At 36.1% G+C, this 102,588-nt stretch overlaps 3 protein-coding genes across 3 annotated transcripts in view; 1 reads left to right on the top strand and 2 right to left on the bottom strand.

The window, feature by feature from the left end:
- LOC148952033 (heterogeneous nuclear ribonucleoprotein L-like) overlaps positions 1–675 on the bottom strand; it is an 819-nt gene extending 144 nt beyond the window's left edge. Inside the window, exon 1 of the mRNA XM_089089123.1 lies at positions 1–675. This exon is cut by the window's left edge and continues 144 nt beyond it. Coding sequence (XP_088945249.1) covers positions 1–675 — 675 coding nt within the window.
- Positions 676–5,687: 5,012 nt separating this feature from the next.
- On the bottom strand, positions 5,688–9,561 carry ND-B12 (NADH dehydrogenase [ubiquinone] 1 beta subcomplex subunit 3). Its single transcript, XM_089088810.1, has 2 exons — positions 9,421–9,561; positions 5,688–5,913 (listed from the first exon to the last, which is right to left on the bottom strand). Exons 1-2 carry the CDS (start codon positions 9,546–9,548, stop codon positions 5,742–5,744), a joined length of 300 nt encoding a protein of 99 aa, XP_088944936.1. The 5' UTR covers positions 9,549–9,561; the 3' UTR covers positions 5,688–5,741.
- Positions 9,562–25,927: 16,366 nt separating this feature from the next.
- LOC148952031 (transmembrane protein 272-like) lies at positions 25,928–91,343 on the top strand. The gene is made up of 5 exons (XM_089088809.1): positions 25,928–26,054; positions 48,345–48,443; positions 88,859–88,981; positions 90,433–90,582; positions 90,985–91,343. Exons 1-5 carry the CDS (start codon positions 25,934–25,936, stop codon positions 91,164–91,166), a joined length of 675 nt encoding a protein of 224 aa, XP_088944935.1. The 5' UTR covers positions 25,928–25,933; the 3' UTR covers positions 91,167–91,343.
- Positions 91,344–102,588: the final 11,245 nt, after the last annotated feature.

Below are 102,588 nucleotides of genomic sequence, written 5' to 3'. Positions count from 1 at the left end.
TGCAATAGCTTCTAGTGCTTCCTTCTCCGATTTCATGCCAATATATCCAGCCATAACATCTGTCTTTGTTGAACTGGGAAAATGCACGAAATCTGGCCGAGGCAGATTTTTAAATTTGAACGTATCCCTTATCATCGGTGCCGTAACGAAATCAGGGACACTATAGATTAATATTGTGTCTGTAACTACGCTTTGCCTAGACCTTTTTCTGAAAATAAATGAAGTAAATGTTTTCTTCTTCCCTCTAAGATGATCAGAAAAAGAATCGCTAAACAGAAATTGGTCGTTCATAATTGAAATTTCCAGGCTCTTACTAAAGAACCGCTTTGCATTCAGAGAAGTGGCAGCATTTCTAGCACCTTGCTCGTCAGCCATCTCCACAACTGCTTTGTCACAATCCTCAACAATCCAAACACGCTTAACATGGCCATAGAGGCTGAACACGTTAAATAAATGATCGTTATTTATTCCTACATCTAAACCTTGTATCCATAAACATGCTGATCTCGGCAAAGATTTTCCAATTGAGGCTAGAATTGATTCTGATTTCTTGTTCGGCTTTAAACGCATTTTACGACGCTTCCTTTTCTTGTCCGTTACATTGGTAACAGTGATTTTTGGTCTATCTGATTTTTTATTCAGGTTCCTTTCTGCTTTTCTTGGATTTACTTTCATTTTCCTTTTTATATAACTTAGCAGCTATAACAACTTGCTTTGAAAATTATTTAAACATGCATGAACTTGTATTATTTATGCTCAGCTGATATTGATCTAAAAACATCATAACTTTTAAATACTTCGGCTTTGATGTCTAAGACTTCCGTTTGTCAAAAACAATGTATGGGAGAATATTTTTGCATCTGGCGTTTTACTTCTATGGACAAAGCATATGTAAAATTAGGTGAAAATACTATTCAAAGTACGAAAAGGTATATAGAGTTCAAGCGTCGTCATTAAAAGAAGAAAAAAAGGAGTGCGTTTTGACCTGTGTTTTATTATAGCATAGAAAACATGTCCAAATACCAGTTGAACTTCCATCCACCAAAATCCAACGTATGCTGATTTATTTATTTGTCTTTTCAGAGATTTTGAAATAAACGCAAAGAACATGAAATTGTAACCGAATATTTTCGAGACCAAGAAAATCATGATCTCACAAGAAAGTTTGGATTTGAAAAAAGAACACAAAAACTGGAAATGTTACGTTAGGGTGACAATGGCATTTGAATGAATAATTTCGTGTTTCTAAACGATTTTCAAAAGATAGCACTATATAAATGTTTCAAAGGAATAAGATTGTAAAGTTTGTTTTATGAAAGCTGATATATTAGGATGTAGTTAAGTCAGTAGATGCGTTTGTGTGTCCACAAGGGCCATAAATATAAATAGACTAATCAGTTATATGTAAGCAATGTGGAACGGAAGAATTAATAACACATCCATCAAAATGCCGTAATCCATTTGCAATATATGACGTGATCATTTTAAAAGAGAATGGAAACCCGGCATTCGAACCCTAGAGTGAAGAAAGGCTCATTTGCAAGGACTAAGGGCGTCACAATTGCATATATACTAGACAAAAGCTGCCGCTCAAACAAAACGGAGACTATTATCAAGGGCCGGGGGCCCTACCTGCTTGCGATCTTTCCTAAGCAGAGCGAGGACCATTAGAAACCCATAAAGGATACTCTTTACTCTAAAAAATATAGACTATATGGTATATATATTTACTCTCTGTAACCGAGGAAGTATATGTATTATTTATGTTTTTTTTTTCGCGACAACGGCTTGATAATTTTTTCTGAAAACTAGCACACTGACACTTTCTGGCTAAAAAAAAACAAAACAAACAAAGCAATCTAGATAGATGAAAAGTTTGGGATAATTCACTGAGAGTCTTAGTTTTAGAAACATATTTCTTATGTGAATGACGTCACATTTATTTGTATTTCAAGAGCAAACAATGTATGATAGTATTGCAGTGACATCATGTGCTAATATTAGGTAAAAAAAAACTTTCCGAAACAGAAGTTTCCAAAAGAAAAGTAAAGGCCATATTAAGGTGAATATCAAAAGAAATAGAAACCTGCAATAACTCGAGTCAAGACGAAATCTTGGAAGAGGCCCAATGTGACAAGGGTGCCAATGATCAAAATATTCGGGGAAGGCCAATGTGACAAAGGTGCCAATTATTGACCAAACCGACCAATTCATTCTAAAAAAAAGTACTAAAAAAAACAATGAATGAAGATGCCAGAAAAAATCTTTCGGGGGATCCTGGGTTCCCCCTGGATCTCCCACTGTAAATAATGAGCGACTGGGACAAATAGTAACCAAAACACTAAAAACGAAACTTCGTCAGTAACACAGTTTATATAATTATCCAGTATGATCTTTCCCTTTCTCACCCATTATAAAAACCCGGACCAAGGTGCGAGTGCTCCAGAGAACGTTTTTGCAGATAGAACGTTTTTGATACAAGTCAGACTGTGATCTAATCGGAAACAAGTGGAAACCCGGTATTACGAATAATGCACTTTGTTGGAAACAATCGGAAACAGACTAACCCGCTAATGCAAAAAGAAGTGGGAGGAGCTTTTTGTTCGCACCGAGAACGAAGACCAGAAATGATCTGCGATAAGCTTACTGGATAATTATATGAACTGTGGTCAGTAATAAACATATAAAAAGAATTGACGTTCTATCCTGATTCCAGTTTATAATTCCAGTTGAATTTTTTTTTTTCAACTGAAAGTAAGAAGCAACATTAAAACTTGAAATGAACACAAATTATTTTGTATATAAGGGAAGCCACCTCCTCCTCAATACTTTGCTATTTACACTAAGTTTGACTTTGTATCCCAATTTTTTAAGAACGAATCTTGAGCCCCAAGGGCCGTTTAGTTAGAATAAGAAGCTTTTTTAAAGTAAAAAAAAAACTGTAGCGTGAAGAGCGAGGGACTGAGGAGGGGGCATCCCCCCTCAAATATGGAATAAATTTTGTTTCTTATAAGTTATAATGTTGCTCCCTACTTTCTGTTGAAAAAATTGTTTTTTTTCTCATTCATTTTTAAGATCTATCTCATATCATTTGCCGTAATTTGTCATTCCATCTCTATGCTCTAGTTTTCAGTGTATTTCCCTGTAAAATTTTAGTTTTTTATTTTAATCTTGGATTAAGGACTATCACTTTCTGTCTTTCAAATGACTCAGTATGTCGCAAAGCACCAAAATATTTGAAATTTAGAGAATCACAGTATCCTTTTCGTAAACTTTTCCTTCCTTCATTAAACGACCTCACAATGTCACGTATTAAAAATAGATTTGAGCTACCAGAATCTATGATAGTATTGAAAGAGCCACAACAGTTTTAATTTGTTTCGAATTTTGCATGATAAAAACTGGAGGGGGGAGGTACCTTCAATAGCTTTTTGAACGCAGATAAAAACTTTAGCTCAGATCAACGATTCTAAGTTAAGGATGTTTCTATGAAGCCGTGAGTTGAAAGTATATTCTTGAACCTTTGCAAACATGGCCATATTTTGCTTATTTTATTGCCCACAAAAAAGATGAAAAATAAACAGATAAAACCAATGCAAAAGCAGTAAATTCCGTAAGCGAATAACTTATTCAAGGTCAGAAACGGATTTTACATCCTTAGTTCAAATCACTGTATATATAATAGTTGGTTTCCTTTTTCTTTTTTGTTGTGCTCCACTATAATCTTTTTGTAGATGGTGGGTAATTAAATTATTATTATTATTAATAGGCAGTATGATCTTTCCCTATCTCACCCATTATAAAAACCCGGACCGAGGTGCGAGTGCGTCAGAGAACGTAGAAACATAAGCGACATTAGATCTTTTCACGGGTAGACAAGTCAAATTCCTCTTGAATGCGAAACTTGGCTTCAACGTTGGAACACTAAATTTTGAAGAAACTAATTTTAAATTAATAAATTTCAATACATGTATGAAAATCGGTAATTTGTAGTGCAATGTTATTATTAGATGTTTTTAAGAATTAAAAGTAGGTTTCAAAGTCTCAAGTTGGTTTCAAAGACATTTTGAGAAAGTTTCTGCCAAAATACGCGTTCCAGGGTAATTGGACCGCTGATGGCAGATCAAATGAGAGGAGCTGTTTGTACGCGCTAAAGCAAGAATAAGTGGGAGAAGCTGTTTGTTTGCACCGAGAATGAAGAGCCAGAAATTATCAGCAGTAAAATTACTGCTAATTATATATACAGTGGTTCTAATTAAGCCGATTGAGCAAAACTACGAAAATGCAAAGTTAACAATTTCCGCATTTTACCATATACGTTCTAGAAAATTCGCTTGGATTTCGGAAAGTAGAGAGGAATACAATAAAATTTCCTGCTAAATTCAACCAAATCCTCGATTTTTTTCAAATTTGCGGTAGAATTTTAGATTTTGATTCGGTTTTAACTAAATTTAATAAATAGACATATCCCTACGAAACCTCCTTTGCAGAATATACAAATTGTACTACTGAATTTTGGATCGTTTCTATCGGATTAAGAATTGGTCTTGAAATTGAATCGAAATTTTGGACTCTGAGTCTCTTTTTTTTCTCGGATTCAGTGTAATTTGAAACTTTTTGTCCAAATTTCACCAAATCTAACAAATGTGGGGTTGCCCCCACCCCCCGTTGCAGGGCCCCTACCCGCATTAATGGAGAAAGAAAGCGAAATCCACTTGCATTGTGGCCTTTATTGTTAAAGCCTTGTCTTAGTTAAGGCCTCCAAACTGGGCCTAATTCAAATACGATAAGGCATCTGAAAGAAGTAGTTGTCTGTTTCTTTCCCTCTCCCCCCCAAACAGAGTCTGAACTTCTTCTGTGTTCTGCCGCACACAAAAATAAAAGATGCTTTACTATTTTGACACAAACACTGGGTTCAAGGTATGATACTGTGATTACTTAGTTTTATTGAGAAAAACAACAGGTATCACGGAAACACGGAGGAAAGTGAACACTGCCGTTTATTGAAAAGCAGGAGACTAAAAGCCTAAAATAAGACTTTTGATCCTACAGATTTTTGAGCGTTGTTGCTTGTGTCGCGTTTTCCTCAAACTTGCGCGTGTCATTATGTAGTACGTGCCCTTGGACTTCTAAAGGGCTTCCGCAGACTTCTCTGTTGATTCGGAGTTGAACGTCGTGTGTTCCTCAAACTTAAGCGTGTCATTATGTAGTACGTGCCCTTGGACTTCTAAAGGGCTTCCGCAGACTTCTCTGTTGATTCGGAGTTGAACGTCGTGTGTTCCTCAAACTTAAGCGTGTCATTATGTAGTACGTGTCCGTGGGCTTCCAAAGGGCTTCGGTAGACTTCTCTATTGATTCGGATATGAACGATGTCACTCGGGGTCTTCTGAAAAGATTTGAAACTCCTCCCTAAAATATCAGCGTCAGCCGGCGTCAAGCCGAAATTTTTCGGTGGCACGCTGCAGCAGGCTGCTGTTTCTCCCAAAAGTCAGCTATTCGCCACCGAAAAGAAAACCAGCACGGTGTCTACTCCTTACCGCTTACCTTTTGTAATTTAAAAATGCTTTTGGAGTATTTACCTGCTCTTCATGTTTTCTCATTCAAAAAAATAAAAAACATAAATAACAGGCGAAAATCTCCAATGTGTTTTATACTACCCTTCCCTTTCGCTAAATTTTAAATCCAAATGAGAATATCATATATATTTACACTGCTAGTTCACATTCATTACAATCATATTGCTAATGATGACCATGATCAACAGGGCTTTTTGTAAACTTTGACACTTGGTCATAGGCAATTGTAAGAACTGTTAAAGCAAGTCCGTATTTGAATCCTCGAAAAAAGAGAGACGATGCTTGCTGAAGTGGGGTTTTGAACCCTGGTTTTCTTTCATATCTCCAAACTTCGTTCCTGAAACATGAAAATAAGAGTTAATAAGTCTAGTCATAGATTAATTCTTGAATATTCTAAGTCTGAAATCATTAACGATCAGATCCATCCCCGTCTCAAAATTGCTTGTGTCCTGACAAATAAGATATATTTTCTGCTCTAAAAAGGGATATAGCAAGACTATTATCATTCCCAACCCAAGTAGTTTTGCAAACCAAGAACATTTTTTCCCAGTAGTAACAGCATAGTCCTTTTTCCATTTCAACAATTTAATCTTTGTGAACTTTAGAAAATAACTGAGTGTTTCAACATGTCAGTGAAATTGGGGATTTTTCAGAAACCACGGAATTTTTTTTAGATTTTTAAAAACATTCCAGTATCAATTCTTATTGCAGAGCCAAAACTCTCATTTTAGATTTGAACGCATTTGTGGAAGATTTATATGTTTCTCAGTATAAAACCAAGTTCAGTGTTTACTCTGTCCTATGCACAGACTCTCAATTGTTCCACACCAACAAATGAAGCACATACTAAAGAGTATGCAAAACATATAAGAGTGAAAACTGGCGCTAGTATCGAAAAGAAAAATCACCCGTGCCATCTGGGATTCGGTGGTTTTGCTCCTTTAGCTTGCTCTAAACTGCTACATACTTGTTTCTCAGGTGCTTTAAAATGTATTAAAGAGCAAAGAAAGCAGAATTTTCTTACCAGTAGACCTAGCAGCTTAAAATTAACTAGCCTAATTAGCCTGCAATTTTTTTTTTAAAGCTTATCCTTGGCTTAATTTGTGCACATAGAATTTTGAATCAGAATGATTCTTGGAAAACAAAGAAAAATGAGGATTAATTGTATCACTAACCATCGTCTCTTCATACTTTTTAATGAAGTCGTCAGACGTTATGCTCTATGTTGTGCTAGTGGTTTAAAGTTTCTACTCTTAAAAGTTTCCCAATTGCTTGTTTGTATTTTTGGCACTATAAATAACAATATACCCCCTCTCAGAGTTGATAAAATTGCTCCCTGTTTACAAAAGAACAGAATTTTAGGTGTTTTTAAATTTGTTATGGTGCTTGTTTTTAGCTGTTATAGGAGGCAGATTTTTTAGGTGTCCTCTTTCTTTAGTGAACTAAATCAGAGAATTCTTCCTATCAAAAGTACTTGGGTCAGGAGCCTAAATCATCACAATTTGACAACTTAAAATTAAAAACATTTTCTAAAAAAAAAAACCTTATTACTAGATTATGACTGTAATAAATTAAGTAAATAAACGTTAATACTATTATATTATTTAAATTAAGAAATAAAGGTTTTTTTTATATATTTCAGCAGTTTCAGCCTTAAAGTATCCTGGATAAAATAAAAGTAATCACCTAGTTGAGAAAGCTAATGTTTCCAAACCACTGACGGAATTAAGGCACTGAATTACTGAAATTGCAACTACTTTATTGAATTTGTTTTAAAAAGATGAAGTTCACTTTCATAATGAATTTGGATCAAGGCTTCACACAATCTGAACTTACTTACAATAATGCAAACGTCACACAATGGCCTTGTTTATATCACCATATGGACAAAAAAGAATCGATTAACCTACTTCAGAAGAATTTTTACTTCGAACCAATGTATTCTAAAATATATTCAGTGAAAAATCCTGTCAGAACATTTATGACTAATTAGACAATTAGAATATTACTATAATTAGAAATTCTAACAGCACAGCAATGGTGAGGAAATGGAGTGGAAACCTCCTTCATCTAAAAAATTAAAAAGCAAAATTATGAAAAAATAGTACTGTGAAACAAATAGATACAGAAACACATCCTCATTTTATGCTAATTGCAAATAAATATTATTTATTAAATTCCGACTTAAAAGACGTTAGTTTAAGTATATATGCATACTTTAAAAAAAAAGAAAGAGAAAGACATTCCTCAAAAGACAGGCATTTGGATTACAATCATACCCTAAAATCTGGCATGCATGAGAGAATTAAATTGGGGGGGGGGGGATCAGTCCTTTGTCAAAAGGTATATGAAATTTATGTTGTAAGGGCAACAGATATGATTTTTTTTTCAGGAGTTATCAGTTTGAACCAATAGACCTAAAATGTTGGAAGGGAATTCATTCAAAGGAATTTAGGTTTCTAATACTCTTTTCTAATTTCTCTAGTACTGTTTCGCGCCTTTTTGTGCTACAGAGTACCAATTTTGTTAAATAAGACGATGATAAAATATTTGCCAGTACACGAGGATCATTCGATTTCGAAACATCAAACAGCTCTAAATGAATAGGAAATTAGTTGCTGCATATTTATATTTAGGATTGCAAAGAAACACACTAGCCTCTAACGACAGAAGTAGCATTGCAAGACTACAAAATTGTACTTCTAGGTTTGGATTTACACGATTTGTTAGAATAATTTTATTAAAACCTTCTTCTAGGCACCACAGAACTACTATAATCCTCCAAATCTGTCTTTTTACTAAAACATTTTATGGTCAGACCAAAACATTGAAGCCTGTGCTAGCCTTGCTCTTTAACAATCACAATTAAAGAGATCAATAACAAATAAGCTGATGTAGTTACAGAGGAAAATTTGAGCAGAGGGGAGGGGAGTTTTTCTGTATTCCCTCCTTTTCCAAAATAATTCCGTTTCACATTCTTTTTGTGTACGTGTGTCTTTGGCCATGTTGATCTTTAACCCTCTCATGGCACAAATTATGTTCCTGGTGAGCTAAAAGCCTGAAACCCCTGTTTTAAGTTCATTTTGGCCTTTATTTGAAAGGTGTATGGCGAGAAAAATTTTAGGTTTGCCTTACCATGACTTACCAGTCATGCACTTATAAATAAATATTTAAAAGGTATAATAAAAATATCACAGGAATATAAATGCACTAATTCATACAAAAATTAAAGAAAATTAATATGTTAAATTAATGGCCAATGGTATCATATTGAACATCTTTAACAGGAAGTGCCGTTTTCAGACTTTTCTTAGATATTGGGGTTGTAAGCAGTTTCTTTTTCTTTCAGCCATTGAAATGGCATGCATATTCTGTCCAGGAATTTTCATGGCAACATCAAACATATGAAATGGCCCTTGAAGGGTCGATTTCTTGGATTGGACACATACCCTGTAGATGCAAAAAAAAAGGAAAAAGTTTGTGAACTCAACCCAAAATTTCATTATACCTGGCAACTACTTTAAGGTGCGTGACTTATACATAGCTTCTTTCTTTCTTCTTCCTTTAATACAAATGATTTTGTTTGTCTGTGCTGATAAAAGTAGATGCTAGTATAACAGGTTTGTTATCATACCATATTGTTATTATAATGTTACCCTCTAAGATGGTCATGGAGCAAAAGCTCCCTCTGCTGGTCTCTTTCAACTTGTCACCATCCAAAGGACAGGCATACATTCTGGCCAAGGTTCCAATACCCCCAAGCCTAATTACAACCAAGTTCATATAAATACTATAATATATAAATACTGACTATGACATTCCAAAAGTGTAAAGACTTATTTACCTAATCCAAGGGTCTTTAAGTCCTTGAGAAGCCAGGGCACGTTGAAGCTGGACAAGTTCAGGTGCATTTTCTACCTTGTATTGCCTCCAATCAGGGATCTTGAATTCACCATGATTGCCTCCACCCATTGTAAATATTGATCTACAAAGTACAATTTTATCACAAGCTAAAACACATGCATTTGTCTTGTAAATTCCAGAATAAACAATTGAAAAAAAGACACAGCATAGCAATTTTGAAAGGTTGAAAATGATTCAGAAGCAACAGAGAAAAAGATTCAGAATTTTTTGGCTAGTGTAAAGATTACTTCAAATAAAACACATAAGAAGAGAGACTCCAAAAGGAGGATGAGCTTTAAATAGGGATGCAATAATCATTGGTCTTAAGAAGGAAATTAGTTAGTATAGAAAAATTTGCCTAACCACCTAGGTGGCTGATATAAATCCCTGTGTATTCAATGTATAAAATAGAAGCTAAACATAAAATAGTACAGTTAATATATAGAGAAAAAATCCCTAATAATAAATCATATAGGACAACAGTTTCCTAGTCAGCTAGTTAGACATAATAAATGATACTGTAATTAAAATTCCTGGATTACCCAGCCAGTGGGCTAGGCCGAACAATGTGGATCCTAAATAAATTAGTTCACTAGTTGAGTATTAAAATATCACCTATGCATATGTATACATGGGAGCTTAAATTAAGGCCCCCCTGGCACAAACTCATTTGGGCATTAGCCTTTTAGGAAAAGAGCTTTTTGTGCCTTATTTTTTGCCAAACCAATATTCTATTGCACATTGATGACCTCTGTGCCCAGCATCTTAAATATAATAATTTTAATCTAATTAACAGGCACAAATTGTGGTCCTCTTTTTGGAGGACCCACTCCATAAAAAAAATTATTTTTTTTTATTACTGCCCCTCTTGTCCACAGAACTTGTAGATGTAAATTTCAAGCAATTGGAAAAAAAGGTCCATTGTCCTTTTTATGCCCTATTTTGTGGTAGCTAAAAAATGTATTCTATCTTTCCTAATCATTTGAGTTGCAAGTCAAGGATTTTATTTTTACTTATCATTTGAGACACGTGTCAAGGATATGAGTATGTAAGATTAAACCAGTGAAAAAAAAACTTCTTCTTCTTCTTCTTCTGAACAGCAACAGCAACTCTATACGAAAATTAAAACAAATTTTTGTGTGAATTATTATCGCTACTAATCAGCAGTTATACAAAACCAATCCTGCTCAACTCATCCTCAGGGCTATACTGTGGTGTTCTCCCCCTCCGCTTATAGTTCAGAAGGGTTGAGATATTTCCATTTTCCATTCTTGCTTTAGTTTTGTTTTTCTCTGTTTAAAGATTTTTCCAATAGGCGATGTTCAGAAGTCCTCCAAAATAAAATGTCCCCCCAGATCCCAAATCAAATTCCAGTGAATGTGCCAATTATTCCTATTTTTGAATGAAAAATTATTCCTATTTGGGCAAATCAAACCACACAAGGAATACAAACCTAAGCCTATTCAGTGTCAGAAGTGTTTCAAACTGGGACACACAACAAACAAATGCAATGAAATTCTCCAAGAGTGTAGTAATTGTAAATCTTTCCATCCTAAAGAGCTGACAACTTGCAACAACACCCAGCCTACATGCATCAATTGTAAAGGCCCACATGAATCTACAAATAAATCATTATGCCCTGCATAAAAGAAAAGAGCTCTAACACTCCAAATATCAACAGAGAAGGCAATCCCATACCCCTTTGCAGCAATGGAAGCAAATGCTGCCCAACAATACCAAATAAAGCCTGTAATGAAACCAACCAAAACCCCCAAGTCAAATGCCCCTAATGCATCAAGCACCCCAGATAAAACACCCTCTTCTAAGCCCCCTAGCTCAAATCCCTATCAGAAGCAATCACCAAGCCAACAAGCCTCCTTGTCCGGTGAGATGAGGCCAGCCTGGCCCTCCCTCCCAAGAAGAAACAAACCAGAAACACTACCAGGAATTAATCCATTAACCAACAAACAGGATGCACTACCAAAAATGCAATCCCCAAATATATGCTTATTCATTCTAAACTGTAATGCAGTTCAGGCCATGAACATACATCAACTACAGAAAACAAAAATTATTGCAGAATTGGCAAAAATTTACATCCCAGATGATATGCTCATTCAAGCAAAAAAAGATCTTGCTTTACTTTTAACAAAGCTGAACATTGATACACATTCATATGAAGAATAAATCAACAACACAACATTTATCAATACTCCAATGGAATGTAAGATCACTCACAGAAAATAAGCTAAATGAACTAATATCATTTATGAATAATAATTCCATTAATATTGCTTGCCTCCAGGAAACTCATTTAACCCAAAATCAACAAATTAAGTCTCTGGGATACACTATCCTGAGAAAGGATAGATCTTCAGAGAGAAAAGGAGGTGGTGTAGCTTTATTAGTTAATAATAATATAAAATTTTGTGGCATCAATTTTCCGGATTTTGAAAATGATGTAGATGTAATTGGTATAAGTGTTTGGCTGAATAATTTAAAAACCTACATAATAAGCTTTTATAACCCTAATGGCCAAACTTCAGATGCCAAGGATTTCTTTAATTATATAAATAATTCTAATATGATAAAAAACATCATTATTTGTGGTGATTTCAATGCCCACAGCCTTTTGTGGGGGAATAAACCAGCAAATAAAGCTGGTAAATTTATTGAGCATATGATTTCAAATAATAATGAATTAGCTGTTGCTACCCCTCCAAACCTAATTACATATTTTAACCCCAAAAGTGCCAAATTCTCCACAATTGACCTACAAATTGTGTCTTTAAATTTTTTGAACAAAATTTACATAAATAAAATTGATAGTCTGTGTACAGACCACTTTGCTATAGTTTGCTCCCTAAATGAACCTGCTGAAACTTCTTCTCATACTTCCAAATATATCAACACTAAAGCAAATTGGTCTATTTTCCAAAATAAGCTAAATGATGAAATTACAAGTTTCACCCAAAGTTCATGCATTTCTAACACAACAGTTGACACACATGCTGAAGCCTTGACATCTTTACTAATAAATACAGCTAATTATGCTATCCCCAGGACAACACCTAAGAAAACATTCCCTAAACAAATTCCTAAAGCATGGTGGACAAATGAGTGACTAAATAAATGGAAGATAAAAAAGGAAGCTAGGACAGAATTCATAAAAAAACCAACACCTACTACATATTTAAAAAAATTACAAGCAGAATCTAATCTAAAAAGGACTATAATAGATGCTAAATATAAATACTGGAATAATTTTGCAAATAAGCTCTCCAGAGAAACACATGAGCCAATTATACATAAAGTCATAAGCCACATATGTGGGAAAAAGACTTCTCCCAGCCCACTCCTGTATGAGCTTATACATAATAATACCCATTATGACAATTATATTTAAAAGTCTAACATATTTTCAACTATTTTTTTTAATAAGCTAAAATCAAACAATCAAAGCAATCTGTCCACAATTCCTATTAACCCTAGTTACAAACCACGCCCAGTATCCGAGTACATAACTAATCAATTTTCAATCCAGGAATTGAATAATGCAATACATCATATTAGGTCCAAAACTAGCAGCAGCTATGACAATATACAGCCTACATGGATAAAGAATCTCACACCTTCATACAAACAAGAACTGCTAAATTGTTATAATCACGCTTGGGCATCCTCTAGGTTCCCCAATATATGGAAATGTTCGTCCCTCCTACCAATCCTAAAGAAAAATAAACCAAAAGATAACCCTGAGTCTTATAGGCCCATAATGATTACACCTGTGATGGGGAAAATAATGGAGAAAATGATTTATAACAGACTCCTCTGGTTTGTTGAGAAAAATAACATGATCCCACACACTCAAACTGGATTCAGGAAATACCACTCCTCAACAGATGCTTTCATTTTGCTAACAAATGCAATAAATGAATCTTTCTCAAAAAATAATATCCTAGTGGCAGCTTTCCTAGATTTTGAAGGAGCATATGACAATGTGAACCACCAAATCCTTTTAAATAAACTTGCAAACCTTGGAGTACCTCCTAAGCTAGTATCCTTTATTAAATTCTTCGTAGAAGTGCGAAGTTTCATTGTTTGTGTTGGTTCAGCCTCTTCACCCCAAAAGACAATATCCAAAGGCCTACCTCAGGGAGCAGTCCTCAGTTGCCTCCTATTTGCCCTATATCTCTGGGACATGAACCTACCCCACACGAATCTACAATATGCTGATGATCTGGTGCTATGGTCATCTGGCAACACCTTTCAGATAGCACAGTCAAATCTGCAAAAGTCACTTTTCCAGTTTGAAAAATTCTCTCAACATTCAGATTTACCCATTGCACCCACCAAGTCAAAAATAATCCAATTTCACAGGAAGCGAAACCATGTTAATGCAAAACTAACTCTGAATAAAACAACTATTCCAGAAGATAATAATATTAATTACCTAGGTCTCATGCTTGACCAAAAACTTAATTTCCACCTCCACATTTCAAACACAATAAAAAAATGTTATAGAAAAGCAAATATACTAAAAAGACTTCTTTCCACACCCTGGGGTTGTAAGGAGAAAACCTTACTCCAGTTTTATAAATCACATATAAGACCCCATATTGACTATGGGCTCATTGTCTATGGTGCATGTGCAAAGACCCAGATGCAAAAAATTGAAACAACACAAAATGATATAATACGTCTCATATTTGGTCTTAGGAAACCCACAAGCACCAAGTTTCTGCTTATGGAGAGTGGATTAACAACAATAAGGGAGAGACGTAGCTTTCTCTTGATAAAACATCTTACAAAAATTGAATCAAATAGCTCACACACATTACATAATTGGTTAAGAAATCCAGCCATGTATAGAGGTATTGCAGATGAGTATGCCAATATTCAAAAGAAGTTCCCTGTACCAGCAAAGTCTATTGCACCTACTTTCCCCCAATCCCCTCCATGGAATTGGTCATTTCCCATAATAAATACTGAATTTTCAAAATGGAATAAAGATTTAACCCCCATTGCTTTTGTTCAGAAAAAATTTGCAGAACTTAATACAATTACTTATAAAAATCACTTCCAAATATTTGTTGATGGGTCAAAAATGAATGAGAAGGTTGCAAGTGGTGTTTTCCTTCCTCACCTGAAAATTGAAATGGGCGAGAGATTATTTAATAATTTATCTATAATGTCTGCTGAGTTAAATGCCATAATAATGGCATTAGAACAACTTAAGCAAAACCAATCTTTGATTGATAATTCGAATAATATTATCATCTTTTCTGACTCTTTATCAAGCCTTGAGTTGCTGGCCTCAGCTCCTCAATATAAGTTGGACATTGACACTTATCATTGTCTCAGTATTATTGATAATCTTGCTTCAAATGGCATAAAAACTTACTTTCAGTACATTCCTAGCCACTCTGGCATAAGTGGTAATCATCAGGTTGATGAAATAGCAAAAAATGCTATAAATATTGACCAGCCAAGTGGGAGACCAATCCCAATTAGATATATTTACTGATGGAGGCTATCAGATATTAATTTTAATAAGATTAATCCTATCCTTTCCCCCTTTCCTAATAAGTATCTTTCTAAAATTTATCATAGAATTCGTTCTGGAACAAATGGATTAAATTTCCTTGCATTCTCATATAAGCTTTCTAATTCAAGTGGTTCAATTCCCCTGTCCCCTCTTTGCAGGCATTGTAATATGAATAATGAAACAATTGACCATTGCCTATTTGAATGTAATATGCTGACGTCTGTACAACATACCTTGCTTTCTAAACTGTTAAAATACTTCAAACACCACAAAATCCCACTATCAGCCAAGAGCCTAGCCAACTATACCTGCACACAGAGTATAGAAATCGACATCTATCATCTTATATTTGAACTCCTAGAGTCGAAAGATCTGCTGAAAGATATCTGAATATATCTAATAAATATGAGGCAATCAAGCCAGTAGCTCTGTAGCCCACAGAGTGAAGCAAAAGGAAAAGGGCTAAATAGTGCTACTGAAAAGCCCGCCTGCTGTTAAATAGAAGAAGAAGAAGAAAAAAAAACTTTTAAAGAATCAATACGATTTCTTCTTCTTCTTCGAAGAAGAAGAAAATCGGTTAAGCTATTAGATGGAAAACGTACAAGAAAATCGAAATATATTTTCTTGATTATTATCGCTTCTAATCAGTAGTTGTACCAAACATATCCTGCTCAAGTCATCCTCAGGGCTATACTCTGTTTTTTATCAGTCCATTTTTACTTTGCTTACGTTTTTATAAAATATTTTGCTCATTCTTGTTTTAGTTTTATTTGTTTTTTTAGATCCTTTTACAACAGGTAATTTTTCGAATTACTCCAAAAAAAAAACGAAACCACATAAACTACAACAAAAACAAAATTAAAAGATAACCAACCTGGCTGGTCAAGCACAATATCTGAAAGTTCTAATGATGGCTCCGATTCGGAGAATAGGACAATGATAACTGTAGGTCCTAATGCAACCATAAATGATGATAATGGGTTTCAAGAGGTCCTCTCTAGAAGCTCTAAAAACAGGAAAAAATATCCCCAATTAAAAGCATTTCCCCTCTCCCTGCCCAAGATCCTCCCTCCAAAAACTTACGAATTTACCTTAAAATTACTCCCACTACCCCCTTTGAAATAAAATTGATCACTGCAATAAGAGTTGCAATTTTTAAATTGCTAAAATCAATGTTCTCTCTTAACATTAACCGTGATGGATCTCTGCTTATAGCTGTAGAAGATCAGAAATCAGCAGATACAATAATTAACCTTAAATCCCTTCTGAATATCCCAATTATTGCATCTAATTGGAACCCAAAAAAATCACCAACAAAAATTGTAGTTTATAATGTTCCCCCAGAGATATCTACTCAGGAGTTAAAAGAAGGCCTCTCAGATAGGGCTGGAAACACAATCCCAGTTGAGGATGTTACCCAACTTGGAAAACCTAATTCTACTGGCCTAAAAACTAGTAGATCCATCTTATTCACACTAAAGGATAAAATTGATATCCCAGAAAAATTATTCCTATTTGGGCAAATCAAACCACACAAGGAATACAAACCTAAGCCTATTCAGTGTCAGAAGTGTTTCAAACTGGGACACACGACAAACAAATGCAATGAAATTCTCCAAGAGTGTAGTAATTGTAAATCTTTCCATCCTAAAGAGCTGACAACTTGCAAAAACACCCAGCCTACATGTATCAATTGCAAAGGTCCACATGAATCTACAAATAAATCATTATGCCCTGCATACAACAAAAGAGCTCTAACACTAAAAATATCAACAGAGAAGGACATCCCATACCCCTTTGCAGCAATGGAAGAAAATGCTGACCAACAATACCAAATAAAGCCTGTAATGAAAACAACCATAACCCCCAAGTCAAATGCCCCCAATGCATCAAGCACCCCTTATAACACAATATCTTCAAAGCCCCCTAGCTCAAATCCCTAACAGAAGGAATCACCAAGCCAGCAAGCCTCGTTTTCCGGTGAGATGAGACCAGGATGGCTCTCCCTTCCAAGAAGAAACAAACCAGAAACACTACCAGGAATCAATCCCTTAACCCACAAACAGGATGCACTACCAAAAATGCAATCCCCAAATATATGCTTATTCATTCTAAACTGTAATGCAGTTCAGGCCATGAACATACATCAACTACAGAAAACAAAAATTATTGCAGAATTGGCAAAAATCTACATCCCAGATGATATGCTCATTCAAGCAAAAAAAGATCTTGCTTTACTTTTAACAAAGCTGAACATTGATACACAGTCATATGAAGAATAATTCAACAACACAACATTTATCAATACTCCAATGGAATGTAAGATCACTCACAGAAAATAAGCTAAATGAACTAATATCATTTATGAATAATAATTCCATTAATATTGCTTGCCTCCAGGAAACTCATTTAACCCAAAATCAACAAATTAAGTCTCTGGGATACACTATCCTGAGAAAGGATAGATCTTCAGAGAGAAAAGGAGGTGGTGTAGCTTTATTAGTTAATAATAATAAAAAATTTTGTGGCATCAATTTTCCAGATTTTGAAAATGATGTTGATGTAATTGGTATAAGTGTTTGGCTGAATAGTTTAAAAACCTACATAATAAGCTTTTATAGCCCTAATGGCCAAACTTCAGATGCCAAGGATTTCTTTAATTATATAAATAATTCTAATATGTTAAAAAACATCATTATTTGTGGTGATTTCAATGCCCACAGCCTTTTGTGGGGGAATAAACCAGCAAATAAAGCTGGTAAATTTATTGAGCATATGACTTCAAATAATAATGAATTAGCTGTTGCTACCCCTCCAAACCTAAATACATATTTTAACCCCAAAAGTGCCAAATTCTCCACAATTGACCTACAAATTGTGTCTTTAAATTTTTTGAACAAAATTTACATAAATAAAATTGATAGCCTGTGTACAGACCACTTTGCTATAGTTTGCTCCCTAAATGAACCTGCTGAAACTTCATCTCATACCTCCAAATATATCAACACTAAAGCAAATTGGTCTATTTTCCAAAATAAGCTAAATGATGAAATTACAAGTTTCACCAAAAGTTCATGCATTTCTAACACAACAGTTGACACACATGCTGAAGCCTTGACATCTTTACTAATAAATACAGCTAATCATGCTATCCCCAGGACAACACCTAAGAAAACATTCCCTAAACAAATTCCTAAAGCATGGTGGACAAATGAGTGCCTAAATAAATGGAAGATAAAAAAGGCAGCTAGGACAGAATTCATAAAAAAACCAACACCTACTACATATTTAAAAAAATTACAAGCAGAATCTAATCTAAAAAGGACTATAATAGATGCTAAATATAAATACTGGAATAATTTTGCAAATAATCTCTCCAGAGAAACGCATGAGCCAATTATACATAAAGTCATAAGCCACATATGTGGGAAAAAGACTTCTCCCAACCCACTCCTGTGTGAGCTTATACATAATAATACCCATTATGACAATGATATTGAGAAGGCTAACCTATTTGCAACTCTTTTTGTTAATAAGCTAACATCAAACAATCAAAGCAATCTGTCCACAATTCCTATGAACCCTAGTTACCAACCACGCCCAGGATCCGAGTACATAAATAATCAATTTTCAATCCAGGAATTGAATAATGCAATACATCATATTAAGTCCAAAACTAGCAGTAGCTATGACAATATACACCCTATATGGATAAAGAATCTCACACCTTCATACAAACAAGAACTGCTAAATTGTTATAATCACGCTTGGGGATCCTCTAGGTTCCCCAATATATGGAAATGTTCATCCCTCCTACCAATCCTAAAGAAAAATAAACCAAAAGATAACCCTGAGTCTTATAGGCCCATAATGATTACGCCTGTGATGGGGAAAATAATGGAGAAAATGATTTATCACAGAGTCCTCTGGTTTGTTGAGAATAATAAAATGATCCCACACACTCAAACTGGATTCAGGAAATACCACTCCTCAACAGATGCTTTCATTTTGCTAACAAATGCAATAAATGAATCTTTCTCAAAAAATAATATCCTAGTGGCAGCTTTCCTTGATTTTGAAGGAGCATATGACAATGTGAACCACCAAATCCTTTTAAATAAACTTGCAAACCTTGGAGTACCTCCCAAGCTAGTATCCTTTATTAAATCCTTCATAGAAGTGCGAAGTTTCATTGTTTGTGTTGGTTCAGCCTCTTCACCCCAAAAGACAATATCCAAAGGCCTACCTCAGGGAGCAGTCCTCAGTTGCCTCCTATTTGCCCTATATCTCTGGGACATGAACCTACCCCACACGAATCTACAATATGCTGATGATCTGGTGCTATGGTCATCTGGCAACACCTTTCAGATAGCACAGTCAAATCTGCAAAAGTCACTTTTCCAGTTTGAAAAATTCTCTCAACATTCAGATTTACCCATTGCACCTACCAAGTCAAAAATAATCCAATTTCACAGGAAGCAAAACCATGTTAATGCAAAAATAACTCTAAATAAAACAACTATTCCAGAAGATAATAATATTTATTACCTAGGTCTCATGCTTGACCAAAAACTTAATTTCCACCTCCTCATTTCAAACACAATAAAAAAATGTTATAGAAAAGCAAATATACTAAAAAGACTTCTTTCCACACCCTGGGGTTGTAAGGAGAAAACCTTACTCCAGTTTTATAAATCACATATAAGACCCCATATCGACTATGGGCTCATTGTATATGGTGCATGTGCAAAGACCCAGATGCAAAAAATTGAAACAAAACAAAATGATATAACACGTCTCATATTTGGTCTTAGGAAACCCACAAGCACCAAGTTTCTGCTTATGGAGAGTGGATTAACAACAATAAGGGATAGACGTAGCTTACTCTTGATAAAACATCTTACAAAAATTGAATCAAATAGCTCACACACATTACATAATTGGTTAAGAAATTCAGCCATGTATAGAGGTATTGCAGATGAGTATGCGAATACTCAAAAGAAGTTCCCTGTACCAGCAAAGTCTATTGCACCAACTTTCCCCCAATCCCCTCCATGGAATTGGTGATTTCCCATAATAAATACTGAATTTTCAAAATGGAATAAAGATTTAACCCCCATTGCTTTTGTTCAGAAAAAATTTGCAGAACTTAATACAATTACCTATAAAAATCATTTCCAAATGTTTGTTGATGGGTCAAAGATGAATGGGAAGGTTGCAAGTGGTGTTTTCCTTCCTCACTTGAAAATTGCAATGGGCGAGAGATTATTTAATAATTTATCTATAATGTCTGCTGAGTTAAATGCCATAATCATGGCATTAGAACACCTTAAGCAAAACCAATCTTTGATTGAAAATTTGAATAATATTATCATCTATTCTGACTCTTTATCAAGCCTTGAGTTGCTGGCCTCAGCTCCTCAATATAAGTTGGACATTGACACTTATCATTGTCTCAGTATTATTGATAATCTTGCTTCAAGTGGCATAAACACTTACTTTCAGTACATTCCTAGTCACTCTGGCATAAGTGGTAATCATCAGGCTGATGAAATAGCAAAAAATGCTATAAATATTGACCAGCCAAGTGGGAGACCAATCCCAATTAGAGATATTTACCGATGGAGGCTATCAGATATTAATTTTAATAAGATTAATCCTATCCTTTCCCCCTTTCCCAATAAGTATCTTTCTAAAATTTATCATAGAATTCGTTCTGGAACAAATGGACTAAATTTCCTTGCATTCTCATATAAGTTTTCTAATTCAAGTGGTTCAATTCCCCTGTCCCCTCTTTGCAGGCATTGTAACATGAATAATGAAACACTTGACCATTGCTTATTTGAATGTAATATGCTGACGTCTCCACAACATACCTTGCTTTCTAAACTGTTAAAATACTTCAAACACCACAAAATCCCACTATCAGTCAAGAGCCTAGCCAACTATACCTGTACACAGAGCATAGAAATCGACATCTATCATCTTATATTTGAACTCCTAGAGTCAAAAGATCTGCTGAAAGATATCTGAATATATCTAATAAATATGAGGCAATCAAGCCAGTAGCTCTGTAGCCCACAGAGTGAAGCAGAAGGAAAAGGGCTAAATAGTTTTACTGAAAAGCCCGCCTGCTGTTAAATAGAAGAAGAAGAAGAACCAGTGAAAAAAAAACTTTTAAAGGATCAATACCCCCAAAATATAAATTAGTTTTAGCACATCAAGAATTCCTTGACAACAAAAAAGCATGGTTGTAAGTTTCAAGGCAGTAGGAAAAAAACTGTTTGGCTTTGGAGTCTCAACCAATACAACAAAATGAAATAATTTTAATAGCAATATCACCCAAATCAGTCTAAAATGACCAGTCAGTCTGTCTGCTTCATTGCCCTCTGTCCCAAACATTTTGGCTAGTAATGATTCTCATTATAAAGACAGTCCCAGAAATAGTATCATTTTACCACTTCTACTCTCCAGAAGGAAACACTAAAAAATTCAAAGAACTACTTTAAAGATGCTAAAGTACTTATGATAATTATATCATTCCTAAAAGCAATTCACTTTACTTTACTCCACCCCCCTTGAGTAGACAGATGATGACATGGAGGTAAATAGCTTGAAGTATATTGCTGAAGTTCTCAACAAGCAATTTGCATCAGTTTTTCCACGTGAACCAGATGGTTCTCTTCCTTATAGCCAGCCTTTTGACATATCTAAGCTAATGCCCCTTATCTAACTCTCTCCTCAGTCAACCAGTGTGACTTGAAGTGCTAAATCTCAACAAATCCACTGGTCTTGATAATTTGCATTCAAGACTACTGAAGGAGCTAGCCAAAGAAATTGTACTACCCTTTACTGTTACTTGACTTGAGAAAGGTACCCAAAGACTGGAAGCTGCTCATATCACTCCAATATTCAAAAAAGGTGAATGCACCAAAGCCAGAAACTACAGACCAATCAGTCTTACTTCAGCAGTGACTAAAACCCTTGAGCAGATTGTGAATGCTGAAATTCCAACAAATCTACTCACTATTAATATTCTGTCTGCTCACCAGCATACTTTTCAGTCAGGGAAATCAGTTGTGACCAATCTTTTCAGTTTTTGCTTACTTGGCTAAGGCCTTTGTCAAAATATCCACAATTATCTCAGATTAAAGCATATGGTAGCAGGTACCCATATCAACTTTTTGACAGGACTCAACAAGTTAGACTCTTCTCAGCCAACTGTGACAAGGTTTTCCCAGTAGCATGTGATATTGTAAGCAGATTCCCCCAAGGCAAAGTTTTGGATCCTACCATATTTCTCCTATAGCCTACATAAAAAATATATTGAATGGAAAATAACACCACTTTCTATGCTGTTTAGACCTGTGACCTTCTTAACATCTCAACATGAGCACAGGATTGGCTACTGAGTTCAACATCCCAAAGTAGTGTCCTTCACTTTGACAGCAATAACCCATGCATCATACAACATGTCTGATGCCAATTCATAGTAAAATTCAGTACCTAAGACAATTCCCAAAGAAAGAAATCTAGCAGTACTGATAGATGAACAACTAAAATTTACTGGAAACTGGCAACAAGACATCTCAAGAGCAAATTCAAGCCTCAGTCTCCTCAAACACACATAACTTGCTGCTCCAGCAGTCTTTCTAAGGCTATAGACAGGCCAATTTTAAATTTTAGTGCATGTCTCAGCTCCCCTTCCTATGAGAATGATACCAGCCTAATTGAGTAGGTTCAGAGGTGTGCCACAAAGTGCAATTTGACCAACTTGATGGAAGTGATGAGAGACTTGTGAGCCAAACCATGGCTAATTCAGGGAAAGGCAAGATAGATAAGTCTCTGTGAGAGGCAAAGCTGGCATAACTTTTTCAGAGTTGTATAAAAATGATTAATTTGACTTGTTGATGATAGTCAATCATCCATCCTAGGGCAGAACTAAGGTAGACAGGCAAAGAGTTAGAGTAGTTCAAATATTATATCAGTACTGTGAGCCATTTGAAGGGAATTGGAGACCCAAAAATGATTCAAAGATTTATGACCAACCATGTCCACAGGACTTGCAGGCAAGCTGGCAATTGAGATGGGAGATCATGGCCTGCTTTATCTCCCATAAACAAGAGACTAGAGTGCCTGCAGCTGCCAACAGTTGTTTTCAGGTGCCACTATTTTTACATGATGCCAGTCTACAATTATGATGCACAACCAAATACCCCCCCCCCCCTTTACCAAGTGTTCAAGCCAACAACATAAAAGAGGCCATTCACATAAGCTGTCAAAACATCATGCTAATAAATGAACAAAGGAATATTTATTCTATGAGTGGATTATCACCAATTGGAATAGTCTTTAAGCTTAAATGGTGGTTGTACCCACAGTCATATCCTTTATCCTTTAAGTCCAGACTTGACAAGGGATAGTCTTGTGCCTTGATTAGATATAATCAAGTGCCTTAATTTAGCAAACTATTTAGCTAGTCTAAGGACTCTGTGTGAATAGGCTACAATCATTTATAGTATGGTAGCCACATAGTTGATTAGGAAATTGGATAAGGCTTCAGAAGAAGACATACAAGAACATAAAGAGAGACAATTTTATAGCCTACTTTTGTTTGTTTTAGATTTTGTCCCTACTCTCCAACTAACAATCTCATATTATCCTAGAGTATATTTTGAAAAAATGGTGGAATTCTTACTTTATAATATGCAGCAAGTATCAATAAATAAGCTGGTAAATTTTTACCAAATCATATAATTGACTTACAAATAAAGTGAATATACCACTCAATGCCTTTTTTTATACTCTTTACAAATATAGTAATCATTTTGGTCAGAAATGAATTTTAGCCCTCACCCCTATATATACAAATTCAAGGTATATATTTGCACATTAGGGATGGGGGGGGGGTTAGTTTTACCCCTCATTTACATCAGAAATGAAATTCACCCCCACCCCCCTAATGCGCAAATATAGGTAAATATATACCAAATCATATTATTGAGTTAGGAATAAAGTGAATACACTATTCAATCATTTCTATCGGAAATGAATTTTAGCCCCCCCCTATATATTCCAATTCAGGGTATATATTTCTAAATTAGGGGGGTGGGGGTAAAGTTTAAAATTACCTCCCATTCATATCAGAAACTAAATTTGCCCCCACCCCCTACTGTAGAAATATATACCCTGAATTGGCATATATAGGGGGGGGGGGGGGGCTGAAATTCATTTCCAATAGAAATTATTATTATATTCATAATCAGCATAAAAAAAAGCATTGAATGGTGTTTTCACTTTAGTTGTAACTCAATAATATGATTTGATACATATTTACCCCCTGAATTGGTCTATATAGGGGTGGGGGTAAAATTCATTTCCAATCAAAATGTTTATTATATTTGTACAAGAGCAGATCAATACATACCAAATCATATTATTGAGTTTAAAATAAAGTGAATACACCAGTTGATGCCTTTTTTTATGCTGTTTACAAATATAATAAGCATTTCTATCCGAAATGAATTCCAGCCCCCCCCCCCCCCCAGATAGCCTAGGCTATACCTAACCTAACCCTGAATTGGCATATATAGGGGGGGGGGGGGCTGAAATTCATTTCCAATAGAAATGCTTGGTATTTATTTAGCCTTGGCCCCCTCATAAGGAGACATGTTAAGAAAACAATTCTAACTTTAAAATATGTATAATGATCCTAGTTCTTATATTATCCAACGGGCGAATCTTTATCATCAAGTCTTTCCTCTAAAAATCCTAAAAAGATAAAAAGTTTCCAAATATCACCATATTTTCAATTCAATGCTGAAGTCTTTTTAAATTGCCGCCTAATAAGTTCTTTTATAGATAGCGTTCATGCTGGTCTTTTTATTTTTTTAAATAGCAGTGGCGAAGGGCGAATAGCAGTGGCATAAATACAAAATATTAATAGAAGTGGCGAAAGGCGAATAGCAGTGGCGAAGGGCGAATAGCAGTGGCGTAAATACAAAATATTAATAGCAGTGGTTAGGTTAGGTTTTGTTAAGTGGCGTTTTTTGTTAATGGCATGATTTATAACAGAATTCACAATTTCTATAATCTCAATATACCACTACTTTTTCTTTAAACACGTTTTTTGACACACGTGTTAAAACATGTGCTAAATGCTATCTATAAAACAACTTATTTGGTAGCAGTTTACAGCGGCAATTTCAAAAGACTTAAGCATTGAATTAAAAACGTGGTGATATGAGGAAACTTTTTCACTTTTGAGGATTTTTAGAGGAAACACCTTACGATAAAGGTTCTCCCCTTGGACAATATAAGAACTAGGATCATTATACATATTTTAAAGTAAGAATATTTTTCTTAACATGTCTCCTTATGAGGGGGCCAAGGCTAAATAAATACCAAATTTACCAATAAGCCTAATGTTTTCCTGTTTTTTCTCTATTTCATTGAAACTTCAGTTAGTTTTCATCTATTAGCCAATTAGGCTATGTTTGTTTTTTCTACATAACCTAGGGCTATGTGAAATCAATAAAGGGGGGCTGGAAATGAACTGTCTAAATGCCAACAAAACCACAAGAATGAACATATAATCAGCAATTTAAAAATGTCACTCTTTTTGTTCTAGCATGTCTCTATCTGAAGAGCATCTATTCTAGACCACTAACGAAAGTTTATTTATATAATACACTTAACTACGAAGAAGATGTTCAAGTTATACATCAAACTGCAGAAAATAAACTCAAATAAGAAAACAACCTGAAAAATTAATCTATTTAAAATTAACGCGTAAGTATAATGCAGCGTTAAAATAAAATAAACTTCTTAAGTTATCGGGAAATATCCGAATTTTCAGCTGTAAGCGGCATTGCCAAAATTTAAATTTTGAAAACGTGACTCATATATGTATGGATCAGTCTCTTTTGAGAATCCATCCAGAAACATGGATACGGATAGTAACAAAGAAAATGCTCCAGAGAGTAGCTGGCCACGGAATGATCGGCCTTTAGATAAGGGGGTTATAGGTAATGCATCTATTTACGTCGCCTGGTTTCAAGAAAGTTGAAAAAAAGGCTCTTATAAGGTTAGACTAGGCTGTTCTTACTATTTTAGACGTAAAATTCGGTAAATTTTTCGTTATTCATGTTATTTATTTATGAATAAAGTAAACATACCACTCAATGCCCTCTCCAAATATAAAAATCATTTATTGTCAGAAATGAATTTTACCCCCACCCCTATAGCCTATATACAAATTCAGGGTTTTTATTTGCACCTTGGGGGGGGGGGGGGAAGTTTGGCAAAATTCTACTTTAGCTACTTTTGGCTATCTTGGAAAGGGGTTAGGCTAAAAAAATAAAACTTTCAGGGATGGATCTATTGGCTGAAGTATGTCCCAAGAAGGTATTTTGAAGGATAAATATATACCAAATCATATTATTGAGTTAGGAATAAAGTGAATACACAATTTGATGCCCTTTTTATGCTGTTTACAAATATAATAATCATTTCTATTGGGGAAGGTACCCAATGGATATTCTTAAAAAAAATTACATTCTATAGAATGTAAAAATAATATCCAACTGCACTTAGTATCCAGATAAAATATCATGCTAGACAGATAATAACATTTTTAAGACTCTTACACCTTTACCTACCTAGCTGAATATTTGACTGTCTATGTAATATACAGAATATCTACCAAGTTGGATAATAATGTAGCTCAGTGTTTCTTATATATATCCAACAAGGCAGATAAGAAGATTCTCTAAGCAGTTTAGGGTTTATATCCAACAAGCCAGATAATTTGTTTCTCTGGCACAGTATGAACATCTAACTAGGTGGATAATACCAAGTCTTGACACTCCTGATAGGCTATATATCCAACTAGGAGGATAGTAAATTCTATTAGGCTATGCAGTTTTGGGATAATATCCAACTAGCCAGATAAATTGTTTCTCTTAGCCAGAGACAATATCTACCTAGTTGGATAATAATGTTCCTTAGTGTTTCTGATAAATATCCAACTAGGCAGATAAGAAGATTCTCTAAGCAGTTTGGGGTTAATATCCAACTAGTCAGATAATTCATTTCTCTTAGGCACAGCATGGACATCTAACTAGGTGGATAATAACAAGTCTTAACACTCCTGATATATATCCAACTAGGAGGATAAGTAAATTCAATTAGGCTATGCAGTTTTGCAATAATATCCAACTAGCCAGATAAATTGTTTCTCTTAGGCACAGCAAGAATATCTAACTAGGTGAATAATGCCGAGTCTTGGATCTTCTGATATATCTACCAAATTAGATGTTCATGCTATGTCTAAGAGAAAAAATTGTCTGACTAGTTAGATATTATCACTAGTTTGTATGAACAATTTACTTATCTGTCTAGTTAGATATATATCAGAAGCATTAAGTTAAAGTATTATCCACCTAGTTAGAGATATTAAGTTGGCTCTTATGCTTTATTGTATTTGGCTAGCAAGATAAAGCTATTTTTCTTTAAAATTTTAATTATTTTCCTAGTTGAATAATTTTTTATTTGCATAAAAGGATTTTTCAGATAGCTAACTAGTTGGATAATTTTGGCAATAACTAAGTGTGGTTGGATATTATTTTTACATTCTATAGAATAGAAATTTTTAGAGATTATCCATTGGGTATACCCCCCCTGTATATGCCAATTCAGGGTATATATTTCTACATTAGGGGGGTGGGGGTAAGGTTTAAACTTACCTACCATTTACATCAGAAACCTAGTTTGCCCCCCCTCCTAATGTATAAATTTATACCCTGAATTGGAATATATTGGGGGGGGGGGGCTAAAATTCATTTCCGATAGAAATTATTATTATATTTGTAATCAGCATAAAAAAAGGCATCAAATGGTGTATTCACTTTATTCCTAACTCAATAATATGATTTGGTATATATCCTATTTACCTTTAGAAGTACTGGTAAATTTTTACCAAATCATATTATTGACTTACAAATAAAGTGAATATACAACTCGATGCCTTTCTTATGCTCTTTCCAAATATAATAATCACTTTTGTCGGAAATAAATTTTACCCCCATCCTTATATACCAATTCAGGGTATATATTTGTACATTAGGGGGGGCAGGGGCAAATTTTATTTCTGATGTAAATGGGAGGTAAGTTTAAATTTTTCCCCCATCCCATAATGTGCAAATATATACCCTGAATTGGTATAGAGGGGTGGTGGTAAAATTCATTTCCAACAAAAATGGTTATTATATTTGGAAAGAGCATAAAAAAGAGCAATTGAGTGGTATATTCACTTTATTTGTAGTTTGATAATATGATTTGGTAAACATTTACTGAAGTACCTACCTCCACTCCTTCTCCCTCTAGAGGGTCCTGAAATTTGCCTACATAACAGGTCTATACCTATTGAAATTTTGACAAAACAGCATTTTACCTTAATTTTGACTTATCAGTTTCTTTTTCTCTGGTTTTAGTTCTGAAAATATAATTCCTGTTATTTGAGTAGAATTTAAACCATATCAATGTTTTTTTGTTTTTTTTTTTTCAAAATTTAGGAAATGTATTTACACATCTTTAAAAACTTATAAATCAGGATTGAGCAAAGTTGTAAAGCTGAAAACAGTTTTGTTGTACTCTTTTTTGTGGTTTCACTTTTATAATACACAGATTTTTAAAGGTCATCAAAAGTCAAGACCCTCTAGAGGGAGAAGAAGTGGAGATAGGGACTTGTAAATGCCTTCCCAGGACACACTTCAGCCTGTAGACCCATCCCTGAAAGTTTCATGTCCCTAACCTAACCCCTTTCCAAGATAGCATTTCCCCCTTCCCCTCTCTTTTACATAAGAAATAAAATTTACCCCCACCCCCCTAATGTACTAATATATACTTTCAATTGGTATATAGCCTATAGGGGCATGGGCATAGGAGGGCAGCTGCCCCCCTAGAACTTAAAATTTACATCCAATATTAACAAGAGCTTTTCTTATGTTCGAGTTTTTTGTTGGATGTTACCTGGTAGATGGTTAAAAAAGCTGGAAACAAACAGAAATTTCCAAACATCATTTGCAATATCAAAATTTACGTTTTGATCTTCAATATTTATTTTTGGTCTGATATATAGATAGGAGACTGGCCCACAATTGGCTGATTTTGACTTGTTTAATTCTCTATGAGTTGATTCAAGCGATAAGAAGTTGCTGAGCATGACAAAGCAAAAGTAACTCATTCAATACCATCCTTGAAAAAGACAATTACAAACACTCCGCCATTTCTTCACCTCCTCACTTAGCACAAAGTCTCTTGCTCCAGTCTCTTTCCAAAAGTGGACCTTAAGTTCTTCAGTTGCTACTTTTTGATAATGATAATATTGTGAACAGAATTCCCTTTCTTGCTCTTCTGCTCAATCAGAATGTAATCACCAGCCTTGACCTTCTCAGTGTCAAATTAGAAGTTGCTGGTTGGGGGCTCATCTTCAATGTCTATGCTGGGGTCTGAAGAGTTGTTGTATACAGGATCATCTATGTCAGAATCGTCACTATAACTGTAACTCTTGTTGTGAGAGAGACACCTTTTGCTTTTTAGTTTTTTCACTTCTCTGAGTTTCTTCCATTCCAGGACTAGGGCTTTTTGGCAGATACAGCTTTTATCCTAGCCGTAATGCATTCTTTCGTGGGGGTGTCAGTGAGCTGTGACTTTTTCATATTTTTTTCCTGTTGATTTTTCATGTTGAGCCTTTTGGAAAGGGGTTTGCATGGTGGATCTCTTTAACAAATCATCTGTTGACCTTTGCTTCTCATTTAGAGACAGAACCTTGCTGTGTCTGTTTCAGGGTTTATATTAAAGTAGTCTAAATGTCGCACAGGACTTGCGCTGAGCATAGAAACTTCTCTCGCAAGTGCTTCTTTAGATGTGGTAGGCATTCTGTCTGAGACATATGACAAGAAGAACTGATAATCCCTGAAAACATATCTAATTGTGGGGTAGACACCACTTGCTCTGACTCCACTGATTATATTCTCAGGAGTGAAAGCCTTTGGATATGCTTTCCCCAGCAGGTCAGCAATATTATTCACTGATATAGCTTTACATTTGTTGGCAGTCATAAAACTTGCAGCTTCCTGGTTGTAGTGGTCCTTAAGGCGCCCCATCACTATCATTTCCAGAGGTTGTAGTTTTTGAGTAGTGTGTGGAAGGACAGTTAAAAGGACAACACTATTATTTTTTAGCTAGATCAAGCAATTCAATAGTGTATCAGCTGATCTAGTGCTCTAATTTCAGAGGTACAGATGACTGTTTGGAGGGTTTAACTTGATGGATAAAATGCTGCAAGTTAAGCAAAGAATGAGAGGCAGTCATCCAGCCAGAAGTATTTTCTGAGCTGATTGTGATGGTTCCTGGTAAAGCTCCCCTGAGTAAAATTTCCAGACACTGTTTCTGTGGGGAAATAAGTAGAGGAAGGACTGTGTTCCCAACGCATTAACACCAGTACAAATCGTGGTCAACTGACCTATTTCTGCTGACGTGACCTTCCATTCTTACTTCTTGCCTCGCTGTGCAATGATTTTACCAGGCTTGTGGATGTTTTCAGACCTGATTTGTCAAAATTTCAAATGTCTTGTGGTCTGAACATGTGTTTATATAGGCCTCACTCTAGGTGGTTAAAGAAATCTCCTACACTGTGACGGTTGAAAGCAGTTGTCTGACATAGGCTTGTACTTTCTGGTGTTCTTACTGATAGAGTTTTAAGGCAATCCATAAAACCACGGTACCAATCTTTACCTGTAATTCCTCCACTGCCTTTGCAGTTCTGTTATCTGGTACTTTTATGCTCTTAATAATGGCATAAGTGTATGCAAATTTACACACTTCTAGGGGAACACAGTCAAAAGCATATCAGCTTTTGTTTTCAAGTACGTTTTTAGTCTTTTTTCTTGTTCCTCTGTAAATATTTATCATGTGTTGTAACAGGGTGTAAGGAAACTTAGGTCCAGGCTTTTTAGAGGGATATTCAGCTTCTCAACTTTTTTTTATGTAGTCTTGCAGCGTTCCTCTTGGGACAGCCATGACACTTCTAGAGAATCCAACTGACTTCTTGTAGAATAAGACAGAAAATACTGTTGTTTTATTTTCTTCTGGATTACAGCCACCTTTCTTTCTTTTCTCTTCTGTTTTACTTTTAAGCATTTTATCTTGAATAAAATTCAATAGGAAAAAATAGACTTTGAGTTCACCTAATGGTCTGACAGGATTAAAAAACACCAGAATTAACAGAGTTTTGGGTTTTAAGCTTGCCTTCAACCTTAACATATGCTGGTTACACAACTTTCACAAGAATGGCCTACTTTTGGACACCTTGGTACAGCATGCTGAATTTACTCCAGGTATTGTGGCCAAACATGGGAGTTTGCTATCCTGCAGGATGAAAAAATACTAACAGCAAACTGGTGAAGATGCCGTGTCTCGGAAGCTGTCGAAAACAGGCAAATAATAAGAGGATACAATGTGAGTTTACAACTCGAGTTTTCTAGTACCGTATTCATTATTAGGCGTAGGCTTTCAGACAAAATTGAACAAAATTCCAGAGTTAATCACCTTAAAACCTGATCCAATCTGATATTTTTGGCAAAAGTATTAATTAAGGTCAGACATTTTAAAAACATACACTGCCATCTGTCAGAGCTTTTAAAATCCATCAGAAGCCCCATAGGTTCTTTTATTGAAACTGTTTGCTTTGGCTAAACGTGGGCCAGTCTCCCCTATACCAATTTTGATGTTTAATTTTGCCCCACTGTAAACTTTTCAATTGAGTTCTTAGAAGAAGCTGTTATATAAACATAATGTGATTTGTGTAAAATCGCTTTTGTGGTTTTTATGTTTGCTGGAAGTTGGATAGTGGTTCTCTTATATTATACTGTTTTGCAGGAAAAGTAGAACATGGAAAATGTTAAAGGCTGAGTTTTAGCAAACTATAGAATGACTAGTTTCTAAAGACCTATATTCAAAGGACCTCGGGAAGTATTAGTAAGACCCCTCCCCCATCCATCACAGAAGCGGCTGCCCCCCTCTACAAAAGATGCTGCCTACCCCATCCATAGGGGTGGAGGTAAAATTCATTTCCAACAAAAATGATTATTATATTTGGAAAGAGCATAAAAACATTGAGTGGTATGTTTACTTTATTCATAAGTCAATGATATGAATAATAAAAAATTTACCTAAAATTCTACTTTAGCCACTTTGGGCTATCTTAGAAAGGGGTTAGGTTAGGAAAATGAAACTTTCAGGGATGGGTCCACAGGCTAAAGTATGTCCTGGGAAGGTAGGCTATTTTGAAGTACCTACCTCCACACCTTCTCTCTAGAGGGTAAAAAATTTAAAATCAGTTTTGCTGCAACAAAATTTTCAAGGGGTTTCAGGCTCTTTTCTAAAACTCCTACAAATTTGTTTCCCAAATAATATTTAACTAATAAAACCAAGAAAAATAATATTTACCATTCCTGAATCAGCTACAAATAGAACTATTTCCCATTAGCCATTTATTATGAGTATATATCAGGAATGGATTAGGGTACTAAGTTAGAACTTTCAGGGAATGCTTAAAGGGGAAGAACAATTGACCAAAAGGCACACTATGAACATACAGGTTATCAAAAGGGCATATCAGTAATAGCATAGCAATGGGTAAGTATATTAGGTTGAAACTTCCAGGGCTTGATCAGGGGATGTTCAACCAACCAAAAGACAAAATTTTAATGCTACTACTGTTTCTAGTGCTAGTGCTATTACTGTTAATGCTACTACTAGTACTCCTACTATTACTTTGACCACTATTATAACTATGGTTAAGAGTATGAAGGTGAAATCTTGAGGGAATATTCAGGGGGGGGGGGGTTAAAGTGAATCAGAACATGCCATCCGCATGAAGGTTGTCAAAAGAGCAAGTGATGCTGCTACTATTACTACTGTTACTACTCTCACTACTGCTAAAGATAAGGGTATTATGGCAAAAATTTTAGGGAATGTTGAAACAGTGTAGGTCTAAATCAAAACACATTATGCACATACAGGTTGTCAAAAGGATGCGTCAACAATGCCTTGGAAATGGTTTATTGTATTCATTTGAAACTTTCAGTGTGTGTTGAGCAGGATGTTGAAAAAAACCAAAGGTGCTATGTATACACTGCTACTAATTTTACTACTTCTTCTGCAGCTATTGCTATTACTGAAGCTAAGAGAATTAAGGTGAAGCTTTCAAGAAATGTTTTGGCAGATGTTAAACTAAATCAAAATGACCTATGAGCATGTAGCTTGTTAAAAGTGCATAACAGCAATATCTCTGGAACAGCTTACATTATTAAGTTGGAACTCTCAGGGTATTTTAAAGCAGATCTTGAACTAACCAATTGGCACTGTGTGTATACTACTACAACTACTGCTATAACTAATGAGACTAAGGGTATTAAGGTGAAAGTTTTAGGGAATATTTAGCAGGAGTTTCATTTAACCAAAAGAAACTATATGCAGGCTTGTTTCTGAAAGGATGTATAATCAATAGCATAGGGAGTGCAGCATTATCATAAAAACTTTTGAAGGAGCTCATTTGATTGTAAATTAAAAGTTCCAGTGCTCTTTTTAAGAGACAAAAGTGATTGAAGGGGCAAACAGCTTTCCTCCCAAGCCCATTAACTCTCCAATGAATCTCATCAAAATTTTGTGATAGCTATTTTGTTCAGCATAGTTTAAAGGTCCAGTAGCTATGTTTCTGGAGATGTTTAACCCCTCATAGTCCTCTGAGTAAGGGCTATAAGTTTTGTAGTTTGCACATTGCTTATATATAGTAGGCTATTTGTTATTGGACAGGGGGCATGTTTGACGTGTGCATTAAAGTGAAGGGTTTGAGGGTTTAAAGTGACATGTCTTGTGCATACTGGTTGTCAAGAGGGGGAAATCCAGAAATAACTGAGGGTATTAAGTTAGAACTTTGAGGGGGTTGGTCAATTAACCAAGGCATGTTGAGGGAGATGTTGAACTACCCAAAAGACATCAGTTGAATGTTACCACTATTGCTAATATTACAACTGTGCAATATCTTTGGTTTAAATTAATGATTTAATGGAAACCCAAGCAAGCACCTACAACAAAAAGCATATATAAACAATCAAGCAATTGTAAGCACTGTACTAATCATATATAAGCAAGCAAGAAATTGCAAGCACAGGCAGTGCACTTAAAAAGCAGGGCGTCAAGCATAGCATGTCAATATTCCTCATCCTCCTTCTTTTGATAACTTCAAAGGTTGAGCCTGGGGGGTTTTGTGATTTGGCCAGAACGCGTGGTGTTGCGTAGCGGCTGTCTTGGTCATTGGGTTAGGTATGGAGGGGATCATGGAGGAGACTCTGCCATGGCAGCATCTGCTATTGGGGTATTAAATCTTTTGGTGGGTGTTGTTGCAGCACAAGGTAGTGTTGGGAACTTTGTGGGACTTGATTGGGCGTTATGTGGATGTTTGATTCCTATTTGAGCTTGAGGAGATGCGTGGGGTTGGTCTCCAGGCATGCTGGGTTCCAGGGATGTTGCTTCAAAATGCGGCTTGGTGGGCATACCTTGGTTTCTTTTTCTGATCTGTTGCCTGTTTCGTCTGTAGATCTTTCCATTCTCTGTTTGAAGAATGTAGGATTGTGGTGCATATTCATACTTTTCCAGGATCAGTGCTTTCTGCCACCTAGCATTGGGGTCGAGCTTTACCCAGACAGTCTGATCCTTGAGCAGTGGTTTTAGGTCATTTGAGTGTCTATTATACGATTCACTTTGTAGTTTCTGTTGTCTTGCTCTGGCTTGTTGGAAAGATGAAGGTGGAATGACCTTGGAATCTAAGTGTTTGGGAAGAACTGGTAAGATGGATCTGAGTTGTCGGCTCATCAGTAAGTGTGCTGGTGAGGCTAGCCCATCGACTGGCATGTTACAGTACTCCAGCATGGCCAAGTATGGATCAGACTGGTGTTCTATGGCTTTGGACATGATCCGTTTTGCTGTATGTACTGATTTTTTGCTAAATCCATTTGACTGTGGATAGTTTGAGCTTGACATTTTCTGGTCAATGCTCCATTTGTCTACGAATTCTCTTAATTCCTTTGACGAAAACTGAGTCCTGTTGTCTGATGTCAGTATTTTTGGGATTCCATGTCTGGCAAAGTGGGCCTTCAGTTTGGTGATCACTTGCTGTGATGTGCTAGTTGTTAACTTATCGACTTCGATGAACCTGCTGTAATAGTCAGCAGTGACTATATACTGAGATCCCATGGATTCGAAAATATCAATTCCGATATGTTTGTATGGATGGGTGGGGATTTCGGATGTTATCATACTCTCTTTGGCTTGGCTTTGTGCCATAGTACCACAAGTATTGCAGCTGCCAATCATGTACTCAATATTTTTTGTAATGTTTGGCCAGAACACTACCATCCTGGCTCGTTCTTTGGTTTTGACCATTCCTAGATGGGAAGCGTGTAGTTGGTTTTAAATGTCATTCTGAAGTGTTTCTGGGATTATAATTCTGTTGCCCTTCAGAATCACACCATCCATGTATGTTAGTTCATCCCTGTGATTCCAAAACTTGAGTATTGCAGTGTTGCATTCATCGCAATAATCTGGCCATCCCTCAGCAATGGTCTTGACCAACACTTGTAGGTTTGGGTCTATCCTTGTTTGCTCTATGATTTGTTTGATCATGTTGTTGTGAATCAGGACAGATTTGAGAAAACTTAGAACTCAGGGTCATGCTGTGTGTCTGGATCTGTTTCAGGCAAGTGTAATCTGGAAAGGGCATCTGCAACCGGAATCTCAGAGCCAGGGCGATATATGACTTGTATATCGTACTTCTGAACTTCAATCATCATTCTTTGAAGTTGCTGTGGAGCCTTGGATATGGGCTTCTTAAGTATGGACTCAAGAGGCTGGTGGTCGGTGGTTATGGTGGCTGTCCTTCCATATATATATTGGCGAAAGTATTTGCAAGCATATGTTACGGCTAGCATTCATTTCTCAATCTGTGAATACTGTTTTTCTGCTCCACTGAGGGAGCAGGATCCAAAGGCAACTGTTTTGCTGTTGATGACTAGTTGGGCTTCTAACCCATGTTGAGAGGCATCTACTATGACTTCCACATGTCTGCTCTTATGGTCAAAGTATGAGAGGTTCTTGCAGATTGAGGCTTGGATTTGCTTCCTTGCATTACCATGTTGGGTTTTCCAGTTGTAAGTCTTGGATTTAGACAGTTCACGCAGAGGGTGGTTTAAAGTCGAGAGGTTTGGGATGTATCTTGCTAAATAGTTGTACATACCAAGGAGCACCTGTAGCTGTTCGTGTGATTCTGGTGCTGGCATGTTCGCAATTGCATTCGTCTTCTCTGGATCTGCTTTGATCCCTTCAGTGGTCAGCAAGTGCCCAAAGCATGGAATTCTTACAGCATTAAAAATACATTTATCTCGGTTGAACCTTACTCCCTTTTCTCTGGCTCGTTGTAATACCAGCCTCAACTTGGCGTCATGATCTTCTGTATTTGCTGCAGTTCCAACAATATCATCTATTATGAGTACAATATTGAGTCCCTCAAAGATTTCCTCCATCTTTTGTTGGAACTCGTCCTGTGCCGACTTGACTCCAAATGGATATTGCTTACAGCGATATCTGCCAAACGTAGTGCTAAAGGGGGTTAGTAGAGATGATTCCTCATCTAGCTGCATGGACCAGTATTCATGTCTTGCATCCAATTTGAAAAATGTCTTAATTCCTGAACATTTTGCTGCAACATCATCAAATGATGGTATTGGGTGGTAAGGACGATGCGCCCATTTGTTTAGATCAGTAGAATATAAACAAATCCTGAGAGATCCATTTGGTTTTTGACGACTACCATTGAGTTCACCCATTCAGTTGGTGTAGTCGTCTTCTCAATGATGCCCTTGAGTTCAAGGCGATCAAGTTCTTCCTTTAGTTTTTCTTGCAGGGCAAATAGGACTCTTTTTGGACTGTCGGTACAGCTCCTTTTTTCAAGTGGATTTTACACTTTCGTGGGAGTTTTCCTACCCCTTCAGAAACATCTCCATATTTGTCAAGTATTTTGGCTGTTTTGGGTTTTACTGTGGGTTCAGGTTCGTTATGTACATTGAGAATGAATTTGATCAAGTTCATATTCTGACTTGTCTCTCTGCTAAGGATTGGCTTTTGATCAGTGTTGACCATATGAAACTGGTGAACCTGTTTCTCGCATTGTTTGTAGCAGATGCATAGCTCTACAAGCCCCAAAACCTGTAATCTTTCTCCAGAGTAGCTTGTGAGAATGTCTTTTGTTGGTTGTAAACAAGGTTTAGGTACCATGATATTATAGTCACTGACTGGAAGAACGTTTGCTTCTGCGCCTGTGTCTATCTTGGAGACTATGTCTAGTTTCTTATCAACAATTCTTATTACAACATCTGGCCCATCTGTATGTTTCAGTAACCTGTAGTTAACAGTGTTCATCACGAACTCATTTGCATTTGTGTCTGCCTCTTGTTGGCTTATTTCTTTCAAAACTTTGCTTTTACATATTTTGGCGAAGTGCTTCAGTTTTTTGCATTTTTAACGTTTTTTGCTCCTGGCTGGGCATTTGTGGTTCTTGGTATAAGGTGCACCATAGAAACAGCATTCCTTGTTGTTGTACTCTTTCTTCAGGGCATCTATATCTTGTTTCATCACAGGCACTGCAGCCTTATTAGCAGCTGTCATTTGCGCTTGGGTTTTTCTGTACAGATTCAATGGTGCAACAAGTCTCTTGCTCTGGCAAGGGTTAATGTCCCTCCTTTATTTAGCAATTTCCCTCTAATCCTGTCACTCTTAACTCCAAAGACAAGGCGTTCTCTTGTTAGGTCATCTCTACTAGTATCAAAGTCACAGTCATTAGCAATTAACTTGAGATCGGTCACATATTGTTTGATATTTTCATTACCCTGGTCTCGCTTGTGGAAAGCAAATCTTGTCACTATAGTGTTTGGTATGGGTTCAACATGAGCTCCAAATTTATTAAGGTAAGTTTGAACCCTGTTTGTTTCAGCATTGGTTAGAGTCCATGTGCTGAAAATGTCTCTTCCTTTATCACCTACCCATATCAATAAATATGAGCACTGGACAGCCTAGGATTTGCCTTCCAATGGTCCAGAAGACATTAATTCACAGTGTTGTCTGAACCTTTTCCAGGCCGATTTAAGGTTTACTGATGACCAGTCCAAAGATGGATGTGGTTTACTATCCGTGTTTACTGTTTTACTTCTGACACCATGCAAAATCTTTGATTTAGATTAATGGTGTAATGGAAACCCAAGCAAGCACCTACAACAAAAAGCATATATAAACAATCAAGCAATTGTAAGCACAGTACTAATCATATATAAGCAAGCAAGAAATTACAAGCACAGGCAGTGCACTTAATAAGATAAGATAGATAAGATATTTATTTCAAAAAGATCACTATCACAAGCCCACAAAGGGCCGAATTTCGACTTCGGAGTCGACAATATAAATGGTTGAACTAGAACTCTCAAAAATGAAACAACAACAACGAAATAGAAAAATCATAATGAACAACCATGTAACAGTCAATAATTAAAATTGTAAAAAGTCAATTAAAAAGTTAAAAAGATAAAAACTGGTCAAACTAAACTTACACAAATACGAATCGGAAAAATAATTAGAACGGACATAAAAAAAGGAAGGGGGGGGCAATAAGCGAATATACACAGAAAAAAAAGAGCGAGACATAAATGCATATAAATTAAAAGGGACACTAAGAAAGTGTCAATAATACAACTACAGTAAGTCAATAAAAGAGTTAAAAAATAAAAACTGGTCAAGAAGGGGGGGGGGGGGACAAGAAAGAGGGAAAAAAAGAAACTATTGGGACATTTTATTCATTTTTCCTGTAATAAAGGGGACAAAAGTTCTTTCGTATCACAAAGTACCGCAGTGAATGGGGGACAAAACAGGGATGGGATCAGAAACAGCTCGAGGCGGCCGTAATCTGGATGGGGAGTGACGTTTGGGGAAAATACTTGCCGTCCGAGGGTTTGTTATGGCATTTTTTGCAAAATGGAGGCAATTATTTCTTCGTCTCTCGATGGTCTCTAGGTTTGAAATATTGAAGAAATGCAAATATGGTATCATGCCCTCTTTAAAAATAATTCTTAGAGCTCTCTTTTGGTCATTTTCAATTTTTTGTGTTGCTTCATTAGAGAGGCCAGGGTGCCACACAGGACAAGCATACTCTAATATGGGACGCACAAAAGAAATGTATACTTGTAGTAAATGTGATTGGGGGCAAATAATTTATTTAAAAGTTTAAGGAGGGAAAGCGAGGAGTTTGCTTGTCGTAAGATATTATTTATATGGGCATTCCATTTCAAATTAGAAGAAATTGTAACACCAAGGAGTTTAAGAGATGTGACAGAGGTTTCAGGAGGAATAGGAGCAAGAAAAAGGGGAGGAGATTTCAGGAAACTTACTGAAACTGTTGCGGATTTAGAAGGTTTAACTGTCATGTCAAGGGAAGAGGCCTCACAGGCAATATCTTGGAGTATTCCCATTGGGTTGCTAAAGATGTTTTTATGACATATCTCTAAAACTGTCAAGTCATCGACAAATTTCCACCTATTGTCATAAAGGGTTGAAAGGCTGTTAATCGTAAGAGAAAAAAGGAGAGGGCCTAGAATAGTCCCCTGAGCAATGCCATTATATATGGGGAGATGATCTGAGAAACAATTTAGATATTTAACTGCTTGAGATCTATTAGAGAGAAAAGAGGCAACGAGCTTAACAAGGAAAGTTTCAATGTGTAATTCATTTATAAGTTTATCTATTATTAAATTGTGGTTAATCAAATCGAAAGCTTTTTGAAGAACAATAGAAATTGGATTAAGCCAAGTGTTAGGTTTTTCAAGTAATTTACCCATGGTATCAACAAGATGGATCAGGTACTGAGAGGTTGACGTGGATTTAAGATTACCAAACTGTCTAAGATCAATAATAATAAGCAGGGCGTCAAGCATATTATGTCAATATTCTTCAAACTGCTATGTCTACTACCTGTAAAGATGTTAAGGGTATTAAGTTGAAACTTCTAGGGGGGGGGGGGTTGAAGTAAATCAAAACACACTGCTTGCACACAGGCTGCCAGAAGGATGTATAAGAAATTTCTTTGGGATAACTCAGAGTATGGAGTTAAAACTTTCAGTGTATATTGAGAGGAATATTGAAATAACCAAAAGGCACTCTGTGCATGCTACTACTACTATCACTATGACTACTTTTACTAAGGTTAAGGGCAGGAAGTTGAAACCTTCGTGGAGGTCTTCCTTGTAGGTCTTCAACAGGGTGTATTGGAGTTATTACAAAAACAGATTAAAGTATTAAGTTGAAAATATCAGGGTATGATGTGAATACCCTTACTGCTTACTGTTAATGTTGCCACTGTTATCATTAATACTACTCTTATTGTTTCTACTATTACTTCTGCTCAGGAGCTAATCTCCAGCATTTTTATTGGGGGGGGGGCAAGAAGGGTCCATATCTGGATAGTCAAGGGGCATGGGATGTATGATATTTTTTTCTCCGCATTATTGGAGGGGCGAAGCTGCCCCCCTTGCCACCCATCAAATGACGCCCCTGCTTCTGCTAGGGTATAGATTAACCCTAGACACTACTAGATGATGATACTTATTTTTACAATCAATAATAGCGTTCTTATATACTCTGATTTCTTGTATCTGTCCTGCCAGTCTTCTGTATACAATAATGTAATCAATAAGGGGTGGCCGTCTTACAATCATATGAGTACCATGTTAATTTATGGGCCATTTTATGTCCAAATACTGTATAGGTTATAACTATATTGTTATACTTACAAAATTGCAGCTGTCTATAATACTGTTAGTCATTTGTGAGATATTGTAGAGATGCCCGTTTGACAATTTGGTTGCACGTAATGTTTTATGATATAGTTTACTACCTTTATCAACAATTTTGTGAAATTTTCAACTTAATACCCTTTGTCGCCTCCGAGATATTGCACCAGCATACACACAGTGCCTTTGATTCAGTTTTAAAGCAACATTAGTTTTAAAGCATAATGGGTAAATTGCATAACTGTGGGGGAATTGACTTACCCAATATCTCTAGAGGTGTATTTACTGGACCATTCAGCTATGTTGATCAAAATAACTGTCTCAAAATTTTGATTGGCAGGGTTTGGAAAATTATGGGCTAAAGAGGAGGGCTGCTTGCCCTCGAATCACTTTTGGCTCTTAAAAAGGGCACTGCAGTCTTTTCATTTGATTAAAATTCCCCCTAAACGTTCCCTAGAAGTTTTGCCTTAGTGTCATTAGCTACTATGAGTTTTAGTGATTAATTTGACAGTTAAATATGCCTCATACCTTTTTATACAGGTTTAGACATCGATACATACACACATTGTGCAGATTATTTCCTTTGTGAACGAAATATACGCAGTAAACAATGTGTCAAAAAGTAAAAGGGGACGCGGTCTACCAGGGGATGCGCCGAAGGAGGTACTTGTCTAGAATCTGGGTACACACGCGAGAAGTGAAGTTTTGTTAATGCTAATGAAATACTACAAAATAGGATGAAAATATAATAGTTTAGAAACAAATTTGGGCTATATATATGCACATTAGGGGGGTTGGGGGTAAAGAATAGCATATGTTAAATACGTAACCTAATCTAACCTAACCTAAGCTACCTTTTACTCCCCCTAAACCCTAAAAACTAAAGTTTAAATCTTTGTCACGGAGTGAGTAACATCTCACAAATCTGTTTTTCAATAGCGGCTTTGAGATTTCAATGCGGTCTTTCTTTCCTGTGTACCCAGATTCTAGACAAGTATCCCGAAAAGAATAGTCCGCTTACCCCAAAAAAGCGTCTAGGGCCGGCCCTGCATATATCTAATTTAACCCTAATAATAAAAAAAGAGAAATTACACAAAGATTTCCTTCCATATTACTTGATAGGTTTTCGGGTATTTACCTAAATGTTTTGTTCGCAGAAAAATCTCGCTAGATCAATTTGTGGCTTAAAATTTGACTTTTTTTTTAATCCTTGTAATTACTGCAAATTCTTGACCAGCCCGAAACCAACGCTTCTTTTCGCTGCCCTCTCCCCCAAAGACAGGTGATTGAGAAAATAATTGAGAGATCCAACAGCTATGCTTCCGGGAATGACGTGACCCTCTACAGCCCTTGGAGCAAGAGTTGTAAGTTATGTAAGTTGCACGTTGTTTACATATTGGTTTTGTTACTGGGAGAGGGAGAATGTTTCATTGTGGGCCACCAAAAAGGCCAATGGTATTAAGAAGATACTTTCGGGGAATGCTGACGGTATGTTGAACTAAATCAAAACACAATGTACATGCAGGTTGTCAAAAGGGTGCATCGTAAGTAGCCATGGTAGGAGTAAGAGTTGTTGTTATAAGAGTTTTTGTGGCAAGTGGAGTAGCGATAACGGCTGCAATAGCTTCGGTACGAGTTATTACCACGACTAGGAATAAATGTGACGGGAATCAGGACTAGTAATTGTGGTAGAGGTAACAGCACTAGCAGTCATGGTAGACTACCATTTGGGACAGGTTTTCTTATGTAAGTTCGTTTTGTGGATAACGCCAGTCTTGGTAAGAGTTCAATAATTAAGTTCAGCGTAAAAACTTCAACAGACTGCTTCTAAGTATATTTCCCAAAAAAATTACTTTAAAAGGTTGATTTGGATTCTTAGAATGTTGGAAGGATCCTCAGCTGTTCTTATGTAATTAATTATCTGTTTAACATGCTGCTAAGTACCTGGTGAAGGTTTTGTCTCGAATATATGATCATTAGTTGCCCAATCTGGCACATGATTGACATTTTATATGAGGATTAGACAAAAACCGACTTGAAATAGTTTGCTATTGAAAACTGCTACCAGTTTTTTTCGACCTTATATATATATATATATATATATATATATATATATATATATATATATATATATATATATATATATATATATATATATATATATATATATATATATATATATATATATATATATATATATATATATATATATATATATATATATATATATATATATATATATATATATATATATATATATATATATATATATATATATATATATATATATATATATATATATATATATATATATATAATATTTTTATCGTTAGCCTATTATTGAGCCTCCATACGAAAAAAAGTCCTGCGCATGTAAGCTGCGTTCCTTGTCTGGCAAATACATTCTACAGAAGTGTTTATAATATAATTAATTAAAAATTTTTGACCGGGGCGGGAGTCGGGCTTATCTAATCTTTGAACTACTTTAAAAACCCTTGCATAAAAACCTTAAATGTCCTTAGGGCATAACATAAAACACTTGTCCCCCAGCTCTGGGAGGTTGTGATGACCCTGGATTTTGTTATCTGATCTTTTGACTTATTTTAACAAAATGGCTATCTCAAAATTTGATCTGATGAATTTGGGGTAAAGAGAGGGGGGGGGGGGCTAGTTGCCCTCCGGTTCCTTTTGACTCTTAAAAAGGGAACTAGAGCTTTCAATTTCGAACAGAATGAGCACCCTCCGAATTTTGTTCGACCATTCCTTCCATAACAACCTTGTATGACCCGGGGCATAATTTACAGCCCTTGCCCCCGGGTTCTGAGGGGTTGCGTAAACCCCGGAGTGCTTGTTTTATGATCATCGGTGTATTTTGGACAAAATGAACATCTCGAACATGCGATCGGACGTATTTGGAAAAAAGAGGGTTGGGGGGGGGGGTAGTTGATATCGGATATCTTTTGACTCTCAGAAAGAGAACTAGAGCTCTCAATTTCCAGTCATTTGAATCCCCTCCGAAGTTTAGAAATCATAACTAAACTATTGCGCTGTGACCTCTTTGCGCTTACGTAATTATTTCATATTTAAAGAGTCTAAATCAAACTATAGAGTGTAGGATTAAACAATTTTGTTACAGTTAAATCATAGGCAGCGTTACATAGCGCAGCCTAAGTAAAGAACGATGTTGGCACAATGTATTTTTTTTTTTTTTTGGTTGGTTGGTTGGTCTTAGACCAGGGTACTTCGTATTTAAAGAGTTGTAGAAACTTCGAAAAGGGCTCATTCGATTGGAAATTGGAATGGCTTGTGCCCTTTTTAATAGTCGATAGTGATTGGAAGGCAACTAACACCCTTCCACGCCCACCATATCGCCAAACACATCCCATCAAACTTTTGAGACAGCTATTTTGTTCAACGTAGTTGAAACATCAATAAAATATGTCTTTGAGGAGGACACTCCCCCCAAAGTCCTCAGGGCAAGGGTTCTAATTTATTCCCTGGGGGACTATAAGGTTTTTATTCAAAGCGTTGTCGTAGATACTTCCAAAAAGGGCTCATTTAATTGGAAATTCAGAGGGCTAGTGGCCTTTTTAATAGTCGAAAGTGATTGGAGGGCAACTAACCCCCCTCTCATGCCCACCATTTCCCAAAACACATCCAATAAAAATTTTATATAGCCATTTTGTTCAACGGAGTTGAAAGTTCTGGAAATAAGGTCATTGAGGATGACAAACCCCCCAGAGCCCTCAGTTATGCCCTGGGGGCATATAAGGTTTTTTATAGAAAGCGTTGTCGTAAAAACACCAAAAAGGGCTCATTTAATTGGAAATTGAAATGGCTAGTGCCCTTATTAATAGTTGAAAGTGATTGGAGGGCAACTAACCCCCCTCTCACGCCCACCATTTCCCCATGCTCATTTCCCCCCACGCAATCAAAATTTCGAGATATCCATTTTGTTCAAAGCAGTTGAAAGTTTTGGAAATTAGGTCTTTGAGGATGATAATCCCCTCAGAGCCTTCAGGGCAAGGGGTGTAAGCTATACTCTAGGGCATATAGGGTTTTTTATAGAAAGCGTTGTCGTAGAAACTTCAAAAGGGCTCAATTAATTGGAAATTGAAAGGGCTACTACCCTTTTTAATAGTCGAAAGTGATTGGAGGGTAGCTAACCCCCTCTCACGCCCACCGTTTTCCTAAACACATCCAACCATAATTTTGAGACAACCATTTTGTTCAACGTAGTTGAAAGTTCTGGAAATTATATTTTTGAGGATGATACCCCCCCACACCCCTCAGAGCAAGGGTTGTAAGCTATACCCTTGGGGCATACAAGGTTTTTATAGAAAGCGTTGTCCTAGAAATTTCAAAAAGGACTCATTCTATTGGAAATTGAAAGGGCTAGTGCCCTTTTTGACAGTAGAAAGTGATTAGAGGGCAACTAACCCCCCTCCCATGCCCATTATTTCCCCAAACACATCCAATCAAACTTTTGTGATAGCCATATTTTTCAACGTATTTGGGAGTTGACGAAATTAGGTCTTTAAGGATGACACCCCCCCCCCCCCCACACACACACAAAACCCTCAGGGTAAGGTTGTAAATTATGCCCTGAGGGCATATAAAGTATTTACAGAAAGCGGTGTTGTAAAAACTTAAAAAAGGGCTCATAAATAGGAAATTTTAAATAGTCGAAAGTGATTGAAGGGCAACAACCCCCCCCCCCTTCTCACGCCCACCATTTCCCCAAACACATCGAATATTTTTTTTTAAGATAACCATTTTGTTCAACGTAGTTTAAAGTTCTGGAAATTAGGTCTTTGAGGATGACAACCTCCCCCCCTCCCCACAACTCTCAGGGTAAGGGTTGTTAGTTATGCCCTGGGGATATATGAGATTTTTATAGAAAGTGTTGTTTTAGAAACTTCAAAAAGAGCTCATTTGATTGGAAATTGAAAGAGCTAGTGCCCTTTTTAATAGTCGAAAGAGGTTGGGGGACAACTAACCCCCTCTCACGCCCACCATTTTCCCGAACACATTCAATCGAAATTTTTAGATAGCCATTTTGTTCAACAAGTTTGAAAGGTCCAGAAATTATGTTTTTGAGGATGACACCCCCCCCCCCCACAGCCCCCAGGGCAAAGGTTGTAAGCTATGCCCTGGGAGCATATAAGGTTTTTACAGAAAGCAATGTTGTAGGAACTTCAAAGAGGCCTCATTCAATTGGGAATTGAGATGGCTAGTATCCTTATTAATAGTCAAAAGCGATTGGAGGGCGAATGCCCCCCCACACTCATCATTTCCCCAAACACTTCCGATCAACATTTTGATACAACCATTTTGTTGAACGTAGTTGAAGGGTCCAGAACTTACGTTTTTGCGCATGACACCCCCCCCCCCCAAAGCCCTCAGGGCTAAGGTTGTAAGTTATGCCCTGGGGGCATATAGGCATGTCTGCAATCTTTAGAAATCCGACGATAATGGGAATTAAAAACCTAAAAATGCATAAATGAATATTTCATACAAAAATTTTACCAGTATTAGAATATGGAGCGGAGATTTGGGGCGGAGAAGCGGCACAGAAGTTGGAGCTCCCTCCAGCTCCAGTATTATAAAAGGCTGTTTGGATTACATCAGACAACTCATTCACAGGTTCAGAAAGGTGATATGGGCCTGTTTTCGTTAAAACTACGTAGGTCTATTTTGATGCTTAGATTTTGGTTGAAGATCATTAGGTGTAATGAAGACAGACTAGTAAGTGCTGCTTATTATCAGATGTTGAGCTAAGTTTGGGAGGAAAGTTTGGGAATGGCTTACTTATGGAATGACGGTCTTGGTTCCCCTGATCTACTAACAAATTTAGTAAGCCAGGTACGATTTATCTTAGAGGGTCAAGAAATTCAGTATTGGCAAGGGCTGGTTTTAAATTCTGCTACATTGAATCATTAAAATCAGGTTAAACCTAGTTTTGGAGAGGAAATTTATTTTAAATTCTATTTACCGGCTATGATTTTATGTCGATGGATTCAGCTTAGGGCGAATTGCCTTCCAATCCAGAGCAGACAAATGGTGTTCGACAGGGGGATAGTACATCCTGACGGTCGGTATGTGTGTCCTCTTTGTAGCGATGAGGACGAAGATTTTGACCATTTTCTCTGAAAGTGCCCGGTGCTCTCTGATTTAAGGGAAAATTACTTACATGGGATTGTTTTGCTGCTTCCTAAAATATTACAAAGTAATGATCCAACCACAATATTTCGTATAGGTGGGTACATAGAGAAGGGATTAGAAAGAAGGAAATGTTTTTACAATTAATTATTATTAATTATATGGAATTAAAGTTATTTTTTTTAGTATTTTACCAGAAGGTATTTTTCGCTATGTATCATGTTAATGTGTGTTTAGTAATTTGCTCTGTTGTAATTTTTCTATTTTTCATCATTTTTGTGTGTATATGGCTCTTGGGCTTTTGAAATACACGATCTATCTATCCATCTATAAGGCTTTTATAGAATGTATTGTCGCAGAAACTTCAAAAAGGGCACATTCAATTGGGAATTGAGATGGCTAGTGCCCTTATTAATAGTCGAAAGCAATCGGACGGTGAATGCCACCCCCCACGCCCATCAATTTCCCAAACACTTCTGATCAACATTTTGATGTAGGCAATTTGTTAAGCCTTCAGCGTAGTTGAAGGGTCCGGCAATTATATTTTGAGTATGACACCTCCCCCCCCCCTCCATAGCCCTCAGTGTTAGGATTGTAAGTTATGCCCTGGGGGCACATAATGTTTTTTATAGAAAGCGATATCGTAAGTAGGGAGCCAGGTATGTTTGTAGTATTCTAATGCTTGTTTCATTTATTTTGCCCTTGTAAAATAGCCTAGACAATAAAAAATAAATTGTTGTTATTTATCGGTTCTTTGCTAAAGATAAATTGGAATATTATTTGCAAAAGGCTCTTTTCAGTATGCAGGCGCATTTATCAGTTTGGGGCTTAAAGATGTGAAAGTAGGGCTTAAAGATGTGAAAATTGCCCTTGGGCCCATGTTATCCTCTTTCTTCAAGTCAAAAATTATTTATGTTTGTTGCATAGCATTCAATGTAATTTTTTAAACCTCACTCATGTAACCTATTAAAAGTCTGTGTTTCAATAAATTTGTAAATCACCTTCTGTAATTGATGGTTTTGAATTTGTTAGGCATCTTTAAGAGCCAGTGCCCTCTTTCCATCTGTATTCTTTTCGTTTTCGGCTGTTTGTGGTTCTGTTTCTTATGTATTATTTTTAACACATGTTTTTCTGCAAGTGCTTTAAGTTACTCGAACATCACATCGTATAATCACTGTAGCAACTTTTTTTCACTCCTTGTAGGTTTAAAGCATGACGGAAGTGCCATCAAAAATGAAGATATTGAGAGTGTCAAAAAAGAGTCGGTCAGTACGTCTAAGCTGCAAGGAATATTAAGCTCCGGTATTTATTTATTTATATTCTTGTCACCCGTAAGGCCTATCACTAGAGCTAGAGAGCTTCAGTCTGAAGTTCTAAATCTTAGAAAAGTTGCCGAAGTCTCTGGTTGCTTATACAATTACTTTGAAATTTTCATGCTTTCTTCCTTATCTATGGTAATTGCATTATTCTAAGGGTCCAGCAGTTTCTATGGTAGGCTATGCTAGCAGATTTGAGCAGATAAGTTTTTCGAAAACGTTACATTTTTGGAAATTTCGCGTTCCCGAATAATTCATTTGATTTAAAATAAGTCATAGGCAGTGCAATAAAGCTGCCTAAGTAAACAGTAAGTGGGCACAATTTTTTTTTTTTTACTGATGCACTTCGTGTAGAAGGAGTTGTCGTAGATATTTTGAAATGAACTGTGCACCTTGTAGGATTCAAAAGTGATTCTAGGGCAGCCAGCCCCCTCCCACGCCCATTAATTTCCCAAACACATCCAATCAAAATTTTGTGGTAGCCATATTTTGTTCAGCCATAGTTAAAAGGTCCAGTGACTATGTCTCTGGGGATGTCAACCCCCCCCCCCAAGATCTCGGGGCAATAGCTTCGAGTTATGCAATTCACACATTGTTTACATATAACATTTTTATTGGGAAAAGGGGCATGTTTGACCTTTAGCGTCCGAAAAGACCAAAGGCATTCAGATGAAGCTTTCAGGGAATCTTGAAGAAAGAGTGTTAACCTAAATCAAATCATGTTATTTTCATACAGGTTGTCAAAAAAGCATGAAATGACTGAGGGTATTATGTTGGAATTTTCAAGGAATTATGAGAGGATGGTTAATTGACCAAAAAGGCAAAATTTGCACTCTACTACTACTATTATTACTACCACTACTACTGCTACTACAACTACCGCTTCTGTAGCAACTATTATTAAGGCTGAGGACATTGAGATGAAAATTTGGGGAAATGTTGGGGAGAAAGCAAACCAAATCAAAACGTGCTATGTACATACAGATTGTCAAAAGGGTGCATCAGCAATATCTTTAGGACGGTGTAGCGTATCGAGCTGAAATATTCAGGACATTATGAGGAAGTTGTTGAATTGACCAAAAGGAAAAACGTGCATACTACTACTGCTACCACTGATACTGCCATTACTAATATAACACTACTACTGCTGCTACTACTACTAATAAGATACTATATTACTATGGCTAAGTGTATGGAGGTGAAAATTAAAAGAATCTTGTGGGGAAAGTTGAACCAAATCTAAACACATTCTGTATGCAGTTTGTCTAAAGAGTGTGTTCCAGGAACAGCTTAGGGTATTAAGTTGGAACTTTCAGGGAATGCTTAGGGGTAGATCAGTTGACCAAATGGCAATATGTGCACGCTACTGCTAATACTACAGCTGCTACTACTCCTATTCCAACTACTACTCCTATATCAACTAATACTAAAGCTAAGAGTATAAGGTGAAAAGTTTATGAAATATTGACGGCGATGTCAAACAAAATTTTAATATACTATGGGCATACAGGTTATCAAAAGGGTAAATCGGTAATATCATAGCAACGGCTTGTAGAATTAAGTTAAAATTTCCTGGACTTAATGAGGCGGATGTTCACCTAAGCAAAAGGCAATATGTGTTTATTACTGCTGCTGCTAGTACTACTACTAATTATAATAGCAGTGTTTATTAGTGTTTATAGTGTTAATCATAGCGTTTGTTTATAATGTTTAGTGTTTATAATATTTGTATATAATATAAGTCTTTATTACTGCTGCTGCTAGTACTAGTGCTACCGATATTACTACTAATTACAATAATTATAAAATTTCAGGGAATAATGATTAAAAGGTTGAACTGAATCGAAACTCACTATGTGCAGGCAGGCTGCCAAAAAGGCGTAACCGCAATATCTTAGGAGTGGATTGGAGTATGAAGTTGAAAACTTACAGGGCTTTTGCAGGGGATTTTGAACTAACCAAAAGGCAATATTTACATGCTACTGCTGCTACTAGTGCATAAAGATTGTTAAAAGGACGTATCATCAATATATTTAGAACGGCTTAGCGTATCAAGCTGAAAAATCAGGGTATGATGGGGAGGATGTTCAGTTGACCAAAAGTCTTACATTAATGAAAAAATAGAAGGACTAATCCATTTGAAACTAAAACTTTTTCGCCTTGGAAAGAAATAGGAAGCCTTTGTCCTCCGTAAACAAACAGAGAAACAAATACGTCGTGCTAATTCTCATTTTGTTGAAAATAAATTAAATTACTTAAAACAGGGCAAAACTCAGCAATGGTTTAAGATAGTGAAAGAAATAGGGGGTCGGTCGTGCAAGAACCTTGATTTTTTTCTGGATGAACCGCCTGAACAGACAGCAAATGAGTTTAATAAACACTTAGCTAGCATTGTGCAAGCGTTCCACCCTCTCTCGGAAAATCAGCTAATCCCTGAAACTCCAAAAGATAAAATCCCGGAAATTTCGGCTAAGCAAATAATAGAAAAAATACAGAAACTGAAAAAAACTAGTATTTGTCCCATTGATATCCCGATTGATCTAATAAAAGCATTCCTTGATAAACTACCAACACCCCTTGTTAGTATTTTTAATGATATTAGTAATTCCAGATGTTACCCGTCGTGCTGGAAGCTGGGTTACATTACTCCAATCCAAAAGAAGGGAGGCGTGAACGATTTTACTGGAGTTTGACCAATCACCTTAACCCCAGTTTTTCAAAAATGTATGAGAGTTTCTTAGCTAATTGGTTAAAGGCAGAGATTCTTGAACTTATTGACTTACAAAGATTTGGAAACCTGAAGGAGACATCTACTTCACACTACCTTGTTAGTCTTCTTGACACCGTTCTTAAAAACCCTGATATTTGGTTGAATCTTTTATTAATTGATCTCCAGAAAGCGTTCGACCTAATTGACCACAATATCCTCTTAAATAAACTGCTGACGGAGTTTCAAGCGAGTCCCTTTCTAGTTAAAATTTTTGCCTCCTTTTTAACAAAGCTTTTTCAAGTGCTTAAATATAAAAATGTTTATTTCGATTCCCTTCCTATCGTTTGTGGGGTGCCCCAGGGAACTCTGATGGGTCCCATTTTATTCTTATGATGGTTAATTAGTCTTTTATTTTATTGTTATCTATTTATTTTATTATTTTTTTTTTACTTTTTAACTAAGTTTTGACTCATCATATTTTTTTTTATGTATTTTCATTAATTTTATTGTTTTCTATTTCGTTTTTATTTTTGACTTTCTAATTAAGTGTTGACTTTTTCTCATGTATTTTTTTTTACAATGAATTATGTTTGACGTGAACGTCACGTTCTTTTGATGATATATATATATATATCATATATATATATATATATATATATATATATATATATATATATATATATATATATATATATATATATATATATATATATATATATATATATATATATATATATATATATATATATATATATATATATATATATATATGTATATATATATATATATATATATATATATATATATATATATATATATATATATATATATGTCTAGTGCCTTTTAGATATATATATAGTGCTTTTTTTTTACGGAAATTCAAATTCGGCAAACATGCTGTGAAAGAAATTTTTAAAATAAAATTCTATTCTTTTCTAAAAGGCAGTATTTGCATACCAACTCTGCTTTTAATGCTACTACTACTACTAATACAACACTACTGTTACTGCAGAACTACTATAATAATAGTCCTACCACGCGTATAAAGGTGAAAATTTATGAGAATACTGAAGGCAAAGTTGAACTAAATGAAAACATACTGTGTGTGTGTGGGTTGTAAAAAGAACATTTTTCTGGAAAAGTTAGATTATTAAGTTGGACTTTCAGGAACTGCTTAGGGAAAGATCTTTTGACCTCCAACTACTACTTTTATATCAACTAAAACCAAATCTAAGAATATAAGATAAAAATTTTAGGAAATGTGGAGGGGAATTTCGAACTAAATTAGAATGCACTATGGGTATACAGATGCAGGTTGTCAAAGTGCTGTATCAGCAGTAACTCAAGAACAGCTTAGAATACTAGGTTAAAACTCCTAGGGCATGTATGCTAATAAAAACTATGCTAAACTAATCAAGTTATCAAGTTTAGATTTACCCATCAAAAGTTGCGAGCCTGAGAATATTTACCTTATTTTCGATAAAAGGGGGAATCGCCCCCTAAAAGTCATAGAATCTTAAAGAAAATGACACCATCAGTGTCTTCTCAGGGGTGATTGTATCGACTCAGTGGTCCTAGAATATTGCGAGAGGGCTCATTCGAACGTAAATTAAAAGTTCTAGTGACATTTTTTAAGTGACCAAAAAATTGGAGTGCAACTAGGCACCCTCCCACCCTCATTTTTTCCCAAAGTTGCCTGATCAAAATTTCGAGATAGCCATTTTATTCAGCATAGTTGAAAAATATAATTGCAAAATCCCCCAAAGTCCCCGAGGGAAGGGCTGCAAGTTGTGAACTTGCCCATTGTTTACATATAGTATTGGTTATTGGGAAGTATACAGACGTTTTCAGGGTGATTTTTTTTTTCTTGTGAGGGGAGGGGGTCGAGGGTAGAAAGTTACTTGGGAGTATCTTTCCATGGAGGAATTTTCCATGAAGGGGGCGCCGGATTTCCCAGCATTATTTAAAAAACAATCAGAAATAAAGTTTTAAAAAACAACTTTTTTCGACTGAAAGTAAGGAGCAACATTAAAACTTAAAATGAACAGATATTATTATATATATGAGGCGGCTTGACTCTCCTCAATAGCTGGCTCTTGCGCTAAAGTTTTTTTTGTTTTGTTTTTTAACTTTTAAAAGAGGTTATTATTCTAATTAAACAGCTTTTGTGATTCAGGAGTCATTCTTAAATAACTGGAACAAAAATCAAATTTAGGTTATTATAAGGTTATTATTAGTGCAAATTCCGTTTTAATTATTCACGTACGGTGAGCGATCTTCAAAACCTGAAGTATTAGAAAAACATTCAAAAATTAAATAAAAAAAACAAGTTTTTTAAAATAAAGTAAGGAGCGACATTAGAACTTAAAAAGAACAGAAATTATTCCGTATATGAAAAGGGCAGTCCCCTCCTCAACGCTCCGATCTTTACGCTAAAGTTTTGCTCTCTTTCTCACAACTATACTTTTTAAACAATAAAAACTTTAGCGTAAAGAGCGGGGCGTTGAGGAGGGACGGCCTTGTTCATGTACGGAATAATTTCTGTTTGTTTAAGTTTTAATGTCACTCCTTACTTTCAGTTAAAAAATACTTTTTTTTCTTTTAATTTCTCAAGGAGAGGATTGTTTTTTCAATAATATTTCATTATTTTGAGGTATTTTTTACCTTAAAGTATTATTTGGCGGATAATAAATTAGGCTAGACATTAGTTTTAAAAGCTAATGTTGAAGTAAATAAATAAATTAGGCTAGATATTAGTTTTCTACATTAGTTTTACAAGCTAATGTTGAAGTAAATCAATAAAACAGGCTACACATTAGTTTTAGGCCTACATTACTTTTTGCATTAGTTGTACAAGCTAATGATGAAGTAAACCAATAAATTTGGCTAGACATTAGTTTTACAAGCTAATGTTGAGTTATATTAAGCAAGAAAACCAAAAAGTTTTCTGTATAACTTTTTTCATACTTCCCTAGAATAATTTGATGTTTAAAAAGTCATACAGAAGACTATACCATTTTCCATGTTTAAAGGAAACATAATATTTTTAATTAATTTCATTTTCATGTTCCTGGCCTCCCCCAGGCCATTCAGCGTGTCCCCAGGGGGTGACAGGGGAACGCTCTACAGATATGTAGGGTATCTCCATAGGAGGCACGGGCCAAGGGGGGACATTGTCCCTGGGGGTCCATAATTGAAACTGGGGCACCCTCGCCCGGGGTCATAAATACAGGCGGAGGAGGAAGAAGGCCCCTCAAATGTACACTCAAAAGGGCCCACTGGTTTGTCCACAAGTCCTATGGGTTGCAAACCTTCTCCCAGTAATGGGTTAAATTGCATGGTGATGCAGAACGCCATCGCGGGAGTATCCTCTATAGGAGGACAACTGCGGCAGGGCGTAAGATCCAGATCTATGGACAACGGCTTCTGCAAAGGGCTGCCTCGACCTTTTCGGGGTACCTGCAAGACTGCGGACCTTGCGGTCAACTTTATTCCCACTTGAGGAGTGGCGCCCCTCGAGGCCTAGTAAACGACACAGCATTCGCACGGGATTCTGACTAATGGACAATTTTTCTGGGCTTGATATGTTTTGATGGGCGTCTTTGGGCTGAAAAACCTCTTCCTAGCTAATTTATCTATTGTGGGTTGTCTCCCCAATGTAGCATAATATTTGTAGGCATGAATATATAATGAGTCGGAGGTAATAGGCTTGAGACTGTCTGTGCAGGATTTCGACTCTTGTTGATAGAAGATCATCGCCAAGTGCTGAAAACCATGTTGTGACCAAGATGGGCCCAGGATTGCACAGAGCCTCCATTCATGGAGGTCCCAGGGACTTCTTGCTGTCCGGTTCTAAGCCGGCTTAGGCACTTCAGTGTTGACTTGAGAAGATATGTGATCCCCGTCCTGCACCGGTATCATTGCTTTTCCTGAGGCGAAAATAATTTCAGTGATTTAAAGAACATGAAAATTTTAATTTGGAATGTTACGACATTAAAAAATTACTATCGTATCGACATTTTGACTCACGAATTCAGACGATTCGAACTGGACTTATTAGGAATTTTAGAGACTCATATCCCAGGGGTGGAAAGCATGAAATTAGGTAATATAGAATTTGTTTACTCAGGCAGGAAGGATGGGGTACATAGACAGGGACTAGGGCTCATGATGAATAAGGAAGCTGCTAAATCTTGTTAAGGCTTGGATGGTATTAATATTTGAATACTAATTACTCATTTTATGACTAGAAAGTTCAGGGTATCAGTTATAGTAGTATACGCCCCTGTAGAACCGACTGACGGAGATACTAGTGACTCAGATCAATTTTATTTACACTTACAGGAGAAAATAGACAGGGTCCCAGGTAGAAATTTGATGTTATTACTGGGAGATTTTAACGCCCAGGTTGGTAGAAATAGGGATAGATGGTATCCCAGCCTAGGTAAATTTGGTCTAGGAAAAGAAAACAGTAATGGATACAGACTTTTGCAATTTTGTAGGTATAACAATCTAGTTATAACCAATACGGTGTTTGGTCATAAAATAGCTCATAAGTTAACATGGTATTCACGTGACGGTAAGACAGTAAACCTTATTGATTATATTATAGTAAACCGAAGACTGGCAGGATCAATACAAGATACTAGGGTATATTCGAGTGCCGTCATTGATGTTAAAAGTATAGATCACCATCTAGTATTGTCAAGGGTTAATTTAAAGCTGAAATATTGGAAGGGTACCTACCTTCCGGGAAGTTATGATGTTGGTAGACTTCAGGATCAGATTTTGAGAGAAACTTTCCAGGAACAGTTGAATACTAAACTTAAGAGTTCAAAATTTGATAATGTGGAAGATGGTTGGAATAATTTTAGAAAACTAATTTGTAAAGTTGCTGAAGGTGTATTAGGGAAGAAAGATAGAACTGCAGCTAAGAATATTAGTGAAAAAGCTTTATGTTTAATAGAAAGGAGAAAGGACTTGTACAAGAATTATCTGAGTGATAGATCGTACGAAAACAAAAGAAATATAAAGAAAGTGGAGAAAGCATTAAAATATGAAATAAGGAGGTGTGAAGTGGAGGCCATGGATAAAATTGCCGAGGATCTGTAAGATGCAGGTAGACGGCATAATAGTAAAATATTGTACTGGCACGTTAACAAATTGAGAGGGAGTAGTCAATCCGGACTTGGCCTAGTTAAAGATAGGAATGGGGTCGCAATTAGCGATAAGGAAAAAACTAAAGAGAGATGGGTCGAACATTTTGAGAATTTGCTTAACCGAGATAGAGTTGCATGAAAAAATATAGAGGAAAACGAAAAAGTTTGTGATACCTTGGAGGTGAAGGAAGATTTGTTTTGTGAGGAGGGATTAGCAACAGTGCTAAAAGGATTAAAGAATAATAAGGCTCCCGGTGCCGATAGGGTGGTAAATGAGTTTTTTAAATATGGTGGCTCAGAGGGTAGAAATAAGTTACTGAAGATTAAGAATATGATTTTTGAAAAAGGGGAAGTACCTAACGATTTTAGAAAAACTTTAATTAAGCCACTTTATAAGAAAGGTGATAAAAGTGAGTGTGGTAATTATTGAGGCATTAGTCTGGTCTCTGTAGGTAGTAAATTACTTAGTAATATGATACTTTTTAGACTTAGAGATGTCACAGATAGAAGTTTTAAGAGAAGAGCAGTGTGGTTTTAGGAAGGGGAGAAGATTTGTCGACCAAATTTGCACTCTTAGACTAATAATTGAGAAATCCCTGAGTTTTCAAACACCTTGGGTCCTCAGTTTTATAGATTATGAGCAAGCGCTCGATTCTATTGATAGAAGGTCTTTAGTAAAGATTTTATCCTTGTGTGGTATACCAGACAAATACATTAAAGTGATTAGTGCTATGTACGAGAATAACACTGCTGCGGTTAAGGTAGGAAATGAGGTTAGCACCTGGTTTTGTATTAAATCAGGAGTTAAGCAGGGTTGTGTTCTATCTCCCTTTGTATGGATTATTGTTTTAAGGAGTTTTAATGTTTTAATGGACTTTGTTTTAAGGAGCACAGGAAAGGCAATGGGAGACCACGGAATCAAATGGGGAGGAAAAAGTCTCCTGGACTTGGATTATGCTGATGATTTAAGCATCCTAGATGAAAGTGTGAGCAAAATGAATGAAGTTTTAGAGGTTTTGCGAGTTCAGGGTGCTAGAATTGGTTTGAAAATTAATGTTAAGAAGACTAAGTCACTAAGGCTAGAAATAAGTGAAGATGAAAAGGTGACGTTTGGTAATGAAAAGATTGATCAGGTGGGCAGCTTCACTTACCTTGGTAGTATTATTAGTAAAGATGGTGGGGGCAGTGGAGATGTTAAATATAGAATAGCCAAGGCTCAGGGTGTTTTTTCACAGTTAAAAAAAGTTTGGAAGAATAGGAAGATAAGTCTGCAAACCAAGATTAGAATATTAGAAGCTACAGTGATGACAGTGGTCAAATATGGCTCTGAAGCATGGACGCTCCGAAAAGTGGATAAAGATTTGCTAGATGTTTTCCAGAGAAATTGCTTAAGGATTGTTCTGGGTAGCCAGCTGACTTACCGTATTTCAAACAACAGGCTGTACGAAAAAAGTGGTTCAATACTGCTCTCTAGGGCTATAATGAAAAAAAGCTTGAAATGGCTAGGACACGTTGTGCGGATGAAGGGTGACAGATTGCCGAAGATTTTCCTTTTCGGCCAACCATCTAGGGCTAAATGGAAAGCAGGTTGTCCCCGTCTGGGGTGGAAGGACGTCATAAAGAAAAATTTAAAGGAAATGGGAACTTCGTGGGCGGGTGTAAAATGGGAGGCTTTGAATAGATTGGGGTGGAGGAGGAGCGTGCGTAGCTGTGTTGGCATCAGGCGGCTTGGTGCTGCGGTGGGTTGTTAGTAGTAGTAGTAGTAGAGTCGTGTATACGTAAAGCAAGTGTAATGATAAATCGAATGAAGCACTTCAGTAATGCCGACGACTAAATTTACATAAAGTGCCTCTTATCGTGCACTGGTTATGGTTTGAACCCCGTTCTGATTCGTACAAGCTCACACAAAACTAAAAGATATTATATCTCAAACACACAATTGATCGGTGAACACATTGCACTCAAGCGGACGGGGGGAATACTATTGTATATTCACCCTCATGTAAAGCAGGTTTTTATTGTAATTAATTTTAAAAAAAAAGTTCCAGAAAATGAGTTCTTCAAAAAAAAGTAAAGAACTCCATTCAACCAAAAATGAACAAAAATAGACTCAAATAATCTACCAAGCATACAATATTCTGGCTTTTATTAAGAATGGGGTTTATAACCGTGCTCATATTAATTTCTGCTCGTTTTGAGTTTGGCTCTGTTATTTAATTTAGTTTCTGTTTATTTTCGATTTAATGTATTTCTTGATAGTGATTTGTGGTAGTTGTATGCTTGGTAGATTGATTCTATTTTTGCATTTTTGGTTTAATGGAGTGCTTTACTTTTTTTTTGAAAAACTTGTTTTGGGGAAAAAGTTTTTTTTTATTAAGTTCTTTTCGTTCTATATTGAGATAGTCTTGTTCAGGGAGAAAGACGGAGCCTCTTCTAAAGTTAAACAACCATCCCTTCCATAAAAACTTACAACCCTTTCTCCTAATCTCTAGAATTTGTTTCAACCCCAATAGCCTTGTTATATGATATTTAGACTATTTTGAATAGAATGGCTATTCAAAATTCCCGAAGATGCATTTCGGGAGAATACGACGTGTGTGTATGTGGGGGGGGGGGGGTTTAGCTGCCCTACGACCACTTTGACTCTTAAAAAGAGCCCTAGAGCATCTGATTACCAATCCAATGAGCCCTCTGATTACTTTCTACTAATAAAAAAGGCACTATTGCCCTCAATATCCAATCCAATGACCCCTTTTTGAAGTTTTTACGATAGTAGGGAGCCAGGTATTACCGCGGAACGAACACAACTGCTGCCATCTATAATCGAGTCTAACGGGACAGGGTCAATGACACCTTTTTTCAAGGTCATTCAGGGGATGTTTCTAAGCCTATTGACGCGGAACGAAGTTTGCACATGCGCACTGAGAATACTAACGGTACAATGTTATTGATCCACGAAGGGGACAGGATTTCTGGGAAATTGATTACATAATTGACGGGGATGTTTTTAAGTGTATTGATCTACGAAGGGGACAGGATTTATGGAAAATTGATTGTAAAATCGAAGGGGACTAGATTTCTGGGAAATTGATTGCATACTTAAAGGGGACTAGATTTCTGGGAAATTGATTACATAATCGACGGGGATGTTTCTATATCGATCCACTAACGGGACAGGATCGCAGTGAATATAAGGAAGGATTTTTCCTATAGTTGTTATTAGTGTGAGAATACAATTCAAGGAGTGAGAACAGTTTGACTTTACTCGTTTATTAGAATATATTTGTAATAATAATGAGTGGAATTTTTAAACTATTAGAAGTTGATAGTGGAGTTAGTAGCAATGATACAAGAACAACAAATATTTCGGTGGAAATCACGAGAGGATCGCGACTTTGTCTGGAATGGGGTGAAATATATGCAAGATATGTGATATCTTTGAGCAAATTTAAAATGAAGGATCAATTATGCTTCGCTGCAAAAGTTGATATAGCGCATGTGAATAGACTTCAAAGTGCTTTAAAGGCAATAGTGAAGCATATCGAAGATAATAAGCTGTATCGCTAATTGTACATGTGTAATATTATTGTTGTAATTATACAATAAAATTGTTTCGAAATTGAAAATGTCCCTTTCTTTTTGTTAGAATGTTAGATGATCGAATATTTTTGAAGTATAACAAATCATAGTTAGTCTAGAGTCAGCAGTGAGAGTTTTAGGATTGAAAAATGAACAAGTTAGACAAACATAAAAGTAGGTCAAATCAGTTTATTACAGAAGATCATCTGATTTTAAAGGATGATTTTCACAAGTTATCCCTTCAACTAAATATAACCTCTCAGGGAAAATTTGACAATATAATTAAAACTGGTTATCTCCCAATAAACAATTATATGAAGCTTTTACGATGTGACTCAAATGCTTATACTCAATTTATTGATATATTAATTGAAACAAAGCAGAATAATATTGTGGATATACTTTTGAAAATATTGCCATAGATTCAATGTAGATGGCTCCCCCTTCGAAAGAGGTAGCGTCACAGAAATACTCCTCTCCCCATTCCCCTCTGAATTTATGGAACGAAGATCAGTTTCTGTTTAGCTGCGAGAGAGTTGACATCGGAAACCAAAAAATGTTCTATACATGTCCACTTTGCATGTACACTCTTGGCAATTGGTCATCATGTGAGAACCGTACTATTATTGATGACCATAAAGAAAAGGATAGATTGTACCATCCTTTTAAATCATATAGAGGATGTAATCGACAAATTAAAAGGTGTATGTCCTATGTTGAAGTGAATTGTAACTCTCAACCAAAAGAGCAACTATGCTCCAGTCTTCACTGAGAAAAGATTGTTCGGTGGGCGAATACGTACCCCGTTATGATTCGAAAGAACCCCAAACGTGATTTTAGTTTATTTCTACGAGATTGGTATCGTCGTGGATTTAAATTATTTTGGGAGGTAGAATTAGGTCTACAATTCAACTGTTGGGGTAACAAGACAATTTGGTTTCTACGTAATCGTTGTGACGACACTGCCTATTATGACTATAAACCTAGCGATTTTTATTTGTCAGTTACCGAATGTGATTCATCATTTGAAAACACTGCATGTGATATTGCTTCAAATAGACAGATTGAAGCACGTGAATTTCACAATATGAATGCAAATAGTATCATTGACTATACAAAGAGATATGACAAGAGTGAAGTTGCATTATACTGTAGAAAATGTGACCCTGACTTTGCAGCCAATCAAGATCAATATACAGTGAATTCAAATGATCTACCAGCATTAGTGGTTCACGACAGTTGCCTATACATCGAAGAAGAAGAAATATAAGTGAAGAATAAAGACATTGTTATTGTGTATATATATTTTTCATTTATTAATAAACAAATTCACATACATTTTTTAAGCACTTTACTCGTAGGACACTAAAATCAATATTATACAGGTCTAAGAGGATATTTTCCACCATAAAGTCGTTCAGGCGTGGATTGTCTACATAAATGTTGAGAAACTGCTTGTAAGTATAGCCGCGACATCTGAACACGAAATATAGTAGTGCATGAAAGCCACATGTCTTACTCGTCAGATCCTGCACTCTCTTCCGGTTTTGAATAATAGTTTTCCCACTGCTCACAATATATTTGCTGATATGTGGAGTGTAGAAAGTATAGTGTAGACCAAGAAGATCAAAAAATTCAATCGTCTTCATTGTTTGAAAGATGCACAGGCAATGGCCTGTATTCACAGTCAACGAACTGCTATTAACAATGATCAGGGTATTGTTTGCACTCTGAATTTTTCTAAGAAAGTGCAATGGCATACAATAGGATCTGTATTTGGACATGTAGGGGTCCATATTATATATACTGTTTATTTGACTGGTGTTCATGGTGCAAGGTCTAGTAGAACACTGCCTTCTGGAGTAATTTCCCAATAGGTTTCAAATTGATTAAACGAGATTAGTGCTAAACTCTCTGCTAATGGGTCGGCAAGTTTACACTCTAAACGCACGCTCCCCGTTCGTACTATACTCCTATCTTGAGTGCCAGACAAATCCAATACAATGATACCATGTGTTTTAGTGAACATGTCTTCAGTTATACCATTTTCAAATAGTTGTGAATCATGATCTAGGGTTTACATTGTCAACTCATACAATGTCCTATAGGATTTATCAAAAGATAGATTGTAGAGTGGGACTCCATTTACTTTACACACAAGAGATGAAAGTAAAAACAGTTCAAATTTATGTGGGCAGCCAATCCATGAATCTATTCCACTAGCAGTTTTTACAAAAGCCAAGGCCAGTTTTGACGGAATTTTAACACTGATAAGGGATGAATCAGCAAAGATGCTTGACCCTATGGCAATTTGAAGTTGATGGGTGACTGTATGAGGACCAAGTAGTTTAATATTATTTGCACTGGCTCTCAGTTTTTCCGCTGCCTAAGCAACAGAACTCATAACCTGCTGTTTACGTACATATAGTATTGCCGAGGTGAGGGAGAGAGTTACATCAGGATTGGCAGCAAGTTCTTTTCGTAAAATGAAATTGGATGGAGCAAGCGTCAATTTTATTTCCATAGAACCTTTTGTACATGAGGATTAACAAATTCGCTACCGCGATCCGATTGAATTTTTCTATAGCAATCCTGTTCAAGAATACTTTCTAAAGCATGAGCAACTTCAACACCTCTCTTTGATCGCAATGGAATGGCATAGGCATAGCGACTAAAGACAGTGATTTCCACTAGAATATAATTGTAGCGTGTATTGTGACGGCGTTGAATCGCATTTAAAGTTAAAAGATCGGTTTGCATTATATGCAGAGGGAAAATGTTTTAGTTTTTCGATATTGCTTGCCACGAAGCCTGCAATAACAAAAAAGTTTGGAACTCGGTTTATTCCCTAGATACTCTTTTGCTTTTTTTATTGCGCTGGATCATATTGCAGAAACAAATTTAAACAGTCTTTTTAGTAAGCATGTAATCTATAGTACCGCACTATTATCATAGACACGATTCGAAGGAACAATCATTTTGAACGCAAATACGCTTTGCAATGTCACCTCCCCTTTTGCACACTGGCGAGTGAATCGAGACGTCTTCACTTTTAAATAGCAGCCACCGTTGTTAGTGTTATAAAATCATTGCTGCTGCTTCTGCTGCTGCTGCTAGTATTTTCCAAGATTGAATTAAAATCTTCTTCGTTTTTAAATGGTGTTGGCGTTGTTGGAGGACTATATTCTCTTAGTTTCTTTAGAATTTGCTTATTGCCAATAAGACTTTTGGGGAAGTTTGATGCATTTAGAAAGGTATATAGATTATTGTCAAATGATAAAAGTCCTTCACGATTCGTAACTATATCACAAATTAAATCAACTAGATTATGGCTTTTCTTCTTAATTATAATTCATTTCCCTGTGCTATCGACCTGAAATTGATGATCACCACCAGTTTTCAACATGAGATATGCTAATGCTCGTTTACACTGTTCACGATAGGTTACTGGCAATAGGATTCCAATTCTTGTCACTATAGAATTCAACTTCTTCTCCTTTGATTGCACTGCCGAATCTTGAGGAGATGTTTCCTGTTTAGGGGGATCTTTGACGGTGACGGCGGGTCTCTCACGATAAGGTCTATGTTTGTCCACACGTCGCAATGCATCTTGAAGTAAAACTAGCTTTTTATCATCGGAAATATTTTCGTCATTAATGAATTTGCTTAGATTGTCTTCAAAATGCTCCTCGGGTGACAGGATAAGTTCAATTGGGGTCAATTATAGGTTTTTGCCATCTAGAGAAAACTGTTTACAAGTCCTACAATTATTGGTAGTAAAAGTGTAAAAAGCTACCGCCCGCTTGAAGGAGACGTTTTCTTTTAAAAAATTTTCCTTTGTTTTTGCAAGCCAAGGCACGTACAGTGGAACGATGTTGCTTTGTCAGTTGTGTAACACCTTCTGGCAAGTGTACATTGCCCTCAGTTAAATTTAAACAAAGTTCAGGTATTAGATTAATGAAATCATTGCCAACACCATGTTTGAGTATGGCCTTCCTGATTGGAGGTTTTGAAGTGCCTAAAACGGAAAATAAATGCCGTTGTTCGTGTAGTTTCTTCAGTTCATGATGGCAACTAATAGCCTTTTCTACTCTTTATTGGAAGATATACAGTGATTTCTTTGTCAAAAATATCTGTGACTACAGGTAGATCATCGGGTGTATTCTGATTAAGATACAGCAAGATATACCTTTAGGGCCTATTTTTCGCCTGACTGCACGATGACAGCAGAAATTTTTGAACGCCTGGATACATTTGCTTATTGAGAGATATTAGCGAGCTAGACTCACGAACAACTCGGTAGATAATATAGATGGTGCGATTCAAAGCAAGGGTTCTCATGCATTTGCTCTGATGAAACAGATTGTGTAGAAATAGGGTTATGGAAATGTGTTCCTGATGAGAGCAAAAGGTAAACAGCTGTAGCATTTCCTGTGAGAACTGTTCAATTGATTCAGCCAAATCATCAATAATCAGTCATGAGTTTGGATCAAAACTATTGAAACCATCAAGTCCCCGTACGAATTGTATTGACATGGATGTGGCAATAGCTTTTATTTGATCTCAGGGTTCCTGCCAAATACTATAGGAATAATCAATTTTCTTTGGTCTTTCCAAAAATATTTTAATACCATTTCTAATTATTTCAGCTAAGAGCATCGTTTTGCCCAATATTGAAAGGCCTCAAAGAAGCGACCTGAATGTTATTTTAAGTTGATACATAGTGCATTTGGCAACAGTCAGACTACAAATTACTGTAAACCATACTTGTTCAATGAATAAGTAATATTTTTCCTATACATCTATCTAGTATAAGAACAACAAAAACAATATTTCTTTCATTTATTAACATCACCACTTTTCTCTACATCAAGAATAGCACGCACTATTTGTTCAACAAGAAAAATAGCAACAATATTTCATTCATTTAATAACATCGACACTTTTCTGTACATCATGAATTGTACACACTATTTGTTCTACAATAGAAACAATATTTCTTTCATTTCTTAAGAAAAACACTTTTTTTGTTGAGCGAGAATAACAATATTTATTAATAACAACACTTTTCGTACAACAACAGCAACAACAACATTTTTCATTTATTGACAAAAACACTTTTTTTTGTACTGCAAGAACAACAATAGTACATTCATTTATTAACAACACCACTGTTCTACAACAATAACATTTTTCATTTATTGACAAAAACACTTTTTTTATAGCAAGAACAATAATAGTACACACTATTTGCTCAACAACAAAAAGAACAACATTTTTCACTTATTGACATCATATTTTGCACAACTTAGAATCTGTAGCACGAATAGCAATAGCACACACTATTTGTACAACACTAGCATGAAGAAAAACATTTTATCACTTATTGACAAAACTTAAAATAGCACACACTATTTGTACAACAATAAGAACAACATTTTTCACTTATTGACAAAAAAAAAGAAAAATTACAACACGAACAATAACAGCACAGTTGAACACTAAGAAAATATGAGAAACCTGACAATTGACAACATTTAAAAGATACCCCCCGCCCCTAAGGGCCCCCCACCCCCGGGGCCGCGGGTCGGACCAAGGGCCGAAGGCCGGCCGTGGGTGGGACCCCCCACCCACTTCCCCCCCCCCCGGGGTCGCTGTGCAAAAACTGTATACAATAGCCGCTGCAGGTTAGGTTTGGTTGTACTATTTGAGCATTTAAGTTAATTTATGGATTTGCTGCCTCCATAAAAAAAAATGTTGACCACAATTTGCTTTTAGGGTAAGGTTAGGGTATGTTAATTTATCCAGACCAAGCTGGTTTTGATATTTTACACATTTAAGATCGTCTAAACATCCATAATGGTTACTGGGGAGCACTTTAACACTATTCTCAAAGCCATAGACATTGTTAGTTATATATGACATGGTATTCTTTTCAACTCTACCAGTGTAGTTTCTATACTGTAGAGAGCGAATTGCTAGCACCTGTGCTCTTGGCACTAGACAACTATCTACACAGTTTCTGTAGACGCTCATATTGAAATAATTTTTTACAAAATGTGTAGGCACCCCTTTACACGCCTGCTTTACATCTTTGTCGTGTGTTTCTACACAATAAACTTTTGGACCGAGGAACAACCCATTGGATATTAAATCGCTCCCCGTTTCTGATTTTAACATTAGTAGTAGATTGGGAGCTTGATGTTTTACCAACTCGGTGTAGAGGGACGCATTTCAGTTAGTGAAATCCATCCGCGAGCTGATGTGCACCCGTTTTTCTAAATCATTTAATAAATCCCCGGTTTTAACTTTTAACTGCAGAGAATCTGTGTCTCCATAATAAACTTGAACCGCCCCCTCCCTTGGCCATTATACCTTGCAAACATTGTAAAAAAAACGACAACATGAGCTTTTTGGAAATTTCCAGTACTGAACTACCTACTGTTATATTCTTGTTCAGCACAACATTTCTCTTTCTCCTGTATAGAAGAACCCTGTTTGACTTTATGCTCGAGAATACAGTAAAATTAGGGTCGGCTAAAATTCTTCCACATTCTTTGGGGCAGTTTATGACATCACAACATGATTTGTTTCTCACGCTTTAACAAATTTTGCCAAACACTGAATTTAAAATAAGCTTGTACATTTCCTTTTCAACTTTGCTTTTTGCCTGAGAGCGTTATCGACAAAGGTGTCGGTAAACGTCTTCAAATATGGTTTCTGAACGAATTGCAAGACCCTATGTATTTTTATGATCTTGAAACCATTGTTTACCATCCATCGCAAAAGCACATGGTGAACAACAATATTATGTTTCGGGCCCAGATCTGCAATCAGTTTCTGCTTGGAGGGGGTTCAGTGCATGCCCATATCATCGACCAAAGATCGATTGTATGGGGTCAGCGAGTCCTTGGTCACAGGTCTATTGACACAAGGTAATACAAAATCTTTGACAGAATCATGGAGTTCCAATGGTATGTGCGCGTCAATGTCAAAGAACCATCCTTGTGGCCCATTGTCATCGACGGTGTGAATATCGGGGATCTCACAAGGATTCTCAAGCCATTTATAATTTCCACACGGCAAAGAGTAGTGAGACATTGCCGAGGGGTACAATGAGTTCATGTCAAGGAAAACTGCATTAGATTTAACAACGGTGTCTTGCCCAGTTGAAACCGTTGTTAAAACACGATACACATGAAAAACATACCCCTCCCTCATCGATCTTTCTACAAAAAGGTGTTGATCCACATCAGTGATCAACCCTATTTCCTCCCTACTAATTTTTAAAACCAAGTCCAACACCAAATGTGATGTGGAAAAATAGTAGCCAATATCTAGTCCAAACTCTGAATAAATTTGATCTGTGTTTTTACAGACAATATCTAATAGAGTGAGCACGTCACTGGTCAAATACAGTTTACAATAATCCCACCAATTTTTACAATTCCCCTTATCCCAAACCCTCTCGGCAAATTCATATTCCTCGGCAGTGCATTCACTATTGGTAAGTGAATTATAGAAAGCTTCAATTGGAGGTAGTTTCTTCTCGCTTAACCGTGTGCCAGAACAGTAATATTCATATGCATATATACCCTTACAGGTCAGTAGGTCAGACATTTCACTGTCTGGAAAGCACTGTTTAAGCAAAGGAAAACTATCAAAATTGTTGCTTTTTTGCACTTGAATCAATTGACTCAAAGCCTTGGGGAAGAAACTAAAAGAGTCTAAAAACCGGATTTTATTCCAGCACGTATGCCCATTATCCTCCGCCTGCCAATTCAATTCTAGAAGTACCAGATTTTTAGCTGATTTGGGGATAATATTGTAGGTAAATATATTCTTTACCCATGGACTATCTGCTTACTCTCCATCCCTATACATATAGTTCAAAGCCGGTAAAATGGATTCTAAATCATAATTTGAATTGTGAATGAAAACCGTTATACAAAACTGCTGGTTGAAATTCACATTGCGAGATTGATGTGCTACATCTCAAAAATTTTTACCCCCTTATGATATTTCCTGCCACACGTGATTATGATATCTCACTTTCCCCTTCCCCCCTCTTTTCCCCCTAGTTCCTTTCCACTTAGTCCCCTCTTCAAATTCCCCCTTACAAACCCAGCATATTTTATATTTTTAATCGCCAGACGATCTTCTGCGGACAACAACTTTGGTTAATGAGTATTTCTCAAACAAGAAATAGCTCCATTCGTAGTGAAAATTGAGTTAGTTAATGCCTTGATCATCCAATCATTCTCATCCAACGTCCCGACCATTTCTAACACCTGCATTTTGTTAGAGCTGTTTCTGTGCGTGTGGGCATAGGAAACCGCAATAGCTTGATGCTCTTTGATTCGATTCGGAAATCGATGATTGTTCACATCCACTAGCCTAGCTTCACAATCCAAAGCGATCTTATTGCTCTGAAGGAGCGTATTTTGAAAATTTTTAAATCTTAAAATGGCCCTGTCACCCGAAACTGTTTCCACTGATTAATAACCATGCCGCCTACAATGCTTCATATGATTCTGTAACTTTAAATCACTACGAAATTGGGACAGGCATGTTGGACAGTAGAAACGAACACCCCCCCCCGCCCCTTTTTACCCGCCCCCAGAAGTCTACTAATGTCTGTAACAGGATTAAAATGGTTAATTGAATTGGTTTCACTAGGTGGTGTATACAACAAACAAACCCAGTGCTTCACCAATTCAATTGACGGGCCCCTCACTGGGAACAACACCCCCACTTTATTAGACCGTGCTCCATCCTCAAATCCTATTTCGCATTGGATCAGAGTAACGCCGATATTTAAATGAGCATCGGCCCGTTCAAAAATATCAATTGACCTTAGCGTTATTTGAAATTTTCCTGCTAAAAAAGATAAATCTACAGAGGGAAAATCATACCATTCTTTCCCTTGTACAGCCCAGTATTCAAAATTTTTCTTTGAAGCGTCACATGTTAAGAGGTTTTAAAGCCGATATGAGGAAAGCGTACATGAAACATTTTTGGCCTGTTTCAAAACAGATTCGTTGAACGCCCTTACAACCTTCTAAATCGGGATGATATTTTAAAACTATAGACCTTTCCCCATATGCCCCAGCTCTTAAAATAAAATCTTTTTAAATTTACAAATAATAACGCTTAAATTTTCAATAAATAAAACTACGGAACCACTACCATTTTCATTATAATTTTCGATATGCGTAATAATGTGGTCTATCCACTGCATAAAAACTGTTTCATAATTTTCCAAATGAGAAGAGGCCACCAACATCTCGGTGTGTACATAATGATCGTACATCTCGCTTTTGCCCTCGTTCAAACAAAATATCTTTAAAACAATTGAAGCCTTAATAGAGTCCCTACCCCCTCCCCACAACTGAAATCATAAGATATTTTTTAATGATGTTAATGTAAAATTAAAGATGAACACAGTTCAAACAGGAAAGACATCTTTAAAAATGGTTTCAATCGTTAGTACAACATTGACAGCAGAAAAATATTATTTAAACGTGATAATGATCTATTACAATGTTCATGGCACAATTTTTTTTTCATTTGACTGCACCAGACATCATCTCCCCAACGGCCACAATTTCACCACAGACATTTTTTATTTGAAACAGAAAGCTCAAATCGCTTCTGTATACTCTGGAATTAAAATGTCCCCATAGAAAAAAAAAATTGCAAGATTAAACCGCGTGAGAGCTAATTTAACTTTTATTTTTTCATGATCGGGTTTTAGGAAAACCTTCCACAGACTCTTCATAGAGGTGTATTAAAAATGAAGGACAGGATAACAAAGGACATGGATTTTTCATTTGAACATGATTCATACTCAACAATTTTTCTCGTTTCTGCTAATGACATGTGAAATTCCATCAAAAATTGAACCCCATAAAAGGCTTACCTGAACACTTTCTTACATTTGATAATCCCTTTTTCACGAAATTTCCATGTATAGGACTACTGTAACTTCAGATATTTAGTCGAAATTATGCCTTCTTTCTGGGCTCAAAAATTCAGCTTCTACTATTATATCTAAAAAGAATTTGATTAGTCAATTAATACACTAGACTAAGACACTTAAAAAGAAACATTGATAAATACAAAACTCCAATTTGAAAAACCAATGTCTAATGCACTTGTTACTCCAACAGGGCTAATTATGAGTAAATAATCGTGCCAGGACAGCACAACCCTTTTTTCGTCTCGTTTTCTTTCCAAAATACAACGACAGAGAGAAGCCAATGCTAATTTAACTACCAAATGACATGTGACAACGGAAAAGGGGAAATAGAAATTCTGAAAGATACAAATTGTTAGACTGTTTTACTTCATTCCCAACAATCATGCTAAACTACAACTATAGCCAGATTACAGGAGGACAATTCATAAGTTGACGCAACTTGTTAGTTTGTTAGTTGATGCATCGTATAATAAAATGAAATAAAACTTGCTGCCAATTGGTTAGAATGAACATATTAATCGATCATTGTTCTTACTACCATACAAAATCAAAATACATTCCTTGTAAAAAAAAAACTAGTTTAGACCAACTGCACTTTGCACAGAATCATATGGATAATAATGGTGCGTATTCGATTTTGAGTCAGGACTAAACAAAAAGGAGACGATTTGAAGTTGTTCAGACTTCGTCAGTTGACACAGCAGTCAATAGTAATATAGAATGTTTCAAATCTATACTCTGTATAGTGTATTTTGATTCTGGAGGCTTACACAATAGGTAAATGTAAAAACATAATAACATTGTACCAATATAGTATAATAATTCTTAAAACAACATACAACTGCTGAATACATAATAGATATTGTATGATAAAAGGAAACGATATAATAAAATTGATAACAGCAAAAAATATAACAGCAGCAAATAGATAGCATAGCATATAGCCAACTAAGTTACAGACAGGAGGAACTGAACAAGAAGACGAGACCTTGATTCTATTATAATGTTTTGCTCATGTTTATAAATTTAGGTTTATCTTGTTTAGTTTTTGTTTTGATAGACTATTTGTTTCTAAACAATTTAGAATTCTTGCCTTATTCACACACTATCCGAGTTAGATGGTTTGACTGTTTGAGTTTGAAAGTGAATTTGGTTTGCCGAGAACAAGCCACAGAAATTTCCTGAAATAGTTTTGTCTTCAAACCTTGTGACTAAGTTCACAATTTCTAAATTGTCTAATTAAGTAAACATTAAAAACAATAATCCAATCATTCTTATAGCGAATCCTCAGTACTTAGTCTGCTGAACATCATATACCCCGAGTCTTGTCCTTTCTTGTCCGAGTCTTATCTAAATTTAGTAGAAAAATATAGAATTTCAATGTCTTTTGAAGTTTGAAATATGAGTAAATAATCTGCCAGAAAAAAGTTAGTTATTAAGATATTAATCTTTTCTTAAGAACTCCGAAATTATCTCGAAGGGGAGGGGGGAATAACAAGGAGCAGAGAAAGAACATTTTAATTTCAGATCTTATTTTCTTGGCTTTAGACTATTTTGAGTCCCAGAGAAAGTTCAACAAAGTATTTACAAAATGCAGTACTGAATAAACACAATGAATGTTAATAGAAGCACCATTTGATATTTCTTTAAAGGTCTGGACACGTACTATTTTGAGAAGTTTCGGTGGTGAGGGGGGGGGGGGTCAAAAATAACCTGTAGCAATTTCATTTTAAGGAAATTTTTTGCTATTTTGCTCACAGTTTACCAGTTTTTACTCTTAGGATGGTAAAATGCCACCTTTCCATCTCAAAAAAGGATCCTTTACAGCGACATACCAAAAGGCTATTTTTTGTGGCGGGCTGTAAACACAGACGAAGGGTAATTAATGCAGACGTCCAAAAGGTTTATCCTGCAATGTTTATAACAAGGTATCAGTTATTATACGTGCCTTAAGGTTACTCGTGATAGGGTATATATTTGAGGACTATGTATTGATTGCTCTGTATATTGAGCAATCGAATTATTGAAAGTATCAATTCATGATTATTAAAGAATAGTTATTAGGCAATCATAGGTTTAAAACTAATAGATAATTTCGAAAAAATGTGCGATTGCTTTATTAATTATGTTTAATGCTCTTGGATTTCTATCCAAGATTTCAAATGTTCTAAATCAGCTTGCTTTTAACAGGCGATGGACATTTTTTGAAGGAACTGAAAACATACGAGCATAAGCACCAAATTTATGGGTAACCAGCAAATTGCTCAGTTGGACATCCGTATTGTATACTTCTTATCTGTGGCTGCACGCAGTGCAATGCACTTGTTGAGATGAAGTGATATTTTGGCAACATTAAATTGAAGAGAAAGTAATTTGCTTTGTCTGTTCCCTTTAACTGAGCCATCCATCAATCTGAGCGATGTCATATAAAATGACTACGAACCATAGTCAGGCAAAATCAAGCTCAGCAGGTATTCTATGCAATTAGAAATAAGCTTGTTAAAATTAATGCCAATACCTAAGTATTAGCATCATATTTTGTTGCACAGTAAAATTATGGCCCAGACTTTTCATAAAATTACCTAAGAAGTAAAGGAATCAAGTTCTATATATTGTTTTACAAGATTCATTCTGAAATCGTCTTGTCATCTAGGCTTAGTTATTTTATCTTTTGTTGTTGTTTTTTCCAACTTGTGATTGTGCTTCCCGTTACTTAATAGCAAGAAGTGGAACATAACTTTCTTAAATAAATTCTTATCAGGCGTGATGAATTTTAAACAATAGCCTTTCGGGAAGTATTATATCGAATAATTCCCAATTAGTTTCAAACTTGGACATCAAAGCCATTTCCCAATGGCTCAACGGAAACAAAAAAACATGGAGATGAATTCCATTCATTGCAAAAACCCATTCTTAGCTAATTCCTCGCATGTTGCATCAACCTTTCTCTGATTACACCCGAACAGAATGACGATATTCCATTTATCCCATATATTTCCCTGTAATTGTAAAAATAAAAAAAACTGGTGTAATATTAAAACTGGTTGCTAGGTTTGGTTAAGTGCTAACTTACAGAAGCATAATTCGTCCCCTGAGAGCGGTTTTGCGTAACTAAGGTTTTCAAAATTCCGAGAAAAATGACTTTGAAAATTTGACCTTTGCTGGAACTTACACGGTACAACCGATTTTCTTCGCAAATACATCAAAAAAAAAGAGAAAAAATAACAAGGAAGGCCTCCCCAAAATTAGATGGAAAAGGCAAGGTTTTCATTGTCGAAACTTGAAATGAAATACAGATACGACAATCCGCCCTTAACGAAATGGGAGTAAACTTAGATACAATAAAATGGTATGGGCTGCCTATTCTTTTCACCATTAAGATACGACAAACGAGTTCTGATGCAGCAATACTATTTGAAAAAGTAAAAAAATTACAAAAAACGTCAGAAACGTTTATTTTTTGTTGAGTTTCTTTGCCGGCCGCTGTTTTGCTTCAGTGGAATCCTCCTCTGGAAAGGGATCTCGCGTAGACGGAGAGGCTTCCAAACGTTCAGCATCCCCCTTGGCCTTGCAGTACTGTTCAATCTTGGTTTCAAAATACTCCTTGTCTTGGTTGGGGATGAACTTCAAGAGATACTTGACATCTTTGATTTTCGCCTCAGGTAGATCAATCTTTTTGCCACAAAGTTTGGGCAAAACAAGACGTTCAACAACACGGACAGCCGAAGTGTTGGGACACTTTTTAACCGAAGTACATTCTTGTGATATAGTAGTCATTTGCAAGTCTCCAGAGAAGGAGGAAGTTTTGAACCAAAATCTCTTAGCGTTATCCTGACGGAACTCAAGTTGTTTTACCTTTGAATACGGTACCAATGAGTACTTGTACAGCTTTGCTGGCTTTTGAAAGTCAAAAAACTTTGACTGGGTCATTTGCAGGACATTAAAAGGATATATCCTTCGTACTTTCAGTAACTTCCTCACCAGATCTAGTGGGGAAAACAAATCAAGATGCTTTAGCCCCCCGCTCAATAGTGCTATGTATAGCATCAACCTCCTGTATACTTGAATGACCTGGTTCACAATACTTCATAACCACTTGTTCTAAGCGCGGAAATTTTCTTAGAACATCTTGGATGGCGAAGCTTATAATTGAGTTTCGGTTCTGGGACACGCAGGAGTCCGAACAAGTAATTAACTGACAGATATCAGGGTAAGTATCAAGGACTTTTTCCAGTATGGCCACTAGTCCACTAGCTATTTCGTTTTCTCCACGTCCAGCCTCAAACTCGGACCAAATGCAACAGTATACATCATTGATTTTCTCTCCAGTCCTTCTCTGGAATGAAAGAATTGCCGTGAGGTTGAATGTAGTTATCTTCCTTTTATAGAAAAATGAAGAAAAATTACCCCGGGGCAGCGGAAAAACATTCTCCAGATCAAAACAAAGAAGGGGAATAGATAGGTTTGACTTGTCCACGTCACTTTCAATATTGGTCTCAATTTTGCTTTTCACACGAGCCTCAAACTTGTCTTTTACTTCCTGATCCATTTCAATTCGGTTTTCTTCACTTACCCATTTTTCCTCGCATATATCAGATCGATCTGTTTTCGGAATATGAAATGAAAAATTAAACTGCGTGTTGAAGATCTCACGATACTTGAACTCACTAACATCATTTCTTGCTAGTTCTCTGCAGCATTCGCCTCCAAGTGATTTGCCTCCAAGAATTTTCTGGTAGACTTGGCTCGAGTATAATGCGATTCATCGCACGGGAAAGATTCAATATGCTTATTCACTAGTTCATTGTCCTCGTTACTAGTTTTGTTTCGAGGTACCTGTACTGCCTTTGGATTTGGCACTCTTGTTGTAGCAACATTTGAATGTGCGTAGTAAACTCTTCTCTCTGAAATATCAAGAGTAGCCAAATAAAATGTCTTGCAAATCCGGACTGTTTTCGTGTTAACGACAAAATAATATCGCAGTGTGCAACTCCTGCGCGTCTCCGCTTTCTTCTTGGTTGGAACAGTCTTAGTTGTTTTCAAGTAAAACATTTTCTTCATATTCTTACTTAGTCTCCAAAAATCATCAAAATCTTTTGTCTCTCTTCAGAGGCAATAACCTGACTGCAATTATAATGACAATCCTTATTACAAACAACATCCTTCACTTTCTTCTCTTTCCCATGAGTTTTCTGGTTGTTAGGATTCATATATACAGTACCAGATTTTACTGCTGCCTTGATCTTTGTCTTAACCCAGTTCTTCCTATCTGAAATTTGTTTTCTAGTCTTTTTACGTGAATTAGGATGATCCACTGTATTGCTTTGACTATTTAGATCTGGCTCGATTGTTTCTTGTACAGGTTCAGCATTATTGGGAATCTCGAGGTGCTCCTAATTTTCTGTTTCCACTGAACCTGTTATGGCACTTGAACTAGAACTACGGCCAACACTGACATTAACCTCTGAAAAGAGATCATAATCCACATTTTCTTGAAGAGCCTCAGCTACTTCCTGATCAGATTCTCGAAAATATAGTTCTGAAAGGCTGCTTGCATCTAGTTCAGGTCGATAGAGAGGACAACTGCCTTTTTCTCAATCAGAAGATAGATCTTCCTCACTAGAAAAAACAAACAAAAAACTATAGCTTAAAACTTGAGTACACCAGTCATAAAAGTTGAAGGAGGCACACTTGTGCCTCTTTAAAGAGGCAACCCACCACAATGTTAAGCGATTTCCGGTCCTAGCGGTCGCAGAGAGACGGCGGTGATCGCATTTTGTAACTTAAGCTCAAACTAAGAAACATGCAAAATTTCAATCCCCTCTGACTTTATCTTCATGGGGGAGAGTGGGCCGGAAGTTTCGACCCTCCCACCACAGCCCCCCTTTAACGTTGTCCGATCGAGCTGAAATTTAGAGGATAAGCTTTCCTAGGGCCTGGGAGCTCATCCTCAAAATTTCAGCTCAATCCGATCACTCCTTTTCTGTTTTCCAAAAACCAAATATAGCCACTTAATGTTCATTAAGTTTTTTTTTATCTGACACGCCTACAGGCCACAGTTGGCAACAGATCTGGGTGAATGAGGACTCATTCGAATCGGAATTCGACCTTTTAGAGCCTTTTAATATTTTCAGACCGAAAAAAATATCCTCCGAATTTAAATTTACGAAAAACCTCGTTTTCCTATAAGAGCCCATGTTAATTTTTGAAATTCCTAAAAGCATAGTATTTCATTATTAAATTAGATCAAAATAGTCTTCTTAACCTGACAAGACCGAACTGCAAGCTTCCAAAAATTCCAGCTCTTTCCCAGAATTTTTTTTTGTCGAAAAACGAAAATCTTGCTTTGTATTTACTTTGTATTTACAGAAATTTTTCGATACTTTTTAAACACATCTTTCGATCTTTTTCAAAGCTTACAGATTCTATCTCATGAAATCCCTAAAACAGTATTAAGAGGGGAGTTTATAGTCCGTCTAGGGGAGGGGGGATCTTCATAATATTGTAATTGCAACACGCAGTAAAGGAGAAGCCCTCAAAGATCATTTCTGTAGTTAGATGGTTGTCAAGCTCCTGTATGTTGTGTGGGGGTCAGATCACTTAGATCTTTAAGGGTGTTTCCAAGCTTGACGGCTGAAGCTACAGGAAGATCCAGACCTGTAAATTGCTTAACAGACAGGCTGCTGCATTACAAGGAAACACTACCAAAATATGACCATAGCCAAGATTTATTCTGACCACTGATATGCACCAAAAATCATAACAAATCAGTTAGCCTATTAAATAGGCTACCTGATTTTTAGCTTATTTAATATTTTGTTCCAAGAGTATATCAAATTTTGATATACTCTTGGAACAAAATATTAGTCAATTCCACAAAAATGAGGTACCTGGATTCCTGCAAATATTGTGCAGCTTGTGCGGATGTATACAATGTCCGTTTGGGTCTCATTGTGAATCTTTAACCAAATCTTTTCATCTTCACAAGTATACGTTGACGGAGTTACGACAAAAATGCCCATGTAATTTTCCCATATGAGGTACGACAAAACCGCTCTTAACAAAATGGCAAAATGTGAGATACGATAAACGAGAAATCTAAAATTGGGGCACTTCTAGCTGAGCTACAACAAAATGGTCGACGGAATCGGATAGAGCAAAGAATTTCACGTTAGATGGCAGTCCTAACTCCACTTCCCGAAAAAGTTGCAGATACGACAAAACCACTCTCAGGGGACGAATTGTAATAATTATCTTGTAATATGACCATATCCCATATATTTCCTTGTAATTAGGATTTCGTACTCTAAAGAGACAAAAGAACCCTATTCCTGCTCATAGATATATATATATAAATATATATATATATATATATATATATATATATATATATATATATATATATATATATATATATATATATATATATATATATACATATATATATACATATATATATACATATATATATATATATATATATATATATATATATATATATATATATATATATATATATATATATATATATATATATAAAACATATATAAACAACTGCTGAAAGAGAAGGAAGAGAGGGCCAACCATAGAAAAGAGATAGCCACACTAAATAACTGGAGAGTGCTTTTTTATCCTTCAGGGGCGAGGAGACACTAAGGTAATCTAACCCCAAGGATGGTTGATAAGCAATTCATACTTTGAGTAATGTCTGAAAACATCAAGTATTTGAATATAATTTAATTCTCATGAACGGCGGAATTCATGAGCTGTTTATTTTCATCTCAAAATCTGGCAAAGACGTATAAAAACACAACATAAAACAGTTTGACATCAATTCAATACAGTTTTATTTTCTGAAGAAGAAAGAAAGGGTAGGTCATACATAATTTCTAAGACCACAGCAACAAAAAGTAACAAGACATATCTTTATTTTGACATTGAAGAAGATAATTTACACGAAAATTTACTTCTGTAGGCAAAAATAGCCCAAATTGCAGTTACAATTAGTTAAGTTGGAATTATATATTGAAGCTGTGTAATTTTAAGCTATAATTCACTGAATAATATGATTAGCTGTTTAACAAACCAATTAATTTTTCAAACTCTTCACTACATTATATAAAATTTTCATTTATAGAAAAATTAGCTTTATTTAAGAGAGGCTGATTTTTGGAAGAAATAGAAGCTTATATTTTACTATAAGAATAAACGAGAAAACTTTTTGTTTAAAGAATTTCAAGCTCTAAAAATAAAATTATTTTTCTGATTTGAGACTTGGTTCAAATTACACTTTTTTCGTGTCTAATGCTGTCTACGTAAAAATTATTACAATAAATGCTCAGCCTTAAAGATTCACAAAGAGGGCAAATCATAGGTAGCGGAATAGCACAATTCTTATTTCGAGCTGAATGTTCTTATTTCTCATAATATCGAAAAAATCATAGCCAAGATTATTGAACAAAACAACAAATGAATGTGGATTGACAGTTTAATATATACATATACTGATATTTATTCCTTTTTCGTTTTGGGTTTTATTTATTTATTAATGGTTTTTTTTTGTAGTTTTGCGCTTGGAATATTATTTGACTTTGTCTCTGCTCATTTTCTGCTTAATTTAGCTCTTTAATTATCTTTGAAAACCTTATTTCATACATTTTTCTTTATAAATTAGCCTTAAAAAAGAGATATTTATTGTTTCTTTAATATATAACAGAAATCACCTTAAAATCACCTTAAACTCTTAAAATCACAACAACTGAAGGTCAGTGAATAATTCCTTTGTTTTTTTGTTAAACACGACTGCGGGCGGGGCCCCCACCCCCCGGGGACACGGGGCCGAAAGCCAGGACTGGCTGGGTCCCCCACTCCCCCCGGTTAGGTTAGGTTATCTAACAGTTCTAGGGTTAGGTTAGGTTAGGTTACATAACATTTCTAGGTTAACTTACACTAGGTTAAGTGGCGCGCCCCTTAACCTAGTGTAAGTTAACCTATAAATGTTAGGTAACCTAACCTAACCCTAGAAATGTTAGGTAACCTAACCTAACCCGGGGGGGGTGGGGGTTCCACCCGTTGCCGGCTTTCAGCCCCGGGGGGTGGGGGGGGCCCCGCCCGATGTCGTGTTTAACAAAAAAACAAAGGAATTATTTACTGACCTACAGTTGTTTTGATTTTAAGAGTTCCACTTTTATTTCAGCCAATCGTGTTTAACAAAAAAAAAAAAAATGCATTATTTAATGACCTTCAATTGTGATTTTAAAAGTTCCGCTTTTGTTTCAACCAATCGTGTTTAACAAAAAAAACAAAGGAATTAATTACTGACCTTCAGTTGTTGTGATTTTAAAAGTTCCACTTTTGTTTCAGCCAATCGTGTTTAACAAAAAAACAAAGGAATTATTTACTGACCTTCAGTTGTTGTGATTTTAAGAGTTCCGCTTTTATTTAAGCCAATATTGTTTGAAAAAAAAAAAAAAATTAAATAATTAATGAACTTAAGTTGTTGTTATTTTAAGATTTCCGCTTTTTTTTTCAGCCAAACGTGTTTAAAAAAAAAAGAAAGGAATTATTTACTAACCTTTAGTTGTTGTGATTTTAAAAGTTCCGCTTTTGTTTAAGCCAATCGTGTTTAACAAAAAACACAAAGGAATCAATTACTGACTTTCAGTTGTTGTAATTTTAGAAGTTCCGCTTTTGTCTAAGTCAATCGTGTTTAACAAAAAAAAACAAAGGAAATATTTAATTAACATAAGGTGTTGGGATTTTAAGAGTTCCGCTTTTTTTTCAGCCAATAGTGTTTAACAAAAAAAACAAAGGAATTATTTACTGACCTACAGTTGTGATTTTAAAAGTTCCGCTTTTTTTTAAGACAATCGTGTTTAACAAAAAAAAAAAAAGGAAATATTTACTGACCTTCAGTTGTTGTGATTTTAAGATTTATGCTTTTATTTCAGCCAATGGTGTTTAACAAAAAAAAAAAGGAATTATTTACTGACCTTCAGTTGTTGTGATTTTAAAAGTTCCGCTTTTATTTCAGCCAATCGTGTTTAACAAAAAAACAAAAGCAATTATTTACTGACCTTCAGTTGTGATTTTAAGAGTTCCGCTTTTGTTTCAGTCAATCGTGTTTAACAAAAAAAAACAAAAGGTAAGTCCCTGATTGACCTAGAAAGAGACACATTATCCTGTCCCGTTAGAATCGATAATTCCCCGTCGATTATGCAAATCAGTTTCCCATAAATCTGTCCCCTTCGTAGATCAATACACTTAAAAACATCCCCGTCGATTATGTAATCAATTTCCCAGAAATCCTGTCCCCTTCGTGGATCAATAACATTGTACCGTTAGTATTCTCAGTGCGCATGTGCAAACTTCGTTCCGCGTCAATAGGCTTAGAAACATCCCCTGATTGACCTTGAAAAAAGGTGTCATTGACCCTGTCCCGTTAGACTCGATTATAGATGGCAGCAGTTGTGTTCGTTCCGCGGTAATACCTGGCTCCCTACTTACGATAATTCTTTCTATAAAAACATTATATGCCCCCAGTGCATAACATACAATCCTAACCCTGGGGGCTATGGAGGGGGGGGGGAGGTGTCATACTCAAAATATAATTTCCGGACCCTTCAACTACGTTCAACAAAATGACTACATCAAAATGTTGATCAGAAGTGTTTTGGGAAATGATGGGCGTGGGGGGGGGCATTCACCGTCCAATCGCTTTCGACTATTAATAAGGGTACTAGTCCTCTCAATTCCCAATTGAATGTGCCCTTTTTGAAGTTTATGTGACAACAAATTCTATAAAAGCCTTATATGCCCCCAAGGCATAACTTACAACCTTAGCCCTGAGGGCTTTGGGGGGGGGGGGTGTCATACTCAAAAACGTAATTTTCGGACCCATCAATCATGTTTAAAAAAATGGCTGTATCAACATTTTGATCGAAAGTGTTTGGGGAAATGATGGGCGTGGGGGGGGGAGGGCATTCGCCCTCCGATCGCTTTTGACTATTAATAAGGGCACTAGCCCTCCCAGTTCCCAATTGAATGAGGCCTCTTTGAAGTTCATACGACAATTCTTTCTGTAAAAACCTTATATGCTCCCAGGGCATAGCTTACAACCTTTGCCCTGAGGACTGTGGGGGGGGGTTGTCATCCTCAAAAACATAATTTCTGGACCTTTCAAACTTGTTGAACAAAATGGCTATCTAAAAATTTCGATTGAATGTGTTTGGGGAAATGGTGGGCGTGAGAGGGGGTTAGTGGTCCTCCAATATCTTTAGACTATTAAAAAGGACACTAGCCCTTTCAATTTCCAATCAAATGAGCTCTTTTTGAAGTTTCTAAAACAACACTTACTGTAAAAATCTTATATGTCCCCAGGGCATAACTAACAACCCTTACCCTAAGAGTTGTGGGGAGGGGGGGGGGTTGTCATCCCCAAAGACCTAATTTCCAGAACTTTAAACTACGTTGAACAAAATGGTTATCTTAAAAAAAATTATTGGATGTGTTTGGGGAAATGGTGGGCGTGAGAGGGGGGGGGGGTTGTTGCCCTTCAATCACTTTCGACTATGTAAAAGAGCACTAGCTCTCTCAATTTCCAATCGAATGAGCCCGTTTTTAAGTTTCTACAACCCCGCTTTCTGTAAATACTTTATATGCCCTCAGGGCATAATTTACACCCTTACCCTGAGGGTTTTGTGTGGGGTCGTGTCATCCTTAAAGACCTAATTTCGTTAACTCCCAACTACGTTGAAAAAAATGGCTGTCTCAAAATTTTGATTGGATGTGTTTGGGGAAATAATGGGCATGGGAGGGAGGTTATTTGCCCTCTAATCACTTTTTACTGTCAAAAAGGGCACTAGCCCTTTCAATTTCTAATAGAATGAGCCCTTTTTGAAGTTTCTACGACAACGCTTTCTATAAAAACCTTGTATGCCCCAAGGGTATAGCTTACAACCCTTGCTCTGAGGGGTGTGGGGGGGGGGGGTATCATCCTCAAAAATATAATTTCCAGAACTTTCAACTACGTTGAACAAAATGGTTGTCTCAAAATTATGGTTGGATGTGTTTGGGAAAATGGTGGGCGTGAGAGGGGGTTAGCTGCCCTCCAATAACTTTCAACTATTAAAAAGGGCAGTAGCCCTCTTAATTTCGAATGGAAAGAACCCTTTTAGAAGTTTCTACGACGAAACTTTTTATAAGAACCTTATATGCCCCCAGGGCATAACTTACAACTCTTGTCATGAGGGCTGTGAGGTGGGTGTCATCCTCAAAGTCCTAATTTTCAAAACTTTCATCTGCGTTGAAAAAAATGAACATCTCGAAGTTTTGTTTGCGTGGGGGGAAATGTGTGGGGAAATGGTGGGCGTGAGAGGGGGGTTAGTTGCCCTCCAATCACTTTCAACTATTAATAAGGGCACTAGCCATTTCAATTTCCAATTAAATGAGCCCTTTTTGATGTTTTTACGACAACGCGTTCTATAAAAAACCTTATATGCCCCCAGGGCATAACTGAGGGCTCTGGGGGGTTTGTCATCCTCAAAGACCTAATTTCCAGAACTTTCAACTCCGTTGAACAAAATGACTATCTCAAAATTTTGATTGGATGTGTTTTGGGAAATGGTGGGCATGAGAGGGGGTTTAATAGCCCTCCAATCACTTTCGACTATTAAAAAGGGCACTAGCCCTCTGAATTTCCAATTAAATGAGCCTTTTTTGGAAGTATCTACGACAACGCTTTGAATAAAAACCTTATATTCCCCCAGGGCATAAATTAGAACCCTTGCCCTGAGGACTTTGGGGGAAGTGTCCCCCTCAAAGACATATTTTATAGATCTATCAACTACGCTGAACAAAATGGCTGTCTCAAAATTTTGATAGGATGTGTTTGGGGAATTGGTGAGCGTGGAAGGGGCGTTAGTTATCTTCCAATCCCTTTCGACTATTAAAAAGGGCACAAGCCCTTCCAATTTCCAATCGAATGAGCCTTTTTCGAAGTTTCTACAACTTCCTTAAATACGAAGTACCCTGGTCTAAGACCAACCAACCAAAAAAAAAAAAAAAAATAATACATTGTGCCAACGTCGTTCTTTACTTAGGCTGCGCTATATAACGCTGCCTATGATTTAACTGTAACAAAATTGTTTAATCCTACACTCTATAGTTTGATTTAGACTCTTTAAATATGAAATAATTACGTAAGCGCAAAGAGGTCACAGCGCAATAGTTTAGTTATGATTTCTAAACTTCGGAGGGGATTCAAATTGCTGGAAATTGAGAGTTCTAGTTCTCTTTCTGAGAGTCAAAAGATATCCGTTATCAACTACCCCCCAACCCTCTTTTTTCCAAATGCGTCCGATCGCATGTTCGAGATGTTCATTTTGTCCAAAATAGACCGATGATCATAAAACAAGCACTCCGGGGTTTACGCAACCCCTCAGACCCCGGGGGCAAGGTCTGTAAATTATGCCCCGGGATATTCAAGGTTTTCATGGAAGGGATGATCGCATAAACTTTGGAGGGGGCTCATTCTATTGGAAACTGAAAGCTCTAGTTCCATTTTTAAGAGTCAAAAGGGACCGGAGGGCAACTAGCCCCCCCCCCCGCTCTCTTTACCCCAAATCCATCAGATCAAATTTTTGAGATAGGCATTTTGTTAAAATAAGTCAAAAGATCAGATAATAAAAATCCAGGGTCATCACAACCTTCCAGAGCTGGGGGACAAGTGTTTTAAGTTATGCCCTGGGGACATTTAAGGTTTTTATGTAAGGGTTTTTAAAGTAGTTCAAAGATTAGATAAGCCCGACTCCCGCCCCGGTCAAAAATTTTTAATTAATTATATTATAAACACTTCTGTAGAATGTATTTGCCAGACAAGGAACGCTAAGTTCGAAAAAAACTGGTAGCAGTTTTCAATAGCAAACTATTTCAAGTCGGTTTTTGTCTAATCCTCATATAAAATGTCAATCATGTGCCAGATTGGGCAACTAATGATCATATATTTGAGACAAAACCTTCACCAGCTACTTAGCAGCATGTTACACGGATAATTAATTACATAAGAACAGCTGAGGATCCTTCCAACATTCTAAGAATCCAAATCAACCTTTTAAAGTAATTTTTTTGGGAAATATACTTGGAAGCAGTCTGTTGAAGTTTTTACGCTGAACTTAATTATTGAACTCTTACCAAGACTGGCGTTATCCACAAAACGAACTTACATAAGAAAACCTGTCCCAAATGGTAGTCTACCATGACTGCTAGTGCTGTTACCTCTACCACAACTACTAGTCCTGATTCCCGTCACATTTATTCCTAGTCGTGGTAATAACCCGTACCGAAGCTATTGCAGCCGTTATCGCTACTCCACTTGCCACAAAAACTCTTATAACAACAACTCCTACTCCTACCATGGCTACTTACGATGCACCCTTTTGACAACCTGCATGTACATTGTGTTTTGATTTAGTTCAACATACCCGTCAGCATTCCCCGAAAGTATCTTCTTAATACCATTGGCCTTTTTGGTGGCCCACAATGAAACATTCTCCCTCTCCCAGTAACAAAACCAATATGTAAACAACGTGCAACTTACATAACTTACAACTCTTGCTCCAAGGGCTGTAGAGGGTCACGTCATTCCCGGAAGCAATGCTGTTGAATCTCTCAATTATTTTCTCAATCACCTGTCTTTGGGGGAGAGGGCAGCGAAAAGAAGCGTTGGTTTCGGGCTGGTCAAGAATTTGCAGTAATTACAAGGATTAAAAAAAAAAGTCAAATTTTAAGCCACAAATTGATCTAGAGAGATTTTTCTGCGAACAAAACATTTAGGTAAATACCCGAAAACCTATCAAGTAATATGGAAGGAAATCTTTGTGTAATTTCTCTTTTTTTATTATTAGGGTTAAATTAGATATATGCAGGGCCGGCCCTAGACGCTTTTTTGGGGTAAGCGGACTATTCTTTTCGGGATACTTGTCTAGAATCTGGGTACACACGAAAGAAAGACCGCATTGAAATCTCAAAGCCGCTATTGACAAACAGATTTGTGAGATGTTACTCACTCCGTGACAAAGATTTAAACTTTAGTTTTTAGGGTTTAGGGGGAGTAAAAGGTAGGTTAGGTTAGATTAGGTTACGTATTTAATATATGCTATGCTTTACACACACACCCCCCTAATGTGCATATATATAGCCTAAATTTGTTTCTAAACTATTATATTTTCATCCTATTTTGTAGTATTTAATTAGCATTAACCAAACTTCACTTCTCGCGTGTGTACCCAGATTCTAGACAAGTACCTCCTTCGACGCATCCCCTGGTAGACCGCGTCCCCTTTTACTTTTTGACACATTGTTAGCTGCGTATATTTCGTTCACAAAGGAAATAATCTGCACAATGTGTGTATGTATCGATGTCTAAACCTGTATAAAAAGGTATGAGGCATATTTAGCTGTCAAATTAATCACTAAAACTCATTTAAGTTGATAAGCATTAAATGGCGTTATAGGTTAGAGATTTGTTTGGAACCAGGTGGATTTTGTGACATCACACTGCCGGTTCGTATTCCCTCGTACTTCCAGAGAAATCCTAACTAAACTATTGCGCTGTGACCTCTTTGCGCTCACGTAATTATTTCATATTTAAAGAGTCTTAATCAAACCATAGAGTATGTAGAATTAAACAATTTTGTTACAGTTAAATCATAGGCAGCGTTATATAGCGCAGCCTAAGTAAAGAACGATATTGGCACAATGTATTATTTTTTTTTCTTTGTCTTAGGCCAGGGTACTTCGTATTTAAGGAGTTGTCGCAGAAACTTCGAAAAGGGCTCATTCAATTGGAAATTGGAATGGCTAGTGCCCTTTTTAATAGTCGATAGTGATTGGAAGGCAACTAACACCCTTCCACGCCCACCATTTCCCCAAACACATCCCATCAAACTTTTGAGACAGCTATTTTGTTCAACGTAGTTGAAAAATCTAGAAATTATGTCTTTGAGGGGGACACTTCCCCCACAGTCCTCAGGGCAAGAGTTTTAATTTATGCCCTGGGGGAATATAAGGTTTTTATTCAAAGCGTTGTCGTAGATACTTCCAAAAAGGGATCATTTAATTGGAAATTCAGAGGGCTAGTGCCCTTTTTAATAGTCGAAAGTGATTGGAGGGCAACTAACCCTCCTCTTATGCCCACCATTTCCCAAAACACATCCAATAAAAATTTCTATATAGCCATTTTGTTCAACGTAGTTGAAAGTTCTGGAAATAAGGTCATTGAGGATGACAAACCCCCCAAAGCTCCAGTTATGCCCTGGGTCATTTCGGACCAGATGGTCCGAAATGAGCCTCTGGGCTTTAGAAGACTTAGGGGACGTTAACCCTACTCCTTTTTGTGATCGTTTCTATTCTTTTTAATTTTGACTTGGTTACTCATTGGTCACTCCACTTCATTTTCTGTATAGTGGGTCAAAAATAAATTATTATCATTATTATTATTATTTGTGTTCATTTTGGTTCTCACTTATTCATTGTTTGTAATTTTTTCTCGTTTTAAGTTTTCATTATTATATGACTCTATTTCTGCTCATCTTGGGTTTAATATAGCTCTTTAATTTTCTTTGAAAATCTAAATTTTTGATATTTTTTTTTTTAATATTACTAAAAATGTGGTTCGTAAAATTAAAGGACTTTAAATACGGTAATAGCCTGTAATATCTTCATTAATATGAAAATGACTTAACTTTATATAGATCTAAGAACAAGGGGGCGGGGGGATAAAACCGTCAAGATCCCGAAGTGGAATTTGTAATGTGTTTATTTTTCCCAGAGGGGGTAATGTCCTCTTGCTGGCGTCCATGTGCTGGTTGATGTGACAAGGTGTATGTTTCTGTCTTCCTCTTTGGTTTCTCTCTGGCTTTCACTCCATTACCGCTCTGGGACGTCTATCTTCCGCCATGTATTTAAAGTGTCATGAGTAATGACATCTGCGTTGACGTGTGTTATCTGTTATTAGGGGTTAGTGCAACATAGAGTAATATTTATTTATTTTATTTTATTTATAACCCACTGTACAATAAATGTAAAATAGTGGAGTAATACAAACACAAAAAAAAAAGGAAAAAGAACAGCGACAATCTAACCACAAATATAAACACTAATAAAAAAAAACGGATAAGACTGTGATGTGGGCCCAACCGAAAACTAGCATCCTGACTGATCTTCGCTTGCACCATTTCAAGCGAGGACAGAATTTCTGTTGCACCATAACGACCAACAAGGCGCCTATTGCGCACAGCAAGCGGCAAATATAATAGGAATTTACAATATCTAAAATAATTAACCTTCATTTGTTTCAGATCATGCTTAGTAAAAAGCGGATACAGCCCAGAAGCGGATAAAATCGCATGGTCACAGAAACTACAGTAGAGTTTAGCAAGACCATGCCTAATAAAACGTCCACGGTTTGCAACAATTTTCCCATAACCAGCTTTAAGCTTATCCTTCGAATCACAAATAAATTTACGTCGGATACTTCCTACAGATTCACAAATGGAAATACCAAGCCATTTAATAACAGGGACCCTAGGTACCGTAAAAGTATTGCAAGCAAGGGGAGTAGCAGGGTGATTAACAGCGTTAAAGAGTAAATATTCACATTTCAAAGTATTTAATGATAGGCCTATTTCACTAAGCATAGATCCCACCATGCTAACATTCCATTCAAGCCTCCTTTTGGAACGACTAATCAGGAGGAGGTCATCAGCATATGCTAAATAAGACACTTCCGAAAAACCAAAAAAATAACTGGAGGGAATCTTATTAATCATACTCGAAATACAAGCATTAAAAATATAAGGCGAAAGAACTCCTCCTTGCCTAACCCCGCTTTTAACAGGAATATTTCCAAAAACAAATCCATTCGATTTCAATCTAACATATGAATTCGAATACCAAAAACATAGCAGAGAAATAATCGATGGGTTTATACCAAGCTGATGTAAAGAATAAAAAGCCTGAGGGTGCACAACACTGTCGAGAGCTTTAGATATGTCTAAAGCACATATATGTAATGATTGACCTTTCGTTTGTGCATCCTTAAAAAGGAGAGCAAGCACCCGATGTGCATAATGACAAGAAATCCCCTTTCTAAATCCAAACTGATTAGCATCATAATTCACAAAATCAATAATATAAGGAAGAAGCACATATTCAAAAAGTTTGCTAATATAAGAATCACCTTTATTTATGTCTTTTCCTCTCTTTACAATTGAGGTAACAGTACCACATAGGAAACTATCAGGCACTAAAGAACAACAAAGACACATTTGAAAAAGTAGCTGCAAATGTTTTACTAGTTCCCGAGAATCTTATGTCGGTTGCTGCTAGACTTGTCTCCCCAGTTAATCCTAATGAATGAAAAAGCTGTACATAAGCAGTTACCCTAAATATTTAACCGTTTTCAGTTCATTTGTTGAGAGGTAGTTTGGAAATAAAACACTTGCAATTAGCAGTTTCCCATATTGCTTGCCCTACAAAATACTTCCAGAAAATCACTAGCCAAATTTAAGTATAAAGAGCAAGAAACTAGAAGACGAGAAACTCTCACCTGCAGGAGAATGTCCAATTTGTTTTGAGTTTATTTTCGCTCTTTTCTCCATTTAAAACAAGCTCGTTTTTGTTTAAGCCAATGAAAAACATTTAGCATGAATATAAATATTTCCCATGATATTTAGAACTAGCTAAATAGGGATAAAAGCATGGATAACTTTTTTGGCCAATAGAGGGTGGTCTAACCTCCATAGCATCTTCCACCTCATTCCGTCCAATGGGAGTAATTAAAGTGTAGTTTCGTTTTGTCAAATGTATTATTTGCTTTGCTAATAGTTTGCATGATTAAGAACTTGTTTTAAGTATGTAAAGTCTTGGATGATTTTGTATGCTTTTCTTTCTATTTCTTTCTTTTTTTGCAGGTGCAACTGCTATATTTTTAGTTGTCTTCGTTGCGTTGCCGGTTGCAATGCTAACCTTTGGAATCTTGCATCAACACGAATGCCCTATTCAGCCAAGAATCCCTTTGTTTCTTATAGTTGGAGGTACAATACTTTTCCCATAAATCGACCAAATATAATTTTAAAATATTAGATAAGAAAAAAATGTGTAATAGTGTAGTAAAAGGCTTAAGACCCAATCTTAATGAAGTTTTTACCAATGCCAGGAATTAGCAAGCGCGAAGTTCAACCTATGCGATTTTTTTAATTAATCAAAAAATTCTCTGAAAAGTCTGATTGGTCCACCCAACGCTTAATATAGCTTGTTGTAATTAATTGCAGTTACTTACTGAATAAGCGCAATTAATATGCTCTACTGAACTCTCTTTGGACATCAAAATTAGCTTTACGTGAGTAACTTTGAAATTTTAAAGAAATCTGAGGTATTTAGAGCATTAGTACAAGTATTTTAATTATATGGGGTCTTTATAGGGTATTTTAGAAAGGTTACGTCAAACCATCGAATCAGATATATAGTAGTTTGGAAGCTAAAATTAAGCTTGAGTAATTCAGTTTAGGATCCATTGCCGTTTGTCTTAATTTTTATACGTCAGGGAAGTACAAATTTCAGACATATTTTCTGTGTTTCTAGTAAAGTATTCAGCCTTTTAGCAAAATGTAGCACGAGCTTTTATGCGTGACAGCGTTCTTCTTTAGGTACTTTCTGTATGTCTTAAATTTAAATTTATAAAAGTGTTTCCTCCAGACCAATAGGATAGCTTGAGTTAAAATAGAGACGTTATTTTCAGTTCGCTGAAACAAAATAAAGACGAAATATCAATTCAAACACAAGGTCTATTGGAATGGAATAAAAAAGTGTTTCACATTATCTCGAGAATAGGAGAAATGATTGATGTGCATTAGATTTAAATAATAAAGTTTTAGGTTAAAGCATTTTAAAAGACAGTCGGTTGCACTTTAATGCACTCTTAAATGCTTTCAGCTTAGTACTCTAGGACTTTGGCGAAAAGAGCGGGATTATGGAGGGGGCAGCTTACCTCATATATGGAATAATTTCTGTTCGTTCTAAGTTTTTATGCCGCTTTTGCTTTCATTTTGAATAATTTTTTTTTTGTCAAATTCAAAATATAAATAGTGAAATCACGATCCTGATTTTCAGTAGAATGGCCTATTTGAACCCCCAGGTTATTGATCTGCAAACCGGCTTGTCTGTAGAAAAAGGCAGTTTTTAACCATATAATTACAACGTGAATATTTTAAAATTAATTGAATCAAGTTTTTTTTTCATTATTTAAATACAGATACCCTAAAACGTAGCCGGAACTTGATGTTCCTCAGTGCATTAGTGAACTAAGATATTTTTCCAGATTTGCCCGAAATATTCGTTAGTTGTTGAAGAAATCTAAAAACATCTACTTCTTTCATAGCAATTATAATATAAACCATTTTTTTAGGACTACCTAGTAATTTTATATACCTAAATGACAGCTTTTAATTGGCATCTATAGTCTAATTCATTAATCATTTCTCAATAGGTGCCAGTCTTCTTGCAAGGGTCATCATTCAAATGGTTTATGTATTAATGGATGCTCGTTCCTCAACCTGGCGAGAAGGATGGTTTGGTAAAACTTTTCAAGTTCTAAGTTTTGTCATTACTGCGATGAATCTTGTTTGGTTTTGCACAGGTGAGTAAGATGTATTCCTACGTATAATTTAAGCCTCTTGTCTCTCTCTCTCTCTCACTCTCTCTCTCTCTCTCTCTCTCTCTCTCTCTCTCTCTCTCTCTCTCTCTCTCTCTCTCTCTCTCTCTCTCTCTCTCTCTCTCTCTCTCTCTCTCTCTCTCTCTCTCTCTCTCTCTCTCTCTCTCTCTCTCTCTCTCTCTCTCTCTCTCTCTCTCTCTCTCTCTCTCTCTCTCTCTCCCCCCTCTCTGTTTCTCTCTCTCTCTCCCTCTCTCTCTCTCTCTCTCTCTCTCTCTCTCTCTCTCTCCTCCTTCTCTATCCTTTCTCTCTACATTGTTTGTTCATTGTTCATATAAACTCATATGTCATGTTAGTTATAAATCATTCTAATTTATTTCAACTTTTCAGGGTGTGTTTTCGTCTACCGTATTGATCCACCAGAATTTCATGATGTGGAATCTCCTTTATATTGTCATCAAACTGTGTATTATCTAGCTTTTTGGTTTTTAAATGCGTGCTTTATTGCGTTTGGTGTAGGTTTATCGGTAATATTTTTTATTGCCGCGTGCGTTAATCGAAAGAACACATAGTGCTAACATGACAGGATCGTAAAATTATGAGTGATGTTTGTACTTTTCTAGCTCAAATTAGAAAATAGTTGCCTTTAGAACTGTGTCTTGCCTTTTTTTTACAGACTAAAGCTTTGGGTGAGGCCCAATATATACATTGTTGTAATTTTAATTATAAAACATGCACCTTTGTATCTGTCTGTCCTTTCAGGAATGATTCTTGTTCAGGGACTATGATCAGGTTGCCGCTGGCCAATAATATATCGTAATGTGATCAAGCCTAACAGGAGAGGAAAAAGTAAGGTCTTAAAACAAAAGAAATAAATATTTGAGCCTCTCCCGTTAAGTTGGCCAATTGTCCTACGTAGCTTTTTTTCGATAATTTGACACCAATTCCCTTTCTTACAAATTCAGTTAAATAGAATTTTGACCCTAGTCGGGCGAAAATGTGAACAAAATGGCAGAAATCGACATTCTGCTGAGATACATCTTTTGTTACTCAAAAAACTAGAACTTTAAATTCTAGAATTTAACATTTATGTTTGAATCACCCCCTGGTATAAAAACGAAATGTCGTAGTCTTAGGCATAGGAGCTTTATATTTCTGACATACGGCTCTTGGACGTTCCAGTTTAATTTCAGAATTATCATAAAGATTACCCGTTTTTTGGAGAAAATTTTATTTTCGATAAAACCTGTAAATATTTTTGACACGTTAATTGAAACTTTTCAGCGTAAAATATAATTGTCAGAAACAGGCTTCAACGTAGAAACAGGGCCCTTGAGCTTCCTCCACTATTGAATAAATTTTTTAACGATTTTTCTCCATCTTTGTGTTTTTTCTGACAACTCCCTTTTCCCTCGTCAAGTAACTTTCTGTTTAGGATTTCGTTGGACATCTCATAATATGGTTAGTCGTGGGCTATCAATAGCTCTCTGAGAAAATGAACCTACACTATAATCTAACGTATCTTCCGATTTCGTATGGTGACTAAATAACAAAATTTCCATTAGTTTTAAGATTAGAGTGTGTTCTTTCCGCCTAAAATTAAAAAAAAATTTTTTTTTTTAGCGTATTGCCTAAACAATGTCGCTTCAAAGCCATCCGACATCTTGCTCTAGAAATTAGTATCAGTAACAAGAAACACCAATTTAAATACTGCTCTCTTATTTTCGGCAATCCAAAAGTAAAACACATATGTGAATGAGTATTGATTAGCTGAAGTTTTAAGTTAGTAGGCTGCTGGAAAAAACACGTATTAAAAATCATATTTCTCAGCAAGCAAACCTACCCCACTCCCCAATCTGTGTGTGAGTCCTTTCTATTTATCTGATATATTCCCCTCTCTTTTTTACTGCATTTTCTTTGTATGCTGATAGATCATTCAAATGTTAGGGATTACCTGATTATTTAACTGTTTAGTATACAAAATTAATACATTTATAAAATTTGCTGAAACAGCTTGTATATTTCCAAGTATGTCGCAACTGATCTGAAAAAATAGTACCTAGAACAAAGGATTGTTTTTGTATATATATTTTTACTCCCTGTTGTTTTTTTTTTACGGCAGCTAACCGGTTCTGTATAACTATAATTCAACTGGTGTAATGGAAGTATCTAATTTACTGGTAGAAAGACAAAGAAAGAAATAAGTATGATAATTTTATTCGTCGAAGTGTATGATGAAAGCTGCTATTAAAATGTTCTCCTGTAGTTTTACAGCTGTTAGGCTGTGGTTGTGATCGTAACTGGATCTTATTAAACATGTATTGTTTTGTTTCGCAACGCTTTTTAGTATTCTGAGATAGTCCTAAACTCGAAAATAGACTAATATTCATGCTTCTGGTCATGTCATCCTATTATGCAATTTTTACAATTACCAATGAGTTACCAAGTTATGAGAATAGTGATGCGACATGGTACTTCCAGTAATAGTTTTAAATTTTTTACACAAGTTACCTTTGATATGTTGCGAGAATAAAATGATTTTAATGGGATTCCTATTAAATTTAAAGACATTGGTCTTTTTTAAATAGAGATTACTACTTTAGCTCAGGTTTTTTGTGTAGAATTTCTTTTTAAAAACTGTTCTCTGTGACGAAATCATTTACTAAATTTAAGGATGGACCACCAAAAAAAATATGATGCTTCTATTAAATTAAAAGCTCATGGAATAACGTAATTTTGATTGATCAAAAAGTTTCCGAAATCGACTATAGAATATTTCTTTTACTGCCTATTTGAAGCTTCCCCACTAATTTCATATACCTCGTAAATTGTTTTATAGTATCGTGGAATATCACTATTGCTTTTGTTGTTGCTGTTTTTGGTGAAACCCGATCCATTCCGTAGGTTGGAAACGGTAACAAACAAGAAGTGGAATATTTTCCTCTATTGGGATCATAGGCAGCGCAATAGCACTGCCTAAGTAAAGAACGATGTTGGTACAATGTATTTTTTTCTTTCTTTTTTTTGTTGGTTTTTTTTCCTTAAACCAGGGCATTTCGTATCGAAGGAGTTGTCGTAGAAATTTCGAAAAGGATTCATTCGATTTGGCATCGGAAGGACTATTCCCCTTTTTAATAGTCAAAAGTGATTGGAGGGCAACTAACCCCTTTCTCACGCCCTTCATTTCCCCAAACACATCCAATCAAAATTTTGAAATAGGCATTCAGTTCAAGGTAGTTAAAAGGTTCGGAAATTATGTCTTTGAGGATGGCACTCCTCCCACAGCCCTCAGGGCAAGGGTTGTAGTTTATGCCCTGGGGGCATATAAGGTTTTGATAGAAAGGGTTGTCGCAGAAACTTAAAAAACGGCTGATTCGATTCGAAATTGAAAGGGCTTGTGTACTTTTTAAGAGTAGAAAGTGATTGGAGGGCAACTAACCCCCCTCTTACGCCCACCATTTCCCCAAACATATCCAATCAAAATTTTGAGATGGCCATTTTGTTTAACGCAGTTGAAAGATCTTGAAATTATGTCTTTGAGGATGACACTTCCCCCCCCCCACAGCCCTCAGGGAAAGGGTTGTAAGTTATGCCTTGGGGGCATGTGAGGTTTTTCATAGAAAGCATTGTCCTAAAAACTTCAAAAGGGGCTCAATCGATTGGAAATTTAATAGTCGAAAGTAATTGGAGGGCAACTAACCCCCCTCTCACGCCCACCATTTCCCCAAACACATCCAATTAAAATTTTGAGATAGGCATTCTGTTCAACGTAGTTGGAAGATCCAGAAACTATGTTTTTGAGGATGATACTCCCCGCACAGCCCTCAGGGCAAGGATTGTACGTAATGCCCTGGGGACATATAATTTTTTTTTATAGAAAGTGTTGTCGTAGAAACTTCAAAAAGGGCTTATTCAATTGGAAATTGAAAGGGTTAGTGCCCTTTTTGATAGTAGAAAGTGATTAGAGGGCAACCAACCCCCCTGTCACGCACACTATTTCCCCAAACATATCTAATCAAATTTTGAGATAGCCACTTTGTTCAACGTAGTTGAAAATTTTAGAAATTATGTCCTTGAGGATGACACACCCCTCAGTGAAAGGATTGTAAGTTATGCCCTGGGGCTTATTAGGTTTTTATAGGAAGCATTGTCGTAGAAACTTAAAAAAGGGCCCATTCAATTGGGGATTGAATGGGCTAGTGCCCTTTTTGGTATTCGAAAGTAATCGGAGGGCAACTAACAACTCTCCCATGCTCACCATTTTCCCAAACACATCCAATTAAAATTTTGAGATAGCCATTTTGTTCAAAGTAGTTGAAAGGTCCGGAAATTATGTCTTTGAAGATGACAACCCCTTCCCCCCCCAAAGCCCTCAGGGAAAGGGTTGTAAGTTATGCCCTGGGGGCATATAAGGCTTATATAGAAAGTGTTTTGTAAAAACTTCAAAAAGGACTCATTGGATTGGAAATTGAGAGGGCTATTGTCCTTTTTAATAGTCGAAAGTAATCGGAGGGAGAATCACCCCCCTCCCACGCCCATCATTTCCCAAACAATTCTGATCAACAGTTTGATATGGCCCGTTTGTTCAACGTAGTTGAAAGGTCTGGAAATTGTGTCTTTGAGGATGACACCCCCCCCCCATAGCCCTCATGACAAGTTCTGCCCTTGGGGCATATAAGGTTTTTAAAGAAAGTGTGGTAGTAGAAGCTTCAAAAAGGGATCATTCGATTGGAAATTGAGAGGACTAGTACTTTTTTTATTAGTCGAAAGTGATCAGAGGGCAAAAGACCCCCCACACCCATTATTTCCCCAAATCCTTCCCCAAACAATTTTGTTCAAGGTATTTGACAGATCCGGAAATTATGTTTTTGAGGATAACAAATATCCCCAGCACTCAGGGCAAGGGCTGTAAGTTATGCCCAGGGGGTATTTTAGGTTTCTATGGAAGGTATGATTGTTTAACTTTAGAAGAGGCTTATTTGATTGAAAATTGGAATGTCTAGTTCCTTTTTAAGCGTCAAAAGTGATGGAGGGTATTAATCCCCCCCACAACCCCGCCTTTCACTAAACTCATCAGATTGAAGTTATGAAATAGCTTTTCCGCAATTAATTAAAAAAAAAAAATTCCACAAAATAAGTTTTTCAAAAAAAAGTAAAGAACTTCATTGAACCAAAATGAACAAAAATAAAATTATCAATAAATAAATGAAACCCAAAACAAACAGAAATTAAAATACATAAAAGAGTCAAACTCATAACGAGCAGAAATTAATATGACTAGGGTTCAAAACCCCTATGTTTTCTAAAAACCAGAACATAACTTGTACTTTACTGAACAAAATTCTTTTAAACGTTTTCACTTTTATAACTTTAAGAAATCAAAAATTAATTTTGATTTTAAGGAATAAATATCAGCATATGTATATTAAACTGACAATGTACATTTTTTTCAGTAAATTCATTTGAATTTTTTTCAGTAAAGTACAAATTATTTTCTGGCTTTGACAAAACATCAGGAGTTTTGAACCCTAGTCATATTAAATTCTGCTTTTTTGAGTTTGACTCTTTTATTTTATAAAAAATAATAAAAACCAGTCAAACTCAAAACAAGCAGGTACCAAGATGGTTAGGGCTGACACCCCCCATGCCTTCTAAAGACAAGCGTATAATTGGTACTTTACTAAGAACAATCCTTATTTCGAGCTGAATGTTTCTACTTCTTATATCAACATATATATATATATATATATATATATATATATATATATATATATATATATATATATATATATATATATATATATATATATATATATATATATATATATATATATATATATATATATATATATATATATATATATATATATATATATATATATATATATATATATATATATATATATATATATATATATATATATATATATATATATATATATATATATATATATATATATATATATATATATATATATATATATATATATACATATATATATATATATATATATAATATATATATATATATATATATATATATAGATATAAAGAAATATATATATATATATATATATATATATATATATATATATATATATATATATATATATATATATATATATATATATATATATATATATATATATATATATATATATGCTGATATTCGTTCCTGAAAGACTTAATAATTTTGGTATTATTAAAGTTAAAAAAGAGAAAATATTTAAAATAATTTTGGTTTTCAGTAAAGTTCATATTATGTGCTGTTCTTTAGAAGGCGCGGGGGGAGTCAACCCTACTCATCTTAGTTTCTGCTCGTTTTGAGTTTAACTTAGTTATTTATTATAATTTCAATTCGTTTAGGATTTTTTTTTTTATTATTATTATTAGTGGTGACTTGTGGTCGTGTTATGTTTGAAAATTATTGGACTTTACTTGGTTCAATGTACTTTACTTTTACAATTTTTGTTTAATTTTCTTTGAAAAAATCATTTTTTGGAAAAAAAATTAAATTATTTTCTGTTCGTTTCGATTGACAAAGTCTTTTTCAATGTTAAAGAAAATAATATTTAAATATTATCGTTTCATCCTATTGAAATCCATTTTTCGGCTTACTATTTATATGTTGGAGAAAATTGTTTCACAATTTTCAATTTTATACGCGCTTTTGAAAATTTGGGCACACATTTTGTACCTTGATTTAGTTTTGCACCTACTCAAGTTTCCCGAAAAAAATAAAATTTATGATATGTTTAATATCTAAAACTTGTGGTATAAAATTTATTTATGATCAGTTTTGATAACAGCAATACTAGAAGAGAAAGCAGCAAAAGTGGTATAGCTGGTACGGTCTTTTGATAATTTGCATGCTTATGGTGTGTTTTGATTTAGTTTGACATCCCCAAAAATACTCCCTGGAAGCTTCACCTTAATATTTTCAGCTTCGGCAGTAGTAATAGCTGTAGTACTAGTAGTAGCAGTATTAGTAACAGTAGTCCCATAACACCTTTTGTTTTGTTTTAACATCCCACTCAATATATGCTGAAATATTCAATTTATTCCTGTACACAGTTCCTGGGGCAACCCCCCTCCCCCAACAAAAATCCTTGATACGGCCCTGATGGTAGTAGTATTAGTAGAAGGGTGCACATATTGCCTTTGGGGCAAATAATCTTCCCCCTAAGCATTCACAGAAAGTTCCAACTTAATACCCTAAGTCATTCCCGAAAAACACCATTTTGACAACCTGCATGCAAATAGTGTGTTTCTTTGTTAGTCATACGTCCCCTTCGTTATTCCCTGGAAGTTTTGATAGCATGCCACTTATTTTACGATATCAGTTCCTGGGGCATTGATGATATGTCCTTTTGACAACCTGCATGCACGAAGTATGTTTTAATTTAGTTCAATTTATCCTACAACACTTCCTGAATTTTTCACCTTAATACTCTTAGCCTTATTAGTAGTTGCAATAGAAGTAGTATCAGGAGTAGTATTAGTAGTACTGGTAGTAGCAATAATAATAGCGTGCACATATTGTATTTTTGGTCGATTGATCTTCCCCCTAAGAATTCCCTGAAAGTCATAGCTTAGTACCCTAAGCCGTTCTTGAGATACACCCTTTTTGAAAACCTGTGTGCACACAGTGTGTTCTGATTCAGTTCAACTTCCCCCTCAATATTCTCTTAAATTGTTACCTTTATACCCTTAGCATTAGTAGTAGGCTATTAGTATTATACTAGTAGCAGTAGTAGTAGTAGTAGTCGGCACATTAGTAGTAGTAGTAAGTGTAGTTGCAATAGCATTAGCAGCAGCAGGAGTATACCCATATTGCCTTTTGGTTAGTTGAACATCCCCCTTATGATGCCCAAGAATTTTCAGCTTGATACATTAAGCTGTTCCTCAGATATTACTGATGCGCCCTTTTGAGAATTTGTATGCACACAGTATGCTTTGATTTAGTTCAACATTTCCTCAAATTATCTTCTTCATATCCTCAGCCTTAGTAGTAGTCGCTACAGAAGGAGTAGTTGTAGCAGTGGTGGTAGTAGTAGCAGTAACGTTAGTATTGGTAGAAGCGTGCAATTTTTTTTTTTTGTCAATTGATCATCCCCCTCATCATTCCCTGGAAGTTTCAATTTTATACCCTTAGTTAATCCTGAGCTACGCCTTTTTGACAACCTGTATGCACAGATCAATTTTTCTCTCCACATTATCTGAAATCCCCAAAGATACAGTTTCTGGACCTTCCAACTATATTGAACAAAATGGTTATCTCAAAATTTTTATTGGATGTGTTTTGGGAGTTAATGGGCGTGGGAGTAGGGCTGGATGCCCTCCAATAACGTTCAACAAATAAAGGGCACGAGAACTTTCGATTCCATATCAAATGAGTTCCTTCCGAAGCTTCTACGACAACTCCTTGTATACGAAATGCCTTAGTGAGAATAAAAAAAAAAACATACATTGTGCGAACATCACCCTTTCCTTAGGCAGCACTATTGCGCTCCTTATTATTCAAAACATATAAAATTCATTAAAATTAATATCACCAATCAGAAGCTACGACCATGAGAAAATTCATCAGATTTTCAAAAAGGGGGAGGGACACCCCCAAAACGTCTAGTGATGTTATTGAGAATTATACTATCAGATTCAGCATATCAAAGAACCCAAGTAGTTCCAAGCTGCAATCTAGAAAATGTGGAATTAAGTATTTGTTGCCAGAGGAACGATCACGAATGCGTGTTTTTTGTTTTTGGTTTTTGACTTTTTTTTATTATTATTATTCTTGTTTTTTCTTTCCCCGAGGATGATTGCATCCAATCAATGGTCCTAGAAGATTGGAAGAGGGCTTATTCAAAAGGAAATCAAACGTTCTAGAGTTCTTTTTAAGTGACATACAAAGATTGGAGGGCAACTGGCCCCCCTCCCACACGCCTTAGTCCCCAAAGACACGTGATGAAAGTTTTGCAATCAAAATTCTACACGGAGAGGGGAGAGGGAAGGAGATTTCCTTGGCATAACTGGAAAAACGGTCAGAAATTAAAGTAAAAGTGATAATTCTTTTAAACGGCAAGTAAAGAGCAACGTTAAAACTTAAAAATAACAGAAACTATTCTCTTCCCCCCCCCCTCCCCCTGTAGCCTATACTTCCCAATAACAAATACTATGCGTAAACAATGGGGAAATTGCATGACTTATAGACCTTTCCCCAGGGACTGTGGGGAATCATGTTATCCCCCAAAACATTGTTACTGAACTTTTCAAATGTGCTGAACAAAATGGTTATCTCAAAATTGTGATTGGACGACTTTGAGGAAAATAGGGGATGGGAGGGGGCTAGTTGCCCTCCAATCTTTTTGGTCACTTAAAAAAGCCACTAGAACTTTTAAATTTCGTCACAACGATCCCTTTTTTGATTTGCTAGAATTATTGGTTCGATATGATCACCCCTGGGAAAAAGAAAATAAAAGACAAATAAACACGCATCTGTGATCTTTCTTCTTGCAAAAAAATACAAAATTCCACATTTTTGCAGATAGGAGCTTGAAACCTCTAAGTAGGGTTCTCTGATACACTAAATCTAATGGTGTAATTTTCATTATTTCTTTACTTTTAGGGGGTGTTTCCCCCTTTTTGGAAAATCAGGCAAATTTTTTCAAGCTCGTAACTTTTTGTAGGTAATACTAAAGTGAATTAAACTTATATATTTAGAATCATTATAATAAGCCGATGCTTTAGATATATCAATCGATATCAAAATTCTTTTGATATATCTATTGGTATCAAAATTCCGTTTTTTAGAGTTTTGGTTATTATTGAGCCGCGTGACTCCTTACTTACAGTTCCTTACCACGAACTCTTTAACCAGTATCATAGTAGTAGTATTGGACTGCTTGGTTTGCATTCTAGAATTATTGAATCGATGCGATCATCCCTGGAAAAAAAAAATTCAAAACAAAACTAAAAAATAAACACGCATCCGTTATCTTTCTTCTGGCAAAAAAATACAAAATTCCACATTTTGGCAGGTTGGAGCTAAAAACTTGTACAAAACGGTTCTTGGTTACGCTGAATCTGATGGTGTAATTTTCATTCATATTCCTTAAGTTGTAGGGGGTGTTTTCCCCCTTTTTTGAAAATCAGGCAAATTTTCTATGCCTCGTAGCTTTTTATAGGTAACACTAAACTTAAGACTTTTATATATTTGGAATCAGCATGATAACCCAAATTTTTTGATATATCTATTGATATCAAAGTTCCGCTTTTTAGAGTTTCGGTTCCTATTGAGCCACGTTGCTCCTTAATGACAGTTCGTTACCAAGAAACGTTTGATGCAATTCTTCCGTTAAATTGGCCCAAGGTAATTCACCTTGGACAAGCAGATTGTTGAACTAAATCTGCATTTATCCCTACTTAAAATTAATTTGAAAAACGTTTTCCACAAAATAAGTCTTTCAAAGAAAAGTAAAGAACTCCATTAAACTAAAAATTAGCAAAAATATAATCAAATAATCTACCAAGCTTGAAACTATCACAAATTAGCATTGATAAATAAATGAAACCCAGAACGAATAGAAATCATAGGCAGCACAAGAGCACTGCCTAAGTAAAGAACGATGTTGGCACAATGTATTAATTTTATTTTCCATACCCGGGCACTTCGTATCGAAGGAGTTGTCGTAGAAACTTCGAAAAGGCCTCATTCGATTGGAAATTAGAGTGGCTAGTGCCCTTTTAAATAGTCGAAAGTGATTGGAGGGCAACTAAACGCCCATCATTCCCACAAACACATCCAATCAAAATTTTGAGATAGCCATTTTGTTCAGCGTAGTTGATTTCCAGATAGAAAATATGTTTTTGAGGAGGACACTCCCCCACAACCCTCAGGGCAAGGGTTTTAAGTTATGCCCTGGGGGCATATAAGAATGTTGTTGGCACAATGTATCATCTATTACTTTTTTTCATTTAGAACAGGGCACTTCGTATCGAAGAAGTTGTCGTAGGAGCTTGGAAAAAGGGCTTATTCAATTGGAAATTGGAGTGGCTTGTGTCCTTTTTTATAGTCGAATGTGATTGGAAGGCACCTAACACCCCTTCCACGCCCACCATTTCCCGAAACACATCCAATCAAAACTTGGAGATAGCAATTTTGTTCAGCGTAGTTGATTTCCAGATAGAAATTATGTTTTTTAGGAGGACACTCCCCCAGAGCCCTCAGGGCAAGGGTTGTAAGTTATGCACTGGGGGCATATAAGGTTTTTGTATAAAGCTTTGTCGTAGATACTTTAAAAAGAGCTCATTCGATTGGAACTTCAAAAGGCTAGCGTCCTTTTTAATAGTCAAAAGTGATTGGAAGATAACTAACAACCCTCTCTCACCCTCCTTTTACTCGAGCACATCCATTAAAAATTTTAAGAAAACTATTTAGTTGAGCGTAGTTGAGATTTCTCGAAATTAGGTCTTTGAGGATGAAAAACCCCCACAGCCCTCAGGGCAAGGGTTGTAAGTTATGCCCTGGGGGCATATAAGGTTTTTATAGAACACCTTGTCGTAGAAACTTCGAAAAGGGCTCATTCGATTGGAAATTGGAGTGGCTTGTGCCCTTTTTAATAGTCGAAAGTGATTGGAAGGCAACTAACACCCCTTACACGCCCACCATTTCCCAAACACATCCAATCAAAATTTTGAGATGCCCTTTTTGTTCCACGCAGTATAAAGTTCAGGAAATTATACCTTTGAACAGGGCACTCCCCCCCACAGCCTTCAGACAAGGGTTATAAGTTATGGCCTGGGGGCATATAAGGTTTTTATTGAAAGTGTTGTCGTAGAAACTTCAAAAAAGGGTTCATTCGATTGGAAATTCAAAGGTCTAGTGCCCTTTTTGATAGTCGAAAGTGATTTGAGGGAAAACTAACCCCCTCTCACGCCCACCTTATCCCCAAACACATCCAATCGAAATTTTTAAATAGCAATTTTGTTCAGCGT

This window comes from Artemia sp. Qi Xiang Cuo, chromosome 5, assembly GCF_049724085.1.
Source record: "Artemia sp. Qi Xiang Cuo chromosome 5, ASM4972408v1, whole genome shotgun sequence".
Lineage (NCBI taxonomy): Eukaryota > Metazoa > Arthropoda > Branchiopoda > Anostraca > Artemiidae > Artemia > Artemia sp. Qi Xiang Cuo.
This window is presented reverse-complemented; position numbering and strand designations above follow the sequence as displayed.

Excerpts from the sequence above, each read along its gene's own strand:
- ND-B12 (XM_089088810.1), bottom strand. The coding sequence starts at position 9,548 with ATGGGTGGAGGCAATCATGGTGAATTCAAGATCCCTGATTGGAGGCAA. Across the intron at positions 5,914-9,420 it reads CTTAAAGACCCTTGGATTAG|GAACGAAGTTTGGAGATATG; the intron begins GTAAATAAGTCT and ends TTCATGTTTCAG.
- LOC148952031 (XM_089088809.1), top strand. The coding sequence starts at position 25,934 with ATGTATGGATCAGTCTCTTTTGAGAATCCATCCAGAAACATGGATACG. Across the intron at positions 88,982-90,432 it reads TTTGTTTCTTATAGTTGGAG|GTGCCAGTCTTCTTGCAAGG; the intron begins GTACAATACTTT and ends ATTTCTCAATAG. Across the intron at positions 90,583-90,984 it reads TCTTGTTTGGTTTTGCACAG|GGTGTGTTTTCGTCTACCGT; the intron begins GTGAGTAAGATG and ends TCAACTTTTCAG.